Genomic DNA, 122,843 nt, shown 5'->3' on the forward strand with positions numbered 1-122,843 from the left:
AGAATGGCGTGAACCCGGGGAACAGAGCTTGCAGTGAGCCGAGATCACGCCACTGCACTCCAGCCTGGGACACAGAGCAAGACTCCATCTCAAAAAAAAAAAAAAAGAGCTAGAGTGATGAGGTTACCCCCACCACCCTGTGATCCATCACATCCTCTTTATTTATTTATTATTTATTTATTTATTTATTTATTTATTTTTTGAGACAGAGTCTCACTCTGTCATCCAGGCTGGAGTGCAGTGGCATGATCTCGGCTCACTGCAACCTCCTCCTCCTGGGTTCAAGCAACTCTGCCTCAGCCTCCGGAGTGGCTGGGATTATAGGCACCCGCTACCACACTCGGCTAATTTTTGTATTTTTAGTAGAGATGGGGTTTCACCATCTTGGGCAGGCTAGTCTTGAACACCTGATCTCGTGATCTGCCCACCTCAGCCTCCCAGAGTGTTGGGATTACAGGTGTGAGCCACTGCACCCGGCCCACACTCCTTCTATCCCAGCCAAGGTGAGTCAGTCCCTCCTCTGAGGCTTTTATAAATGCCTTCCATGGCCCCTGATTTTTGGCCTTGTCTTGGAATTAATTGTTGGCATGTCTGTCTCCCTGGCAAGTTGGAGGGCAGAAATGACCTTTGCTCAGCCCTGACCCCCCAGTGCCTAGAACAGTATCTGGCATACCGCAGGTGCTCAATGACTGGTTATGGAAAGAGTATAGCTGGGTAATATAGTATCCCCATATGAACAGAAAATAAAGCCCAGTAGAGGTTTAGGCCCACAGGAGGGGCAGGAAGAGAGTTTTATTAGTCTCCAAATGTCCTGAGTCTAGCACACTGCCTGGAATATACTAAGTACTCATAAGTGCCCTTTGGAGTGAGTATGGAGAGTGCTCCAGATATGAGGCTTCCATGGGCCTGGGGGATGGACTCAGGAGGTTTGAGACTGCATTTGGATTGCAGCCAGAACTCAGGGCCCCTCCTCAAGAAGTTTGAGGCCCAGCCAGACCACCATGAGAGTCTGCAAAGGACTGAGGTTCAGGGTACTGGGGGCCTCTTTTAGGAGTGCAGGCTGTTCCTGTGGACTCTGCCAGGGCTGGGAGCTGGGAACTGGGGGGTGGACTGGATCAGAGTGAACAGGAGCGGGCAGGCTGGAGTTGGGACACATTCTCCAGCCTCTTCTGCTTGTAGGTGCCTGAGGACACCTTCAAACCTCCGCTCCCTTGTAAAACTTTTCCCAGCAAGAGGTAGAGGTAGGACAAAATGCTGTGCCTTGGGCTCCAAAGTTTAGGAGAGGAGCCATGGAGATGGACAGAGAGAGGTGAGGAGAGAGAGACCCAGGAGGCCTCTGGGAAGGGAAGGGAAGGTTGCTGAGGAAGGAAGTCTGCACTTGGGGCCAGCTCTGCCTCTGGCACCAGCCCCACTGGGCCAGGGTCCCAGGGATTTATTGACTAATCCTCAAGTGATACACTTTCCGTGATTTATTCTCTCTCCCGCTTGCAATCTCACAAGATCCCATTGTCTCCGGACACTGCTAGCCAAGGGCCTCCACCTCGGGAGCTGCTGCCTCTCATCCACTTCCGGGGGGAATGGACGCTACCAACCACCAAGCACCACGACCCTCCCCTGCCCTCTCCAGGCCTAAGAGTCAAGCTGCCAGGCCACCAGGCAGTGCCAGGTACGAGGATGGCAGCACCTAGCCAACCCGCGGAGAAGGCGGTGAGCTGGGTGACCTCCTGAAGCTGCAAGAGTTTGTGCCGGCTGATGCGTTGCTCCACCGAGTCTTGGGGGAGGCAGCTGGCGGGTGAGGGCGTGGCTACCAAGGAAGTGGGTGTCGGGTACTGGGCGAGGGGACAGAGTTAGGTCACAGTCGAGGTTTTCACTGACCCGAGTGTGTGGGGGTAAAGGGAATTCGTAAAAAGTTTCTTTCTTCATTAATGGCCTTTTTTCCCTATCCGAAAGCCTGGGCGCGGGAGGGAGCGAAGACGGGCGGGGGCAGGGCAGGCCCTCCGCAAGTGACACTTAATTCCCGGTCTGGACTGGGCCGGCGCTTGAAAGCAACTAAATTAGCAAAACAGAAGTCAACTGTCGATTGCTTCATTGGAGGATTAAGTGTGATAAATGGGGGGTTTGTTCGCTCTCCCGTCCAGATGTTGTGTCTAAGTAAGGGTTTTTTCAAAAAAAAGTTTTTTTACATTCTTGGCCCAGGGCCCATATATATTTTGGATACTGCTGGGAGTATATAATATCATTGGAAAATGATGCGGTCTGCTAACCTTTTAAATAACATTTCCTCCCTCCTCTATTTTCTAATAGTTTGTTTTTCTTTCCATGTTTGCCTTTTATTGGGGGAAATTTTTTTGGAAATTAATGAGGCTCAAGTTTGGAGACCAAAATAAAAAAGGGGTGGGGGAGTGTGAGAGGTGGATGGGGTGTGGAATGAAGCTGAGTCGGGGGAGGGCTACTCTGTGTCTTTTAAAGCGCTCCTGGTTTGATTTCTTTTTTTTTTTTTCTTTTAATTTTCTCTGCCGAGGCTGCCGCGGCCCTCCAGCGGGGCTGCGTGGTGGCGCGCGCGGGCAGGGCGCCCGGGACTCTCCGCCGCGCCCGGCGCCCGCTCGCCCTGCCCGGGCCGTGGGGCTGCGCGCCGCTGGCCTCCGGGAAGAACCTGCCATTCCCCTCGCAGCCGGGCCCGACGTGAGAGGGGGTGGGGGTGGGGGCGCCTCCTTCCTGAGTGAAACCTACGGAATCCGGCAGGAATTCGGGCCTCCCAGATTTAAGAAAACAAACAAAGGAAAGATTGTCAGAGAGGGGCCGCCAAGAGCCGCCGGGCCGCCGCACTGCCCTCCGCGCTCACCCCCGGGGCGCCCGGGCCTCCCGGCGGGGGCGGAACGCGAGGCTGGGGGGCTCCCCCGGGTGGTCCCCGGTGGGCTTCCCTGCCCTGGGTCTTGACTAACCTGTGTTGAGTCATCCTCCTGTCTCTAGAGCTAAAGAGGCCCCAGGGCGCATGAGAAAGGAGGGTGCTGCCGAGGTGGCTGCCTGGGGACCGGCCCTACAGAGGTCATCCGGGGCATCCCCTGCCTCTAGGCAAATCCCCACGGAGTCCCATCCCGCACCCTCCCACAGCGTTCAAGGCGAACCCCTGTCTCCAAGCCCAGGCTTGGGAGTGAAATCTCGACGGCTCAGGTTCCTTCTCTACGCAGTCCCCCAGCCAGACTAGGAACGGATCACCGCGCGGGTGGGCTCAGTTCCCGGCTTCGCCTGGGTCTAGGAAGAATGATAAAAAGTGAGAATGTAAAAGGAGGAGATACTATAAAACAAAAGGGGTTAGACACCTATAAGGCAGCAGGGACCCGGTGGTAAACATGCGGGTCTCCTGTGCTTCCACCGCTTGCGTTCTTCCCTGCCGCGTCCACGTTCGTTTCCTTCTCGTTATCTTGGTCTCTCCTGATTCTGTTCTCGTGTCAGTCTGCCCTGCCTCTGTTTCTCCAACTCTCTGTGGTCTCTCTCCCTCTCTGCCTTCTCTGTCTCCTTAATCTGAATATGGCTCAGTGCTTCTGGCTTTCTCTTTGTCTCTGAAGCTATCCTCCTTCGTGTTTCTCTGTCTCAGAGCTGTCTCGTGGCCTGTCTCACTGTGTCTTCTTTTCTCCTCCTCTTCCTCCTCCTCTCCTCTCTTCTCTCTCTCCCCCTTTCGTCCCCCAACCCCCCTCCCCCCACCATTCCTCTCCATCTCTCCACCCTGCCCCCGCCTTAGGTAGCCCAGCGGGCGGGCGCCGGGCCAAGGCCGCTCTGGGCAGGGCCTTGCTGGCGCTGACAGAGCCTCGCGCCCGCGGCCCAATTAGCGCGCGGCGCGAGGGACGCTGCATCTGGAATTGCGCTGCGCTCACGGCCAAGGACGATTGTTTAGTCTGCGCGGCGGGGCGGGCGGCCCGTGCGGTGGCCCCACATCTGGAGCCTCGGCCAGACGGCCCTGCTGGCGGCTGGCCGGGGTGCGTGTGCATTTTTAACTCTGGGATTTGCTGACAAGTTAAGAAGTCAGAAAGTCAGTGACGGCGGGAACTGGCGAGGCACTCAAGGAAGGGAGGGGCAGGCGGAGGCTCGGGCGCATCGGCCGCGGCGGAGACATGCTCGGGGGCGCGCACAGCAGCTCAGTGCTTTGGCCCAGCGCGGCCTTCCCTCAGTCTACCCCACCTGTAGCTGCCCAGAGCCGCAGCCACGCGTTGACTTTTCTTCCTTCCCAGTCTTTATCCTCTCCCACTTCTCCTTTCTCTTTATTTAGTCCCTGAACTATCCCGAAATCCCACACTTCCCAGCTGGCCAGAGCTCCTTGGAGGCTAGCCTCTAAGAGGGAAGCCCTGGAATCTCAGGGCTCCCACGCTCTGGAGGAAACACACAGAGAGCCAGAGAGGGCCAACAAATTGCCCGGAGGTGGCTCGGTAGTTAAGCGGCAGAGCTAGGACCAGAGGCCAACTCTCTTGACCCCTAATAGGGCTCTTGGCACAGCTCCAGGTCCCCCTTGGGGCAGATCCAATGTGAGCATTCTCACATTGTCAGAGTTCCTTCCCATCCTTTAAAAACGTGCTTTTGCACTTCCACTCATTCATTTCACAAATATCTGTAGCACACTGTGTGCCCGGCCTGGGAAACACAGCGGTAAACAAGACAGGCATGTCCTGGTGCTGCAGAGCTGACATTTTAGTGGAGAAGACAGAAATGTTAGACAGACAGAAACTACGCAGCAAACAAACTATCCAAAGTTATAAACTATTGAGGAACAGGAACAAAATTGCTAATGCTTATTGAGTAACTATTGTGTGCCAGTCACCATTATAGATATTTTCATTGTAACCAACTGATCAAATCTTCATTATGTCCTCATGAGGTAGGCATGTGTCCCTGTTTTGCAGATGGACAATTCGAGGCTGAGAGAATTACATGATTTATCCAAAGTCACACACGTGCACAGGTGGTGGAGCTAAGGTGCAGATTCAGGTTTGACTTCAAAACCAGGGCTCTCGCTCCAACAGTGGGCTGCAAGGGCTTAAAGGACAATGGTACAGTTGTCCAGAATTGGGTAATTGACATCCAGGTGGTATACAATTTATTCTCAGCAGCAAAACAAGTATTTACCAGGCCACTACTGTAAAGATCATTACTAGCATTTGTGTACTGCTTTCTTATTTATAAGCCATTTTCACTTGCATCATCTTCTTTAATCTTCACCACAACTTAGAGAGGTAAGTATGATTATCATTTCCATCTCTGCCTCTGCAAACTAAGACCTGCCACGTTACCCAAGCTTCACTTGAGTTTTAAGAGCACTCCCTGCCCCAGCACTCTTTCGCAGTAACAGAGAGCTCCATTTCTTTCTACATTTGGCCTAGTTTTTCCTTGTTCTGTTTTCCTTGGAAATAGAGCTCAGTGCTCACCCTCATCCCCAGAAAATAGTGACTACATCATGCCTTTGAGATGTTTCCCCCAGGAGCAAGTAGAGACTTTGTAATGTGCCATGGACTCTCAGCACAGCGTCCTGGTGAACCAGCCTGCTTTTCTCGTTGTGCAGCCAGGCAGACCTAACTGTTTAGGTCTGCCTGGCAGACCCACAAAGCCACACAGGGTTAGAGACCTTGGGTTCTATTCAGCCTCTACTGTGTGACTCAGCAGGTCGCTTACCCTCTCTGGACTTCAGTGTCCTCCCCTTTGAGATGGGAGATTTGGGATAGAGCAAATTTACTTTTCTTGGGTCACAAACTCCTTTGAGAATTTGCTGGAAGCTTCAGGTCACCAACTCAGAGTGGCTTATGTGTACACGTTTACTCAAGCACTCCATTTTTACATATACACACACACACATATTTATTTATTTATTTATTTTGAGATGGAGTCTTGCTCTGTCTCCCAGACTGGAGTGCAGTGGCGCCATCTTGGCTCACTGCAACCTCTGCCTCCCGAGTTCAAGCGATTCTCATGCCTTAGCCTCCCGAGTAGGTGGGATTACAGGTGCCCACCATCACACCAGACTAATTTTTGTATTTTTAGTAGAAACAGGATTTCACCATGTTGGCCAGGCTGGTCTCAAACTCCTGACTTCAGGTGATCGGCCCACCTCGGCCTCCCAAAATGCTGGGATTACAGGTGTGAGCCACCATGACTGGCCATTTTTTACTTATATTTTTAAGGGACTTAAGGAGTCTTAAGGGTTATCCGTGGGCTCTCTAAGGGATTCCAAGACCCCCACCCCCACCCCCACCCCTCCCATCGCCAAGTTTGGAATTGCTGTACAAAATGGTTTTTACACTCATGAGACATCCATAAAACCCACTACTGACCTAGGTAAAAAGAACCACAGGACATCCCTGGTAGGCAGAGAAATGTGGGATCCTTTTCACTGAGGACTCAGCAGATCTTACTCCCATGGCCTTTTCTTTTTCCATGTTTTACCTTTGGGGTTGGCTTAGAATAGGAAGAGGCAGGAGTCATCCCGCCAGTGCCAGGGGAACACACCTTTGTGCTTTGGCCACAGAGTGAATAACATAACTAGGTACCTCTCGGTTGGATCATGCCTAGATAGGGGAACTTCCCCTCCCCTACACACATCATCATCATCATCATCACAGCCACTTCTTACCTGTTCTGAGCATTCCCCAAATGTCATTCCAGCTTGTTCCAACCTGGCTATGGCATAAGCAGAGAAGGTAGAAAGGTCTCAATTTTATAGAATATGTGGTCCAGAGTTGTCCTATGTCTTGCTTAGCATCACACAATGAATTAAAAACTGAACAATAGGGAGAGTCCAGGTTTTCCCAGCTCTAATATCAAACCTCCTTTTGGTCCACAAATACTTACAGTGTGCCTACTGTGTGCAAAATGCCATGCTGGAGGCTGTCAGGGCTTGAAAGGTGATGATTCAGCAGAGGATGCTGTTCGTGCCTCACTCCATGTCCTCTAGCCCACTTCTCCACTCATTTGCCACTGTGATGGGAAGGTGTCAGCAAGCCCAGGAATTGTCCCCTCTAAGCAGCCTTTCTGCTTCTCACCTGCAGGGTTTCTCCAGTGCAGGGGCCAAGGGAGCTTTACTCAGCCTGCAGGACAGCTGGGATTTAACACTGCAGGGGCAACCCTCAAGTTATTAATAAGAGATAAGAATGGATGGATAAGCAACCTGGCTGCCTTGGGACTCCGTGGGACAATTCCGTGGTGTGTTCTCATGATTCCTCAGTGAGCCCCCATTGCCCCCAATGAAACTCAATCATTAACCACTCTTCACTGGCTTTTCTCCTATCCCATCCTTATCTCACTTCCCCATTCCCTCCCTCCAGCCTCCAGTGATCACCTCCTCAGTAAACTACCTGCACGCAAGTCTCAGGGTCTGATTTCAGGGGAAACCAAAGTAGGACATGCAGAGACATGCGTGCAGACACACACACACACACACACACACACCCCTCTGTGAAAAGACAAGGCACAGAGAAGAATCATTCCCAGTCATAACTGGGTGGCATCAATAATAAAGGCTGACATGTCCAAAGCTCTAAGACTATGCTCCTCACTTTGCTAAGCACATTCTATACTTGCTTCATTTATTTATTTTTATTTATTTTTTATTTGGCAGGCGAGAAGTAGGCATCATAATTATACCGATTACATAGAGTAAGAAACTGAGGCTGAGAGATTAACCTGCCAAGGTCCCTTAGCTAAAAAGCCTGGCTGTGTACCCAGACCTATCCACCTCCCAAGCAAGTATCTTGTAAAGACTGCCTAGGCTGTCTGTGGCTGATGCTACAGGAATAGAGCCCAGAGAGGACTAGGGATGGGGAGACTTCCTAGAGGAGGTGGGGTTTGGCTTGGCCTTGAAGGACAAGATAGGCTTCCACTTCTACCCATCCAGGGCAGGCCGTATGGAAAACAGAGAAAGTTCTAGGCAAAAGATGAAGAACTTTGAAAACAACAGTGAGGAATTGGGTCCAGCTAGCCAGGAATGTGTCTTGGAGCAGGTTGAGGCCAGGCTGTGGAGACCAGAATGTCAGCCAGCAAGGTGGCCTCTTCCCCACACCAGCCCAATGGCCTCTGTTAGAGAGGGCTCACCAGGAACAGAAATGGTGGAGGCTGGGGACTAGGTAGCAGTCCTGCTCAGGCATAGAGGGCAGAGAGCTCACACCTGGTCTGCACCCCATTTCCTGGCCAGGCACCCCTGCTCTCAATCATCCCCCATTTCCAAGTAGTAAATAGATGTATAAAGCAACCGTTTCCATTTAAAGCTCTGCAGACCGTAGGGAGGAGGGCCTGCAGGCCATCTGGGCCCTTGTTTGGCAATGTTTGTGCTCACAACAAACCTGATAGACAGAGATTTATCGCCGTTTTCATTAGCTGGGGTTGGTTTGGTTTGCTGCTTTTCCACCCCCTCCCCCCTATACACACACTCCCGAGTTACAGATTTATGGTGGGTGGGAGGACCAGGGACTCAGAGAGAGGGGAGGAAGAAGGCCGAGCAAGGTATGGACTTGAAGCAAAGGGGATGGTGTGGAGATTCGGAGGATGAAGAGGTGGGGGTGGTGAGGAGTGCACCAGCTCTAGAGAAAGACTGAGCGTGTGTGTGTGTGTGTGTGTGTGTGCGCGCGCGCACTAGCATGCATGTTAGAAGGTGGCTGAAAGACACCTGCAGCCACATCCCCTCAACACACACATACACGTACATCTCATGATCACCGTAACTGTTGAGCATAGAAGCTGCTGAAATTCTAAGCTATCACCACCAGCACTGGGCCCAAGGCCAGGAGGGATGCAGACCTTTGGCAAGCTCAGGGTCCACTCTGGTCTGACCGTATTTAACAAATGCCTATGTAGCATTCCTTCTGTCCTGAGACAGATCTTCACTAATTTATCTAACTAGTGAAATTAGCTATCTTCACTAATTTCACCCTTAAAGCAACCCTCCAAAGAGGACACTGTATCATTTCCCTAATGCTGGTTCTTTCCCTCCTCTCACAGCAGGGTATACACGCCACCCATCTCTGTAGGAAGGGGCCTAGACTTGAGTTCCCAGTTGTAAATATCATTTTGCCCCTTGGTAAATATCATTTTGCCCCTTGGTGCTCCTGTGAAGTTCCCGTGGGCATCCCCTGAGGACCCCTTGTTGGGTTCTTTGCACTCCCTCTCCTCCAGCACTTCCCATCCCCAGCCAGGCTGGCTCCTTCCCTGTCTGCATCTTTTCTCACACAGTGTCTCCCCTGCCCAGTGTGCCCTCCCCACACCTTCACTCATCAAAGTCCTTCTAGCCTTGCAGCCCACGTAGACTGCCTCTGTGAGGCCATTCCTGAGCTGTCCCCTGAGGTTCATGCCTTCAGTGAAAGACACTGAGAGCCGCCCTTGGGGATCATCCTGAAAGAAGAGGAAGAAACCAGAGAAGGTTGGCTCCTGCCTCTCACAAGCAGAGTGGCTCTACTTTTCATAGCAGAGTTCTGTGTCAGATTTCATTAGAGCTAATTTGAAGAGGAAAAACAAGGTTTAACCCAGTGATCAATTCTAACTGTCTCATTTCACAGGTGAGAAACCAAGATCAGAGAGGGTGAGTGACTTGTCCAAGTCACACAGAGTTCTCGTCAGGGCCACAAGGCCACGCTCTCCGACACTCTTTCCATGGGATAGTTTCCCCTGAGTGTATGCCCATCCTGCTAGGAAACTGGAAGCTCTCGAGAGCAAGGACCAGGACACGGCATCTCTGTCTCCACTCAACAAGCATGTGATGCCTGAGTGTTATTTCACAGGCATTTGATCCCCAAGGCTGGCAGCTTTAAGAGGGTCCATGTTATCAGCTTGCTTCCACAGCCCCCAGGTAGGGACAGGCTGTAGGGCTGAGATGGGGCTGGAGTGCGGAAGGGGGAGTTCCTTGTCCCTATAGGATCCCCTCCATCTGGAACACTCACTGCCAAACAGAGCTCTCTGCCTCAGGATTTTCAACACACAAAGCACCTGTCTTTCCAGACCCACCCATAGTCATGTCCCTTGAAAAGAAAGGGTTGATGGGTTGGTTGGTTGGTTGGTTGCCTGGAAGGCCCTTAGCTATAATCTGAAGGAAACCAAAAGAACTTCCTCTCCCCAACAAACCAGAACATCAACCCACCGTCAGCCTGCCTCAGTGTCTACTGTCCCATCAGAGTGCCTCCTGTGGGACATGGCCTTGGCTCCAGAAAGTCCTACCTCTTTCCTAAGCAGGAGTGTCCCACTAGTTCTGACTAAGGCAGGACTCATCGAAGTCAAGAGTGGACTCTGGAGCCACACAGTCTTGGATTCTAGTCCAAGATCTGCGGCTGAGAAATACTAAAATACTTAACCTCTCTCTGCTCTGGTCTCCTCTGGGAAATAGGGATAAGAATATCTGGAACAGTGCTCAGAGGATTATTAAGTGAACAATTTGTCTCAACTTCCCTGACGGAAAAAAAAAGGATTGAATGAGATAACCTGTTGGGGCACTCAGCACAGCACTGGGCCCACTGATATCTTCCTGTGAATGAGGTCCTCCAGGATTAGCAAGTGGGTTGTGTGGCAAAGTCCCCAGGGAATGAGAGGATGGAGCTGGTGGAGCTTAAAGACACAGAGAACAGAGGGAGTTACCCCAGGCCACAGACAGCCCTGGTGGAGGAGGGGGAACAGCTTGGTCACTGAGCCCCCATCTGCTGTGGGGGATCTTGAAAGTGGGAGGAGAAAAGTCTGGCACCAAAACCAACGTCTCCTTCTCTGATTTGCCAGGAGCTGCCCCTTAGCTGGGCTTAAAAGTTCCTTCCAAGGGGTCATTTCACATAACAAACTTTCATAGAACTCACTACATGCCAAGCACTACATCTTCCCCCAGTAAACTAGGCAGTTGAGGTCATTAGGGATTATTATTGTTATCTTGTCTTACAAGAAGGCGGCCGATGAACCAGGAGCTAGCAACCTGCTGGGGCCACACAGTCCTAAAGAGCAGAACCAGGCTTTGAACCCAGGCAGTCTGCCTGCTCTTAAACCCCTGGACACTGGGTCAGCTTCCTCACCAGCCGTTGGCCACACCTCCAAAGCCCTCTGCAGTCAGTTGCCTGACCAACCTTTTCCCTCCTGGGGTCTCATCAAGTCTGCATTTCTCACTGTCAGGCTGGGATCTGATTCTCTTTCCAGTTCGATGGAAATTACCAAGGTCCAGGGGCCCAAGGTTGGGGAGATGGGGGAGGGTGAACAAGACAAATAAGACATAATCCGGGCCCTCGGGAGTTTTCCACTCACCCCTCTTAGACCAAGCGAAAGTACAAATGGAGGCCCACATTCCATATGTCTAAATATTTAAAAGTTAAAAATCAAGTTAACAAACTGTTTAATAAAATGTGTTCTATTCTCCTAGGCTGACACATACACCTTCTAAAGATCTAGAAGGCCAGATTTGAATTTAGAGTTCTCAGGCTTATCGGAGTTCTGCACAGGGACACCGCACAGGGAGAAACTCCCTCTGCTCTCCCCAAGCCCTGCCCTCAGCCTGCCTCTTCTCTTCCCATCCCACCTTCACCTTAAACTAGGGCTTCGAGAGCACGTGTGTGGATACTCCAATCTGCACACGAAACTGCTGACCACATGCCCCACACTCAACTCACAGCCAAGACACAGGCTACCCTCTGGAGGTTGGACCTGGGGAGGTGACCTGCAGAGGTCCTGGATGCAGGGTACAGGCCCTTAGGGCAGGGATTTCTAGGGTGCTGGGTATCTGGAGCATGGTTCAGGAGTGGGGGTGGCTCCCTGCTTCTGGACAGACTCCTACACTGTGAGGAGGGCCAAAGGAAGGCCCTAAGTATAGGGCCCCTTGTCTAAAGGCACTGGAGCTGAAGGTGGGTCACTCTTTATTCCTTCTGCTTTCTAATCCCTTTGTCTGATCAGCCAACTCTGAACATCCTGGCAACTTTCCTTTCTAAACAGTTCTCCAAGCCCCATCACAGCCCCTCTAGTCCAGGCCACTCTCATCTATCACCATGTCACCACAACAGCTTCCTAACTGGTCCTCCAGGCCCCAGTCCTTCGCCCACCCCTCCACAGCCAGTGATCTTTTTTGAACACAAACTGGATCACGATGCAGCCATGCTTAACACTCTTCTGTGGCTCCCTGCTGCATACAGAATTCCCAAATTCAGCTTGGCCATTGACCTTGGTGTCCAGCCCCTCTCAAGCCCTCCAGCCTCAGCCTGCCCTACTCCCTGCCTCTAAATGATGCTCTGGCCTGTCTACGCTGCCCCCAGGTCCCTGCAAGACATGAAGTACACACTGCAGTGTGTGCTGCTCCTCTGCCCCACTTTCTCACCTCCTGTCTCTACAAATTCCATCTTCTTGAAGATTTGGCTTCATGGTCAAACCTGCAGCAATCCTTTGTTGTCAACAGCCCACTCCCGCCTCCAGGTCTGGCAGGGAGTCCCTGGCCTGTGCTCTCATACTAGTATCTACACTCTGTTATAACTATCACTAATTTAACCACTTCCCAATACCCCGACCATTGCCATCTCTTGCCTGGACTATTGCAGTGGCTCCCAAATTATTCTCCCTGCTTCCACTCTTGCCCCTTCCTCCAGGCTGTCCTCCACCAGCAGCCAAAGTGAGCCTTTTAAGACATGTGTTTGGCCGGGCGTGGTGGCTCACGCCTGTAATCCCAACACTTTGGGAGGCCGAGGCAGGTGGATCACCTGAGGTCGAGAGTTCAAGACCAGCCTAACCAACATGGAGAAACCCCATCTCTACTAAAAATACAAAATTAGCCAGGGTGGTGGTGCATGTCTGTAATCCTAGCTACTCGGGAGGCTGAGGCAAGAGAATCGCTTGAACCCGGGAGGCGGAGGTTATGGCGAGCCAAGATCGCACCATTGCACTCCAGCCGGGGCAACAAGAGCGAAACTCCATCTCAAGAAAAAAACACATGTGTTTGGGCTGGGCACGGTGGCTCACACTTGTAATCCCAGCACTTTGGGAGGCCGAGGCAGGCGGATCACCTGAGGTCAGGAGTTCGAGACGAGCCTGACCAACATGGCGAAAACACATCTCTGCTAAAGATATAAAATTAGCCAGGCATGGTGGCACGTGCCTGTAATCCCAGCTACCAGGGAGGCTGAGGCAGGAGAATCGCCTGAACCCGGGAGGCGGAGGTTGCAGTGAGCCAAGATCACGCCACTGCACTCCAGCCTGGGCAACAAGAGCAAAACTCCGTCTCAAGAAAAAAAAAAGACATGTTTACTGACATCACCCCTTGCTCAATATCCCCAGTGGCTCTCATCTCACTATAGGATCCGAAGGCCTGCCGGGACTATAGCATCCTTCGTGATTTGCCCCCTGCTCCCTCTACTCTTCTCCCTTCCTTCTTCCCTCCCTCACTCTTCCCCAATCACACTGGTCTCTTTCCTTCCTCCTCGTTAAACTCAAAGGCACTCCTGCCTCAGGACCAGTGCACAAGCAGTTCCTTCCCTTTATTCAGGTTTCTGCTCAAATATCCTCACCTCCAAGGTCCTTGTCTTCCCCCTACCTTGTTTTCCTTCACACATTAATCTCCCCATGGCAGACTGTATATCTCTTTGCTTATATGTTTCTGTCTGTTTCTCCTTCAACCATCTAAGCTCCACAAGAGTGGGGACTTTATCTGTTTTGTCCACCTCAGTGTCCTCAGGTGTGACACATAGAGGTGCTCGAGAAGAATTTGGCAAAGGAATCTTCTGTTTATGTTTTCATGTCCCAGCTAGAATGTGTGCCCCCGAGAGCAGGGCCTGTGGCTCATTCATCTCGGTGTCCCCTCTGCTTGGCCTGTTGCTGGGCACATAAACACATGACTTCATTCAGATGGTGAAAGAATGGAGGCCAAGAGCATGGCCTGTGAAAAGGCACCACAGTGGGCTTGAGCTGAGGGCACACAGGGTAGATGGAGCTGGAAAGGTGAGGTGGGAGCAAACTACAGAGGGGCTGGAAGGCTGGGGGAACTTCTCTGTAGCTTACCATTGCAATGGCTCCTATCGAACATGGAGCCATTGCAAGATCTTAAGCCAGAGAGAAGAATTTTACGCAGCAACTATATTTAAAGCTGGGCATGGTGGCTCATGCCTATAATCCCAGCACTTTGGGAAGCCAGCACAGGAGAATCACTTGAGGCTAGGAGTTTGAGACCAGTCTGGGCAATATAGTAAGACCCCCATCTCTATGAAAAATTTAAAAATTAGCTGGATGTGATGGCACACTCCTGTAGTCCCAGCTACTGGGGAGGCTCAGGCAGGAGGATCAATTGAAATCTGGGAGGTCAAGGTTGCAGTGTGCCATAATCATGCCACTGCTCTCCAGCCTGGATGACAGAGCGAGACCCTGTCTCAAACAAAATAAATAAATGAATATGTGTATGTGTGTGTGTGTGTGTGTGTGTATGTGTGTATATATATGTATTTAAAAGAACTTGGGAAAAGAGTAATCAGGAAAGCATGGAGAAATGGAACTGACTTAGAGATTGCAAAATCCCTCATCTCGGAATATCCCAGAAGCAAAGCATCATCTTGAGTTGGACACACCAAGGCTTGTCTCCTGATACTTCTGGGCCTCTTTACACAGGCTCAATCCACTTTCTGACACTGAAAATTGGTTCTGGACATAAATGCTCCAATCACCCCTAGGAATGCTGAAATTTGCATAAGAAGGTATCTTAGAGAAAGGTTAGATGTGAGCGGTTCCCTGGGGGCAAGGGCTGGGAAAGGTGCAGGAAGAGTATGGTGGCTCTGCCCCCCCGGGAACAATTGAAGGCCCCTATTTGGCACCATCACTCACGTAGGGCTTGGTTGTCCAGAAAGTCCTGGGAAACAGGGCGACAGAGTGTCTCGGGTCTCCCCTCCCGGCTGCCCACCCCCCAGGCTTTACTCTGGGTCAGTTGGAGCCTCAAGTGGCTTTTAAGCAATTAGACCGAGCACTGGGTACTTTCTAATCTAATTGTTTCAAAAGCTCTTGAAGGGTTTGAGTCTGAGCTCTTAAAATGCCAGAGAAGGGGGAAATCAGTGATGGTGGGAAGTATGCGGGGCCCAGCTCTCTTCCCCCACCCCTGTTTCTGCTCTCCATCTTCTTGAGGATGGAGCGAGTGGACAGTTTAGAGCAGAAGGGTCCCTCCTCCCCAGGCTCTGAAGATTCTGTACCCACGTCCCTGCCCTACTTCAGGTATCCAAGTAACTGTTTAATCAAAGTCAATGCCCTCCCCACCAAATTAATGAGAACTAAGGTCGTCCAGTAGGGTGACCCTGACCCCAGTGGGCAAAGCATCTCACCATCACCCAAGAAAACATGTCAGCAGCCTCACTATGATTACATACCTACCCATGGGCTGGAGGCTTCGGATTTTTTGAAAAGCTCCTGACCTTGAGGAGACCAACAGCCTGACAAGGGAGAAAAGAGCTGCTTCAAATAAGCAGAAATGAGAGGTTGAACTTAAGAGAGATGCAAAAGCAGTGAGCTCCAGGAACACTGAACTGGGTGGGAGTAGGGCCAGAACTGGAGGAGAGAACTGAGGAACACTCCATGGTGGAGGTGACATTTGAGCTGAGCCTGAAGAGTCTGTAGAATTGTGCAGGTCAAGTTAGAAAGAAGGATACATTATGAGTCCAGGGAATGAACATGAACCAGAAGCGATCATGGGAGGGTGGAGGGCCCTAAGGACTCTCATCCATCCCATCATGCTCTGACTCAGTTTCTTTGTCTATAAAATGGATCACTAGACTGGCTTAGCGGATTCTATTCGTGTTCTCCTGAGCTTTCGAGGTCCACAGGAAAGCTTTGGACCACTTATGGGCCAAGTGGGAGAGCAGAGGAGGCAAGGTCTAGACCTTTGCCTCCAGCTGGAGCTGTAACTCTTAGCTGTTTTATATTTTGGATTTCGGTATACTTTTGAGTCATTCTGTCCTCTGCAAACTACTGGGTAGATGATTCCCTGGATATCTTCCAGCTCTGAGCTCAGGGTCTTCCTCATTATCAACCACTTCCCTGCCAAGAAGGACAGAGAGAGAAATCTATGCAGAGCCCTGAGGGCCAACGGAGTGGAAATTCTACCCCAAGTTCTGATGTCCTGGATGGGCTCCTGCTCAGCTGCCCTGGGTAGCTCAGCCCATGACCAGACTCAGAGGGACTGATGGATTTGATGCCTGGAGATCTATCATTAAAGCACCTCCCTTTTCATTTAGGCAAAGTCTCCCAATCTTTTTTCATGAGGAGAAATTACCTTTCCTTCCATTGAAGGTGCAAAAAAGACAGCTTGGGTTGCTGCCAACATACCTACATGCTGTCAGAGGGTGTGGGTGTCATTACCCACAAAGCTCAGAGTTTGGACAGCAGCCCACCAAACAGCTTAGAGGTGTCCCAGCTAAGGCTTCGAGATAGGATGGAGGGTCTCTAGGAATGCCAAAGGAAATTGTTCAGCAAATCAAAGAATGAATGAACAAATAAAGAGGCCACTGCCAAAATGCCCTTGAAAGGATCACTTTGGAAACTGTTATCAGTCATGTTTACCTTGGTGTGAATTAAGTATCTTAGGGCAAGAGTTGCCAGGAAGAAGGAAAGGTTTTGGAAACTGGATGTCACTATATAAGGAAAGAATAATACAAAAAGAAAGATGATGGGTGCAAGACAATCATCCACATAACTTCGTCCCAGTCTCAACTACCCGCAGCTCCCCACCTTCTCTCAACCCATACCCAGCCTCCTCCTCATACCCTCTCCCTTCTTTCCTCCCTGAAAATGCTCCCCAGCTCAGGGCCCAAGTGCTGAAAGGTGCTTTAAAGTGAAAAAGTATTTGGCCCGGAGCAGGGGGACTGGAAGGGGATGTCAGTCTGTGCCATCTCAAGGGGTGTGGCCTGCTGCCTGTAAACATGGAGGAAGGGAGTGGCTTCCGGCCTGAGCTATGGGCCCAGGGAAGGACTGGAAATCCCTACCCGGCCTTCTGCTGTCTCCCCACCTGCCACTGCAGCAACGTCACTTCACAAACAAAACAGAGACGGAAGTCAGTGGAGTCTTTGCAATGACATCTGCCCCTGCTCAGGTCCTCCACCCTTGGGAGGTCCCACAACAGGCCTTGGCTCCAACTTTCAGCAGCCAAGACCCCAGGATGGCCCACACTCTCAGGGGTCCCTGCCCTGGCCCACTTTCCTGATCATGTTCTCTTAGGAGTGGCTTCTAGCTATAAAAGCCCAGGTAGGCTTAAAACAAGCAAACAACAACAACAACAAAACCCACTTTCCATGGTTCTCCCACAGTTATAGTTTGAGAAGTCAGATGTGTAACTTAGAGCAGGTCACTTAACCTTTCTGGATTTCAGTGTCTTCCTCAATGGACAAAACAGGTGAGAAGACAGTTTGAAACATATAAGGTGCTCTATAAGGGTCAGGGATAAATATAAGGCCATTTAATTGTGGATTCAAATCCTGCCTCCACCTCCCACCAGCTGGGTGATCTTGGGCAGGTTATTGAGTTCTTGGTGCCTCGGTTTCCTCATCAGAGGTGCTCCTGTGACCTATCTTGAAGCTTTGGGAGGTGGATTAAATGAGATAATGGATACAAATCATCCAGCCCAGGCCCCACAGTTGGTAGAAGTTAGTTCTCTATTGCTATATTTTGTTGAAGATGCACCATTATTTTATGTGTAAGATGCACCATTATTTTATGATCCACTAAGAAAGAAATACCGCAGTCAATGAATTGTGAGACACCTTGAAATGGATGAGATACTGTATTATTGGGAGGACAAGTGGGGAGTGGGTGGGAAATGGGAATGTCAATCTCTACAGCAATAGTTTCCCACTTAGGATGCATCCGGGAATCCAGTGCCCAGCCTGCATCCCAGTTAAACCAAAACCTCCGGAGTATGGCCAGTAATCTTTCTGTGACTTGGTTTCCCCATATGCAAAACCGAGATAATTATAGAATCTACTTCTGGGGCCATTATATGAGTTGATTCATGTAAGTGATTTAGAACAGTACCAGGCCCACAGAAATGCTGAAGTAAATGTTAACAACGATTCCTCTCTCTACCCCCAGGTCCTGGCACAGGCTAGGTGCCTTCTGAGTGTTGGTTGATGCAGGAATAGACATGATCATGTGACTGCTGCCCTCCCTCCACCCCCCATCCAGCAGGGAGAGGCCCACTCTGGCCTCTGGAAGCCCGAGAAGAGGCTCACCTGCCCAAGGGCCTTCTGTCCAAAGTTCAAGGGAGCCCCACCCCTCCCGGATGCTCAGCTCACCCCACCCCCCACAGGCAGGGCTACAGTGTGGTGGGCACTGCCACACCCGGACCTGCCACAGCCTCTTGGAGTCAGTGACAAGAACCAAATGTCCCCCAGCCTCCACCCCTCCCCTTTCCTGCTTTTATTATTTTCTTTTCCATAAAGATTAGTCTGTGTTGCTCCTCTATCAAGGCCTGGAGGATAAACATGTGGTCCGGAGGCAGAGAAACCCCAGGCCTGAAGGCCCCACTGCCCCCACCCCAGCAGCATAAACCCGGGGCTTTTAAGCAAGGAATGGTTTTCAGTAAATCTCTCCTATCAGCAGAAACCTTTGAAAGAGTTTGTTTAAAGGCCAGGGAGATAAACAGCAAGGAGAAGTGTTTGTTTAAGATGTATGTTCTGTGTGGCCACTCTGGGGCCCGGATTTACATCTCTGGGGAGAGGAGCCACTCGGAGGCCAGGGTGGGGGCCTTCCAGGGGCACCTTGGGCTCCCAGTGTGGACTTCAGCCCAGGCAGGGACCGATGTGCTCAGGGGAGGGAGGTGAGCTGGACTGCACTTGCAGGCCACTCCAGGCTTGGGGCAAGAAAGCAGGGACTGAAAGGAACTGCAGGAAGGGAAGAAGCCCTGTAAAGGAGGGGAGGGTACCCGGAAGGACCTGCCGGTTGGAATGCAGGCAGAAATCCCCTAGGAAGCCATCACACACACACACACACACACACACACACAGAGTTCAGAACAGGATCAGGCTCAAGGCCCACCCCAAACGGCCTCATACTCAGCAGCCCAACACACAGCTGGGTATGGCCAGCTCTGTGACTTTGGACAAGCCACCTAACCCAGAACTACAGCCCTAGTTCCTCTCTGCTATGAAAACAACACACCTGCCTCAAAGGGTTCTGAGTTTTCCTCCTGTCATTTGACAAATGTGGCTTGTGCACCTACTGTATGTCAGGCACTGTTCTGGGTGCTTGGGATGCAACAGTATACAAAATACAGCCTCTGTCCTTTTGGAACTTAAAGAGGAGGAAGATAGACAATGAGCACAATAATCAATAAATTAAATACTCTTCAGAAGGTGACATGAGCTATAGAAAGAAATAGAGCAGGTACAAAAACCTGGGGAAGGATGGTTAGGTTAGACCTCCCAGAGAAGGTGGTCCTTGAAGGAGAGGCAGGTATCTGAGGGGAGAGAAGCTCAGGCAGAACCCTCGGCCAGGGCAAATGCCTGGAGGATTGAATCAAATACCTTAGGGTAGGTGCTGAAGCATGGTCCTGTGGTCAGTAAATAACGTCCAATGTTGTCATTTTACTGAAGCAGTGACTGAGGCCTGGGATGGGCAGGGAAGCCTTCAGGGAGGATGCAGTACTTAAGCTGGGTTTCCCCTGGAATTCCTTCTCCCTGCCAAGTGGAGAGAAAGGCTCTGCAGAACAGCGTCATGGAGGTGGAAAGACAGGAGAATGATGGCAGAGCTCATTCCCCAAACCCAGTGGTGCTCAAGGGGTGTATGGACCAATGCAGCTGGATTCTCAAGGAAAGTCCTTGGCCTGGATCAGGAGTCTGGGCTCCCAATTCTGGCTCTGCCCTTTGCTGGCAGGTGATTTGGGGCAAGCGATTTGAAGCTTCTTAGGTCCTTCTTTTCTCTATGGCAAAATGGGAATAATATATCTTCCCTTCACTGAATTGGTGGAGAGGATGAAAAGAGATATGGGGCCAGGCGCAGTGGCACACGCCTGTAATCCCAGCACTTTGGGAGGCCGAGTCAGGCGGATTGCCTAAGCTCAGGAGTTTGAGACCAGCCTGGGCAACACAGTGAAATTCCATCTCTACTAAAATACAAAAAATTAGCCGGGCATGGTGGCATGCACCTGTAGCCCCAGCTATTCGGGAGGCTGAGGCAGGATAATTGCTTGAACCCAGGAGGTGGAGGTTGCAGTGAGCTGAGATCGTGCCACTGCACTCCAGCCTGGGTGACAGAGCGAGACTCCGTCTCCAAAAAAAGAAAAAAAAGAAAAGAGATATGGTGGGTGTTTCTGTCTGGAACATAGCAGATGCTCAATAAACATTGGGTTTGCATTTGGGGCCATCCTGTGCCCTTTCAGACTACTTTTGGGCACTTTCCCAAAAGGATGAGGCAGAGGTGATGAGTCTATTGGGTCCCAGACTTGGAGGAGAAGATGATGAATAGCTGAGCATGGTCCCCATGTAGCTGAAGGGCTGTCCCTCCTGAGAAAGCCTAGATTTGTTCCAAAGGGGTTCCAAAAGGAAGGAAGAAATTTCATGGACACAGATTTTCATTTGAACTCAGGAGGAATTTGGCAATGGTCCGTGCTATGTAACAGCAGGATGGGCCTCTATAGAGACAGCTAGCTCCTGCTGTTAGAAACTGTGCAGGCAGAGGTGGCCGAGTTGTTTTTGTTTGTTTTGTTTTGTTTTGCTTTGCTTTGTTTTTTGAGACAGAATTTTACTTTTGTCACCCAGGCTAGAATACAATGGCACTATCTCGGCTCACTGCAACCTCCGCCTCCTAGGTTCAAGTGATTCTCCTGCCTCAGCCTCTCGAGTAGCTGGGATTACAGGCACGTGCCACCATGCCTGGCTAATTTTTGTATTTTTAGTAGAGATAGAGTTTCACCATGTTGGCCAGGCTGGTCTCGAACCTCAGGTGATCCTCCCACCTCGGCCTCCCAAAGTGCTGGAATTACAGGCGTGAGTCACCGCACCCAGCCCTGTGTTGTGGATAGTGGTAGAACAGAGAGGTGGTAACTCCTCTGCGAAGTTCAGACCCATTGGCTTCTGGGGTCCCTTCCAACTTTGAGATTTGGGGATTTACCTCCATTTCTTCCCAGGTTTCACAGTCCATCAAGATCTATCCATACACCAGATTTTTCCAATCCTTCACGGAAACTTGCCTGATCCCCGTGTCCTTTGGATTCAGTCATGTGATGGGCCAGCACATCTGAGAGATGCATCCATGCTAAATTCGGAGTGGTCACAGATTAGCACATTAGTCCTTCCAGATAACCCAGGTGCAGGTTTACTGGGTCTTGGATCTGTCAACTCACAGGTAAAAGGAACAGTGGAACTTCTAGCACCGGGGAGGGACCAAGGGACAGATATGTTTGGGAAAACATGCCTGAGAAGTTTATCAAATAGTGCCTAGTACCTTCCAAATCCTTCTTACAATAAGATTAACTTTAGCTAAGATCACAAACCAGAGCTCAAAGATCTGAAGGGCCGGAGTGCCTACTTTGGCCCCTCTTCATGAGCCAGGTGAAGTGCCAGGGGATCTTTGGACACCTTCTCCTTACCCTGTAGACGCCTTGCCAAGGAGAACCCGCTCGCCTGGCAGCTGTAAGCCAGCACTTTTCTTTTCAAAGCCTCTGAGTCTCCTTTCCCTCCTCCTCCTTCCTTCCCGCCTCCCCCCTCAATCCCCAAAAAAGGAGGATGCCCCTTCTGTTGAGTACACAGCCTGCAATTTTGCTGTCAAATCTCAGCCAGGAGGTCAGTGTTGTGACTGACTGTGTAAGGATCGCTCCCTTAAGGGTAATTACACTAAATTCCCCTCTGAAGGACAGCTCTCTCTGGATAGAATACAAGGAAACTCCGCATCCCCCATTCACGGAAATTCATGATTTCTGTGGCTGTCACTGGCACTCTGGCAGCAAGACACTTCGAGGTGCGGCAACCACTCAGAGGTGAGTATGAAGGCGGTGGCCGCGGCAGGACCCAGGCCACGGAGGTGGGAGGCCAAGAGGCAAGATTAGGGGTGTGGGGTCCAGAGGGACCCCTCTGGGGAGCTGGGGTCCTGGGTGGCCACGCAGGAACTGGGCCACAGACAGGAGCATCTTCACCTGAGCTAGCCACACCCTGAACAGGGAATGCAAGTCTCTCCACTGACATTCACCCCATGGGGGATACCCCTACACATGCACTCATTCCTTTGTTTAACAGGTTGCCTTAGAGCACTCATCACCTGCCCTGCACTGTACTAGGCACTAAAGGGGGACTCGCGATGGGGCGGCAGCCCCCTCTGCAAAGGGCTGAGTGCTCGTAGGCAAAACAAAGCACTTACATGTGAAAGGTGAATAAATATCCAAGCCTCTTCCATCCCCCGAATCATCCCCAGGCCCTATCAGAGGGGCAACACCCTGACCCTTGTCCCCACCTGCCCTGAGGGAGGCTGGCAGCTAGACCCTTCAGGTCTAGCAGCCACACTTCCACTCTTCCCACTCTGGGGAGACCCTGGCAAGAGTTGGGGAGTCACTCACCCACAACAAACAGTTAAAAGGAAGAAAGCAGGTCTGGTGATATCAATGCACTTTGATAACAATAAACTCTGCTTTTAATTTATGCTAATGTGTAGGGCTGTGGTGACAGTAAGAACTAAATTACAGAGTGGCTTTCGAGCTGGTAATTATCCCTCCATTTTTCGCTGCTCTGGAAGATGGACACACAATTATGCTCTCTTGCTGTATATTAATACAGATTCTTGACATCTTCAGCAGACCTGGAGCTGTCATCGAGCTTTTTGTCTCCTTTAATTGAAAATTAATGGTTACTGGGTTGCCACGGAAACAGAGGCCACGGACGCCAATGGTGCTCACGTCTCACCGCGGGACTGGCGGCGTCAGGAGTCCGGAATGACCTTGAAAGTTAAAAGAAAAAAAAAAACTTAAAAAAGAAGGGGAGAGGAGGACAGGAGGGTGGGGGGGTGATGTTCGTGTCAGAGCTGAGAGAGAGACAGAGAAAGAAGAGAAGGAAAGGAGTGAAAGGGGAAGAGGGAGAGAAAAGAGAGGAAAAGAAGAGATTAAAAATCAAAAAGAAGAGAGGAAATTCCAGGAGGCTGGGAGTGTGGATGCTGGTGAGGGGAAATTAAGTTAGTAAGTTTTACCTCTCAGCTTTTGCCTCTTACCTCTCGTGCTCTTGTTCACTTTCTCTCTCTCTCTCCATCTCTCTCTCTTTCTCTCTTTTTTAAAGACCCACTGAAACACTGGGACCTGGGTCTCCACTTCAGAATCCATGATTGTACAAATCTGTTTCAGTCAGAATGTCAGCATCTGCTGAGAGTCCCCATGAGGAGAGACAAAGGCTCCTTTGGTGCCATGAGAGGTGGCAGGCAGAGCAGGGGCAGGGGTGAGGTGTGCCACGTGGGCACTTCTCAGGAGCCAAGTGGGCTGTGCTGTCAGAAGTGGGGTCCAGGGAGGGGGCCACCGCATGGGGAGCTGGGAGCTGCCGCAATGTTGCTCCAGCAGACATGGGCAGGTGAGAGGGCTCTGTCTGCTGGGCCTTCAGCTTGAAGACACAACAAAAGAACTCAAAAGAGTCAGAGATGGGGGCGGTATGAAGGGGGAGGGTCCGGGCAAGGTTCAGTTTGCCTGGGAAGATAAGAGATACAGGAGGGCCATTCAGTGAGCCTCTGGGATGGCCAGTGGCTCTGCTTGGGAAGGTGTTTTCCTAGGAGAAGTTAGCAGGCCCAGCATAGAGGCACTGGGGACCCCTGAGTGTTCTAGCAGAGGTGGGCTCTTTCCTCATCAGCCCACCTTCCCAATTCCTCAGCCCAGGGCACGTGCTCTAGAAAAGCAATTCAATTCAACCATTATTGGACGCCTTCAGTGAACCAGCAGCCAAGCTAGACTTTGGGGTCACAAAGAGAAATCAGACATAGATCCTGCCTAGAAAGGCTCAAAATTGAACCTGGGAGTAGACAGACATGAACAGACAATTAGAAAGTTAGCGACCCCCTCAAAGATTTCTCTGCAAGGATATTCATCTCAGTGTTATTTACAACAGCAAAAATCTAGAAATGGATGGATGACCAATAGGTGATGACTAATAAAATGATATGCCTTATGCCCAAAGAGCACTATACAGTCATTTTAAATTATGTTGGAGAAGAATATGTGATAACCAGGGGGAAAAGTTCTCAATATTTTATTTAATAAAAAAATTAGTTGACAAAATGGTGATATATTTCATGATTCCACAATCTTGTTTCTAAACTTTTAAAGACATGTACATTAAACATGTAATAAAGTTACATATATGTGTATATAAATGTGTGAGTGCATGTGAGTGTATATTTGTGAATATGTGCGTGATGTGTGTGTAAATGTGTATATAAGAGTCAGCTTTAAAAAAACTAGGAGATACACTAAAGTCGTACCATGGTTATCTCTGGGTGGGAAGATTATGGCTGATCTTTATTTCCCTTTTTATGCTTTTCTGCATTTTCTGTTTTTTTTTTTTTTTTTTTCGAGATGGAGTCTCACTCTGTCACCCAGGCTGGAGTGCAGTGGCCGGATCTCGGCTCACTGCAACCTCTCTGCCGCCCAGATTCCAGCGATTCTCCTGCTCAGCCTCCCGAGTAGCTGGGATTACAGGCACCTGCCACCGCGCCTGGCTAATTTTTGTAGCTTTAGCAGAGACGGGGTTTCACTATCTTGCCAGGCTAGTTTTGAACTCCTGACCTCATGATCCACCCGCCTCAGACTCCCAAAGTGCCAGGATTACAGGCATGAGCCACCGCACCGGCCTGTATTTTCCATTTTTTTAAACAGTAAATATACTAACTTTTATTAACAGAACAAAAAGAAAAGAAAAGGTGTCTTTAGAATTCCAGAACCAGGCCCCTAGAGAAAAAATCCCCAATAAGGTGCTCCTCACACACTTCTGCAGGGACTGGGCCCCCTTGCCCAAGGCTTTCCCCCAGAAATCAGACCCAGCAAAGCTTTTCCCCAATTACCAGAACCCCAGAACCCTAGGCTCTCATTCCCCTCCCTCTGCAACACTCTCCCCATCCCCAGCCTGCTGACCATGGTGTCCAGAGACAGGGTGATAGGCTGAGGACACCCAAGCAGGGCTGCAGGGTGGGTCAGGGGAGCAGGCCCTGCAGCCTGGGACATGGATGCCAGGATCTCCTTCTTTTTGTTTCCCAGGTGGACCTTTAAGGTAGCACCACTGCCTTCAGCATCATATTTGGACTCACATGCAGGCCACCAGCTACTCGAGGGCTAGGAAAGGGTCTCTCATTCATTAGGGCCCCAGTAGCTAGCTGGACCTCAGCAACTCTTTGCTAAGTTGAATATCAACAGTGGATATTTATGGAGTAACTACTCATCATTACAACTCTTAAGGTACATATTACTATCTCATTTCACAGACCTGGCAGCTAAGGTCCAGAGAGGCTAACTGACTGGCTCCAAGGCACATAGATGATCAGTCGCAGAGCTGGAACCGAACCCCAGGGACCATCTGCCTCCAGGTTTATACTCTCTGTACCTGTTTCTTCCCTTGCCAGGTCCAGAAAACCCAGGTACAAGTGGAGTCGCCCTGAATGGCTAGGGTTTCTGGAATAAATCCCATTCTGGGAAGGTCACCATGAAAATCTGCATCTTTTCATGGTCTTGGCACCCCTGGCCTGCCTGTGCCAGGGCTGGAAGAGTTACCCCTAGTTAAAGCAGGAACTTTGGAGAAAGCCTGGCTGGGAGGGGGAAGTGGGGCTCGTAGAAAATGCATCCTCTCTACCTTTCACCAGACACATCCTTAACTCACTCACCTGGCAAATGGGAGCTCTGTTCCATACCCCCAATTCACTTCTCTACCCCTGCCCAGTCTCAGCCTCCAAAATCAGATTTCCACACCCTTTCCCCCAGGAAGCATTCAGGCAAGTCACTTCAAATTGCCACACTTATTCCTGTACTCTGCCCCAATAACAAATAAAGCTACCCTATGGCATATGTCCTCTGTCCTCCATGGCAGGCCCTAAGCCAAGCACTTCACACATGTCCACTCCCTCTATCTTCCTGACAAGTTTATAAGGAGGTGCTATGATTTTATCCCACTGAGGCATAGAAAGTTAGCCAGCTTGCCCAATGTTACATAGCAAATCAGTGGCAGAGCCAAAAGGTGACCCCGTGCCATCTGAAACCAGAAACCACGTTCTTCACTACCACACCAATGGCAATGCAAGGATTTGAGGTTTCACTGGAACTGTGGTGCACTGGATGACCTGGAAATCAGTAGCCCATTTGGCTGGACTCTTGTGACGTGTCAATGATGAGGCAGGTTGGGGTAATGGTCTTTCCCCAGAACAGGGGATCTTGCATGTGTAGACAGGTGGAAACAGGCTCACCTCTCTGGAGGTAGACTGCATCTGCTTCATTGATCTGGGAGCCTCTCAGGGTAAGGTCAATTCTGTTCTCACTGGTCCTGCCATCCACACTCAGCACATGAGGGAGGGTTCCGGGGTGGGGGAGGCGGGGGCGACTGGCTGCTCTACTGGCTGGTAGACCAGTTATAGGGACAGGTGTAGGGGAAGGGTCCCACGTAAGGGCCATCTGCGCCTCTACCCTGTCCCTGGCTGAGCCCAAGACCCAGAGGAGGCCTGACTTTCTCTTTCCTCCACCTCCCTCCACCCCCCTACCCGCCCTTCTCCACCTCTCCCCTGTCCTTCCCTCCACCTCCCCACCTCACCCCTGCCCACTTCCCTCCCCACCCACTTTCCCAGAGCCAGAACAAACAAGAAGACAAACCCAGCCGAGGCAGCAGAGGTGGCAGCGAGGGGAGCAGGGAACTTGCCTTCATTTCCCTGGCTTCCCTGATCCCGACCTTAATCCCCGCTCAGCATCCTGTCAGCCGGGTTGTTCTCAAGCTGACATTGCTGCAGGCGCCTTCTCGGCAGCCTTTCCTCAGATCTGCCTCCTCCGGGGACTTCTAAAGAGGAGCCTGAGGTTTCTCTGTTACAGCCGGCTTCACTCACTGCCCTCAAGCAAAGCCTGGGCTCCCAGGGGGCTGCAGGGAGAGGGGGCTGAGTGGGGGCAGTGCCAGTCCTGATGTTTCAGAGGAAGAGAGGAGAATGGAGGTGGCTGGACCCTAGAGGCTTCCACAGTGGGGGTCAGGCCTGGAGCAGGAGCCCAGCCATTGCTGTGGGTCTGCTCAAAGCAGGGAGGGACTTGCTCAGGTGTGCAGGCCTGAGAAACTTAGGGGGAACTGAGACTGGAGCCCAGGGAATTCAGGCTGGTGCTAGTTCTGGCTGTGGAGGAAGCCGAAGGGTTTGCAAGTTTCTGAGCCTGCAGGGAGATCACAGCTCAGAGTGGGTTTGGAGAGAGGGGCAGCTGGAGACTGCACTGAGTGTGTGTGAAAGAAAACACAGACATACACATTCATCAGTGGACGTGCTGAACACCTGCTGGGTCCTGGGAGCCAGACGGGAAGAGCAGCCTGGTGAGAGGGATGCGGGTAAGCTCCGCAACAGACGGACCCCCATCCCCGATCTGCTGTGGGGTGGCTGTGTGGCCTCAGATGGGTCACTTGGCTTTTCCGAAGCCCATTTTTCTCATCTATAAGATGTGTGGTGGGAAGGGGAAGGTAATCAGGAAAAGTGTGCTTGCAGGATCAATGTGAAGTTTAGAGTCAGCGTGTGCAGAGCACCTGGGGTTGAGGATGATTTTTACCATTCATGTCACTGTCTGCAGGGACATTAGAGTCTGGAGCTTTGTCTGGGTTTTCGTAAGTGGAGCTTTGTGTGGAGGGGAGTCGCAGGAGGGCACGGGTGTGTGCAAGTGAGCAAGTGAATGTCCATGTGGGGGTCTGGGCAGGACCCCCATGAAGCTGCTGTGAGTCCCTACATCTGAAATCAGGCTCAGCCCACAGCCTGAACAAACATCTGGGACCGTAGGTCTGGCCAGTTCTGCCGTCCCAATACACCACCACCTTCCAGTTGTGACACACCCATTCTGCCAAGGGGATAGGGATATAAGAGGCTCCTGGAAGCCCAGGAAAGGTGCTCCTTAAGCTCCCCTACCTCTTTCAGCCCCCTCTCTGGGGACTCCCTCAGAGTCATAAGTGCTCCAGGGACTGAATTGGAAGGGAGTGCCTGAGACCTCAGGGGCTCAGCTTCTTGGGAGAGAGCTCAGGGTGCAAGCTGGGTGGGCTTTGTGAGAGTTGGTAGGGTCCCAAAGGCAGAGGGGTTGAGTGAGTGGCAGAGACGGTGCCTCTCCATCCACCTCTCCATTCCAGAGTGGGAGGGAGGGAGTCCTGGAGAGGGGGCTACAAAGCAGGATCTGGATTCAGTCCCTCTACCTCCCTAAGCAGGCCTCTCCCTGGATCAGTAAAAAAACAGAAGCACCAGCTCTTCCTGTTGCCAGGGTTGACGTAGCTAGGTGGCCTTAGGCAAGTCACCAAACCTCTCTGACCCTTGCTCTCCCCAGCAGTAAAATGGGAATAGTATTGCCTGTCGGTGTTGTGGTGCAGTAGAAAACAAAGCAGTATGTGCAAAGCACTGAAAACAATGCCTGGCATGTGGTAAATGCTCCAAGGTGTGCACAACATTCCAGCTGACACAAAGTTTTGACTCGGGCTGTGGCGGGTATGTCTGTATGAGCATTACTTGGTAATAAGAAATAGAATGTTGACAGCATTTTAGGTTCCAAAAATGGATATGAATGTCAAAAAGTCAAAGCAGCCAGGTAAAAATGTCATGTAACAGCCAGGCATGGTGGCATGCACCTGTAGTCCCAGCTACTCGGAAGGCTGAGGCAGGAGAATCACTTGAGCCCAGGAATTCAAGACTGCCGTGCGCTATGATTTGATTGTGCCACTGCACTCCAGCCTGGGCCATATAGCAAGACCCTGTCTCTAAAAAACAAAAACACAAAGCAAAACGAAAAGTGTCGTGTAACAGCTTGGCACATACAGGTATTGGTAAATTATATTTTCCTTCTTCTCTTTCTCCCTCCCTTCCTTCGGACCAAATGAATTTTATCATTCTCTAACGAAATCATTCTCACTCTTTGGGGGAAGTCAAATTCACTCCTGACCTAACCATGATGCTTGCATCTCATCTTTGTGTGTTGGGGCAGGGGGGTTGCCTCCAGGGCCCACATAGGGCACTGTTGTCTCCCAGTCTTTGGGAAACCACCAGTCTGAGAACTCTCAGGAACTTGCTAACCATGATGATTCCTGACCGGCCCCCCCGCCCCCGACCTGCTGAATCAACACCAGGAAAGGAGCCTGGGGATCCGCATTTAATAAGCTCCCTTGTGAATCTGTCACCCACTAAATTTGAAAACTGCCTCCTTAGCACTTCTTCTCTTTTGCCCTTGGCCCATATGTGCTCTTACTTGTCAGACCGTGTTTAAAGTCCTTGTCTTGGGAAGGTGGCTGCTTCACCCCCCAGCCAGGAGATTCCTGTGGGATGCTCCCTGCAAGAACCCTGAGGTCACTGGGCAGGATTCTGTCCTGCACCTTAGTCCCATGGCACCTATATATAGTCATCCCCTACAGCCTGCAGGAGTTGGGGGCTTCTGGGCCCATTTTCCATAGTGGATGCTATATTCCTCAAAGGTCGGAACCTTTGGGTCCCCCCAGCAGGTGACCTGGGGTACAACCAGGACTCCATGTCAAACAAAGACATTGTCTCCCTGCCCTGGCATTCAAACAGACAGGCTCAGGTCGGGGCAGGTGTCCTTCCAACTTCCCAAGAGCCTCCCTGCACTGGCGGTTGGGGAGCAGGGCAGCCTTCTGCTGCTTCTTCCTTCTCTGGTTTGTCACCCAAAGGAGGCTCACCTTAGTGTTTAGGAAAGGGTGGGGAAGGGGACACTTCTCAGACCTCTGATGACTCACCTTTCCCCAAATTCCAACCCCCACACCCTTATAACTACTCCCATCCACCTTAGAATGAGTGAGGGTGACCAGAACTTTACCAAGGGAGGCACCCTTGGGAGGAGGAGGCAGCGGGGTGTGTGAGGCTCTTCTGGACTCAGAGGCCTGAGTGTGAAGTTCTGGCTCCTCATCAGCCAGTTGCACAGACCATGGCAAGCCCTCCTCCAGTTCTCTCATCTGGGAAGCGGCCATTAAAAGTTGTGAGGCCTGAGAGAGACCACGAGGATGAAAGTGCTAAGTGAACATGAGGTATGGATTTTTTTTCTTATTTTATAGAATTAATCATTTTGCATCCTCCCCCCAACAACAGGTGCAGGCTACCTAGGAAGCCCCTGTCCAACTGCCTCCTCTCTGGGAGTCCCAGCCTTAAGCTCTCTGGTTCTTAAAACAAGCTCATCTGTTTGGGAGGTTTCAGAGGCAGCTGGGAGGGGACCCCAACCACCCCAGCCCATTGCAAATAGGTAGAGTGGGAGAACCCAGTTCTGAGGCAGCCTCTAGCCATGATGTCCACCCCGGGGGTGTCAGGGGAGGTGAGGAGAGGAGGCACCAGGGGAAGAGGACTGTGGGAGCCAGATCCCGAAACTCCTATGGGCGTGAGACCAGAAACTCAAACCCTGCCCCCCACCTCCCCACCCCTCAAGCCACCGTCCGGAAAAAATAAACTATTTCCTGCAACCAGCTCCGAAACAAAGTCTGTGAATGCACAGTGACACATGTTACATAAATAGAAGCCACAGAGGGGAAAAGCCTGTTTTCTCTTTCATTATTTATCACTCTCTAACCATCTCCAGCTGGGTGAGTAAACAGGCGCATTGGCCCATAATGAGGAACAGACTGCTGCCGTGGAGCTGCCGGAGGGGCGCGTGTGTGTGTGTGTGTGTGAGCGTGAGAGTGTGTGGATGTGTCTGTCTGTCTGCCCCTGAGAGGGAAGCGTGGGAGCCTGAAAAGGCAGAAGGCTTGTGGGGGCACCAGATTCCAGAGGACAAGGGGGGAGCCACCTGGTGCCCCCCTGGGGTGGGACAGAGCCAGTCTGCTGCCTCCTCACCATGAGGGTTGGTGGGGGAACTGGTGAGCTGGGCGGAGGAGTCAGAGGGGAGAGACTGTGTGGGTGGGAGAGGATGTGAGATGTATGAGCCAAGTGCGAGACTGCAAATGTGCCGGGTCTCTGAGCGTGACCTCCGCAGGGTGGCCTCTGGGAGTGAGGCGGGGGCAGGAGGGCGTGTGAAGGGGTGTGACTGTAGGGGGTGTGTAGGGCTGTAAGACTGGGAACCTAAAGGAGTGGGTGTGTGATGACCTCGCCATGCGTGCGTATGCATGTGTATGTGTGCGTGTGGGGGGACCATGGGAGTGTCTGATCCTGAAAGTGTATATGGGACTGTATGATTTGTGTGATTATGGGAATGGATGTTTATATCTGTGTCACTATGGCAGTATGGCCTGTGCATGTGAGATTTTATGGCTGTAGGTGGTGTTTTGGGTTGAATTGTGCTCCTCCTCAAATATCTTTTTGTCCTAACCCCAGCACCTCTGAATATGATTTTGTTTGGAACCAGTATCACCGCAGATGTAATCATTTAGGATGAGTCTCTACTGGAATAGAGTGGCCCTCATGCAATATGACTAGTGTCCATATAAGATGTCCATGTGAAGACACAGAGACAGATGGAGGCAGAGGCTGAAGTGATGTACCTCCAAACCAAAGAATACCTGGGGCTACCAGAAGCCAGCAAAAGCAAGGAAAGGCCCTTCCCCACAAGTCTCAGAAAGAACCTTGCTTTTGGACTTCTAGTCTCCAAAACTGTCATACAATAAATTTCCATTGTTTTAAGCTACCCAGTGTGTGATACTTTGTTGTGGCAGTCCCAGGAAACTAATAGAGGTATGTATGAACATGTTGTGCATATGAATATGTTGTGCGAGCTTGAGAGTGCATGAAAAAATGTGAGAAACTGGCTGGACACGGTGGCTCACACCTGTAATCCTAGCACTTTGGGAGGCCAAGGCGGGCGGATCACCTGAGGTCAGGAGTTCTAGACCAGCCTGGCCAACATGGTGAAACCCCGTCTCTACTAAAAATACAAAAATTAGCTGGGTGTGGTGGTGCATGGTTGTAATCCCAGCTACTTGAGAGGCTGCGGCAGGAGAATCACTGGAACCAGGGAGGCAGAGGTTGCAGTGAGCTGATATCATGCCGCTGCACTCCAGCCTGGGCAACAGAGCCAGACTCCATCTCAAAAAAAAAAAAAAAAAAAAGTGAGAAACCATGAGAGTGTGCATGTATGTGAGTATGAGATGGTGGTAGTGAAGTTGGAGGTGACTATGGGAGTGTGAAAACATGTGTGAGACAGGGAATGTGTGAAGTGTCTGTGTGTGTATTTGTATGTGCCAGAACACACATGCTCAGTACCTACAAATCATCATCCTGGAAAGGAACTCAGCATCTGTCCTTCACATCTGATTGCCTCTACCCACCCTCCCTGACCTTGGGCAGCCCTACCTGAGGCCAGGTAAGCCTGGAGGAGGGCTACCCACAGCCTGCCCACAGGACACAGGATGCAGGCTTGCTCCTCAGGGACCCAGATGAGGCCAGGCATTGAAAGCTGCAGCCAGTGAGGTACAGGGTCAAAATCTTTGTTTGTGGGGCTGGGCATTATTGCCTGAAGTCTGATTTCTATTTTTTGTTTGTTTGTTTTTTGAGACAGAGTCTTGCTCTGTTGCCCAGGCTGAAATGCTATGGTGAGATCTTGGTTCACGACAACCTTCCCCTCCTGAGCTCAAGTGATTTTCCTCCCTCAGCCTCCTGAGGGACTACAAGCACATGCCATCATGCCTGGCTAATTTTTGTATTTTTTGTAGAGAAAGGGTCTCATGGCCAGGCACGGTGGCTCATACCTGTAATCCCAGCACTTTGGGAAGCTGAAGCAGGAGGATCACCTGAGGTCAGAAGTTCAAGACCAGCCTGACCAACATGAAACACCTATCTCTACAAAACACCTGTCTCTACAAAAATATGAAAATTAGACAGGCATGATGGTGGGTGCTTGTAATCCCAGCTACTTGGAAGGCTGAGACAGGAGAATCGCTTGAGCCTGGGAGGCGGAGGTTGCAGTGAGCCATGATCACGCCATTGCACTCCAGCCTGGGCGACAGAGTGACACTCCATCTAAAAAAAGAGAGAGAGAGAAGGGGTCTCGTTATGTCACCCAGGCTGGTCTCAACCAACCCTCCTGCCTTGGCCTCCCAAAGTGCTGGGATTACAGATGTGAGCTACCATGCCCAGCCCTGATTTCTTTCTAGCTACTATGCTGGTATCCCCAGTCCTGCATAGGGAGACAGGCCTATGCTCAGAGAGTCTTGAAGCTACACTGGGTTCCTAGGCACCATGCTGATCAGCCCCATTCCTGGAGACCACTGGATGTCACAGAACCAGCTGGAAACTTAGCCTCCCAGGCCATGTTCAGACCAGCCTGTCCCTCTGCTGGCTTAGCCTCTGTCTTCCAACCAGGAGACACCATAATTGTTCAATTACTCAACAAAGCACATGTTCCAAGGTCCACGTCTTAGCATACTCAAAGGTGTCCCAGAGAGGCTTTGCAATGAAACTTCAGACAAGCCACTTCTCTCTGAGCCTGAGTTTCCTCTCTGAAGAGTGTACAACCACTCTTGCCCTGCCTACCCTCACAGAATTCTTGTCAGGATTAAGGGGCTCAATGGACATGAACTTGCCCTATAAAGAAATGCCTTATAAGATGCCTCGCACAGACCTATAGGGTCAGTATCATCTCCAGTATCAACTTCCCACTGTCTCTTCCCTTAGCTCTGTAATGCTTTGATTTAATTCAGGAGTCTGCAAACTGCGGCTCACAGACCAAATCCTGCCTGGTTTTGTACGGTCTATTAGCTAAGTGGTTTTCACAGATGAACATTGGTGGTCGATTTGATAATAGGGAGCATTAACTTTGAACCCCAGCCAAGCAAAATGTTATCCCCTTTCCCCAAATTTCATTCTTCTTATTAGACCTGTATTACAAAAAAAAAAAGTACTCAATTATTATTGTCATTGTAATTTCATCAATAAAAATTTTGTGGAAATTTGTTTTCTCTCTTGTTATGCAAATCCCTGCATAGTCTCAATTTTGCCTCATAGCCTGCAGAGCTTAAAATACAGCAAAAGTTTGCTGGTCTTTGCCTCCACTGCCCAACTCTGCCCCTGTCACATAAAAACAGCCACAGATGATACATAAGCAAATGAGTGTGGCTGTGCTCCAATACAACTTTATTTCCAGAAACAAGTGGTAAGCAGGATTTGGCCATCATCTGTCAACCCCTGAAGTAGAACACTGTAAGCCCTTGGCCATTTTGATGGGTTTGGAGAAGGGCAAGTCAATCCTTAGTCAAGTCCAAATAAGCTAAGTGTTGGCTTGAACAATTCACTGGACTGAATTGGGCTGGATGTGAGTCTGAAGCTGATGGGACTCCCTCCAAGGACTCTAAGAATAAAGCCCACCCAGAAAAAGGCAGAGTGAAGCAATGGGAGAACCTAAGGGCATCGTTTTAAGTCCCTGGATCACACATCATCTGCAGCGAGTCCTGCTCCCTTGACTTTCAGGTGCAAAAGCCAGTCAATTTTCATTGTTATTTAAGCCCATTTGAAGTGGATTTTCTGATGTTTGCACTGATACAAGAGCACAAAAGAAGAGTGTCTAATCCAGCCTGGGGCATTCAGGGAAGACTTCCAAGAAGAGGTGCCATCTAAGCTGGGTCTTAGCAGTGAAAGCACATGGGAGAAAAGATATTCCAAGCAGAGGACACAGTCTGAGATGAAGTCCAGCTACACGGAAGAGCACAGAACATGCCACAAGTCCCAGGTGGCAGAGCTGGGAGTGGCCAGGGATAGAACCAGAGGTTCAAGAAATGATACCTTCTACCCTGTGCACCCAGCCAAGGTGCATGAATTTTGAATGCGTCTTAAGCAGGGCATGACAAGGTCAGGCTGGAATTTTATTTATTTAATTTTTATTAAAGATGGGGTTCAAGCAATCCATCTGCCTCAGCCTCCCAAAGTGCTGAGATTACAGGCATGAGCTACCACACCCAGCCTGGGCTGGCATGTTAGATAGAACTTTTTCACCACTGTGGAGGATGCACTGAAGGGAGGCTCCAGAAGAGGACAAGGCTGGAAGTGGGAAGGAAAGCTAGGAAGCTATTGGAATACTCCAGATGGGAGATGATGAGGGTCCTGCCCTGACCAATACTAGGGGGAGTGGAGGTAAAGAGGAGGGAATGACTCTGAGAAATGCCTTGGAAGCCACAGGACTTGGTGACTGGATGTGAAGAGGAAGGGATAAGGAGAACCAAGGGATGATTCTAGTTTCTAGAGTGACTGGGTAGATTATGCTGCCACCAATGGGGAGAAAATGCAGAGGTGGAGCATGTTATGGATACAGAAGATGGCTTGGGCTGGGGACATGTTGAGTGTGCCATCCCTGGAGGCCCACAGACATGGGCATGGGATCCAGGTTCCACACGGGATAGTGGTGGGAGCCACCATCGCACGGGTGGTAGATAAAACCATGAGAGTACATGGGCTTGTCCAAGAGCACAGATGATGAGGAGAGCAGTGGGGCAATGCCCAGTGCTTCAGACAGGACAGTGGGAGATGAGATGAGCCCACAGAGACTCATGAAAAGGAAAAGTTAAGCAGGAGAACAGTAGGGCAGAGTGTGGCAGGCACTGGCGCCCTGCCCATCTCTCTCAGTGTTCGCCTCTAAAGGTAAAAGCCTGCTTACTGCCAACACCTGCTCTTTGCCTGAGGGTTTTTTCCTGGCCGTGGAAACACCCTTGGCTCCAACCCAGAACAGGCCGGAAGTGCTGGAGAGCGCGCCTAGAAGGAGGCCGCAGCCCATGATGCAGGGGAGGTTGATGGATGAGTACCCTAGGGCCTGCACCCGTGGGTTGGCTTGTGTGCAGTGTGTGTCACGCATGCTCAAGCCCCCAGTGGGACTGCACTCCTTTTGCTGACAGTGGGATAATACTCCCTTTATTGGCTGCCTTCCCTCGTTCTCCCTGCCCTGCTCCCCTACTGGTATTTCCGGGACCACCTCCCAAATAAACCACTTATGCTTGAATCACTGTCAGAGTCTGCTTCAGGGAGAACCTAAACTAAGACAAAGGTGCCATGAAAACCAAACAAATAGAAAACATGAAGGTGTTCTCACCAGGTAACTTTTGTCTCTGGAGGGATCAGGTCTTTCCTGCCCCAAGGGGCCCACCTCCACTCTCACAAAAGAGGCAGGCCGATTTCTTGTCTAGTCCGAAGGTTCTCAGCAGGGGACTTTCCACATTCCCTGGCTGAGCAAACTCCAACATCAAGAAATCCTTTTGTAGTACCAGTTACTCAGAGGCTAAGGCAGGAGGATCTCTTGAGCCCAGGAATTCGAGGCTGCAGCAAGCTATAATCACATCACTGCACTCTAGCCTGGGTGTCAAAGTGAGATCCTGACTCTAAAATAAAACAGAAAAAAATAAATCCTTTCCTACCTCTCATCTCATTCCGTTGGTTTTTGCAGGAGCTGCTGTGTACTGCAAATGCTCAGAAAGATTCCTCAGCCAAGCCCACCCTCTCCTTGTACCCCTGATTCAGTCCTCTTCGTTTCCAGCACTCCAGGTGGCTTTCACTTCTTTCTATTCATCATATCTCCAGCCCTGTAAGTGTTCTCTGCTTCTTTCTGCCTGCAATCCAAAGACTGGCTATGACTGCTGGCCAGTGTCCTACAGGGAGACGGGGACTAGGTGGGCTGGAAATACTCCCAGTGTACTCCTGACCCACCCTGCTCCCCACCTCCTACCTCTCAAGGCAGGAGGCCAAGGGGAATTGCCTTGAACCAGACTTCTTGAGAGGTAAAGGGCTCTCAAGAAGCCATATACCAGAGCAATGAGGTGATCACTCTGGTGCGTAACAAGCCAGGGTATGAAGGCAGGTGCTGTACTTACATAATTGTGGAACCGCGTATGAATTTCAACCTTTCTGAGCTTTAGTCTTGTCATTTATAGAATGAAGATAATAATAGTATCAACCTGATTTAGGCTGGGTTCCCACAGAAGCAGCCTCTGAGACACTATTCCATTGCAAATGGTTGATTTAGGAGGTGCAGGAAATACCAGTAGAAAAGTGGGGAAGTAAGACAAGGTAAAGGAGGCAACAAAGTATATGTTACCAAGCCAGCTATAGGATGGGCTCAGTCCCACAGAGGAAACCCTGGAAGTATGCATAGCACACACGACTTGGAGTTATCCCACAAGTGGAGTGAGGGAGTAGGGGTATTTATATACCAATTCCCATCAGTTATGGGTGGAGGGCTCCTCCAGGAAGTGCTAGTTCCCTGGCACTTCTGGCCTCCCACACAGTGGAAAAGTGGGCTCTAATGCCCAAAGGAAACCCTTAGGCTAGGAAAGGCAGGCACTAGTGATTGGAAGCCTTAGGGGTGAAAAGTCACAGTGCACCAGACAGGGCACCAACAAGTATCTGTTGCATCATCTTAGAGGACTGTTGGGAGGTGAAATGAGGTCATGTGTGGAACGCACTTAGCACAGTGCCTGATACATGGGTGGTTCTTCTTTAAGCAAGACCCAGCTTCAGTTTGCCTTCAGCTGCCTGGCTCCAGGGACTTCCTGCTGCCTAACAACCTTGAGAGAGGTCCTGGGGGCTGCAGAGTCATGGGTTAAGAGGAGAGGGGACTGGAGGAGACCCTAGGGGACATGGTAAAGACCAGAAAGCAGGCCGGGCGCGGTGGCTCAAGCCTGTAATCCCAGCACTTTGGGAGGCCGAGACGGGCGGATCACGAGGTCAGGAGATCGAGACCATCCTGGCTAACACGGTGAAACCTCGTCTCTACTAAAAGAATACAAAAAAACTAGCCGGGCGAGGTAGCGGGCGCCTGTAGTCCCAGCTACTCGGGAGGCTGAGGCAGGAGAATGGCGTAAACCCGGGAGGCGGAGCTTGCAGTGAGCTGAGATCCGGCCACTGCACTCCAGCCTGGGCGACAGAGCGAGACTCCGTCTCAAAAAAAAAAAAAGACCAGAAAGCAGAGGGGGTGCAGGAGAACCAGGAAGGAGGTGGGGGCTGGAGCCCAGACCTTGCATAGAATTACAAGGATCAGGAAGTGTGTGAGCCCCACTCCATGGCCCCAGCCAGATGCCACATACAATAAGGGATGTATAAAGACTCTCTTACCTTCCCTTATTTCTACTCTACATTCATTGCCTCTGATATTTGGAGCACTGCTTTCTCTTTTTTTTTTTTTTTTTTTGAGACGGAGTCTTGCTCTGTCTCCCAGGCTGGAGTGCAGTGGCCTGATCTCAGCTCACTGCAAGCTCTGCCTCCCGGGTTTACGCCATTCTCCTGCCTCAGCCTCCCGAGTAGCTGGGACTACAGGCGCCGCCACCTCGCCTGGCTAGTTTTTTGTATTTTTTAGTAGAGACGGGGTTTCACTGTGTTAGCCAGGATGGTCTCGATCTCCTGACCTCGTGATCCACCCGTCTCAGCCTCCCAAAGTGCTGGGATTACAGGCTTGAGCCACCGTGCCCGGCCAGGAGCACTGCTTTCTCTTAAAAAAAAAATAGGACTGTTGTGGGAATCAGAGATACATATTAAAAGTGCCTGGTGAACAGTCGATGCTCAACAGACGGCAGCTATTTTCAATGTGAGTCTACCTGGGCTTTAACTCTCCTCCTTCATATCCCACCTCACCCTCCAGGGCCAGCAGCTGAGACCCCAAGCCCTAGGTCTTCCAGGTTCCAAAGGGAAGGAATGCATCCTCTGCTAAGAACAGAGTTCTGAAGGCATCCTAAGTCAACAAGCAGAAAGGGAGCCAGAGGAGAGATAAGAAGAATGGGGAGCACAGCCCTCTGAGAAAAGGGGATGGCTCTGAGGAAGTGAGAGTCTTCCTTGTTCCATTTTCTACCCAAGTTCAGCTCTTCCCCAGCCAGCTCTTCCCTTGCAATCAATGAAGACACAGTTATTACATATGTCCTACAACATGCAGCTGATAACTGCAGGACACCAACTTGCCCTAAAGTTTTAGGCTATTTTTGTTTTTTAAACTTTGCTCTAAAGTATCAAATCATAATCAAGTCAATATGCAAGTACTGTGCAGCTACCTTGCAAAAGAAATTAAGCTGGGTACAATGAGAAATCCCCAAATGACTGAAACTGTGGGTCCCTAAACTAAGGAGTTTATTATCTAGTTGGAGAAATGAGGCATAAAATGGCTAAACAGTTAACAAACAATAGGGTTTGTTAAAAGTTACTGGGAGCTTATTAAATAAGTTAGCTAACAACACATTGTAACATCAATGACATAGGAGTGCTAAAAAGCACCTGGAAAGAGGCAGAAGTGGGCTGGGGTAATCAAGAAAGAGTAACAGTAGCTATAGTCTATCCAATGCCTAAACTGAGAAGAATCCTACATGAGCCATATGCGTCCTCACGACCTCTCCGCCAGACTGTCATCTTTCTTCCCATCTTGCAGTTGAATAAACTGAGGTTAAGCCCCTTGCTTCAGGATTTTGGGCTAGAAAAGTGACAGAATTGAGACTTAAATCCAAAAGTCTTCAAGTGGATGGAAGATGTGGGATAGCTCCTAAAAGATAAGGAAGAGCTGGATGAGGTGGCTTGCACCTGCAATCCCAGCACTTTGGGAGGCTGAGGCGGGAGAATTATTTGAGTCCAGGAGTTTGAGACAAATCTGCGCAAGAGAGAGACCCCTTCTCTACCCGGGTGTGGTAGCTCACACCTGTGGTCACAGTTAATCGGAAGGCTGAGATGGGAGGATCACTTGAGCCCAGGAGGTTGATCACAGTGAGCTGTGATTGCACCACTGCACTCCAGCCTGGGCAACAGAGCGGAGTCCCCGTCTCCAAAAAGAAAAAAAAAAAAAAGATAAGGAAGAACTAAATGAACGGAAAAGGAATTCGTTTCTCTGTGCCCACTCCTGGGGCTTCTGCTACCCTCATGCATCCTCCACCCCATCCCCACCCCCATGGGTGGGGTGCATGAGGGAGGGATAAGGCACTGGGTCTGCTCTCTTGGCCCCTCCCAGCATGTTCTGCTCTCTTCCTGCACAGAAATCCTTCCATGTAGGGATCTCATTTGACCTAAAGATGCTGTGTTCCAATTAGTGGAAAATCACTCACTGTTTGTCAAGTTATCGTTTATTTTCTGATTTTTTTTTTTTTTTTTTTTTTTTGAGATGGAGTCTTGCTCTGTCGCCCAGGCTGGCGTGCAGTGGCCGGATCTCAGCTCACTGCAAGCTCCACCTCCTGGGTTTACGCCATTCTCCTGCCTCAGCCTCCAGAGTAGCTGGGACTACAGGTGCCCACCACCTCGCCTGGCTAGTTTTTTGTAATTTTTAGTAGAGACGGGGTTTCACCATGTTAGCCAGGATGGTCTCGATCTCCTGAGCTCGTGATCTACCTGTCTCAGCCTCCTAAAGTGCTGGGATTACAGGCTTGAGCCACCGCGCCCGGCCTATTTCCTGATTTTTAATGACTGGTTTTCGACAAATCAGCCCAAAGTTCCATGCCCGCTACCCTTTGGACAAGGCCTGAGTCTCTGACTCCCTAACAGTCCCAAAAGGAACTGCAAACATCTCCAAGGGCCCAGGCCCCTGCTCAGCCTGGCACCTAGAAGGACAAGCCAGCCTCGCTCCAGTCCTGGGGGCTCTCTCCTCCACAGCCCCTGGCACAGCTACCCACACTACCATGGTCATCTACTTGGGGCAATATGGTAAACTGATAAGCCTCCCCCAGAGGTAGGAGCCCCGCTTAAAACCGAGGAAGCCTAGAGAGTGCCTTGAAAGTTCCTGGCACAGTTCATTAAGATGTCAACCCCTAATGAAATATTTCTCTCTTTAAATCATCATTGATCTTGGGGAAGAGCAGCCTTTGTGGAAAAGGAAAAGGCTGTCCTTCTCCTATTCCTCCCTCACCTCCAATCAGCAGAAATTCTAGGTCTTTCCCAGTCAGAAAGATTGGGAAGCAGGGAATGGAGGAACAGTGGGGAGATGGGAAAGGCAAAAGATTCCGGAGTAGAGGAACCACAGCGGGGAAGGAGAGGCACAGTGGGAAGGGAGGTCACAGAAGGAAGCCTACCACAGCAATGAGACCATAATACCCAAACATCCACTACAATCGAACTGTCCCATCAGTGGGAGGCTGGGTAACAAAACAAGACGGGGCACACTGATATGGTCGAATCCTTTCCAGTGGCCTCTTAAGTAAGTGACCTAGAGACACACACAACACATGCAACGAACATGTAGACATTCATATCAGCAGCATGAAGTTCAGCAAAACACAAGTAAAAACAAGGAGCAGGCTACCTTGCATTTAAAATTTTAATTGCTTGATATTTGACTATGCCACAGAAATGAATAAAAATAAATAACTAAAACAAAAGAAAATTTTGAGATACCCGAGCAATACCAAACCAGTAAGAGTAGAAAACTTACTTGGCCAGGCGCGGTGCCTCAAGCCTGTAATCCCAGCACTTTGGGAGGCCGAGGCGGGCGGATCACAAGGTCAGGAGATCGAGACCATCCTGGCTAACACGGTGAAACCCCGTCTCTACTAAAAAGTACAAAAAACTAGCCTGGCGAGGTGGCGGGCGCCTGTAGTCCCAGATACTCGGGAGGCTGAGGCAGGAGAATGGCGTGAACCCGGGAGGAGGCGATTGCAGTGAGCTGAGATCCGGCCACTGCACTCCAGCTTGGGCGACAGAGCGAGACTCCGTCTCAAAAAAAAAAAAAAAAAAAAAAAAGAGTAGAAAACTTACTTGGGAAGGCCAACTTCAGGAAACCACAAGGGAAGGATGGAGAATGGGAAAGAAGGAGAGTCATGGAAAAGGCCTATATTAGCAACGATTTTTACATGTTTCATTGTTAAGCACAAAATGTATAGCTCAATTAATGTTTACAAAGTGAACACATGTATGTAACCAACTCCCAAATTCAAAAAGACCCCCAGAAATCCCCTTGTGCCCCTCCGTCACACCTCCACCTAAAATAGCCATGCTCCTGAGTTTTAATGCCATAAATTCATTGGATTGGGTTTTGAATTTCCTATCAGTGGAATCAAACTGTGTTTTCTTTTGTGTCTGGCTTTTATGCTCAACATTATATATGTGAGCAACATTATATTTGTGAGATTCCTCCACATTGTTGCATGTGGCAGTGGTTTGCTCATTCTGATTGCCAAGTACTAGCCCACGGATGAGAAGACCGTGGTTTAGTCACCTATTCCACTGTTGACGGCTATTGTGAATAGTGAGCACATGCGAATAGATGGCATAGCATTCTGGTGTATGCCTTTTGGTGAACATATGTACATATGCATTTTTATTGGCATATACTTAGGAGCGGAGTGGAGTGGAGTTACTGCATTATGCTGATAGAATGAGTTTTATTTTTATTTTTTGTTTTGTCTTGTTTTTTGAGATGGAGTTTCGCTCTTGTTGCCCAGGCTGGAGTGCAATGGTGCCATCTCAGCTCACTGAAACTTCCACCTCCCAGATTCAAGCGATTCTCCTGCCTCAGCCTCCCGAGTAGCTGGGATTACAGGCATGTGCCACCACGCCTGGCTAATTCTGTATTTTTAGTAGAGATGGTTTCTCCATGTTGGTCAGGCTAGTCTCGAATTCCCAACCTTGGGTGATTCGCCCGCCTGCCTCAGCCTCCCAAAGTGCTGGGATTACAGACGTAAGCCCCCGCTCCCGGCCTATGCTGATAAAGTTTTATTCCTCAATAACTAAAAAATAGTTTTTGGCCAGGTGTAGTGGCTCACACCTGTAATTCCAGTACTTTGGGAGGCCAAGGCAGGCAGATCACTTGAGGTCAGGAGTTCGAGACCAGCCTGGCCAACATGGCAAAACCTCATCTCTACTAAAAATACAAAAATTAGCAGGGCATGGTGGCATGAGCTTGTAGTCCCAGCTACTCGGGAGGCTGAGGCAGGAGAATCACTTCAACTCAGAAGGCGGAGGTTGCAGTGAGCTTAGATCGCGCCATTGCACTCCAGCCTGGGTGACAGAGTGAGACTCTGTCTCAATAATAATAATAAAATAAATATAAAATATCTGGGCTTAGGTTTGTTGGGACCATGGGAATGAAGCAAATGTTTCTAGATGTACACACCACTACCACCCCAACCTACTCCTGAGTATCAGGCCTGCTGCTAGGAACAAGCTCATCTATCAGCCCACTTCACCTCCACAATAGGATGGCGGCTGACCTTGGGAAAGGGCATCTGCTTCAGAGCAGGAGACCTGGGAGCAAGTCCTTGCCACACTACTTCCTAGCTCTGTGACCTGAGCAAGTCATTTGATCTCTCTCAGCTTCACCTGGAGAAGAGTCACCATTGCTGGGGTGATAAGCTGAACAGCACATTATTCGACTGCCTGGCAAGCATTTAATAAGTGGCAACTCATGATTTGCAGCTTTGTGAGGTCAACATTCCTCATTCTGGAGCTCATCAAAGGGAAAATAAGTAATTATGGAAAGCATGTGAGGAACACATTACCAGGCTAGAAGTTTTGCCCATCCTCCCTCCCAACCACCCAAGGAGGCCTCCTAACCTCCCAATTGATGAGTGAGGAAACTGAGACTCAAACATCATGTAACTTGCCTCAGTCACACACTGGTTAAGTGACAGAGGCTGAAGTTCAACCCAAGGCTGCCTGACTCTAGCCCCTGTGCTCTTAACTATGGCCCCCATGGAGGGGCCAAGCCATGAGCCTTGGTTCCCGCCACCGCCAAAGCACCTGCACCTGCCCTGAGTCCTGTGAGGGAACAAGGACAGAAAGGGGATCCTCCTGCCTGCTCCCAGTCACTCCCACTTTGGAGCCAAGGGCTACTCTTTTCAACCTTCTTAACGAAGCTGTTGCACGAGGAAGAAGGGCTTTGGACTGGCTTCTTTGATTTGGGGGCATTTGTTCTGTATCTTTCTTTGGGGGGGCTTTGTCTTCCTCCCTAAAATGCCTTTTAGGTGAAGACAAGACAGGGTCTTTTGATGCCTTGAGCCCCCACTGTAGCCCACAGAGAGTTGGGAACTGAACTGGCCTGGAGATGAGGGGTAAACTGAACTGAAAGTGAAGGATTTCCCAGGGCAATCCCTCTGGGCAAGTGAGCCCATGTGTGAGGTACAAGGGCTGCTGCAGGAAGGGGATGGGAAAAGCATTCAGTGAACCAGCCAGAAAAGGGCTGGAGAAGTCCCTCAGAGGTCACCTTATTCCATGGCCCCCTACAGAAATTCTCTCTTTTGTCTCCAAAGCCCCTAGTTCTCACCCCACCCTCAGCCTTTGCTGCAAGAAGGATGGGAAGGAGAACTGAGGACATAGTCACTGGCCCAGCTGGTCTGACACAAGGACCTGCCACTCCAGGCTTGGCCTGGGGCTGTCCACACACCATGACTTCCACCAGAGCTGGCCCTCGACAGAAGGTAAATCAGATAGTACTACCAACGGTTTTCTTTCTCCCAGAATATCCTTCCCCTCAGCTAACCCACAAGCAGGCAGTGCCACCTCAGAGACCACCATGAGCTTCTTTCTTGTCCTCATTGAAGTGGCTCTAGTTGGAATCTGGCTCATCACTGACCAGCAGCTGTGTAAGCCCAGACAAGTGACTTGATCTCTTTGTGCCTCAGTTTCCTCTTCTATAAAATGGAGATAATAGAAATATCTCCCTCCTGGGGTTACTGTGAAGATTAAATGGCTGGTGGGTGGTACGATTCAGATGTTAGCTGTTATTTTATTCTTACGGCTATGGTTATCTCAGTTGCCACACTGGAAAGGACACGGAGATATCCACATAAATGGCACTTAGAGTCTTCCCTGCACAATTTCACACCTAGAAATCTAAAATGCTCCAGCAAGACCTAAGTATGCCTGTCACACTTGCCCAACAGGGCAAATACATAAAATGTGGACCTGTGCAGGTATCAATAACATTACAGAAAAGGGACAGAAGTGATGAAAAACAACCCAAGAGGGTGCCTCCTCTCTGACATCCCCTTTCCTTTCAAGGCCCACTGGAAGGGCCAAGAAATCCCCTCCCCCCAGGCAACTTAGCATCAATCCTTGCAGCTCCGCCCCCACCCCTCAGGCTTACAGCTCCCACTCCACAGGGGCTCACACACTATGCCTGCCCCTTGTCCACCTGCCTGAGGATTTAGGACCAGGGGAGGCTTCAAGAGCCATTGTCTTCCTGTCCTGATCCCACAGCAGGATCCTCCCTTGGTCATGGGGACCTGGCATCACTGACTGGGTTGGGATACTTCATGAGGACTCCTGAGGCCTCCTTCACTTCTCCCCAACCCCAACACACGCAGACAGATGTGAGATGTTGTCGGCGTGTGTGGGGCGGGGAGGCGGGACGGGTATTCAGATTTCCACGGGACTCTGAGTGGTGCGTCTGCTACCAACACAGCCCTGCCCCTTGGGCCGTGGGCATTTCCTCACCCAGACCTCCCGCTCCCAAGCCAAACACACCATCGCCACCACCACCACAACCCCTCCAGTCCCCCTGGGCAAAAGCGATGTTCAGAGACGCGGAGTTTTGTTTACAATCTAATTCGTCCTCAACTTTGCACTTCACTTTGCCCGTATGGCTCTGGCCTTGGGCCCCTTCTTCACTGGTTCGCAGAGCACTATACGGGAAATTCCCTTTCCGCAGAGGTAGGCAGTGCGCGCCTGGGGGTGACCGTTCACAAAGCCCTGAAAGGGCCTCCCCACCCCCTACCCTCGGCTCAGAAAGCCCACCCTCAGCCCCCACGCAGTGGGGAGCAGGAGGGAGGCCAGGCAGGGCCCGGGCCTGACGCTGGCTCCGTCTCTGGGCCCCCGGCCACTCCCCGCGCCGAGCGCAGCCCGCCGGGAACCAGTGAACCGTGTGGGAGCAGGACTTGGCCGTACCTCCAGACTCCAGGGGATGGCCGGGGTTTGCAAGCGCGCCATAGGATGAGTCCGAGGCCAGGGTGAATCCCTGGGGTTCCTCCACCTACCATCTTTTTCAGATCTGCCGCCCCACGTCTTCTCCCCACGTTCCCATTTTTCCTCCCCTAAAGTTTGGTGCACGTGGTCTTCTCTAGCTCTCAGCGGGCTGCCAGGCTGGGTGAAAGTTGCTGCACCTGCTTTAGGCGAATTATGGTAGCACTAGAAGTTGGTCTCCCCTCCCTCCGCCGCTTGCTCTCTTGTTCCCTCCTCCCTCGCGCTCCGCGCGCTCCCTCCTTCCCTCTCCACCCTCCTCCTCCCCCGCCCCATCCCGCCCCGCCCGCGCGCCGCCCGCTCGCAGCCACTCGCAGCCCAGGCTCAGTCGCAGCCCCTCGGAGTCCGGAGCCCACCGCCCCTGCGGACCGGACAGTGCGGCCGGCGGCCGGGACGGAGCCCCCAGCCCGCGAGGAGGGCGCGGCGCAGGCGGCGGCGGCGCGGCTGGGAGGAGCCCGGGCCGGAACCAGGGCCGGGCCGGGGGCGGGGACGCCGGGGTCCGGGAGCCCGGGAGCCGGAGCGAGCTGACGAGCGTCGCGGAAGGACTGGGAAGGAGGAGCGGAGCCGGAGCGAGCCAAGCAGCCCACAAAGTGCGATGCCCCGGCGGGGTTGAGGCGCGCAGCGATCGGCGCGGCGCGCTGGGAGGACGCCCGGGAGCTGCGCGGCGCGGGGCGGCGCGGAGGGGCAGCCCCGGCGGGCGGCGGCGGGCCCGGGCTGCGTCCGGAGCGAGCCCCATGCCCCGCGCGGGCTGACGGGCCGGAGCCCGCACGGAGCGGCCGGGCGGGACAGGTAGGTGTTGGGCCGGGCCCAGGGACGCGGGTGGGGGCTGGGCAGGCTACCAGACCAACTCCCTTGCTCGCGCACTCTCTCGCCCGCTCGCTGGCTCACTTTGTGTTTGCAAACTGCCCGCCCGAGACTCGCCGGGCGCCGGGAGGAGCCGGGCCCTGGCCGGCGCACTTTGTTCCAGCCAGGGCCGGCCGTGGCGCACTGACCCCACGCAGCCGCGACATTCCGCCCCTGGCCCGGGCCCCCGCGGGCCGGAGCTGCCTCAGGAACAGGTGGGGGCTGTGGCGCGACGGGAATGGGGGCAGCCGGAGGCCGGGGCGGGGAGGGGGACGGCCGGAGAGGCCACCGAGGCCCGCCCTTCCCCAAGAATCTGGGCCCCGCCCCCTCCCTGCCGTGCCGCTGGGAATGGGGTGTACGGGGGCGCGACCCCCTCCCTGCCCCGAGTCAGACAAAGAATACTTCCCGGCCCAGACTTTCCTGAGCTGGGAAGGGAAGTGGCTCCCCCCAACTCTAGTCGGTACTGGACTCCCCAGGACGCGCCGGAGGCAGATGAACGTGGGGGCAAGAGAGCGGGGGGTCGCAGTCCTACCCGCCGCGTCGTCTGTGGTGAAGAGGGGACTTGTCTTGCTGAGGTCGCACCTCGGAAGTGCCAGGGCCAGTCAGCCCCTTTCCCATCGCTCAGTCAGCTCGGGTATAGAGCGGAAAACTTCTAGGGGACTTGAGAGCGTCTGGAAATGGCCCCTGTGATTTGTGCGCCGGAGGTGGAGGGTGGGGAAACGATCTGGCTGACACCTCTACTCACCCGCTGTGGAGAGAAAGAGCTCCCGCTTCACCACGTAGAGGGAGAAGAGGGCAGCCGCGGGGGGCCCGGAGGCCACCAGGGAAGGAGCCCGGAGTGACCGAATAGGACCTCCCCTCCCAACTGAGGAGTCTGGTATCTCCCCTGGACAACCTCAGCACCTCTCTGGCCGGCGGCGCTTAAGCCTCGGGCTCCCCATCCATGCCAAACAAACTTCCTTGGGCTGCCTCAGAACAGAGCCAGTGGCGCTAGAATGCGACCTGGGGTCCCTACCGCCCGCGTAAAGGACCGCGTAATTTCGCGGGATGCGGATTTTGAGGCAGAGGCCCAGACGGCGGCGGATTCCCTCTGTCCCCCAATTGGGGCAACCTCGTGAACACACCTGCGTCCCACCCCGATCCTAGGTTAGGGGGAAAGGATATGGGAACCCTGAGCCCAGAGCGCGCCCCGCTCTTCCCTTTGCTCCTCCGCTTCCCTGGCCAGCCCCCTCCCGGCTGGTTTCCTCGCTCACTCGGCGCCTGGCGTTTCAGGCGTCCGGAGATCACCGCGTGTCTAGCACCCCAACGCCTAGTCTCCCCGCAGGTTGACGGCGGCGCCTGGAGCCGGGGATAAGGGGTGGGGAGTCCGGAGAAGCAAACCCGAGTCTGAAGTTGCCATTTGGGTGGCTCCTGAGAAAGCCCGGGAGCATTTTGGCCAATGCGGGTTTTTACCTGAACTTCAGCATCTTCACCCCGGTTTTGCAGACCAGCCTAGATTCGCCCCAGCACGCACTGTGTCGGGTCTGGGATTGAGGGTTAGGGCAGCACACACAAGCTGAGGGGCAGTTGTTAGGATTGACCCGAGTGCCCGCAGAAAGAAAGAGCAGCGGGGTTGTCGTATGGCCTGTAGCTGCGGAAAGGTCTGTGCCGGTCCCACCGCCGAACCCAGAAGCTCACTTTCCTCAGATAACCAGGGCTGAACGGCCCCCTGACCGCCATGCCCTGCGGGCACCGGGCATTTTGAGCTCCCCCCCGCCCCCCCCCCGTGAACCAGCCGGTAGGTGCAGGGGCCGAAGGCCGGGCCCAGTGGACCCAGCCGCCTGAAGGGGAGCCACGGCCTCAGAAAACCTCTGCCCGCCCCCGCGGAAAACCGCTGTGGGGAAGTCTGAAGGCCTTTTTTTTTTTTTTTTTTTTCAACTTGAGAAACTTTTGCCTCAGGGTTTTGGGGCTCTGTTACCTGGTGGCTGGAGGGAGGATACTGGGGCTCTGCTCTTGGTACCTGGACAGCTTGTTGGCTCCCGTGGTGCCCTTTCAATCTGAGACTCTCAGAAAACTGATTTGGGGGAGTCACTCACACTCTAGTCAGTGAGGCAAAGTGGCAAGGGGAAGAGGTGGCTTTGTGGTTGCCCCCTCCCAGCCTCCACACCCAGGGCCAGGGTGAGAGCTGAATCACTCCTGCGGGACCCTCAGGACCCACTTTATCCTGGCTCCAGCCTTGCTACTAAGTTTGGGAGACCATGGTAACCTTCTCTCCTGGCACTAAGGGCTGGGCGCCTGGGTGGGGTTTTCTGTACTTCTCCCTGTCCTGGGCAGGTTTCCCAGGAGTTATGGAGTTGGGGAACCCTGAGCCCTGGGGAGAGAAAGACCTGACCCCAGTGCTGGAGAACACCAGGGCCAGAGCACTTGCAACCGGTACCACTTACAAAGGAACCTGCTCCTGTCCCTTTCCGTGTAGGGACCCTCCTCACACCTGGACACCCCCAGCCCCCTTCCTCTGCCTTTAGAGCTAAAACCTTCCTTTCTGGCTGTAGGCAGGTAGGTCCCTTCTTGCCAGGAATGTGCATATCCTGCCGGGCCCCTACCCCAAACATACCTCTTCCTTGGGGGGAGGGAAGTAGAGGGACTGGGAGAGGAAGTCTTGCTTTTGATTCAGTAATTCCCCCAAATGTTTGCTGAGCCCCTACTCTGCCTGGGCAGGTCCCAGGCTGAGTACTGGGGTACCCAAGCAGTGAAGGCTGGAGTCTGCTCTCTGGATCTCAGATTGTTGGGGTAGGAGAGACAGGTAAGATGTCACATCGGGGAGAGAAGGATGGGAACAGGGTGTCTGTTTCAGAGGAGAGGTGTGAGGTGCAAGGGGAGGGAAGGGTCGTCTCCCCAGGAAGCCCTCCCTGCATCTTAACCCTTCCTACCCCACTGCCTTGGCGGTTTTGTGTGTCCCTAGCCACAGTGCAAGCCCCCCAGGCCCATCCTATGCAGGCACAATGTCTTTACTTTTTGAATAGCCTAAACTGTGTGAAATAATAATTTCTTTCATCCAAGAAACTCCTCACAGTTTCCCTTCTTGCAGATCTTACCACGCTCCAGCTTCCCCAGACCAAGGCAGGGCAGGTACTATTTTTGACAGGACTCTGAGGCTCTGTTGGCTGGAATGGCCTCCTCAGATTTGGTTCCAGAACTCTGGAACCCAGAGCAAGGAACTGAGGCCTCCCCAGGGCAGAACATATGTCAGAGTAGAAAAGGCTTTGGGACTTGGCAGTAGAGATGGGACTCTGGGGAACTTAATTAAGCTCTTCGAACCTCAATTTTCTTATATTGTAAAGTAGGTCAATAATACCCACCTTAGAGATTCTGTTTGGGAGTCGAATGAGAAAGCAGATGTCAAGTACCTAGCATGGTGCTGGGCACATGGTAGTACTGATCAAGGGATGACTTTTATTAATAATTTGCTAGCACTGCCAGGCCACACGTTGGTTGAATATGGAAATACTGAAGTATTAATCTTCATTTTATGGGTTGGGAAAATGAAGTCCAGAGAGAAGAGGCGCAACTTGTCCAAGGTTACACGGCTACATGGTAGCAGAGCTGGAACTAAAATACGGGGTCCTCGACTCCCAGTACAACCAGTAGGGCTTGAGCCTATGCTGTAGTGAAGGGAGAAAGGAAGGGATGGGAGGAGCTGCCACTCCTCCCCCTCTTCCACAAGCTTGGCCTAGGCCGCCTGCCTTCTAGTGTGAAGGCCATCTTTCTCTTTTCCCTTTAAGCGGGGAGGGGGACTGTAGGTTCAGAATCTGGTGTTTCCACCTGCACACAACCCTGGAGCATTCCCCATTCCCCAGGCACTCCTGAGGTTCTTGTGAGAGACACATAAATGGGAGAGAGAATTCCCCAGAACGCGAGGAGGAAAAATGACTGATAACCCCTCTCTTCAGAAAGGGAGATTTTTAGGGTTTGGAAACCCTGGCCTACATGTCCTTATGGAAGATTTTGGCAGCAAGTCTCAGACCAGTTTGGGAGCTATCACTGAACGGATCATCTCAAAGAAGCAAAAGGAAACTCCCCTTGAGCCTGAAAGTTATTGGCTCCCTTCAGCGTTGCCTCCCAGGATTCTCTGTGGAAATACACACCTTCAGCCCACTGCCAGTTCCACCAAGCCGGGATCACAGCAGGAACCCTCTTTCCTCCAAATTCTGCCACTTCGGATGCTATGATCTTGTGAGATGTTGCTCCTGGGCCCTTGCAGAGCCTGGACGCAGGGCACACCTGCCTGAGCTAGAAAACAAGAGCTCCTGGCACAAAAGGTACACATCTGGACAGGGCTGCAGGTGTTGGGCCGTGGAGTCAGTGTTGCTGTGGTGTGTCGCCTGGGCTGGGCAGGCCTGGGCCTGGCGAATGCCCTCCTTACCTTAATCCTGGTCCCAGGATCCCTCCTGAGACCAGGGTCTTTTCCCGACTGTCCCTCTGGCACAGCCCTGCACCTTCCTTTCCCGTCTGGACGGTAGCCATACAACCGCCTGTGCCCTGAATCCCAGCTGCTCTGCCCACCTCCCTGGGCCCCATCCTCTGGCCAACTGGAGCCTCCACAGCCAGGCCTGATGGTGGGTGGAGCCAGTTGATAGTGCAAGATAGAGGTAAATGGTGTTTCCTTTCCTGCTGCAGTTCTGATGGTCTGTGACCCACGCTACCATGTAAATGGAAAGTGGGGCGACATGGCTGGTTTTTCTCAGACTAACAGTATGTAGAATAGAGACCATCAGGCATTTGTTAAGGTAGGCAGGACTGGTGGGAGCAGAAGTTGCTGGCGACTTGAAGGCAAGGTGGCTTAGGGAATGGAGCCAGGGACTCGATAGTTGTATCCATCCTACGAACACTGTGGAGAACACTGTGGAGCGCCTACTGTGTGCTGGAGGCCAGGGTGGTGAAGGGCACAGCGCGAGGGACCCAGAGAAGGGGTGACTCGCGTGCCACTTGGAAAATCAGAAATGGAGCAAGGGGTGGAGCACAGATCTGTGGGCACTAGCCACCTGAGCCGGCGTGGGTCCTGAAACCCCCAGCTGAGACAGGACATGTGTGCCACCCAGAGGGCCCTTAGGAGGGCCTCCCTGTGTGAAATGAAACCGGGTGGTGGGGGGGCAGAGGGTGGGAGGTTGAGGTGGTTTCCGTTCTCATCTCCTCAGCGGGGCTTCCTTGGATTCCATTCCCGGCTGGCTTTACTTTTCTAGGAGAACATTTCTGTGGAGACTCAGGCCTAAAGAAGTTGCTCCAAAAGAGGGTGGCGGTGTACTTCCTCCTTTCCTTCGGGGTTCCCCTGCAGGTGCACATCCACATCCTGGAAGGAAGGGGTGCACTGGGGCAAGTTTTGGGGAGATATGAAACATTAGGATTTGTGGGAGACCCAGTGAGGAGCTGTAGCTGTGAGTACTTGGAGCAAAGCGCCAGGCTTTTTGAGGCTGCGTCTCTGGATGGGAGCTGGAGAAGCTGGACAGTCAGGCCATGCAGAGGGTGTCGAGTTGATCCACTGAGAGAATCCCTCCTTCAGGAAGCCTCTGAGCTTGCTTTCCCTGTTCCCCCTCCCCAGCTGAGCACTCGCTTTGGATTGTTCCCCCAGTGAGCTTTTACCTTTTTAACTGAGCGCATCAGTTCCGGTTGCTGGAAGCTTCTGCATGTCTGAGACCTGAGCACAGTGATGTAACACAAGGGGTTTTCGGCACTCACCAGACACAGAGAAAATAACTGCAGCTGGGCCAGCTCCAGCCGGCAGCTGGGGATCCGGAAACACTGGAAGAGGGGATGGACGGCTCAGGCAGCATGGCAGTTTTTAGCCACAGAGAGGGCTGCCCACCCATTGTGGTCAGAGATGATTTCGTGGGTCTGGGCCTAAATGGTCTGGACCCACACGGGTACATTGTGAGGGACCCTCGTAAGCCCACTGCTGCCGACTTCCTGACTCACTCTTCGGCCTTAGGCATGACCCGTCTTCTCTCTGGGCCTCAGTTTTCCTAACTGTACAGTGGGTGAAGAGGGTGCCTGCAGACCCACGTCCTCGGGCTCACCATCCTGAAGCTGTGGGTTGGAAGCCAGGCAAGAAGAGACCTGAAGGTCTCAATGCACACCCTCTTTGTTCCAAGGGCGTCGGGAGCCTACTGCTTCCATGGGTCCTTCCTGAAAGGGGTGCTATGGAGCTCGGGGCAGGGGACACTATGACCCTTGCAAGTCTCCTCCTTCCCAATTAGGCAGTGGAGCCTGATTAAGAGGGGTGCTGCCTGCCCCCTCCCGCCCAATCCCCATCGACAAGATTTCCCTTCATCAGAATCTCACATCCTCCAGAAATTAATTTGATGCCTCATGTTATCAATTAATTGAATCTCGTTGGGAGAGAGCTCCGCGAGGCGAGGCGGGCTTCAGCTTGGCCCTTGTGCGCTGCCGTCCCCCCTCCCCCTCACACCAGGGCAGCCTTCCCTTCCCCCATTCCTTTTCTTCCGCCTTTCTTTTAATTGCACTTATTTTCTAAAATAAAACCATTGCTCTGCTCCTCTTTGCCCAGTTTGGCTTGGATGGATACCCATGGGCTGGGTACTGGCTGGGATTTGCCCTTTCTGGGGTGGGGGCAGGAGGACTTCCCCTCCCCTGGACCCTGTCTGATCTCTCCTTAAGTAAACAGAATCTCGCCCTTTGGGAATTTGGCCGAGATCCTGTGGGCTCCAGGGGCTACTGGTGAGAAACTTAGAGAGCAGGACTAGGGGAGGGAGGAAGAGCTGGGAACAGACTCCACCCTAGTTGGGGACAGGGGAGGTATAGAAGGACCAAGCGAGGGACCTTTTAACCCTCAGGATTTTGTCATTCAGAAGCTGTTGCCCCTGCCAGAGCTGATCCATTAAATGCAGGGCAGAGGGCAGAGGGTGGTACATCCAAGCCTCCCAACAGTCAGGTCAGGTATCTGCAGGAACAAGACCTCAGCATTTTCAAGGACACTTGGAAGCCTTTGGTCTGCCCCCTGCATGGAAGATGGGGGAAGAAAGTTCTAATAGGACATCCCTATTAGGAAACCTGGGAGGGCTTTATGGCAGGTAGAGCTAGGTAGTCACCAGGCCCTGACTGAGGAACTGTGTTTTGCAGTTTCACATACCTCCTTGTTCTTATCCCCACAACAACCCTGAAAGATTCTCCAGGCAGTGGTAATTATCACTCTCATTTGATAGGTGAAGGACCTGGGCCCAGAGAGGTTACCTGACTTGCCCTGAGTCACAGTTAACTGGAACTTGCCTTTCTGAAATGCTGGACATAAGGGCTGAGGTCACAAATGAACTAACTTCATCCCTGCTGAGTTTTATTGACCCATACATAGTTCATTACAATGGTAAATTTCACATAAATATCCCCACTTCAGCTCCTTTTGAAAAACCCAAGCCCTGTCAACACTGAGCCTGCATTTCTGTGTGGAAAGGATGGACTGGGATTGAGTGGCAGCTGCCTCCTTGTGCCCTCCTCACCTGGCCTCCTAAGTGACCAGCCTGGCCCCTGAGGGCATTTTGGTTAGCAGTTTTGACATGGAGATTCACCTGTCCCCAGTATTCCTCAAGGAAAATCTAGTGGGGGACAGTGTCTGAAAGACTCTGCAGGGTCTGGCCAGGCACGGTGGCTCACGCCTGTAATCCCAGCACTTTGGGAGGCTGAGGCAGGTGAATCACCTGAGATCAGTGGTTCAAGACCATCCTGGCCAACATGGCAAAACCCCGTCTCTACTAAAAATACAAAAGTTAGCCAGGCGTGGTGGCAGGCACCTGTAGTCCCAGCTACTCAGGAGGCTGAGGCAGGAGAATTGCTTGAACCCGGGAGGCGGAGGTTGCGGTGAGCCTAGATTATGCCACTGCACTTCAGCCTGGGCCACAGAGTGAGACTGTCTCCAAAAAAAAAAAAAAAGACTCTGCAGGGTCTGTACAAGAAGTGTACAAGAAGAGCTCAGAGAGGACCTATAAGGACACTGTGACCCAAATCTTACTCCCACGCAGCTACTTAATAACTGATGGTGGGATGGGCGCAGTGGCTTATGCCTATAATCCCAGCACTTGGGAGGCCAAAGTGGGAGGATCGCTCGAGCTCAGGAGTTTGAGACCAGCCTGGGCAATATGGTGAAATTACCTTTCTACAAAAAATACAAAAATTAGGATGTAGTGGCATGTGACTATAGTCCCAGCTACTCGGGAGGCTGAGACGAGAGGTTCACTTAAGCCAAAGAGGCAGAGGTTGCAGTGAGTGAGCCGAGATCGTGCCACTGCACTCCAGTCTGAGCCACACAGAGTGAGACCCTGTCTCAAAAAAAAAGAAGTGATGGTGGTGGGTGTTTCTTTTTCCCTTCTTTCTACCATAGAGGTTAGGTCTTTTTACCATAAGGCCTTGTGTCTCCGGGGGCCTGTTTCAAGATGAAACCAGCCCATCCCTGACAGGGTGAGCCCCTCTATGATAAAGTCATCACTTGCCCCCTACATCTGGGGAAATGAAGGGAGGAGCCAAGGCATGTCTGGGGCAGGCTGGGCAGAACAGCCAGAGGCCCAGAAATGGCCGTACTCAGTGGTTTGTCCCAGGCCCGCTAGAGCCCCTCCTGTGCCCACAGGAAACCCTGGTGCCAAAGGCACTACCCGAACCAGGCTCCAGATGGCCATTCAGGCCCTGGGCGAGTTGCCCCTACCCCTTAACCAGCAGGCCCCCCACGTAAGACGTCACTATTTAATTAGCCGTCTCTGATTAACCAAACTTGGCATTCGGCTCCTCTTGCCCTCATCTTTCCCAGCTCCGAATCAATGGCTTTGATATGCTAATTAGGGAGTAATTTAATTTCAAAAGGCCGCAATTAACAAGGGTGTTGTGGACATGCTGTAGTTAAGCGGAGTAATCTAATTTGCATTAGTAACAAGCAGGGACTAATTAGAAGCTTAATTAGACACTTAGATGGCTCTTATGTTTACTTTCTTAATGAGATGGAGTGGGATCTTTGGTTCTCTTTCTTTTTTTCCCCCTTTATTGTTAATTCTTTTCTTTTGGTCTGTGTAGTAGGAAGGGGTATTGAGGGAGGCCACCTTGCCAGGGCCTGTGGGAGCGTTTCAGGGCTGGAGCCAGTAAAAGGTGAGGTGGAGGGTTGTGGTAGGGGTGAGGGAAGGCTTGGATTCCAGAGTGACTCGGGAAGTTAGGAAGCAGAGAGGAGCACTGGTTTAGGAGTCAGAAGAGTCACCTGGTTTCAGTTTGGCTCAGCCACTTAGCAATCAGGTAACCTTGTCAAGTCTTTGGCATCTTTGAAGTGTGGTTCCATCCTCTGTCAAAATGAGCGAAAAATTGCATGGGGGAAGAGAGGAGGGAGAGGCTGTAGAAAAGCACTCTTGGGAACTCTGTGAATCGAATGGTTTTTTTTGTTTTGTTTTGTTTTGAAATGGAGTCTCTCTCTGTTGCCCAGGATGGAGTGCAATGTCGCCGTCTGCCACTGCCCAGGATGGAGTGCAGTGGCACTCACTGCAAGCTCCGCCTCCTGGGTTCACACCATTCTCCCACCTGCCACCACACCCGGCTAATTTTTTGTATTTTTAGTAGAGATGGGGTTTCACCATGTTAGCCAGGATGGTCTCTATCTCCTGACCTCGTGATCTGCTCGCCTCAGCCTCCCAAAGTGCTGGGATTATAGGCGTGAGCCACCGCGCCTGGCAGTCGAATGGTTTTTAACAGTAGAATATATTCACAAATTGTGTGCTGAGGCCTTGCTGCATCATGGCTCAGCTCAGAAGCCACCTCCTACAGAAAGCCTTTCTGGAGCACCCCTTACTCCCTCCAGGCTCCATGATTCCCAGTGTCTAACATAACATTTGTAAAGCTGTGTGTGTTGTGTAAGATGGAAGTTCTCAATCCTGGCTGCACTGGGAATTTAGAATGCTTGGAAAGCTTTTTTAAAAAATCCACGCCTGCGTCCAATTCCCTGAAGAGTGCGATTTAATTGACTTAGGGTGGGCCATAGGTATGGGTTGGTTGGTTTGTTTTTTTAAAGCTCCCCAGATGATTCTGATGTTTAGAAGGAAAGCTTACCTGCCCATTAGTCTCTCCTCTCTCCATTTCAAGCCCTGCAAAAGCAAGGTCTCCGTTTTACTCACCTCCATTTGCCCCAACCTCAGTGCCCACTGTGCTCAGTATCAGCTGCAGGTGAAGGCTCCCTGCCCCACTCTGACCTTAGGGAACTCACCCAGACTTGACAGGGCCTATAGTGTTGAGTTGCAAATGCCTTATTCAGGCTCTGAGAATCTCTTGGAGAAGGAGCTGAGGAGAATTGAGGGAAATCACTAAAGAGGTTAGGGCCCAAGAGTCTTATGAGATGTGGCTGCCTTGCTAAAGGAGAATTGGACAAAATTGGTATGAATTTTATGGGTATCAGTTTGGGAATGAATATATCAAGAACCTTAAAAATATGCAGTTCCACCTTCTAAACATGTATCCTAGGCGAATAGTCAAAAATGTAGAGTATCCTGTTCCCATAAAGGTGTTTACTGCAGAGTCATAGTAAAACATAGCTAACAGCCTAGATGTCCAATTCTAGGGGATTGGCTCAATACATTCTGAAACATGTGGCCCATTCAAGCAACTGTGTGACCATTAGAAACTTGCTTAAGATATTTGATGGCATGTGGAAATGCTTATGATAGTAAGTGGTGAGTGGAAAAAGAAGAAAATTCAAACCATGTACAGATTATGACCCCAATTTCACTTTTTTGATGTTTATATGCCAAAAGAGAGTGAGAGTGGGTTGACTGGAAAGGCTGTATATCCCAAAGGGCTAGATCTCTGTGGGGTAGGATTATGAGTACTCTAATTTTTTTTTTCCTTTTTTTCAAAATTTTCTACCAGGATGTCTCTTACTTTTAGGATTCAGAAACAAAGTTAGTTGGAACTTGGGAGAGGACCTGGAACAGACAGCACAGGATGGCAGCTTCACCTTCCAAATCAAAGGCTTTGTTGGAGGCTTTCAGATAGGAATGTCTTTGCCCTGCCACTTGTATTGAGCTCTTCTGAGCACCAAAGTGTGCTGAGAGGCCTTGAATGGTCCCTAGAGTTGAGGTAGGTGGCTTCTAGGATATCACAGTCATTTAGGGAGACTCCCAGGCCAGGAACTCAGACAGAGGTAGGGGTACAGAGGGAAGCCCAGGGTTCCTGCCTGTGACCCACACAATGAGGAATGCCAAAGGAGGGCAGGGGCTTGGAGAGGGATTAAGCCTACTCTGTAACTCACAGAGTCCCATGTGCTTGGGGAGAGAAACTGCTGGCATGATCAGGGAGCCAAGCAGTGCATGACTCACATCACCCAGCTCTGGCTTCAGGACCTATTTTGGAGCTATAGCCACATTCTAACCCATGAGTCTTGCCTCACTTTCTTCAAGTGCTGACCCAAGGGCTAGGAGAGCGGGATGGGATCAATTTTTAAACCATAGCCCACTCAGAGGTAGGTTGTAGCAGGACTTTCTGGACTCCCATAATTATAGTAACTACCCTTCTCTAAATGTCTTCCTCATGCAGTGTGTCTTATTTGATACCAGTGCAACCCTGGAAGGAAAGTGTTTTGGCATTAACCTTGCATTATAGATAAGGAAACCAAGGCTTAGGCTGGTGACCTCAGTCCAGAATGTCACAAAGGTAATAAGAAGCCAGGAAGGGTTAGCAGGTCATCTGGCAAATGAGTGGTTGGCTAAGTAAGCCAGAAGCCCCAAGTGGCCACTGCCCTGGAGCCCTCCCCTTACCTGGAGCCTGAAGCCAGAAGCCATTGGGCCTCTGGGGCCAGGGCTGAATGGGGGAAGCTAGTCCCTGGGACTTTGGATTGGGAAGCATCCTGCAGTTACTTGTAGGGCCAGGGCTCATTTGCTCTGAAAAGCCCTCTGTTTTATATCTCTTGACACAAGTCAGATATAGCAGGATAGCTAGAAAGAAACAAATAGAGAAAGAAGGAACTAGAAGACATCCTTGTGCTCTGGTATCCACATGTGTGTCTTTTTATATAATCTAGAAATGTATGTATTTCAAAGACTTTTAGTTCTGGAAAACTCTGAAACTGATGACCCTTCTTTTGTAAAATAAAGGCCTTTGCATATGTTTGCCCTGCATTCATTGTATACTTTGCTTGGCCAATACCTACTCAGCCTTCATATCTAAGCATAAATGCCCTTTCCTGGAAAAAGGAGACTTTCCCTGCCCCTCTCCGCTTATGTTAGATCCCCATTTATTTCCTGTACCCACACTTGACAGAATGTATCTGACTTAGTAAGCTTCTCCATTTACTTGTGTCTTTAGTTAACATTTGTACCCTCTTCATGGGAACATAAGCTCCACAAGAGCAAGGCCTGTGTCCTGCTCTGCTGAAGTCTGCATACGCAGAGCCTGGCACACTGTAGGTATTTAAACATTGGTCGTACCAATGAATGGATGAAGGGTCATTGCTGGTGAAACATGCTCCTGGCCAACCACTGGAGGAGAGAGAAGCATGATTTTGTTCATGGCTAAAGCCCCACTGGTTTTTAGAAAACTTGTTTTGAGGAAAAACAAGTGCCAGCTTTATCTAGAAAAAAAGAGAAGGGGCTAGGACCTCTGGTATTACCAGTTGCCCTTACTGAGTCCTTTACCTACAGCTCTCAGAGCATCTAAGGATACTGCTGTACTGCCTCGTTCAGTAGGGCCCACATTTCACTTTCCTTTAGGTAGATCCCCAGTGCTTCACTTAATGGGGCCCTAAATGCATGTTGAATGATTGAATGGCTTTTGCAGGTATATCATCTAGTTTTGCCCATCAGGAAACTCAGAACTAAAGTTAGTGTTCATCATTGGAGCCCCACTGCCTGGGACAACCACCATCAGCATCACCTGGGAACTTCTTAGAAATACAGATTCCCAGGCCCACTCCAGACCTATTGGGTTAGAAACTTCTACTGGGGCCCAGTAACCTGTGTTTTAACAAGCTCTCCAAGGTGATTCTGATGCACTCAGGTCTGCAACCCCCTGATTTAACGTTGTGGTCCATCATTCTCACCTTCTACTCCGTGCTATTGTATTTTAAGAAATCTTACCTCTTATTGCAGTCTGCTTCCTAATCTTTGTTGGAATTATAAATTATAAAATAGATGGCTACATCTAGTCCAGTTCTCCCCACTATACAGAGGAGAAAAGAGGAGAATCAACTTGCTCCAAGTCACTCAGTAGGCCAGGTGCAGCAGCTCAGGCCTGTAATCCCAGCACTTTGGGAGACTGAGGAGGGAGGATCACTTGAGCCCAGGAGTTGGAGACCAGCCTGGGCAACAAAGTGAGACTCCCCCCCTCCCCTTTAAAAACACAAGTCACTCAGTAGTAAATTGGTGTTAGAGCTGGGGCTAGACACCAACTTCCAGGGTCAGGCTGTCAGCTGGTTCGCGTCCTGCTATCTCCCAGACTAGATTATAGGTTTCCGGAGAACTGGAAACAATACCTTATTTAAATTCCAACTGCCACCATTGCTCTGGGTACGGGCCCCCTGTGGTCATTCCCCATCCGTATATCCCTTAAGAACTGGGGCCGCATCGCCACTCCAGCTGCGCGTGCACGTGTGCTCCAGGCAGGACGCGCGCCCGGGAGCGCGCTGGGGGCTGCCCCGCCCCTCTCTCCCTCCCCCACGGGTAAACTCCGGGCATCCATCAGTCTGTTAATTGCACTAATTAGAGATCGCAGAGGTGTTAATTGGAAAACCCTGGTATTGTGCCTGTTTGGGGAAGAAAACGTCAATAAAAATTAATTGATGAGTTGGCAGGGCGGGCGGCGCGGGTTCGCGGCGAGGCACAGGGTGTCATGGCAAATGTTACGGCTCAGATTAAGCGATTGTTAATTAAAAAGCGACGGTAATTAATACTCGCTGTGCCATATGGGCCCGCGAAAAGGCACAAAAGGTTTCTCCGCATGTGGGGCTCCCCGTCCCTTTTCTCCTTCCCCAAAAGCACCCCAGCCCATGGGTCCCCCCTTTGGCCCCAAGGTAGATGGAACTCATCACTTCCGGCCAGGGAGGGGACGGGGCCGTCTCCGGCGAGTTCCAAGGGCGTCCCTTGTTGCGCACTCACCCGTCCAGGTTCTTTGACGAGCCAGGAGCCTCCGGGGAAGTGGGAGCCCCCAGCGGCCTGCAGACTCCCCCAGAGCGGAAGAGGCAGCCGCGGCTTTGACCCAGCTTCCTTCCGAGGGCATCTGCAGGAGCTTCCAGGCCTGACATAGGCTCCGAGGTTCCCTGGCTCCCCCTCGGGGGACGCTGAGGGTTGGGCGACTAGGTCCTGCCTAAGTGCAGGACCTGAGCCTCAGACAAATCCTGGACCTGGCAAAATAACTCGGCCTCCAGTGCTATCTCCATTTGCTCCCAACATGTGGTAGGAGAGGGGTATGGGAAGTCTGGGGTGGGGGATAAGAGCCCAGTATTAGCAAACCTTAGACCCCTGGCCAACCCCTACCTTATTGTATGGAGGCAGAAGGAGCACCCCAGTGACTTGCCCAAGGTCACACAGCTGAGCCTAGAAACCAGATGGTCTAATTCTCAGAGTCTCTGCCTTTCTGTTCCGCAGGTGTTCAGCTGCTCCTTGCTGAGGACCTTGGTCGCTGGGGGAGGAGCATGGATTGGGAGGATAGGGGTGTGTGGAGAAGAAAGGAGGACCTCTTGGAGCTTGCTCCTTGGTACCAGAGGAAGTAGCTCAGGTCTACACTGGGTGGAGTCCACTGTGAAAGGGACCGGGCTGTGACTCCAGCAGACCGTCAGTGCCTCCAGTATTCACTGAAATACTGTGTTTTCATGTCCACATGCCAGGCTGAGGGTGAGAAGAGACCTTCAAGACCACCTATTCATATAGAGATGGGAAATAGAGGCTCAGAGAAAGGGGAAGGCAGAGGAATCTCCATGGTGTGTGGCTGAGCCCAGGCCCCTGCCTGCTCCCCTAGCCAGGGCTCAGGCTCCTGTGGACACTGACTTCTCCTCCACACCCCACACCCTTGTAGTTACAAGGGACTGATAATCAAGGCCTCCCGCCATCACCTTACCCCATCCTGTCTCTAGCTGACTGGGTCCCAGGCACCCAGAGCCTGCTCACCCACAGTGCAGGGAGCACCCTGGTGCTGTCACGGCACCCTGTGGAGACATGGGCAGGAGACATGCGGCTGCTGGTGTGCTCATCCTTGGAGAGCAGTTATCCCAGGGCAGAGGTGAGAATTCGGAAAGCACCTGGGTGTGCCTGTCTTGCAGGTTTCGGGGGTATGTTGGTAGGTGGGCGGGAGCATGGAAAGAGGCCTATAGGTGTGTGTCAGTGGGGTAAAGACCCTGGAGGGGACAGAGCATGCCACATGGGAATTAATGCCGTTCATACACCCTGCGGAAATGACTTTTCAAATGCATATAATCTCAAGCATGCAAATGAGAGGCTTGCTTCACCCTGTTTAATATGAATGATCAGCCCCTGAATAGCTATTATTATACACCACATTGCAGCAATTATGTTGTTCACTGGGTGTCGCTCTATACCCCGCCGCCCCACCCCCCCCAACCCAGAACAAGAAAAGAAAGAAGTACCTCTGTCTGCAACCTCCTCCTTCCTTTTTTCTCTTTTTCCAAACTTACTGTCTGATCTGCAACTTTATGGTATTCCTTGAGTGTTAGAAGGGGGCCACTCTCCCTAACCCCAGGGAAGTAACTGCCAGATTCTCTTTCCTTTCTCCTTTGCATGCATACACACCCCTGAGGCTCTGGTCTTTGTCCCCTGGGGCCCAGGAGTTCTCAGATCTCAGAGAAGCTAGACTTGGAATCAGAGCGGGCAGCTGCTTTCCACCACCAGCAGAGCCAGGGTTGGGGGAGAGGCCCCCCTCCCTGCTGTCTCCCCATCCCCCTCATGTAACTGAGGCTCAGCCCCAAATGGGGGAAGGTGCTCCTGGCTGGGTGGTTTCAGGGGAGGGTGATGGAGCCCTGTGCTGTGGCAAGTGGAGGATGGTGCCCACCCCATCCATCATTTCACCGCCACTAGCCCTCAGGCTGACGTGGCCATTAAGGCCTGAGACCGAGTGCTCAATCTCTTCCGAACCATCACTCCCATCCTGCCCTTACTCCAGCCCAGCTCCTCTCAGAACTTAGGAGTGGAGCAGCCGCTGGGTTGGGGGAAGAGCAAGCCCTTGGAAACATACAGAGAAATTCACAAATACAGGGCACCCAGGAGGCCACTCAGGCTCACTGGGACAGTGACACCCAGAGTCACAGATGAAGAGGGGCCACAGGAACAGGGATGTGGCTTCTGTGGACCCCTTGCAGTTCTCTGTCTCCTCGCCACTCTGCATCCAGCCTGGATGAAAGCTGAGCAAATGGCTTGGTAGAGTGAGGGAGAAGAGTTCTTCTGGAGTGAAAGGAGAGAATTTGGGAGTGGGAGGAAATGCTTTGGGGAGCTGCTGCCTTGGGGGAAGGAACTAGAGAAATCACAGTCCAGTCTCTTTCTGCAGTTTCTCATTGTTACCTACAAGGCCCTCATCTGTCAGTTGAGTCAGGGAGACCATGAGAGATCAAAAGAGATCAAATCGGGAGGAAAGAAACTGGCTGGCTTCCATGGGCCTTGCTAAGTGCTCATGTGGCTTCTATCCCTTGATGATCTCTGTGCAATCTGGACCAAGTTCTTGACCTCTTTGGGTCTCAATGTCCTCACCCTTACAATTAGGGTGGGTGGAAAAGGCGCTGATCAATATTGGGGGCTTGCTCTGTCAGGTGCCGTGTGCATGTTTTATTTGCCCCTCAAAAGACTTGGAGGTCGGGATGAAATATACTTGGCTCTCTTTATCCGCAGGTTCCACATCTGTGGATTCAATCCACCACAGACGGAAAATACTGTGCAGTATTTGCAGTATGCAGAACCCACAGATAGGGAGGGCCAACTTTTGTATCCACAGGTCCTGCAGGACAAACTGGGAGGCTTGAGCATCTGGAGAGTATGGTATCCACAGGGATCCTGGAACCAATCTCCCGTAGGTGCCAAGAAACATTGTCCTACCACAGACAAGGAATCTGAGGGCTGGGGAGTTTAAGATGGATCAAAAATCAGTAGTAGATACCAACCATGGTCTGACCTGTTTGACTGAAATCCATGTTCTTCTCAAGGGACTGTGACTCGGGGGTAGTTGGGGAGCCCCCAGAATCTGAGAACAGCTTTTCATACTAAAGGTATTGGAACCTTGTCAGGTGCAGTGATTCATGCCTATAATCCCAGCACTTTCGGAGGCTGAGGCAGGTGGATCAGTTGAGGCCAGGAATTCGAGACCAGCCTGGCCAACATCTCTACTAAAATTAGTCAGGCATGGTGTTGCATGCCTATAGTCCCAGCTACTCGGGAGGCTGAGGCAGGACAATTGCTTGAACCCGGGAGGCGGAGGTTCTAGGGAGCCGAGATTGTGCCACTGCACTCCAGCCTGGGTGACAGAGCGAGACTGTGTCTCAAAAAGATAAAATAAAATGAATACATTAATTAATTAAATTAAATTTAAAAAGCTGTTGTAACCTCTGTGAGTTATAAGAAGCAGCTCAGGCCTCCTCCTCCTCCTCACTGCCCTGACCATCCCAAACACCTACCCTCTCTTTCTGGGGGGATGTTTCAGCCACTCCTTGAGAGGCATTTCTGGGGTCAGGGGATCCAGACCTTGACTCTTTGCCTTGGGTATGTAACCTAACTCTCTGGACCTTCAGTTTTTCCATCTGTAAAATTGGCATGATAACTCTCTCCCATAGTTCTCATGAGGAGAAATCATGGTTCCTATGGAGAGTGAGTTAACCTTACTGAGTGTCTACTTTTGACCAGGTGCTAGGCTGAGGGCTTTAAAATGGAAGATGGAAAGTGGAACCAGGTCTTCCTTCATTGCACACCTCCATGCCCAAGACCAGTGTCTGGCTCCCAGTAGGTGCTGGGCAAGTAGCAGCCTTTTTTATAAAAGAATAATTGTTGCTTTGGACCTTCTGTGGCCTGGGGAGGGTCGTTTGCCCTGGGATGGGAGCAAACACAAAGTCCATTTCAGGTGGGGGTAGGAAGGCAGTAGTCTAGTGGGTTCCTAGTGAATAACTTGATTTTGCTTTGTTGGTGTAGGTTTAAGACCCAGACGGGGGCTGGGCGCTGTGGCTTATGCCTATAATCTCAGCATTTTGGGAGACTGAGGCAGGCAGATCACCTGAGGTCAGGAGTTCGAGACCAGCCTGGCCAACGTGGTGAAACCCCTTCTGTACTAAAAATACACACACAAAAATTTAGCTGGGCGTGGTGGCAGGAGCCTGTAATCCCAGCTACTCAGGAGGCTGAGGTAGAAGAATCACTCAAACTCGGGAGGCGGAGGCTGCAGTGAGCCAAGATCGCACCACTGTGCTCCAGCCTGGGCAACAGAGCGAGACTCTGTCTCAAAACAACAAAAAACCTTAAAAAGCCCTTCTTCATGTCATTATTATAAACAGTGCAAAACCTCAACTGAGGCAAAAAATCCCCACCCAGAGGGGCATTGCAAGGGCTTTATCTCCTCCCTTCCCCACCCCAGCATGAGGTCTCCTAGAAGTCAAAAAAACATGGTGGGGGATGTCGAGCCGCCCCTCACCTGGGGGGACTTCCAGAGGGGCCACACTCCATCAGGCATCCCAGGAGCAGCCTCTGGGAAGTTGAGAAGGAGTAGATGCCCAACTGCTCCTGTGGCGATGGTTGTGTTTTTGGGGGTCAGCAGTCACTGCCCTTTCAGCCTTCAGCCTCAGCCTCTCCCCTGGGTCTCTCTTCCTCCTCCAGGTACCACTAGAGCGACATGATGGTGGAATCTGCCTCGGAGACAATCAGGTCGGCTCCATCTGGTCAGAATGGTGTGGGCAGCCTCTCTGGGCAAACCGATGGCAGCAGTGGTGGGGCCACAGGGACAACTGCAAGTGGCACGGGCAGGGACATGACCACAGGTGCAGACAGCAATGGTGAGATGAGCCCCGCGGAGCTGCTGCACTTTCAGCAGCAACAGGTAGGAGCTGGTGCGCCTTGGGGTATCTGGGAGTGGGAGAGGGGGTACTAGGCTGCATTCCACTTCATCCTGGCTGCTGGAGCACCACTCCCTGCCAGGCAGCCTCACTTTACCGTCCTTAAGACAGTCCAGCATCCAAGGACTCCCTGTCCACCCACCCATTCTGGTGGCCACCTTGAGCCTGGGCTACCACAGCGTTTTCAAGAGAGAGAAGTGGGACTCAAAGGTCTGAGATCATGAAGCTTAAAACTGTCCCAGAAATGCCAATAAGAAGAGACAGACACACACCTGGGCAGCAGGCTTGAGATTGGCATGTTGGATTGGTGGGCACTCTACTCTTTAGCTGCACACTGGCTAGGAAACTAGCTAAATGAACAGGGATAAGAGGTTGCTGTGCACACAGGGGGATCTTCACATTATTTCTGTTGCAAAACATTATCTGCCTGAGTCAGCCTGGGCCTCCATTTCAAGCAGTGAAGAGAGGCCCAGGCAGCTGGGTAAAGGCCAAGAGAGATAGGCAAAGACAGGCCTCCATTTTTAGGGCTTAAACTGGGAACCTCTGTCTGTGTCTTCTATTTTCTCTTCCACCCCAAAGTGCAGAGTTCAGGAGTTTAAAACCAACCTCTCTGAGGATCTAGAGACACTAGGATGGGTCTAGATCTGGTTGGGTGATGACAGAGCAGGGGCCTCATGTCCTGGTCCCACCTGGGGGAAAAAGGAGAGTCATGCTCAACAAGTTGAGGAGAACCTGCCCAGCCAGCGCTGGCCTTGGCATTCTCTTTCTCTGATTTGACTCTGCTCCTGGAATCACTGCTGGTGGTGCTGGCCCTTGGGGTGTGGGGGTCTGCTAGGAACAGGGAGAAGCAGGGCTCTGCGTGTACCTCCCTGCTCAGTACCCCACTACTGCCTCATGCGTGTACACATGTATGTACCACAATGCCCTCATGTGCCCCTCCATGGCCCTGCTGTCTCTCCCAAGTTCACCCTGGGACTCTGTCCTCCTTCTCCCACAGCCCAACTTCATAATCCCTAAGGGGCCTTTTCCCATCATATTCCTTGGAACCAGAAGTCAGACTGGAAGCAACACCATCAGAAGCCTGACTCCCCTGCATGGAGCTGGTCAGCCAGCGCTAAAGCAGGAATTGAAGAAACTTGATTTAAGTCCCAGCCAGCCCCTTAACCAGTGGCATGACCTTGACCAAGTCATGAGCCTACCTGAGCCCTGGCCTCCTTGGCATCTAAAGTACAGAGTTGTTGGGATCAGATGCAATTTGGGTGTGCAGCACGTGCAGCTCACTTGTTGATGTGGATGTGAACAGAACAGAGGACTTCAAAAATCACTTTCTCTTGCCAGCAGTGGAGGCTAGAGCAGGGAAGGGCCTGACTCCCTTCCCCAGGGAGATAGTCTTCCGGAGCTCACTGGCATCTCCCAAGCCTTCCTAAGCAGGTTCCCTGGGGAAGAGACCCACAGAGTCTGTGCCGTCTGCTGGAGACAGAAGGTTAAAGGGCAAAATCCTACCCTTTACCGACATAGTAGCAAAACACACCCCATCAGAAAATCTCCAACACCACCCATTTTGTATGGCCAGCTCTTCCCTCTGTGTGAGTGTGCAGACAGAGTTATGAAAAATTTTAAATGCGGTAGGGGTTGGGGAGTACTGAAACTGGAAAGTTTCTTTTAAAAAATTACTGAAAGTGAAGAGCGAACACAGTTCTCTGGATAACTGGGGAAATGTTTGGGGTGGGGAAAGACAGAACTGTCTGTGCTGATCAGGTTTCTTGGTTCTGCGTTGCACATGAGCCATGTTTTCCCATCTATATTCCACGTTCCAGTTATTCCTGTTTGTTTTGGGGAATATCCCACAGTCCTGGAAAATCCTATATCTGTTTCACAAATAAACTGGGGTGGGGAGTTGGAGGCAGGCAGAGGGCTGTTTTATCCATTTGGGCTCACTATGGGCAGAGCGCCCAGGGCCAGGGAACATATTTGAGACTTAAAAAAGGTTTTCTTGGCTCCAAACTATGAAAAGAACCTTACAAAATTAAAATTATAAGATTTTCAATTAAAATGAAATAGTCCATGGGCTATTCCTCTACCCTGAATGTGTGAACGAGGCTTTTGGGGGAGTTTCAAGGGTAACATTTTCTGGTCCCCAACAACAAATGTTCCTACTTGGAGGATAAACAAGTTTGGGAAAGAGAGCCTGGCCCTTTGGGTTCCTGCTCCTTCTCAACCCCATCCTGAAAGGACTTAGAGGACAAACCAATGCCTTTCGTCTCTTTGGTGCTTTGGGGCCTTCATGTGTGCTGTGTCGTCTCACCATCCCTGCGAGGTGGATATTATTATTCCCATTGCACAGATGAGAGCCAGAGGTAGGCACTGACGTGTCAAGATGGCACAATAAAGGCTGCATAGACCTCACTCTCCCAGTTCCTAGTTCAGGGGTCAGCACACCTGCCCCTTTGCTGGTTCTCCATCACACAGTCACCGTGGGAAATGGAGGCAGTGAGGCCTTGAGCATAGTGGGTGCTAAGGAAATGTCTGTTGATGAGTCAATGAGAGCATATCATTTCCAACCTGAAAGGGTTCTGTGATAGAGAAGCAATGCTGCCCACTGGTCCTAAGTAGCCACTCTAACGCCATCTGCAAACTCGATAGGAAGCGGGGTGGGAGAGGCTCTGTGGACCACACGCTGATCCCATTCTCCTCGTACCACCCGTGGCTCTCCAAGCCCCTCTGTCTTTGTCTGTCTGTCTGTTGGTCCTTGTCCCTCTGCTCTCAGTAAACAAGCCCTGGAAATGCAATCCTGGCCTTTGGGAGTAATGAGTTGACAGAGAGGAGAGAGATAAACAGGGCGAGTCAGAAGTCAGGCCTATGACAGGACTTTAGGCTGAAACAAACAGTGCTGAAGAGGGTGGCCACGTCACTTTGGAACAAGAGCAGGCGCTTGTTTCCATGCAACGAGCAGGCTGGGAGCTTGTTTAAACAGAGGCTGGGGGGTGACCTGGCTTGGCTGCCAGGCCAGGTCTGACTAGAGGGAGAGGGTCCTTAGCTGGCTGCCCCATTTCAGCCCTCGAGGCCGCAGCTTCCACCTCCCTCATCCCAGCCCGATCATTGGTGAGTGACAGAGCCATACCACCTCCACGCTGTCCTTGGAGTTTTCACCAAGTCTGCAGTCTTATGCCCTATGAGGACTCTGTCTACCCTGAGGAGAAGGTGCAGGAAGTACAGTAGGCTCTGGAGCAGTCAGTCAAGCTGCAAACACACCTTCAGCCTTATTTTGCACTGGGCATCATGCTGGGCAGCTGGCATTGCTGATCCCCAGCTGCCCTTAAAGAATACCCTAGACTGTAGACACACCCACGGCCCATCCGTCCCTTCCCTCACCAAGGCAAATGTTTCTACCACAGTGCCCCTTCCTGCATTTTTACCCTATGGGGTGGCTCTTTTCTTTGAAAGTTGCCCTTGTGTTTTATCCTAATCTGATTTCATTTGTATGAAAATGTTCTCAGTGTGGGGGTTTTCTCAGGCACCCCACAAATACCCTTAGGACACTCTCTGATAGGGGCCATGGAGCCTAGGAGAAGTGTGTGCCAGATTTTGGGAGGGGAGGTCTTGGGGGCTGGTCTGGGTGCGCTGGCCAAGTTGGGGCCAGGAGGGCCAAGCTGATGGGGTGGGGGCAGGCAGAGCCACTGGCGGCGGTGCTGAGGCCATGCCGAAAGGCGTCCTGGGCCTCTGGAGCGCGCACTCCCATTGTCCATGGGTTGTGGGGGTGACAGGTCAGCAAGGGTCACGGGAGGGTTGCCTAGAGTCTGGGAACTCCCACCACAGTTGCCGTGGCAACTGAGCCAAATCCCACCCCGTTCACATCCTGTGAGGAGATTCAAAAGGGTTGGGGGGTTCTGCACATTAATGGGCTTTTAACTCACCCCCCTTCAAAGAAAGGGGGGGATGTCAGGCAGTTGGGGGAAGGGAGAAGAAGAATGGGAGAGGCTTTTCTTTCCTTTTCCTCCCCCATCTGGCCCTCCTCTGTCCAAGCTACTTAGAGGGATGACAGCGGGGGAAGGGGAGGATTCAGAGGGTGAATTTACCCCCCGCCCCCCCGACACACACACACACACACACACACACAGAGTCAACAGTTGTCTTTCGTCTGCAGGTCCGGGGCCCATTTCTCTTCAGGACTGCTGCCTGTGTGCCCCAGATTCTACTGTTTCCTGTCTGGTCCCAGACCTTCTGCATTCTCCTTTTTCTTCTGGAGAATGAGCCCCTCCCGTGGAGGAGCCATGGCATGGAAGGAGAGTTGGGGCCTGCACTCACCAGAGGGGAGGCTTAGGGACATCACACCAGTTCATACCAGCTGCTGGGGAACACTCAGAAACTGCCCTTTTCTCCTTGGCCTGGACACAGTGAGAGGAGGGCAGGTGGGAGGTGGGAGGAGCTGGGCCAGGAGAGGGCCTTAACCATCCCCCTTGTTGTACCCCTCCCAGGTCCTTGAGAGCCAAAGACCGCCCTGTTTCCTATGTTGGAAAATTCCCCTAGGAAGGAGTAGTGCTAGGAGGGCAGAGGGCGGGACTGGATCCTGTAGGAGGGATCTGCAGACCCCTGCTTTCTTGAGACTAAAAGGAGCCAGCCCACTCTACCAGCAGGAGAGCCCCCAGCTTCCCTCCTAATATGGAATTCTGAAATCCCTCTTCTTCCCTCCCTCACCTCCCCTTCATGGCAGAATTCTTGTCCCTGCTGATGAGAACTGGGGATACAGAGGAGAATTTGGGGAAGGGAGGTAAATGTTCCTTCTGAGAAGGGATTTATCTTGAGGATTGAAGTGGAGAAGGCTGCATCCTAGGGTCACTTCTTCAGAGCAGAACTTCGCCTGGAACCCTCAGTGGGAGAACTGGCTTTTCCCCTGGGGTAGCACCTTTATTCTGAGAAGGCCCACTAGGAATCTCAGGACGAGAACTGCATCCCCCCTCACTATTGCCCCCATTCCAACCCTACATTGCGGAAGTGGCTAGAGTGAAGTGGCTCAGAACCCAGACCTCAGCACAGACCCATTTCCAGAGAACTCCACAGATACTGGTAGGAGGGATGTATGTCTGGTAGCCATCTCCAAATGCCACCAAGAATGGGGAAGGTGATCACGGGAACTTCTGCATCACCGCCACTTGGCCACCCACCACCACCTTGGTGATTTCACCTCCTTGCTGGAGGTCAGAGGATTCCTTCCGGGCACTGAGGACTCCAGCTGTCCTTCACATAACACCCTGCAGAGCTGGTTTTGGCTGCAGGAGCTGGATGAGCCCTGGGCTGCATCATCGCTAGAAGCAGGCAAAGGCCGGGCACTGCTGGTGCGAAGCCTGCCTGAGTTTGAGAGCAGTGGTGCAGGGAATGAAGAGAATGAAGGAGTCCTTTGAAGGATCGCAGTTCCTCATCCACGCTGTTGAGTTCAGCTGTAAATTCTCATCTCTCTGAGGCCAGAGACTAGTTCCTTGTAGAGAGGAGATATTTTCAAGGCACTTGGTGGGGAAGGGGTCCTGAAACCGGGGCTGTATGCCCAGGATGTGAGTTGTCTCCCACCCACGTGGGCCTGTCTGTGTCTGTGCATTGCTGGTTTTCATTTTAATGGTTCTAATTTGAGAATGTGCCGATGTCATTTTTACGAGGTTGGTGTAAAAAAAATTTACAGCCTTTTCCAAAAAGCTTTTTTTTTTTCCAAGGGAAAAAGGTGCGGAATAACTTCGGGGGTTTTATGGTCTCCTCTCCCCACCTTCCTTGTCCCCCTTCTCTGTGTAATTTCATTTTTATGTCTCTTTGCTGGAGGTTACAAAGCCTGGCTGGTCAAGAACTTTCCTCCCCCCAGGTCAGTTCCCTCAGTGGTCAGGGCCACTCATCTCTAACTCCTCCTCCTTGTACCCCTTTCTTCCATCCTCTGGTCCCTGAGGAGTTGCATTTTGAGGGGTAGATGAAGAGGTATTCCTTCTTTACTTTGAATCAGTGAGTACTTATTGGCATCCATTGTTTACCAGCAGTAAGTATCTACCCTGAAAGACAATATCACTTCGTACTCAAAATCCTTCAGCGATTTTTCAAGTATAGGATGAAATAAAAAAATCATTGTCCCTGTGTAATCTGGCCCCTGCACACCTCTGGGACTTCCTCTCTTGGCCACACTGGCTTTTCAATTCATAATGCACTCCGCTTTTCCCACGGCACGGCCCTTGCACCATCTGTTCCCTCCACCTCAGATACTCTCCCTTGGAAGAGTGCCTCCTCCTGATGCTGTGTCTCCTCAGAGAGGCCTTCCCTGGCCACACACCCTAGAGCCAGCCAGCCAGCCAGCCAGGCTTTGCAGGACACTCACCACAGCTCAGAGTTTGCACGTCTGTCTGTGTAGTGTCTGTCTCGGCCCATTAGAATGTGAGCCCCGTTAAAGCAAAGACGCTGAGTCCCCAGTACTGAGGACACTGTGAGTGCCCTGTGGGGCTTGATAACCACTCATTAAATTGTTGCTAAATTAATAGTCATGCTGTGGCTCTGGAGGTAAAGGTAATAGGCATTCCTAGGGATGCTTTTCTGGCTTGGAATGGGGTGAGGTGGGCCAGCACCCTCAAATACCCTTCTAGTCCCTTCTTTTCCTGAATCCAGCCAGTTTCCAGTGAAAATTAATTATGGAGACAATTTAGATAAGACTGAATCCCAGTTTTGCCAAAACCAGCCAGAGGCAGACAAAGGAAGTTTGGAGTTTGTTTTGGCTGCCCCTCACCACAATCCAAATTAAACCAGAATTTGCTAGTACCTCCTCCATCCTGCCCAGCCAGCGCTTGGTGTCTCTTCCCTGTGCAGAGCCCAGTTTCAGGTCTGGTACATTCAGGTTCTGCTTTTGTCACTGTGTCCCATTGGACAAATCATTGCCCATCTCTGGATCTCTATTTCTCCATCTATCAGTGAACTAGAAAATACCTATTTTTTGACCCACTAAATTGATATTACGACCCACTGCTGGGCCATGAGCAGCAATTTGGAAAATACTGTATTAGATACTCTCTAATACTTGCAGCTCTCCAGGGCTGTGGCCCGTGCTCTTCAACTGCTCATTCTCAACAGTCCTTCAAGCTCGTTTCCCTGATTATCACGTCCCTGCCCTCCCGCACACACAGAGAATAAGGCTGGCACCCCAACACAGATCTGGGATCCTCCAGCCTGCTGAAAGGACTGGTAAATAGCTCTACACCTGGCTTCCTGAGAGAGAATGACCCCTTTCCCACCCCTCCCACCAACCCCGAATTCTCAGAACCAGAAATAGGAGTATGGTCCCATCCTGGAGGAGAGAGAGAGACCCCACAGCACCAAGACTTGTTTTTCTATTCATAGCAACTCCCTGTTGCCCTCAAAGCTACAGCTTCATTCTCCACCATCCCAACCGCCCTCCCTGGATGCCATCCGTTATAAGCCATTTGTTCCTAATTGCGGAGATCCTGCTAATGACTTCTGAATGGGGGATGGGGGGAGGAGAGTTCAGCTTCATTAGCGAGACTGAGTTCTTAAGCTTGAGGGGGGATGGGGGCTGGGCTAGAAGAGGGTTTGGTTAGCAAGGCCTTCCGGGTGGCACCAGGCAAATGACCAGGAGCTGCTGGTGAAAGATCAATCATAATAGTGTTCGTTCCAGGACCTACTGGGTGCCTGAGAGTGTGCTGAGTACTCCATGTACACAGTCCCACGTGTTCTTCCCAGGAACCCCATGAAGAAAGTATGGGGTTGTTCCAGTTTTGCAGAGGAAGAAATGGAGGCCCAAAGAGATGGTGACTTGCCCAAGGTTACCCAGTATATGGTGGAGCCAGAACTTGGATCCAGATCTCTCTTGAAGTCCATGCATGAATGGACAGTATGCCTCCCTTAGAGGGAAACTGGACATCATCCCCAAACCGCAGAGCTGAGCATTTGGTTGTCAGTCCAAGGGGTAGAAGGAGGAAAAATATGAGGTTTGAGAGGCCAGATAGCTCCCAGTTTTCCACTCTGCCTAAGCCCCCTCTTCCTCCCTCCCCTAGGTTTTCCATAATGGCTTCTTCCTGGTATGGGTATCTGAACACCTTTCTCACCCAGGGCTGTGTTTGGATATCTCTTGTCCGTAGGGAAGGGAAACTGAGCCCACTTTTCCCCTGGAGTTTCCTTTCTTGGTCTTCTTCCTCTACCTCCACCATCTTCACTTCCCCTTCTCACTGGAGGGCTAAACACATGCAGATTAGGGAGAAGGCAGATTTGAAGGCCTCACTGGACTGTGCATGGGATCATGGAGACCCCTCAGTGGGGTGAACCCTGAGCAGTCAGAGGTGTTTGGACTCTCCCACTTCCTAGCTGTGGAACCTCAGGCCTCAGTTTCCTTGTCGGTAAATCAGGGACATCAATACCTGCTCCACCTCGCTCAGTGTTGTGAAGCTTCAGTTAAATGTTTGAAAAAGTGCTTTGAAAACTGCAAGGCAAATGCTAGCTGCTAAGCTTAGTGTCAGCCTGTGCCAGCCTCCCATATTCAGCCTAGACTAAAATGAATTTCGTGAGTGGGTATCGCATGTCTGCTCTGTGCTGGTGGTTGACGATGGGGGTTCACAGCTATATTTGACAACATCTGTGCTTTTAAGGAGGCCCCAGTCTGGTTGGCATATTCAAAGAAAGTGGGGCTGGGGATCTGCCAGAGTTAGAGTTAGGACCCATTATTTCCCACATCTCTCGGAGGTGGGCAGTCCAGTGGTCTCCAGGCCCCAGTGCCAGCAGGCAGTGTGAACACATCTAGTGCAGCAGCGTGGTAGATGTGACCCTCCTCGTTCGCCATGTGAACTCGCCCTTCAGATGGCGAGACTCCAGTTAGTGCTGCAGCCACCTCTGGGAAGCCTTCCCAGACTTCCCCAGGTAGAAGAAAGTCTTCTCTGAGCCCTGGCACCCACCCCCACTTCAGGCTAACTAATTCCTAGTTCCTTATTCTTTTTTTTTTTTTTTTTTTTTTTTTTTGAGACGAAGTCTCGCTCTGTTGTCGCCCAGGCTGGAGTGCAGTGGCGCCATCTCGGCTCACTGCAAGCTCCACCTCCTGGTTCACGCCATTCTCCTGCCTCAGCCTCCTGAGTAGCTGGGACTACAGGCTCCCACCAGCATGCCTGGCTAATTTTTTGTATTTTTAGTAGGGATGGGGTTTCACCATGTTAGCCAGGATTGTCTCAATCTCCTGACTTCATGATCTGTCCGCCTCAGCCTCCCAAAGTGCTGGGATTACAGGCGTGAGCCACTGTGCCCGGCCTATCATTCTTTATATAAGAGGCTATGATCACAGACCCTGAGCTGTGAGCCCTGGGGGGCAGAGGCCATGTTCTGTTTCTCTGTATCCCCAGCCACTAGCCTGGTCCCTGGCACGAAGCAGGTACTTCATACATGTGAGACGAGTGGGTGAGTGAGGACCTACGTATGAGAAGAAATGGTGGGAAGCTAAAGGAGGGAAGCCTTGACCAGACCTAAGGTCTTACCTGGCTCTCATCTGGCCTAAAGGGGAGAGCCCTGGCCTGGGCACGAAGAAGGAAAGGGGTTGTGGGTGGAGGTGTGGGGGGAGGAAGGGCCTGTCACAGGGAGGGAGAGGTCTCAGGAATGAAATTGTAAGGCCTTGCCATTTTTTTCCTGTAAATCATGTAATTTCATGCTCCAGGGGACCACAAAGTAAAAGAGTCAGTGGGGAGTGAATTCAACTCCCCTGGCCACCCCCCACCCCACCCCAGGAGACTGAGCAGGGCTCTGCCCCCCACTTCCCCCAGAAGCCCCTCCCCTGCTGCTCCCTCCTGTCCCCCAGGAGTATGGAGTGCTTCATCTGCCCACCCCAACCACTGTCCCTTTTGGGTCGCCTGGGCTGGCCAGCCTCTCTGAGCCATCTTCTTCCCCTACCCTTGTCCCCTGGCCTCTGACCCCTGTGCCCCCTCCACCCTGCCCTACCTCCACCTTTGGAGGACAAAGAGCACTTGTCAGTAGACTGGAGGGGTTTGTAAAAGGTAGTAGAGGCAGGGGCTCCTTCCTGATGACCACCTGACTCCTTGCCCTTCCTCACCCACCCACCCGCCACCCTCCCTCCTCTTTCCACAGAGCCTTTTGACTTAGAAAGGTCAGATTTCTGCTTTCTGAAGTGAATCTAGAAGAGGAGAAACATCCTGTCTCCCTCTGGAAGCCCAGGGCACTTCTCTGGGTGTGACATCCGGGGAAGGAGGTGGCCTGTGAGGAGCACACCAATCTGAGCTCCAGGTTTGCTGCAGGACACCTTCCTGTCAATAGGCCAGTGCATATTTAGATGCCATCCTAAGATAAACTAGATTTAAAGCCTCAGGAGGCTGGGCTGTTCGCACTGATGATAAACAGGCGGGAAGGTGGATGTGTGTATATGCTTGCTACACAGTGGTCACTCGGTTTGCTTGTTGAGCGATGGGTAGTGCAGCCATATCCCACCTTAAAAGGTTTTGCCTTGAAGGTGCTTGTGGTGGGGTAGGAGAATAGGGGTCCATATGACAAAAACAAGTGAATGTGTGGACAGATTTGAAAGCGAGGCACAAGCGGGTGCATTTCGTCTAATAAGTGCGCAGGGCACAAGGCTATGTTGGGGAGAGGCTGTAGGAGGTGAAGTAGAGAATTGTTGAGAGATTAATGAGAGTTGAAGGGAGTGAACACTTCCCGAATGCAGACTGGATGCCAAACATTGGTCCTTTAATCCTCCTAGTAATTTGGACATGGGTAGTTTCCCAGTTTTGCAGATAAGGAGACTGAAGTGCAGAGAACTGGAATAACTTGCCCAAGGTCATAGCTGGCAGGCCGCACAGCTGGGATTCAAACCCAGGACTGCCTAAGGTTGAAGCCCTGTGTCAAGGGCTTGGATGCACCTGCACTGACTCCCAAAGGGGTCTTGAGCAATCTGGAAGCAGATAAGTTTTTGTGCTCCTGAAATGTGGATTCAGAACTTGCCTTCAAACCTCCCGCTGAACCAGAGTGAGGACATAGAGGGCTTGACTGGCTTCATAGATAAGTTCCTGGGCCCTCCTGACCCCTCACTCCTACCAGACGTCTCACTTTACCTCCCAGGCCCCTCCTACTCCTTGACTGTCACACTGACCCACTAGAGCGATTCCTCCAGCAATCTCCGTATGCCTTTCACTCCTGTGACCCCTCTGGCTCAGTTCAGTCTAAGCCACTGTGGCCACCAAGCCCACAGCACGATGGTCCATGCATCTCTGCTGATAGTTCACCTTTCAGAACTTGATCTAATTCCTCCAGCACCATGCATGTTCAATCCTTGAACTCAGAAAGTCACATAGTACTCAGACCTTGTGCCACTGACCCCAGGGCTCTTCCCTCATCCTCCCAAATGTGTGCTCTGGCTCCACAGTGAATACTACTTTTTTAGCCCCCAGACTGACCACCCAGTAAGGCAGTTGGCCTTGGAGCCAGGCTTCCTGGGCTCAAATCCTGGCTCCGATGCTGCCTAGCTGTGTGATCTTGGGTAAGTTACTTAACCTCCTAGAGACTCAGTTTCCTCATCTGCAAAATGGGGCAATAATCCCTACCTCACAGCCTTACAGAGGAAGATTAAATAAGCTCTTGCCTGTACAGTGCCTGACCCATAGTAGATGCTCAACAAATAGTACTGATTTACTAATGCCCTGAGTCCACCACCTTTATTTTCCTCTAGAGTCCCTTTTTGACCATGGGCCCTTCCATTTGCTGCCCCCGTTGAGTCCTAACAAAACTTCACTGGATCCCAGGCTGAGTCTGTAGAGGCTCTGATCCCTGAACCCCTGACAGCTCTTCTCAGTGACTCCTACTGCCCTTATCCCAAGCCCTTATGGACCCATGACTCTGTGACCCCCAAGACCTTCCACCTTATCCTGAGCTCCTTCTCCTTACTGCCCCAAACACTCCCTAATCTCTGGATCCCACCCAACCTCCCAGGCCATTGCTGACTCAGCCCCTGTCTTGCAGGCTCTCCAGGTGGCCCGGCAGTTCCTGCTGCAGCAGGCCTCAGGCCTGAGCTCCCCAGGGAACAATGACAGCAAACAGTCTGCCTCTGCTGTGCAGGTGAGGAGGAGAGCACCCTGCTGGCTCTGGGTTGGGCTGGAGAGTGGGCCTGGCACAGAGGGAGGGCAAGGACCCATTGCAGAACTGCTCTTGCCAGTTCCAACACCAAAAAGTGGGCAGCTTTTCAAAGGAAATACAGTCACTGCAGGGGTGGGGCAAAAAGACTTCCACTTTCTCTTGTCTCCACCTGATCAGCCAGACCTTCTGCTAGCTTAGCCTCTTTATTCCTGTCACTCAAAGTTTGTCTGCAGCTCTCCCTGTCTCTTTGTACCTCTCTCACTGTTCCTTCTCCCCTGCCTCTTCCCTTTAGGGTCTCTCTCGGTCACTTCTCATGTTTCTGCATCCCTGTGGGTCACTCCCTCTGTCCCTTTCTGTTCCTGTGTCTGGGTCTCGGCTCCTCCCAGGCGATCTCTGTTGCTGCAGTCACGTCACGAAGTTCCCCCTTCTCTTATCCTCCCCCCTTATCCCTCATCTACCAACTCTCTCGCAGTCTCTCCATGCTTCCTGTCTCTTGATGTCTCTCTGTCTCTTTTGTTTTCCTTTGCACAATCTGCCCTTTTTTCCCCTTCTCCCTTCCCCCCAGCTTGCCAGCCCATCTGGCTGGCTGGGGGAGGGGAGATCTGTGGGGGTGGGCGGGGGGTGGGGGAGCCAGGCCTTCTGTTTACCTTTTGTGTCACAAAGAACTTGGGAGAATTGCAGTCTGAGTCCGGGTTGGGTCACTACTCGGGCAGCCGCTCCCCTCCCCCTCTGCCCAGCAGTCGGGCATCCATGCTCCCCCCACCCCTCCCCCAGCAGAGGGAGGCTCAGAATTGGGGAAAGGATTAAGCCAGGCTTTGAAAGGAAGTTTATCTAAGGGAAGAAGGGTGAGCATGGTTGGTCCTGAGCTGGAGGTGCTCTGAATTCTGGGGCTGGGTGCTGAGGGAAGTGAGGAGGAGGGTGGGGTGGGTGCAGGGTGCTCAGAGAAGGACCCAGGATCAGGCTTTGTCCTGGGTAGAGATTCCAGTGCTCTGACAAAGTCTGGATTTTATGTAAAACAAGTTTATGTTTGGAAAAAGTTCAAGGTGCCCAACAGATGTGCAGCCTTAGCAGTAACGCTCTTTTAAAATTCTTGACCCTAAGGAGACAAACCTCAAAGGGGAGGAGCTGGGCAAAGATCAGGGCGTGGCCTGGGGTGGAGGAGGGGAAGACACTATCTGGAAAGTCAATAAAGAGAGGAAGAGAAAGATCTCATCAGGTTGAGATCTAAAAGATTCTCATACCCATGCTGGTCAGGATTGGGTCTCTTTAAATTAATGACCCCCACATACACTCCTAGGTTTTGAAGTGTTTCTCGGGCTTCCACTCTGAATCCTCCCTGCCCTGGGCCCAGCTTAGCACAGGAAGGAGTAGGCTGGGCAACAGCAAACATTCCCCCAAACCAGAAAGGGGCTGCTGACCCAGGGGCAGGAGGGAAGGAGCTTGATGGTAGTGGGAGGGACTGGGGTCAGACGTCCAGAAGGACTGCTCAGCTGGGGATTAAGGGTCACAGATCTGAAATGATTGAGAGATGAAGGAAGACTATGGAATCTTCCTTAGGAAGCTCCCTCCCTCCAAAATAAGAGAGGCCTAGAGGTTTCAGGGTCAGAGAGACAGATAAAATGATCTTTTTCTCAGGCCTTCTCTCTCCTTGTCTCATTACTTCCAAAAATTGATTGATTGATTGATTGATTGATTCATTGATTCATTCATTCATTCAACAAATACTTACTGAGTACACCCCAAACTAACAACTGACATTTACAGAGTGTTTACAATGAAGTGTAGACACTGAGCACTTTACAGCTATCTAATTTATCCTCACAGTTCTATGGGAGAGGTGCTATTCTAGCCCCATGTTGCAGATGAGGAAACTGAGGCCCAGAGAGGTTATGAAACTTGTCCAAAGTTATACAACGAATAAAGGACAGAGTGAGGCATTTGAACCCAATAGCTCCAGAACTCACACTGTTTTTTTTTTTTTTTGAGATGGAGTCTCACTCTTGTTGCCCAGGCTGGAGAGCAATGGCATGATTTCGGCTCACTGCAACCTCCGCTTCCCGGGTTCAAGCAGTTCTCCTGCTTCAACTTCCCGAGTAGCTGGGATTACAGGCATGCACCACCACGCCCACCTAATTTTGTATTTTTAGTAGGTTTTAGTAGCGTTGTATTTTTAGGGTTTCTCCATGTTGATCAGGCTGGTCTCAAACTCCCAACCTCAGGTGATCTGCCCGCCTCTGCCTCCCAAAGTGCTGGGATTACAGGCATGAGCCATCGTGCCCAGCCAGTAGAACTCACACTTTTAATCTCTGCATTGTGCTTGGCATGGTAATAATGCCAATATTTGCCAGGCATAGAAGCCTAGGCCAGATAGTTCTCAGGGTCTCAGGGAGATGGGGGTTCTTGGGGCCATGGAGCCATGCTTCCCCAGGAGCCTGGATTCCGCGCCTATATTGATCCCTCTATTTCTCCTCCAACCCTGGACACCTTCCTTGCCTTCTGTCCCTATTCCTAAGTTTATTATCTCCAAGGAAGTCGGATCCTTGTCCTGAAGTAGGGCCCAGGGCCTTGAAATGCTCTTCTGTGAGCTCAAGACTGGTGAGAGCAAGGACTGGGCTCCCCATCTGAGCAGAAGAGTGCATCTTGAGCCTGAGTGCAGTGGATGATGGAGGGAGATCAAGGGCAGCTCCTTTCCCAGGGCTCCCCACAGAATGCTGCTCTGCTCCCCAGCAGGATTTTCTGCCCACCTACCTCCCAGCCACGTTCATCACCCTTCTCCTCCAGAGCCAGCTTTAGAAGAGTTTCCAAAACTGTATCAGGTCTCCAGCCCTAGCCTAGTGAGGGGCCCTCCTTCCAGGCCTGGACCCCACCAGGGAGAGGCCTATCATAGAAGGCAGCACAGGTGGCCGAGAGTTGAGGACATGGTGGGGGCCAAGGTGACTGGGGCCTTGGCTTCGTCCATCCCCATCTGGCATTTCCAGAAGTTCTTCTTTATATTGCGCTGCTATGTTTCCTTGCTGCAGCTACAGCCCAGAATTAGTTTGAGGACTTCTGGTCATTTGCGGGAGAGTTTAAGCCAAACCAAACTCTTGCCTGGTCTCCCCACTTTGCCCCCCACTCACAGGACCCCATACTTTAGAGACAATTTGGGTCCTTGACCCTGGCACCAAATTGCATTCGTTCCCACTCTCAGCCCCCAAATAAGCTTCCTGTGTGTCAGGCACTGTCCCTGTTCCTTCCAGTCAGACCATCCAGCCAAGCACACTGTATTCATGGCTGGGTGCACGGTCCCTGAGGGAGGGGCTGGAGGCAGCTGCCGGTGTTTGGCCCGGGGCTCACACTGCCAGGGCTTCAGTTAGCACTTAGCTGCCCAACTACTCTCCAGATGCTTGACTCCTGGGCCCTGCTGAGCCTGCTAGCTGCAGAGCACCCATCCCGAGGCATCTGAGCCTGGCGAGCGGCCAGCAGGGACACCAAAGGAGCTCCAGCTCAGTTCTCAGACCCCCAAGGGGCACAGGGAGAGGTGGATGAGGTCAACCAGCTCAAGAGATCAGCATGCGGCAGCCACTTCCCAGACCCTTTGTGACCCCAGGGGGCCACCTCGAGACGAGTGCACACCATGTAATCCATCCAGATCTCTGTAGCAGCCTCCACAGGCAGCTGCTCAGCCAAGTGGCAGGAACAGCAAGTGCCAAGGAGGCCTTTCAAGGTCATCTCTTCCATTCCCCTGCGTCCAAGTAAGAAGGCCCAAGGAAGGAAAGGCCACATCCTTTTTTTGCATGCCCCTGTCAGTGACTCACAGTCCTGGTGCCTGGAAAGATCTTCTGAGTGTCTGGTCTCAGTCTTTCCTGTTGCGGGCCACGTTCGTCTCTAGTTCAGCTCTCACAGCAGTGAGAATGAGTGTCCTAGTGCCTTGGTCCTCAGTGACCTTTGTCTGGCAGTAACCTAAGGCACACCAGGGAAGGAGACAGAAGAGGGGAAAGGGAAAATCCAGAATGTTTTAAAAAGTGATTTTCTTCACGTTTACATGGAATTTAATGGCGTACAAGTCACTTTCACCCCTGCTCCCACTGTCCCTTTGGGGTCAGGGTCAGGGCAGGTAATTTAACCTCTCTGGGCCTCAGTTTTCCCATCTCATCTGTGAGATGTTAATGATGATGACACCATCCTCACAGGGTTGCCCTGAAGATTCCATGAGATATACGTGTAAAGGGCTTAGCCAAGTGCCATGCCTGGCACATAATAAGCAGTCAGCAACATCCGCTAATGATGCAGGGAGGGCAGGTGCCCCAAATCCCAGTTAGCCAACAGGGAAAGTGAGGCTTGGTGATTTCAAGACTAGTAAATTATCAGGGACAAAAACCAAGGTCACCTGACCCAGAAATCTAGGGCTCTGAGCTCACCCTCACCAGGATGCCTCTCTTTGTTGGGCACCCCCTTGGGAGGAGGAAAGAAAGGACAGTGGTACTTGTTCCATGTCTTTGGATGGCAAAACCCACCTTCTTTGAGCAGCCTCCCCAGCTGCCTCTGGAACACCCGACAACAGACTTAGGGGCTGGCTCTGGTGTTGGGTCTATGCCGTTGTCTGCCTCCAACCCCAGGCCCCCACATCCACCCCTGCAGCCTGGCTTTCAGAGAGTCCTTCTGGGATATAACCATAGAGTAGGAAGTTAGCCTTTGGGATCTCAGCCATATCAGCCCCCTCAGCCTCCGGACGTCCCACCTCCACATTCTCTCCCTAACCCTTCCCAAGACCTGCCCTGGGGTGGGGCAGGCAGCATAGGATGTGAAAACCCTGGGAGCTATGGAGTTTGCAGACCTGGGCTTAAATCCCAACCCTGCCACTTAAGGCCGCCAGACTTTCCTAGTCTCCTCATTGGTAAAAATGAGGTTAAAAAAAAAAAAAGAACTAAAAACACTCCTAAGGGTACATCCCCCACTGGCCTAGAGGTCCCTTGGAGACTTCATTCACATGGTATGCCCATGACTAAAGAGCTAGGTGTTACCCCTCCCAGGGCCCTGTGGATAGGGACGGGCTGGGATAGAGGAGTAAAGCCCAGGGGCAGGGACAGCTACTAGTGGTGGGGTGAGCAAGAGGTGTTGGGAGCAGTGGGATTCCCCGATGTCCTTGGATTCCCCGGTTGTATCCCCGGTTGCTTCTCTGCCTGGGGATTTCCTAATCCATGGCTTAAGGGGTGGTTCAAGGCTGAGTCCTGCCCCTGCCAGGCATTGAAAAGAGAACCAACTCCTCCTCCCCTACCCCACAGGTGAGGCTGAGGCTTGGGGGAGGACCCTGAGGACCTAGCCTGTCATAGCCTAGGACAAGTCTCTGCACAGCACTCCTCCCTGACTGGGCTAGCCCTGTACCCTTCCCTTCCTGCTCTAGGGCTGGCAGAGGGGCCTCTGAGGTGCCGGAGAAGGCATTTCAGCTCTGGGGGGCAAACACTTAGCGAGTACCTACTGTGTGCCAGGCACTCTGCCAGAGCTTGGAAGTGAGAGAGGAAATTATAGAAGAGTCCTGTATGCATGAGGTCACAGAGTGGAGGGGGCAGCAGACAGCCCCATCAGAGCACCTGTCCTGCTAAAACGGGAACAGGACAAAATAGCAGCTGAGACCTGCCCGTCCATGACTGCACAAGCCTGGGGGGTTCAGGGGAGGTGGGGCTGGGAAGAGAATGATGTCATTGCTTTTCTCAGAATCTTTTCCCTGTAGCTGGATTCTTTGGGCCTTCTTTAGAGGCCTGACCCAGGGCAGGGGGCAGAAAGCTGTTATACTTTGAGAATCCTGAATGTTCCAGCCTAGAAGGAATCATCTCTTACAGCCCAGTCTCCCATGTTTTATGTTTGAGGAGACCGAAACATAAGAGAGGGAAAGTGACTTGCTGGAGTTACACAGCCAGTTCAGTGCGGAGCTAGGCGCAGAAGCCTGCCCTGCTAACTCCCTGCCTGCTGTTCTTCCCACCCCACCCTAGACATAGCTACACACATGCACACACACCAGGACCAGGATGGCACCAAGAGTACTCCGTGGGCTTCAGCTCTGGCCACTGTGTGTGCTCTCCAGGCAGGTGTGCTGGGGTGTGTGAGAGGAGACAAAGTGCAGGTCCTCGTGCAAAGGTGGGCCACGTTTTGAATCCTTCCCATACTGTAGACTGCCCTCCCAGCCAGGCCCACCTTGCAGGAAGTGGTCTCAAAATAGACTGTGTGAGACTATGGGTGGCCTAGTGTGCTGCTCCTCCCCATTACTGGGGGGAACCAGCCAAAGCATGGGTTCTGCTGACCAGTGTCACTAGAGCCTAATCTTCCTGCTCTGAGGATGGCAGGTCCTAGGGTAATAGCCAACCCTTACATGCACTTGCTCTGTGCCAGGCCTTGTTTTAAGTATTCACTGATTAGTCCTCATGGTGACCTTAATAGGTAGGCACTATCACTGTTTTCATTTTAGAGATAAGAAAAACAGACAACAAGGAGGTAAGTCACCGTCCAAAGAGAGAGACAGCCAGCAGGTGGCAGAGCCAGAACTGGAACCCAGGCAGCCTCCCTGGGAGCCACTCTGCCACGCTGTGAGTGGGGTGCTGGGTGGTGCCTCCTCCTGGGGTGGGGTCGAGGGGACAGGGCTAACGGGCCAAATCCCGCAGGTGCCTGTGTCGGTGGCCATGATGTCGCCGCAGATGCTTACCCCGCAACAGATGCAGCAGATCCTGTCACCCCCACAGCTGCAGGCCCTGCTCCAGCAGCAGCAAGCCCTCATGCTCCAGCAGGTGAGTCTGGCCCCAGGGCAGCTGGTCCCTCCTCCTCTGCCTGACCTGGCTCCTCCCACCCTGTTTACACCTCACCAAGGGCCCAAGCTGTCCCAGAAACCAGAGAGACTGCTCAGGCCAGACTGATCTGCATTCCTCTAGGATAGTGGGGAGAGGTCAAAAGTCAGGCATCTCTCATGGCAGCCCTGCCCCCACAATACTCCCCCTCCTCCCTCCCTGCATGCTGGCCCCAATTCTGTCTCCTGAACAGGGAAGGGCAAAGTACTGGAACATCCTGGCACCTTGTCCCCCCTATGACCTGTTCAGGAGATCCACCAAAAGCTGGGAGGGTTCAGAGCTGTGGGAATGAATCTCCTCCATCCCTTGCCCCCTCCCTCCCCACCCAGACCTGCTCAGGGCCCCTCCAGGCTGACTGGGGAGAGCCAGGCCATGTTTTAGGGAAACTCCCTTCTCCTGCCCCCAGGAGCCCAGATGGGACAGAGCTGGGGTTCTTGTGGGGATAGCAGTCCCCTGCCAGTGGTAACCTTCCCCCACCCCCCCCAGCTGCAGGAGTACTACAAGAAGCAGCAGGAGCAGCTCCACCTGCAACTCCTCACCCAGCAGCAGGCTGGGAAGCCACAGCCCAAAGAGGTAAGGGGCTGTAGTAGGGTCTCCCACCGCCCTCACCCCATGCCCGGCGGCTGGATGTCTAGAGCCAGTCAGGAGGGAATTGCCTTGCAGGAATAGTAGAAAAATCAAGAAAAGGTTGAGGAAGGGGATCCAGGAGCAGTGTGGGGGAAATGAGGATGGTGGTTCTTGCGTGTCTCCATCTCCCCTCATCCTCCTTCATTCTTTCTCTCCTTGCCTCGTGTTGTTGTCTCTGTGCACATGGGTATAGACAGGTGTGTACGTGTCTCCCCCGTGTGTGGCGTCTGCCGGGCCACGCTTGTGTGCAGCTGCCCTGTGGTCACGCCATCTTCCTGTACCCTTGTCTCTTTGTGACCCAGCACCTCAGCCCTCCCCTCCTTGTCCCGCAAATCTCTGAGTCCCTCAGCAAACCACCTCCCCTTACCTCAGCCTGCCCCCAGCTTCTTCCCGTTCTTGTCATGACTTGCCCAGCCACCCCTCAGTCTCCTCTCAGAGCTCCCCAGACTACACCCCCTGCCCCATCGGAGCTTCTATACCAGGCCCTGGAGGCCCTTCTCCCCTGGGTCCCAGACCTGTACATCTCTCCTGCTGCCCAACCACAGTCCCAAGCTCTCAGTTTCCTCTTCCCGGAAGGCTGCCCTGACACCCAGGCATTCTCCAGTACCCCCAGCCTCCCCCTCCGCAGTCTTGTAATTGCTGTGTTATTGGCAGGTAAATCTCTAGGCTAAGTTTATCCTGTGTCTCTGTATTGAATAGCTAGCCCCCACCCTACCCCATGCTTCCCACCCCCAGCAGGCAGGCAGAGACATCTCTGCCTCTCAACCCACCCAGGACATGCTTGCTTCTGGGGCTCAAAAGAGACTTGCTGACAGCTTGACTTGTCAGTGCCTGTGTGAAGAACTGAATGGGTGGGGGTAGGCAGAGTGGGTGAGCCAGCAAGCACAGGGCGCCTGGGCAGTGGTGATGTGACTCTTCTCAGAGCCTGGATCCCAGTGAGTCCCGTCAGACTCCTTGATTCTCTGTATCTAAAAAGCAAGAGAGGAAAAGAGCTGGGGGAGAGAGAACTCCCTCCCCAGAGCAGAAGGGGGGCACCCCGGGCATGTAGGAAGGGTGCCCTCCAGGCAGGAGTGGCCCCCAGAATCTGACAGGCTCATCGATCATTGTGATGAGGCCCCCCCAAGGCGTGCACAGCTGCGGTGCAGGGAGCTGAAGCAGCGGAAGGAGAGAGGCGGGAGGAGGGAGGGCGTCGTGCTGCGTGTCTGGGTCTGGCTGTGTGTGTTTGCGCGCGTGCGTGCGTGCGTGCATGCGTGTGTTTACTGCGAGGAGGCATGCAGCCTTATGGAAGCTGGGCCGGGAGCAGAGACACTGCAGCTGCAGACGCCACAACGACAGCTCCAGGGGCTGACAGGCCCTGGGAGGGGGTGGCCGCAGGGTGGGGGCCAGATGGCATGCCTGAAGCTGATGGCACCCCTCTCTGCCCGCCCCCTCGGGCCCCTCACCAGGCGCTGGGGAACAAGCAGCTGGCCTTCCAGCAGCAGCTCCTGCAAATGCAACAGTTGCAACAGCAGCACCTGCTCAACCTGCAGAGGCAGGGGCTGGTCAGCCTGCAGCCCAACCAAGCCTCGGGGCCCCTCCAGACCCTTCCGCAAGGTGAGCACCCATCACTTCTCCCCTCCCAGCCCCAACCCCATAGCCCTGCCTGTACCCAAGAGCTGGCAGCCCCTGCTCTTGGGGCCAGGTAGAAAGCCGAGCATTCGTGGGGCCCTGCCAGCCTCCCCTGTCTCTCCCACAGCAGCTGTTTGCCCAACAGACCTGCCCCAGCTGTGGAAGGGTGAGGGTGCCCCCGGGCAGCCTGCCGAGGACAGCGTCAAGCAGGAGGGGCTGGACCTCACTGGCACGGCCGCCACCGCTACCTCGTTCGCCGCTCCCCCCAAGGTCTCACCCCCCCTCTCCCACCATACCCTGCCCAACGGACAGCCCACTGTGCTCACATCTCGGAGAGACAGGTACGGGGCCCAGGCTGGGAGGGGCACCAAAGCCCTCCCTGGGGGTAGACCTGGCCCCCACCCCCCGAGGGCTGACTCTGTGATGGGGACTGGGAGGGAGGGGGTGGAGCCCAGGGACCAGAGGTTCACTCCCTCTCCTGGGGTGTACAGATGGTGCTTGGCCACTAGGAAACCTGTATTAGGGACAGAAATGTCACCAGCAGGGGAGCTGGTGCTCAGCTGACTACTGGGCCGCTGGGGTCTTCAGGGTGCCTGGTCGACCTCACCTCCCTGCTGTCCTCCCAGCTCTTCCCATGAGGAGACTCCCGGCTCCCACCCCCTGTACGGACACGGAGAGTGCAAGTGGCCAGGCTGTGAGACCCTGTGTGAAGACCTGGGCCAGTTTATCAAGTAGGTGTCACCCCTAGCCCCTCCCCCAGCAGCCTTTCCCCACAGGGCCCCTCCCCCATCCCTGACCACTAGCTTGCCCCTTCTTGGGGCCCTCCTCACTAGCTGTACTACTGTCCTCACTCCAGGGGGTTCTAGTTCTTTCTCTGCCCCTCCACAGACTCCCTGATCCTCCCACTCCCTATCCTGTCTATATTTTTGGGCCTGCATTTCTCCGACCCCATCCCCAGCACAGCGTGCAGGTAGGAGAAGGAGAGGACAAACATAAGCATTTCTCCTCCCCCCACCCTCCCCAGCTCCTCTCAAGCCTCAGCCCCGGGAAGTGATGGCGAGTGACAGGCTGAGGACCACAGACAGGCAGGGCGGGAGGTGGACAGGCGGCTGGCAGCAGGCAGCCAGCTGCCACAGCCGTGCCAGGCTCTGTCACTGACTGATTAACTCCACTGTCTCCCAGACCCTTGCAGCATCAGGGTCAAACAAATTGTTTTCACGCTTCGTCAGAGGTTTACTTAATTAGTTCATTTGCAATTAGATCTCTCTGTAGCTGGGATTTTAGCAAAGACATCAAAGGAGGCTGACGAGAAGGGAGAAGCCTTCCTCCATTGCCCCGTTTTCCCACCTCTTTCTCTTCTTTGTATCTCTTGGTCTGTCTGCTTTTCAGGCCGTGGGTGGGATTAGAGGATAGGATGGGAGGATGGTGGCAGCAGGGAAACCGGAGGCAACTTTCTCTCCTCCCTTCCCCTTGAAGACACCTCAACACAGAGCATGCCCTGGATGACCGGAGCACAGCCCAGTGCCGGGTACAGATGCAGGTGGTGCAGCAGCTGGAGATCCAGGTGTGGCCCGGAAGATGCTGGGGAGGGACATGGTGGGCTCCAGCCCCTGCCCACCCACAGCACTGACTTGCTAGGTGGGCTCTGTTGGGAGGGTCTCATGGAAGGGTCCTATGGTCAAAGCCACCATCTTATGCTTTCTAGGTCCTAATGACCATGGTTGTGAGGTGAGGACAGCTGGATTCTGAGGGGTAAACCAAGGTTGGGGGCGTCTCTGCTGGGAGGTCCAGAAGAGACTCATGCTACATAGAAACGTCAAAAATAATATTAACAGCTAACATATGGAGCACTTACTTTGTGCTGTACTAAATACTTTATATAACTCAAGGAATCCTCTCAACAACCTTATGTGGTGGGTACCATTATTGTCCCCATTTTCCAGACGGAGAAAACAGGCCCACAGAGTTCAAGTAACTTACCTGTGAGCGGCAGAGCTGGGATTAGAACCCAGGAAGCCTGGCTCTCCCAAGGGAGCCTCCCAGCTCTTTGGGAGGGGACACTCGGCAGCACAGGGTTCCTAGGAAGCTACTCAGGGCAGCTCCTCTGTGCTCACCCCTCTCCCTCCAGCACCTGCCCGTCACCCTCAGCCCTGCCGTGAGAGGGTGGTCATGAAAGACCCATTGAGTTTATGAATGGGGTGTCTGAGCCATTCATCCATTCCTGCATCTGCATTCAGTATGTGAGGCCCTCACACACAAGTGCCACTGCACAAGGCACAGTGGCCGCCCCCTGTGGGTGGGGAGGAAGAAGCCCCCCAACATGTAGAGGCAGGGATAAGCTCCAGCCAGGACGCACTGGGAAGGCTCAAATGGTTGCCATCCAGGGGAGAAAGGGAGAGGCTTCGTGGAGCTGGCAGCCCCTGAGGGGCAGAGCATTGCTGAGGCCTCCCTGGAGCGGGGGAGAGAGGGAGCCGGGATGCTGAGGCAAGGAGGCGAATGGGGGTGTGAACCGGTGACCTTCTGAAGGGCCTGGCGGTGGAGGGATGGGTCAACACTACCTCCAGGGTTCAGCCTCCTGCTCACCTCCTGCCTTGCCACCCTCCACAGCTCGCCAAGGAGAGCGAGCGGCTGCAGGCCATGATGGCCCACCTGCACATGCGGCCCTCAGAACCCAAGCCCTTCAGCCAGCCAGTGAGTGCTGCTCCCCTCCCCGCCCCTCCCAGAGCCTTCCACGGACCCGGAGCCTTGGGGCCCCCACCCTCGGGCACTGGTCTCAGTACCCTCCCCGTTGCTCACAGCTGAACCCGGTCCCCGGCTCCTCCTCATTCTCCAAGGTGACCGTCTCTGCAGCCGACTCGTTCCCAGATGGTCTTGTGCATCCCCCGACCTCGGCCGCAGCCCCTGTCACCCCCCTACGGCCCCCTGGCCTGGGCTCTGCCTCCCTGCATGGTGGAGGCCCAGCCCGTCGGAGAAGCAGTGACAAGTTCTGCTCCCCCATCTCCTCAGGTGAGGGTGGGCTGGGGCCTGCAGGGTGATAGCAGAGTGAGGCTGTTTTTCCCAGCTGAGCCCCATGTCTGGCTGTCTCATCCTCTGCCTGTCTCCCCAGAGCTGGCCCAGAATCATGAGTTCTACAAGAACGCCGACGTCCGGCCCCCCTTCACCTACGCCTCCCTCATCCGCCAGGTGAGCAGGGCAGGTAGGAGGAGGGTAGGGAATGGCACACAGGCTGCTTCCCCAGCCCCCACCACACCCCTGCCTCCAGGAGGATCCTGGGGCCAAGCAGTGGAGCTGTCCCGCTCCCTCTCACATGGCCATCTTCCCTCTCTGCTATGCGGGGCTGTCCTGCGGGCTGGGCCCCGTCAGCCTGCTGGGTAGGATCATGTGTCTCTGGGGGTGTACACACTGCTCTTCCTGCTGACACCCACCTTGACATTTGTGTGCTGATTTCCATGTACACAGCACCCCATGATAGACTTAGAGTCGCTCTTCGTCTGTCTCCTTCCTCTTTCCTCCCTCAAGCCCATGATCTTCATGTCACCAGTGTTCACATAGTATTCACACTCAAGCGTGAACATACATGGACACATATATTCTCCCTGATACCCACACAGGCATGTACACCCTCACACACATTCTCTCTCACACACACACACACTGTGCTTAGTGTGCCTTTTGCCAAAATCAGGATAAATTCCAAACAGCCTCCACCTGGTGGATGTCTCGCCCAAGAAAGACAGGACTGACTGCTTTCACCCTCAGTCCAGGGCTAGGTACTAAAGGCATTTCCTCTCCGGAAGCAACTCCAGTCCTTTTTGTACAAATATATAGCCCTTGGAAACTCCTGCCGTCTTTATCCTTGGACGGGCTGTAGCCAGCCTGTGTCTCTCAGGAGACCCACCAGCCACCACGCATCTTGTTATCCACACATTTCTGAGCAGGTCTTCTCACAAGGTGAGCTCAGGGCCAGACAGAAGGGAGAGATATTGGGGGAGGGAACCCAGAGCTGTGACCCTTCGAGGCCGAGGCTGACTGTCCCTTTGCTTGTTCCTTGCCTGCAGGCCATCCTGGAAACCCCTGACAGGCAGCTGACGCTGAATGAGATCTATAACTGGTTCACCAGGATGTTCGCCTATTTCCGCAGAAACACTGCCACCTGGAAGGTGAAGCAGGCCCCTTCTACCTTCTGGGCCCCAGTCACCCTTGGACTTACCATATCCCGTGGAGACCAAGGCTGCCTAATAATTAGTTCCCTAAACAATTAGTCCTGCAGAAACAGCCACCCAAGGGCCCAGCCAGGGCTGCGTGCCCACACCCACCTCAGCAGGCGCTGTGGATTGTTCCATAACCTCCTTTTAGGGATCCCTTCCTTCCAGCCTGGTGCTGGGAAGCAATCCTTCTCTAGGGCACACCCCCAAGGGCCCCAAAGATGCCAGCCCCATGAAGTAGGGCCTCTAGGAATTGTTGATGCCCAAGTTGGCTTAAGGTACATGTTCTAAAGCCTGGGCTGGGGCTAGGAAGGTGCAGGTATAGACACATGGATGGACCAAGAGCCGTGGACCACACACTGGGGCACTGACGGCACTCACAGCCCTCCCCAGCACTGCCGTCCCTGGCAGGAAGATAATTGTCTCCATCCAATTAGTCATTTCAACACCTTCAGCCATAAGTTTTCCTAGGAGAGCAGAAGCAGGCAAGAGGGGGACCCTAGAAAAATGGGACACAGAGATGCTAGGGCACTGGGCCATTTATTTTTCTATAGCCAAAAGGGGTGTGTGTGTGTGTGTGTGTGTGTGTGTGTGTGTGTGTCAAGGTGGGAAGGCGATATCTAAATTGGGAGAGTGGGCGGGGTCGGGGGGGGGGGGCGGGGGGAAGGAGGAGAGAGTGTTGGCCCCGGCAGGGAAGCTTAGAGGCGGGGAAGGACTCTATCTCAGAACCTTAATTGGATCCCTGGCTCCTGAGTCCCCCTGCTGGCCACTGAAGAAACTGCAGTTAAACGGGCTACCTCCCCCAATCCCACTAGGTTTCAACAAGTGTCACTGAGCCCCTCCTCCCCACCAGCGCCCAGGACTTAGTGGGGTCTGCACAGTGCCTGCCTACCTTTGCCCTGGGAGTATGCTAAATGCAGCTGAAGGGACTGCATCATGACTTTCATATCCCCATACCCAATTCCCAAAGCTTGGGAGAGAAGCTGGGAGGCTGGGACAGCTGCTCTCATTGGCTGTGAGTGATGTCATTTTCTGCCAACCACATTCCTGCCCTCTTTCTGAGCCAGCAGGGCTTGCTTGGGACCACCTGGTCCAGTCTCCAACCTCCAAGTCAGTTCAGATACTAGATTTTTATAAATGATAGAGCCCTACAAACGTAAGGGATTGTTATAATTATTACCTAATGTTGAATAATGCATATTAATCCTTTGCCTTTAGGGGTAGCAATATAGAGCCTCCTTTCCATAAGACAGCCTCCTTTTTGGGGGCAAAGTACTGCGAAGCCACTTTCCTTCCTTCCTTCCTTCTGTCTTACCTGTTATGCCCTGCTGCAATTAATTCTCTCTTCTCTTGAGGTCAGATTCGGTGACTTCCTTAAACCACTCAGTGACCATCCTGAAGCCACCCCCCAATATTCTAACCCTGCCACCCTTGTCCAGCCCAGCCTTTGACATCTCTGTGGTGTATTTCTCCCTCCCCTCCTAGTTCTTCACCCCCATCTCCCCTCACCTAGTCTAGGGTCCAGTGAGAAGCATCTGGGCTGGGGAAAGTGGTGGTGACTTTCCCTGTTAGCAGTACTCTGCTGCTGCCTTTGTTGCCTGAGGAAACTGCCTGAGCCTTCCTCATGGCACAACAGAATCCATCCAACTTGAGGTCCACTTTGACCTTCTGGTTTTTTTCAACCAAATTCATTCATGTTACTTTGGAAATACGCCGTCTACACCCAACTGTGCTTCCCTTCTACCTCTACTTTCCACTCATTTCTCAGCCCCTCAGGTCATCTCTCCTCCTCTCCCACATTATTTGTGCTTCCTTCTTTCCCTTCTTCACCTTTGCTGGCTCCCACCCTGAGATACTTTCCACCTCAGACCAGGGCAGAAGGGTTGGGAGCCGGCATGGTGCGGGCCCAGCCAGCTGCCGTTCATCCAGGGACAGGGCTGCCATCTGCCAAGCTGATGGTCCTTGCTGGCCCTCCCTGTGTCCATCCCCTCCCAAGGCCCTGTTGTGGGCCCGTCCTTTTGTTTACGCAGCCCCCGCCAGACCCCTTAAATTGCCGTTAATGTTTCAGCGTAACGAATTAGTCTCTCATCACGAATCAGGCTTCGAAATGAGGGAAAAAAGCCCCGGTGAGGCCATCCTCGGAAATTGGGGTCATTCTCATTTGCAAAGCGGAGGATCGGAGCCCCGTAATGCGGGCAAATTTATTCCGAGGCAGGAGCCCCGGCGTGATTAGGCCCTTTGTAATTATCGCTCCAAGAGATTCCACTCCAGCCGCCCGCCTCCCTCGTGGATTAGCAAGCGAGTCGGAAAAATACACAGGATTTAATTAGAGGCAAATTAAAATTGGTAATGAAATCGGGCCAGTTGCAAGTGGCAAGAGTTGGAAGGGAGAGAGGGAGAGGGGATCTCCAGGGGCACAGGCTGCCTGCCCTACCCGCTTTCTTCCCCGTTTAGAAATGTAAAGAGGAGACAGGGATGGGGACGAGGCGGGGGAGGCTCAGGGAGGACAGGTAACAGGGACAGGGATGCAGGCAGGGATGGTGATAACTGGGAGCCCTCGATGGGGGCAGTGCAGATGAGAGAGGAGGGTGCAGGGACAGGACTGAGGGACACAATGAGGCGGGGCAGACTAGGGCCCTAGTCCGGGCTCCCATGGCGATGAAGGGGGGAATTGGGCCAAGCACCCCGCCCTCACCCAAGAGTCCTACAAACCAGATGACCTCAATTCTTGAAGTTATCCTTCCAGGAGGAGGTGAGACGGACAAGGTGACTTATCTTCTTTCTCTCCACTTTCTGCCTCTCAGCTGTCAACCCACACTCTCCTCTCTCCCTGTTTATTTCAACAAGTATGTATGAGGCCTCTACTGTATACCTTATGCTCTCAAAATATAAGCTGCCTGTTCTGAGCCACAGCTCAAAGCATGGCTCCCAGGCTCCTGTGGGTCAGTGGAGGTGGCAGTGAGGGTTTGTGAGTTCTTTCCCAAACTTTTAAAAGCTTAGTGGAAATTCTGCATGCACCTGAGATAAAGCATCCTGGGCTTGCAGAGATGCTGGGGCCCGAATGTGATCTGCTGCTGATCCAAAGCCCTGAGTAACAATTACATGTGTCTTTGATTAATAAAGATGATGAAACAGATTATTACTAACTAGATAGCATTTAGTTAGTAGACAGAACTTTCCAAGATGCGGCAGGGAGAGAGGAGGCAGCTAATAAAATGGGTCATCCATGGTGAAGAGGCTGGGAGCCCCTGGCTCTATGGAAAGGGTAGGGGCACGCCTTCCCTTTGGTGGGGTCTCCTTCCAGCCCACCCCCCTCCCCTGCTCATCCCTGAGCTGGGGAAGGTGGGTCACTGCTGCGTGGGACATGGGATGGGATGAGGACTGTCCTGTTTGTGCTTGGCCAAGCAAACCGCCTCTGAGCTCCTCTTCACTGCACCCACAGAATGCCGTGCGCCACAACCTCAGCCTGCACAAGTGCTTCGTCCGCGTGGAGAATGTCAAGGGTGCCGTGTGGACTGTGGACGAGCGGGAGTATCAGAAGCGGAGACCGCCAAAGATGACAGGGTACGTGCGTCCAGAGCTGGGGGGGTGTACCTGCCCAGGGGGCAGAAGCCAGCTCACCCCCACCCCCTGCCTCTCCAGGGTACCCATGTGCACCAGATCCTTCTTGGCTGAGGGAAGGGGTGTGGGGAGAAAGGAGCAGAGGAGACTAGTGCTTGGGGACAGGGGACTGGAATCTGAACGTGATGGATAATCAGAAGGCAGACATTTATGTCCTCTTCTGTCCTCGTTCTGACTGAGGGAAGGGGCCAAGCGGGAGGCCTGGTAGCAAAGAGAGACAGGGGCCCCAAGTAGCCCTGGCTAGAGCTGACACACAGGCAAATGCTGGCCCACGGGCCATGGGTGAGGGGCTGCCACCCCCAAGACACCCGCTTTCTCAGCTTATCAGGATGACTAGACCTCTGAGGTCCCGGGACCCCACCAATTCATCTTACGGCAGAGGAGGGCCAGTGAGGGCCAGGGGCTGGCAGGAGGCCCCAGAGCAGATTTGTGGTAGAGCTGATTCCAGGACCAGGTCTCTGCCCTCCTAGTCTTTTGTGCTCGGCTTCACCACCTGGCTATTTATTTATTTATTATTTTAATTTTATTATTTTATTTATTTATTTATTTATTTTTTGAGAAGGAGTTTCACTCTTGTTGCCCAGACTAGAGTGCAATGGAGCGATCTCAGCTCACTGGAACCTCCACCTCCCAGGTTCAAGTGATTCTCCTGCCCCAGCCTTTCGAGTAGCTGGGATTACAGGTGTCCACCACCATACCTGGCTAATTTTTTTGTATTTAGTAGAAATGTGGTTTCACCACGTTGGTCAGGCTGGTCTCGAATTCTCAACCTCAGGTGATCCACCTGCCTTGGCCTCCCAAAGTGCTAGGATTACAGGCGTGCACCAGCGCACCCGGCCTAGTATTTTTTTGAGAGGGAGTCTTGCTCTGTTGCCCAGGGTGAAGTGCAGTGGCACGATTTTGGCTCACTGTAACCTCCACCTCCTAGGTTCAAGCAATTCTCCTGCTTTGGCCTCCCGAGAAGCTGGAATTGCAGGCATGCACCAGCACACCCAGCTAATTTTTGTATTTTTGGTAGAGACAGGGTTTCACCATGTTGACCAGGCTAATCTCGAACTCCTGACTTCAGGTGATCTGCCCGCACCGGCCTCCCAAAATGCTGGGATTACAGGCATGAGCTATGACACCTGGCCTCCACCTGGCAGTTTAAACGGAAACTGAGGAGCCTGGGACAGGGTCAGGACCTCCCTTTTGGCTTCCACGTAGCAGCAGTGGCCTTCTCCCCACCCCAGATACCCCCACCCCAGCCACCAGCTTGCTGTGCCCCTTGGGCCAAAGCTGTTGGGTAAGGAGAGCAAGTTAGATGGATGTCTCTGAGGTGTGGGGTGTCTGCTCCCCTCAAAGATACCTGCTCTCCAGGCAGGAGGCTTTGCACCCCAGGCAGTGTGGGAGCGTGGAGAATGGAGGGAAGCCATGCCCTGGTGAATGCCCGGGGCCAGTCTCCAGGCCGGGTGTTGGCATGTCTCATTACTGACTTACATCAGAAGACCTGGCTGCACTTGCACCTCTGCTTTCACCAGTTTGGTGACCTTTGGCCGCTTCCTTAGGCCCTGTGAGAGCTCTGTGATGGTGTCATCACTGGAAGAGGGACAGCCCTCAGCCACTGCTTCTCCTGTCCCAACTCCCAAGCACCTTCCTGTGCAGAGAACCCTTCTGTATGGAGCATGTGGGAACAGGCTGAGCATATGTCTGACATGTCCCAGAATCTAGGATGGCAAGACAGTGTGGGCAGAATAGGTGTGTAACTACTGAGGCTATAGATCAGACCTTGCCAAACACTGGAAAATCTAGACCGGAGAGAGAAAACGGGTGGGGGGCAGCATGCTGTGAAGGCAGACATTGGGGGGATGCCAGTTCCCACTTCCCAGCTCCGAGACCTGGACAGGTCCCTGAACCAAGCCCCCTGCACCCACCTGTGAAGGGGCTGCTCCTGGAGGGCCAGTTCAGTGTGAGGACCGAATCAGACCAAGCACACACACAGCTCCAAGACAGTGGTTGAGCCACTCTGGCCTCCCGGAAGAGGGAATGGGACCCATTTCCAGCACAGGCCTTGACTTAGTAAAGAGATGCGCATGAAGAGCTAAGTGAATGAGTGAGCCAAAGATGGCCTTCTCTGTCCTCCAGGAGCCCCACCCTGGTGAAGAACCTGATCTCGGGCCTCAGCTATGGAGCACTTAATGCCAGCTACCAGGTGACCGGCCCAGAGCCCACCCACTCACCTCTACCTCCCGCCCCCTTGCTTTCTCATACAAGAGACCCTCATCCTCCCCTGCAGAGGACTCACCAGAGGAGGGAAAGAGGGTGAAGACCCAAACTCTCCAAGACCCCACCTCTCTGCCCCACCCCAACTCGGGGACAGTCTCCACCTCTGCTTTCAAGGCTGGGTTCAGACAAGGCAGGCAGCTGGGAGGATGGCATACCCATAGTATCCCCTCTCCTGGTTTGTCAGTCTGGGGATTTTCTGTCCCCTGGGAGAGGGGATAAGCCAGGCCCAGGTTCCAGGAAAGCTGGGAGGTAGGACGTTGGGGGTCAGAGTTCCAGCCATGGGGGAGGGGTGCTACATTCAAAGGCTGAGTTGGGGCTTGGGGTTGCCCAGACCTGCCCGCCCAGGGGGCCAGTAGCAGACACACAGGCAGCTCTCTAGCAGATGGGGAAGGCACAGCACTTGACTGAGTGTGCCCTGTCCTGTGGAGCTATTGACGAGGCCCAACCCTGTGCCCCTCCAGGCCGCCCTGGCCGAGAGCAGCTTCCCCCTCCTCAACAGCCCTGGCATGCTGAACCCTGGCTCCGCCAGCAGCCTCCTGCCCCTCAGCCACGATGACGTGGGTGCCCCCGTGGAGCCGCTGCCCAGCAATGGCAGCAGCAGCCCTCCTCGCCTCTCCCCACCCCAGTACAGGTGAGCACACAGCATGGACCCCCATCCACCCCAGTGCCCCTCAAGCACCAGGGAGGAGGCATCATCCCCCACTCTGGGTGGGGTTCCCCATCCCACCCCCAGCACGCCTCTCCCCAGAACAAGTGGCTTCTCTCTTCCTTCCCTCATCAACCCTCAGCCCTCCCAGGTCCCACCTGCCTATTCTTCTTACCCCCTCTCCCTACCTCCCCACCTTCTCTTCCCCCTCTTTTCTTCCTTTCTTTTTTTTTTTTTTTTTTTTGAGACGGAGTCTCGCTCTGTCGCCCAGGCTGGAATGCAGTGGCCGGATCTCGGCTCACTGCAAGCTCCGCCTCCTGGTTCACGCCATTCTCCTGCCTCAGCCTCCCGAGCAGCTGGGACTACAGGCGCCCGCCACCTCGCCCGGCTAGTTTTTTGTATTTTTTAGTAGAGACGGGGTTTCACTGTGTTAGCCAGGATGATCTCGATCTCCTGACCTTGTGATCCACCCGTCTCGGCCTCCCAAAGTGCTGGGATTACAGGCTTGAGCCACCGTGCCCGGCCAATATAGTCTTCCTTTCTTATTTTTCCTCCTCCTCTCTTCTCTCTTTTTTTTTTTTAAGATGGAGTCTCGCTCTGTCACCCAGGCTGTAGTGCAATGGCAAGATCTTGGCTCCCTGCAGTCTCTGCCTCCTGGGTTCAAGTGATTCTCCTGCCTCAGCCTCCCAAGTAGCTAGGATTACAGGCATGCACCACCACGCTCAACTGATTTTTTTGTATTTAGTAGAGATGGGGTTTCACCATGCTGGCCAGGCTGGTCTCGAACTCCTGATTTCAGGTGATCCACCAGCCTCGCCCTCCCAAAATGCTGGGATTACATTGTGAGCCACCTCGCCTGGCGTCTCTTCTTTCTTCTCCTTCCTCCATTCGCTCATCTCCCCTCTGCTCCCCTCTTCTTTCCTCCCCAACCCAGAGCAGTCTCTGCCCCAGCACCGGCTTTTTTTGAAGAGAGCCCTAGGGGAGATCAGCTCTCAGGGCTGATGCGATCCTGGGGAGGGGGCTGTCAGCACCCCACTGTGCTCCAGAGTTGTGGGTGCGTTTGGGGGGCAGGGGGCAGAGGGGATCAGAGGACAGCCACCAGGTGCCCATGCCATACTTTTGCCTCAGCCACCAGGTGCACGTGAAGGAGGAGCCAGCAGAGGCAGAGGAAGACAGGCAGCCGGGGCCTCCCCTGGGTGCCCCTAACCCCAGCGCCTCGGGGCCTCCAGAAGACAGAGACCTGGAGGAGGAGCTGCCAGGAGAAGAACTGTCCTAAGGGCCTGTAGGGACCGACAGGGCTGGGGTGAGACCCCTCCCTTCCAGAATCCAGGCCCCATCTCCCCTCACTCCACAGCCCCTCCCGAGCCTCAAGGCAAGTCCAGGACTCAGATGGGGGAGGCCCGGGCCAGCAGCTCCCAGTGTGACCTGACAAAAACACATGGGGGCAGGGACGGTCCCCACCCCCAGGGACACAGCCCTGGTCTGGGACCAGTAGAGGACACGGAGGGTTCAGACCCCTCCTCAGACCCTCCCCACATCTGAAACTGCCTCCCCCCAACCACCAGCAGCAGCAGGGCCCTCCTCCCCCACCAGCTCTCCCCACAGGGCCCCTCAGCACCATGGAGACCCGCAGGCGGGGCTTAGCCACCCTGTCAAACCCAGGGCCCCCTGGCACCTGGCTCTGGCCGTGTTTTCTGGCCAGAGGCCCCCACTTTCCTAACTCGTGCTCCCTTCTGCCTTCTTTTCCGTACTGTGAAGAAAGAACTCTCCACCCCCAGCTCCCACCCTGCCGTGGCCTGGGTGGAGGAACTGAAGTTCCAGACCATCCCCAGAAGAAACAGCCCCCCTGCTGCTGGGGTGGGACTGTGTGTGCCCTGTGGGGGTCCGTGTGAGCAGGCCCACCTGGCTCCAGCCCCGCCCCCAACCTGAGACAGAACCACGCTGAGCCAGGCCTCCACCCCCACCCCCACCCGTTTGCTGGGGGCTCCTCCAGCCGCCCCCATAGGAAGAGGCCTGGTACCGCCTCACCCGCAGAGGTCTGTGCCAGCTGTGCTTCTGCAGGTGGAGCCAAGCTCCCCCTGAGACCAGAGGCGGGGCCTGGGCTGGGAGCCCAGGAGAAGGCCAGGCTGGACCCCTGCTCCACACCCACATCCAGCCTACAGGCCTCTCTGCAGTCCTGTCACCCTCCCTCAGCTCCCCTTCTTCTGCAGTCGCCCTCAGCTCCCCTGCCCTGCCCGCCTCCCAACCCCGCCCCTCCACCTGCCCCAGTTAAACGGATGACCAAAGACCTTTCTTATGCCGGAAGCAAAAACCAAAACTTTTTGTTGGCTTTTTCCTTTGTCGCCTCCCCAGCACCTGCCCTCCCAGTCTCCCACCTCGGCCCCAGGCTGGAAGCCCTCCCTCCACTTAAGTTATTGTTTTAAACCAAAGTTTACAGTGTCTGTTGGTGGCCAAGACCCTCTCTCTCCACCCCTCCTCCATCCACCCCGAGGACCCTGGGGCTCAGTGGAGGCAGGGCCCTGCTCCCCTCCCCTCTGCTCCTGCCCAGCCTGGGGGAAGGAGAAAGGAGGGGAGGAAGTGGGTTCTCACCCTCTCGGGAGTGGGCACGGGAGCCCTCCTTCCCGACCCTGGGCTGCTTCCTGGGGGCTCTCCAGACCCCTCTCTAGGACCAAGTCACTCGTTGTGCTGGGAGTGTGGATTCCAGCAAAAGAGCTGGAAAAAAGTGAGACTCTCCACAGACCCCCTATGGGGGACCCCAACTCAAGGCCAAGGACTGGGTGTATCGGATGCTCATAACACCCCTAGCCTGGCCCCTTTACTGAGAAGACTCCTTGGATATTTCCCAAGAATCCCCCACATACACCCCTCACAAGCCACCCCTCCTGAGAGGCAGGGGGCCCTCTGCCCCCTCCCCATGTATTCCCCACCTGTGTTCCGTTTGACCAGCACAGAAATATTAAACGTCCTCTATTCACCGGGCCCTGTGTGTGTCGCCAAGATGCGGGAGGGGAGGAGCCTTAAAGCTGAAAGATCGCTCTGCTGGGGGAGCCTGGGCAGAGCAGCTGCAATGTGAGGGTCGCTGTGGTGGTGGTTTCTGTGAGTGAACGGAATGAGTAGCCGTACAGGGGAGTCCCAATCCTTTGCCCTACTTCTTTCACTAGTTTGAAATCCAAGTTCTTGCCAGAGTGTTGAAGCAAGGCAGCTGATTTGCTGCAGGGATGGAGAGGACTACTGCCGCAGGATTCCTTTACCTGTGTCACCAGCTCTGGAGACGTCCACCCCCATGCCCAGGTGTCCTTCCGGGCCCATTGTCCATGTCTTCGAGGGGGCTGCCTGGATAGGTGTGTGTGTGTAGTCGTGCCCAGGTGTGGCAGTGGCACCCTGAAGCAGGACCATTAGTGTTCATGTACATCCACGTGGCACATTGCGGTGACCATAGTTGTCATAGTCATAGAGGGCTCATGGCGGAAACGGGATCATTCAACCTATACAAAGGAGCCCTGGATAGACCGCAAGGAAAGAGACCAAGGGCCAAGCTGTTAAGCCAAAGATGGGCCCTGACACCTCCCCCAGCCCCAGCACACCAGCCTGTGCCTCTCATCCCATGTTAAGTCCTGGTTCCCCACCTACTGCCCCTCCTTAACACAGAGCCCCTCCCGCCGCCTCAGACCACTGTGCACATCCACAGGGCCTCAGCCGTCTCATTTGTCTTTTTTATTTTTTATTTTTTTTAAGACGGAGTTTCGCTCTTGTTTCCCAGGCTGGAGTGCAATGAAGCGATCTCGGCTCACTGCAACCTTTGCCTCCTCAGTTCAGGTGATTCTCCTGCCTCAGCCTCCCAAGTAGCTGAGATGACAGGCATGTGCCACCATGCCGGGCTAATTTTTTTGTATTTTTAGTGGAGATGGGGTTTCTCCATGTTGGTCAGGCTGATCTCGAACTCCCGACCTCAGGTGATCCGCCAGCGTTGGCCTCCCAAAGTGCTGGGATTACAGGCGTGAGCCACTGCGCCCGGCCCTCATTGGTCTAATGCCACCTTCTGGACACTCCCTCCTTGAGGGCAGAAAGGAGCCCCAGGCCTATCCCTAGGGAGAAGGCCCAAGAAAGAGTGTATTTGGCCGGGCGCGGTGGCTCAAACCTGTAATCCCAGCACTTTGGGAGGCCGAGACGGGCGGATCACGAGGTCAGGAGATCGAGACCATCCTGGCTAACACGGTGAAACCCCGTCTCTACTAAAAAAATACAAAAAACTAGCCGGGCGAGGTGGCGGGCGCCTGTAGTCCCAGCTACTTGGGAGGCTGAGGCAGGAGAATGGCGTAAACCCGGGAGGCGGAGCTTGCAGTGAGCTGAGATCCGGCCACTGCACTCCAGCCTGGGCGACAGAGCGAAACTCCGTCTCAAAAAAAAAAAAAAAAAAAAGAGTGTATTTGGGGATCAGGGGAGGGGAGGGTGTTGAGAAAGCTGAACTGGAGTCAATCACCCTTCCCACAAATCATCAAACTGCTGGAACTCTCCAGCCAAATGTCGGGAGAAGGACCTGGAGGGTGAGTTTGCTGACCTCTCTACTCTCAGGCCTGTCTTCTGTCCTTTTCCTCCATCTATTTCTGCCTGTCACTCACTCGCCCCGCTTTCTCGTCTCACCTTCATCCACTCCACAGGCCTGCTCCACCACAGCCCTGATCCTCCGGACGCTTGTGTAGAGCCTCAGGTGAATTTTCTGTCCCCCGTCGTACCTCGAGAGGGGCTGGGGAGCTCAGCTTGGTCCCAGAATTTCCCCACCAGACACTGTTTAAAGAAGTAGCACTGATGTGTATTGTAATCTGCCCCTCCCAGCCCTCCATGGAGGCTGCCAGGGCCTTGCAGGGTAAACCTAGCTGCATGTAATCTGTGGACAACGGCATTCTCTACAACGCAATAAAACGATTACCCATGATTTTGCTGCGGTCGCTTCCCCCTTCCCCTTCTTCCCCTCCCAGCTGGGACCTACCAGAATGCCCCAGAGAATCCTTAGGTGTTGGCTGCCAGTCTCCCAGCCCCCTTACTCTACTCCCTTGAAGAAGAGGGTCAGTTCTGTGGACGGCCCCGGGGGCATTCTTCCTATGCCAGACTCTGGAGGGACAAGACTACACCTAGCTTTATTCTCAGGACCGTCCTTCCTGCAGTCTAACTTCAGTTTCTCCTGCTTCAACTCGAGTCCTCTTTTTATTCCTCTCACAGGGATATAGTGAATGGTCAGTGCATTTGCAGGTGGGGTGATGATCTATTTTGGACACTGGTACAGGAGAGGGTCTTGCAATATAAGAAACAAAGAGCTGTTATGAACCACCACTTTCTGAGTGCATTGGGCTTATAGACCCAATCATTTGTTTTCTTCCTGATCTGACATGCTACATGGGGCAGTCCCCCCACCATTATTACCTTATTCGAAGTAAGACCCAACACGTCTGCCCCCCACCCCCATCGCGCTTTGCCGTCAGGAAGCCCTGCGTGCTGGGTGTGTAGCTTCTCTTCCTCCTACTGTTAACTCAGCCAGGGAGCAGGCTGTTGTTAGCTGCGGCTGGCAGCTTGTCCTGGTCTTAGCATTGCTGAGCCCTGTTGGGGAAGCTATCTCTGGAACCCGTTTTCAGGCTGGGAAAAAAAAGAGAAATACTCCAAGCCGGACATTTTGGGGGTGGGATAAGTAGCGCTCTGGGCTCTATATCCAGCAGAAGTCCCCCTTCCCCTTGGCACTCAACACTTGGCTCCCGCACCGTGAACTCTCCACCTTGCCCAAGGCCTTCTTGCCGATGGTCAGCAGAGGGCGCTTTAAACAAAGCAGACCAGCTCCTCTGGACAAACTTGCCAGTCTCCCACCGCACAACTTCCTGAGAACGCCAGCCGCCCGCACAGCAGAGGGCTCAGTACCTGTTTTTAATAGTAATAATTAGTAACATTTAATGAGCCCTCATTATGTGCCAGGCACTATCCTAGAAGCTTTATATTTCATTTCATCCCCACAATGATTCTGAGTTAGATACTATTATTATCCCCATTTTACAGATGAAGAAACTGAGGCAGAGTCAAAGAGATGAGCAGATAAAGCATTAAGGATAAAGAATCTTTGCAGATGAACAATCCAGGTTAAAAAAAAAAAAAAGGAACCTGTGGCTGACGGTGGAGAAAGAGAAGAGGGAGACCTTGTGGTTTGTCCCAGCTTTCCAGTGACACGATTTACTTTGGTGTTTGCTGTCTCCCTGCTTCTCTGGAGGCTCTGAGTGGGGAAATGAGGCTCCAAGCGCCTCAGAGCCGGGAATTAGGCCCTGGCTTCTGAGTTCCCCAGCTGCCATTCTTCTCTAAGCAGAATTAGGTAAATTGATCTTGGAACAGTCGCTGGAGGACAGAGTGAAGCAGAGAAAGAAGTCTGAAACACCCTATAAAAATAATCAGACAGGAGCCCTTCTGATGGGATGGCGAGGCAGAGCCGTGCAGACAAAGATCCCCTTGTCTGTGGTGGGGAGTTTAAAATGACACCCCTCACGCACAGCACACACCTTCACACAAACATGCACATGCTACTACCCGATATGCTGACACCAGAGGTCCCCTCCATCTGCAGTCATCTCTAGGTGACCAGCCATGGACCCCCAGGGCGGGACATCCCACCACCCAGAACCCCCGACAGCTCACTGCAGTCTGCATCTGCCTCAGGATCAAAAGTTTAGAAAAACAGCCCCTCCCGAGAAGGTGATCATGGCGGCAGCCCAGGCTGAAAGGCTCTCTGTCCTAGCCAGGAGGGGCCAGGGACAGGGCGTGGGGCTGGTAACCTTCAGAAGACTGGCTGAATTAACAGGGACAGTACAGCGGCGGGCTGGGTAACCAAGCTGGCCCTCTGGGCTTCGGGCCCTGGCCCTCCCACCAGGCCTTCTCCTGCTCTGGGACCTGGAATGCAGGCCTGTCTATACAAGGCCACCATGCTTGGGCTCCAGGGGTGGGCCAGGTGCGGGGGCGGGTAGAGGTGGGCGGTTACCAGAGAAGCACAGGGTGGGTCTCTGTCCTCTGAGAGCTGCTTCTCTGGCTGAGAAACAGAAGGAGATCATCCGAGTGTCATGTGCTGTGAGGGAGGAAACACAATAGTTCAAATCCTGCCTCTGCTGCTCGCCAGCTCTGGCCTTGGGAAAGCCACTGGACCTCTCTGGGCCTCAGAGTTCTCATCTGTAGAATAGGGTGGGATAATAATCTCTACGTCACTGGCTTGTTGAGAAGGTTAATGATATACAAAAAGATGTCTGGGCCGGGCGCGGTGGCTCAAGCCTGTAATCCCAGCACTTTGGGAGGCCGAGACGGGCGGATCACAAGGTCAGGAGATCGAGACCATCCTGGCTAATATGGTGAAACCCCGTCTCTACTAAAAAATACAAAAAAACTAGCCAGGCGACGAGGCGGGCGCCTGTAGTCCCAGCTACTCGGGAGGCTGAGACAGGAGAATGGCGTGAACCCGGGAGGCGGAGCTTGCAGTGAGCTGAGAGCCGGCCACTGCACTCCAGCCTGGGCGGCAGAGCAAGACTCCGTCTCAAAAAAAAAAAAAAAAGATGTCTGCTGCATAATATGCCCTCAATGCATAATGGCTGTTAATAAAATGGAGTCCTGGGTGCCAGTCACTATAGGGGTTCAGGGGGACCCAGGTGCTCACTGGGAACCAGTGTATCCTGGAAGACTCCCTGGAAGAGTTCTGGAGCTGAGGAGGGGAAATTTGGGTAGAAAGAGGGGAGAAGAGAGAACATTCTAGGCCTGCAGGGGAACTGAGATGGAGCTTAGGGAAGGTTAATGTGGCAGAAAACAAAAAATTAAATGGAGGCAGCAGAGACAGAGGCCGAGGCAGGGGGGCCAACAGGGTCTTAGAAACCCGGCCCCATCCCTGCCATTACTAACTGATGGACCCTGGGCTTTGGGCAAGTGAATTGGGGTGTGATTTCCTTATAAAGTGGCCCTAAGACTCCCTGACCACTCAGAAGGTTAAGGGGAGAATTACCTGTCTTGGTGGCATAAGCATGCCGATACCTGCTGACGCCGGTACGCGGTGATGCTGCCGCTGCTGTTGATGCCACTGGGGAGTTTCCATCCACAGAGGGACTGTCTCGGACTTAAACGGGTACTTCACAGGCGTGGCAGGGGCCAGTGAGTGGTGCCCACACTACATGCTGTGAACTACAGAGGTGTGCAGAGCAGAGATGTACAGATTCAACTTAGCAGGAAAGCTTTGCAAGGCAAGGGATAGCCGAAAACACACAGGTGGACTGGGCAGGACACCTGGGGACAGCCAGGAAGGTCAGACAGGGAGACTGGGTTACTGGGAGGTGATAGTGAAAAGACAGGCACCAGACGGGGGAGGGCCCCGCAGATCAAACTGGGGACCAAGCTGGGGCTTGGGGGAGCTGTACCCACAGGGGCATTTAGAGCAGAGGAGTAACAGGATTGACGTGAGATTTGGGGAACAGGCCAAGTGGAACCATATAGGGTGACAGGAACCAGTTAGGTGACTCTTGGGATTGTCCAGGTGACAGATGATGAAGGCCTAAGTAGGGTGGGGGTTGCTTTGGAAAATAGTGTCGGGAGGCTTTCTGCATAACAGAGTAAAAGAGGGGCTCTTGGCTACCTGAGAGAAAGGAGGTCAGGAACCAGCTCAACAGGGTCTTCCTAAATGTCTATTCACAGGACAGAGGGAAATCAAGTGTGGCACATTTGACAATGGAATATTATACTGCAAAGAGAGTAAATAAAGAGTTCCCATCAGCAGGACAAATTTGAGCAAAAAGAAAAGTAAGTTGAAGAAAGATACATAGAGACCATTTTCATTTGTATCATGTTTGCAAACGTGTAATAATTCTATATATCATGTATGGGCACATATACATGTGCCAAACATTTAAATAATTTGTAGGAATGATAAATAAATTCAAGACGGTGGCTGTCACTCTGGGGAGGGGGATGCAATGGGGAGAAGTATTCAAGGGGCTTCAAGTCTATTGGTAATGGTTAGTATTGGAGCAAGGTGGTGGGAACACAGAGGTTAAATCTGTTCTCTGTACCTTTTTGTGGCTGGAATATTTCACTTAAAAAAGAATGGGCCAGATGTAGTGGCTCTTGCCTGTAATCCCAGCACTTTGGGAGGCTGAGGCAGGCAATCACCTGAGGTCAGGAGTTCGAGATTGCCCTGGCTAACAAGGTGAAACCCCGTCTCTACCAAAAATGCAAAAAGTAGCCGGGCATAGTGGTGCGCCCCAGTAATCCCAGCTACATGGGAGGTTGAGGTGGGAGAATTGCTTGAACCCAGGAGGTAGAGGCTCCAGTGAGCTGAGATCGTGCCACTGCACTCCAGCCTGGGCAACAGAGTGAGACCCCGCCTCCAAATAAATAAATAAAGGAGAAGGAAGGAAGGAAGGAAGGAAGGAAGGAAGGAGGGAGGGAGGGAGGGAGGGAGGGAGGGAGGAAAGGAAGGAAGGAAGGAAGGAAGGAGGAAGGAAGGAAGGAGGAAGGAAGGAAGGAGGGAGGAGGGAGGGAGGGAGGGAAAGGAAGGAAGGAAGGAAGGAAGGAAGGAAGGAAGGAAGGAAGGAAGGAAGACTTCAAGGCTTGGGGTCCATGCCACAGGAAGAATTCTTATCATTTCAGCTTCTGCGGGCTCAAGACAAGCAAGGGAAAAGATAAATGTTAGAGGGGTTTGCAGGGGTGGCAGGATGTCAAGTGGCTCCCGTGCCCAGGGCTGGACAGATGGAAATTGGCAAAGCACATCTGGGCTCACATCTGTTCGTGGGGCGGGAGACGTGGCCACAAAGGAAGGTGCTTAAAGCTTACAGAGTCGAGCATGTTCTTTTGCGTGGGGCCCTATCTTGACTTAAAAATTTTACTTCTTTACCTATCAGTGTTATTTTCTCTTCCTTCCTTCCTTCCTTCCTTCCCTCCCTCTCTCCCTCCCTCCCTCCCTCCTTCCCTCCCTCTCTCTCTCTTTCTTTCTTTCTTTTTTGACGAAGTCTTGCTCTGTCGGCCAGGCGATTCTCCTGCCTCAGCCTCCCCAGTAGCTGGGATTACAGGTGCCTGCCACCACATCTGACTAATTAAGAAAAAAATATATATTTTAGTAGAGATGGGGTTTGGCCATGTTGGCCAGACAGGTTTTCAACTGCTGACCTCAAGTGATCCGCCCACCTCGGCCTCCCAAAGTGCTAAGATTACATGTGTGAGCCACCGCACCCAGCCAACATATCAGTGTTCTTTGGCCAGCTGCTCTGTTAGCCCCTCAGGATAGGACCTGTGCCTAGTCATTGCTTCCCATATTCCCTGTAACACCCAGCCCCAGGCTGGGTGTAGAATAGATGCTCAATAAAGGTTTGTGGATTGACTAGGTGAGCTCTGGGGTAGGGAAAGATACACAGGTCAGTTTGGGGTGATTCTCCAATGCGGAAGCAAAGTCAGGAAGCTGGGAGTGGGTCATGGCAAAGGTGTGACAGCCGAGGACCAGAGTGGGTTGTGGGAGAGAGCATCCGGGGACAGCCAATGGGAGCTGAGCATTCTTTGCAAAGCAGGAAGCAAGAGAAGGATGAAGAAGGAATTCCACGGAAGAAGTAGGAGAGAAACTTGTGTGAATGGCGTAGTGGTTGGGTGGGGGTGGAGAGTGCAACAGGGGAGGAGTGCAGGGAGGTGAGAAGGCTCCCAGGGTGAAGGCCTTAGCAGGTCTAACAGGCAGGCCAGCCCTGTCTTCCCTGCCACCTCCCTTGCCTCCCATTCACACAGGTGCTCCACACTGCGGCCCATCTGCCAGAGCCACCTTTCTTTCTCTCTCTCTCTCTTTTTTTTTTTTTTTTTTTTTTTTTTTTTTTTTTTTGAGACAGAGTCTTGCTCTGTAGCCCAGGTTGGAGTGCAGGGATCTCGGCTCACTGCAAGCTCCGCCTCCTGGGTTCACGCCATTCTCCCGCCTCAGTCTCCTGAGTAGCTGGGACTACAGGTGCCCACCACCACACTCGGCTAATTTTGTTGTATTTTTAATAGAGACAGAGTTTCACCGTGTTAACCAGGATGGTCTCGATCTGACCTCGGCCTCCCAAAGTGCTGGGATTACAGGTGTGAGCCACCATGCCCGGCCCAGAGCCACCTTTGTCTTAACTATTGAGGAGCCCCTGAACCGCCCCACCACCCCCCTGCAGTGTCATCAGGCCCAGACCTAGGACTCTGCTTGGGGATGGGATTCCCACCTGCTTTTGACTTCCCACTGCCAGCTGTGAGTCCCATGACTGTTTCTAGACTGCCCTTCCCAGAAGGGGTCCCCACCCCTGTTCTTGAGTCCTCAGGGAGATAACAAATAAGAAGGCATGAGAACCAGGGGGAACTGCTGAGTCTGATGGAGTAGGGCCGGCTCATATATGCACTCATAAGGAGGTATACAATCTGAGCCCATCCTGCCTTTCCCTTGCTCCTTTTTTTTTTTTTTTTTTTTTTCTTAATTAAGACAGAGTCTTGCTCTGTCTACAACCTACGCTGCCTGGGTTCAGGTTCAAGTTATTCTCATGCAGACAAAAAGCAACACAGAGGATATTACTAGGTAGATAGAGGAAAACTTAAAAATCATTTATTCTCAAGGAGATGGGATATTGCATTCATGAAATAAGATTAAGATGTTATAAAAATGAACATTCCAAGAACAAAATGAGGTCTTAGAAATTAAAATGATAGCAGAAATGAAAACTACAGCAGGAGGGTTGGAAGTCAAAGAGATTTTCCACAGAATACAGCAAATAAAACAGCAGCAAAGGGAAACAGAAGAGAAAAAATAAAATTAGAAGACCAGTTCAGGAAGTCCAACATCTAAATAATAGGAGGCCTAGAAAGAGAGAATCAGGGAAGAGAAAACTCCTAAGTAACTTAAAAGCATGCCCAAGAATTAATAGACATGAGTAGCACATCATCCTGGAATTTCAGAACATGGCAGACAAGGGAAGATCCTACAAACACCTGGAGCACATGAAAAACAGTATTGGATTGTACAACAACACTGCCATAGAAAATAATGGAACATTGCCTTTGAAGTTCTAAGAGAAAATTGTTTCCAACCTAAAATGCCATGCTCTGCCAAACTATTAATTAAGTGCAGGATAAAAACATGTCGAGACATGCAAATTCCCAGAATGCAGCTCCACTCACCACTTCTCACAATGGGAGGGTGAATGATGTGCTCCACCAAAAACAAGAAAAGGGAAGCAGAGGGTGGGCATAAGGAAGAGGTTAGAGAACCCCATCCCGGGAGGAAAGAGCTACCAGGACAGACTGAAGAAGGCAAAGGCTCTGAAAGAGAGTTCCTGCAGAAGATGAAACTCACAGAATGCCTGACGTGAACACACTGGTGAGATCTAGTGTACTGTGGGGGACGATTTGGGGTTGAATCCCTAATATGATAATAAAGAAAACTAAGCAAGATGTTGAAGGAAAAGTAATAATAGCATACTACGTGGTTTAGCTGTACATGACAGTTAGTCCTAATAATGAAAACATGGAATCCTAATCTAACCAAAAGGGTGGTGTAACCATATTGGGAGAAGGGGAGACAGGCAGGGATTGCTGGGGGAAGGTTACAAGGGGGTGAGCGGGTGAAAGGGATTGAATCCATGTCTGTCATAGAGTGTGGGCTTAATGAGTGCCTGAAACTGAAAAATCAAAAGTAGCAATGCAAATCTCTTTTCAACCCATATGATGCTGAAAGTCGAAAGAATCCCCTAGAAGAATTGAAAGTGGCTGTGTCTAGGGAACAGGCAGCAGAGGCAAGGGCAGTCAGGAGACTCCTGCCTTTCTTAGCAAGCCCAGTGGAACCAACTGATACTCTCAACCCCGGTCCGGAGCCCTCTGTGTTGTCACTCCATGCTAACTTGTCTGCCTGTCCTCCAGAAGGTGAGAGCCACTAGGACGAGGACCAGACCCCTTCATCCTGTGGCCCACCACCTAGCCCAGAACCTGGCAGACGGCAATTACAGTTGTGGAATGAATCATTGCAGGTTCAAGCTAGAAGGCAGCTTTCATTGCAACCCTATCATTTTACAGGTTAGAAAACTGAGGCCCACAGAGTAGAAATGACATGTTCTCCAGTGCTCAGGTGGTGAGTCAGGCAAGCAGCTCTCTTGGGGAGAGGACTTAAAGAGAGAGAACAGAGGGAACAAGAGGAGGGAAGATGAAGCCATCCAGAAGAAGGAGGAAGTGTTAGAGAGGCTCAGGTGGCTCCTACCAGAATTGTATAACATCACCCAAACCTCTCAAGAGAACAGCATTCCACAGAAGAGGAGGTGGCCACCTGGGGCCCACCAGGGGACTCCTCCCTCTGAGGCCCCACTGGAGCTAAAAGTTTAAGAACACACCCCATGGCTGCAATGCAGGAAGTTGCTACTGCTGCCCCAAACCCTCCTGTTAACACCCAGCAAACTCCAGAATGGATCCTGGAATGTCGTTGCAGAAACACTTCACATCTCCACAACCTCACCTGGGAACAAAAGCCGCCAAAGGGGCGAGAAAGTGGCCTCCGCCTCGCTTCTGCCTTCCAAATACCACCAAGGTGTTGACGTTAGGCGGAAACTAGTTTCCACCTGAATCCCTATGGCAAGGAAGTTTTGAACAATGTGGCTTTCAGCGTTCCAACATTTCCAGGGAAGCATGGACCAGAGGTTGAATGACACTTCAGATTCTACCACACCCTCTGTTGTTTTTATGCCTTCCCTTCCATCTGAACCTCTGTCCCAGGCAACCGCTCCAGAAACTTCCCTTTTCTTCTGAGGCCTCCAAAGGAATGCCCACCAGCACACTGGTAAACTCATACAGTGTGGTTTAGTGAGGACACCCTGCTTGACATGCCTGGGGACATATTAGCATGCTGAACAGTCGAACTTATCCCTCCCCTCTCGCCCACCAGGGAGAGCGTCCAGCTAATCCAGAGGGAAGAGGGATTTCAGGGTTAGCTTGGTGACCCAAGAAGAAGGTTGGGCAGGATGCCTGAGTCTGAGATGGATAAGGCTGCAGAGCGGTGAGTTCAAGAGAAAGGAAGCAGATGATGCTCTCCCCAAAGGGAGTCTGACGTGATCCCTCCGCTCATGGAATCCAGTGGTTACCCTTCTGAGCCTTTGTTTTCTCATCTGTAAAATGGAGCTGGAGATAACACTCTCATAACACAAAGAAATGTTAAGTGACTGAGGTGATGGATATGCTAATTATTCCGATTTGATCACTACACATGTATGCATGTATCAAAATATCACTCTGTATCCTGTAAATATGTACAATTATTACATGTCAACTAAAATTTAAAAACTACAAAAAAGAAATGTTTATTTGTGTAGTTTCTATGCCAAAAACTCCTCAAACTTCAAACAAGAACATGACCAATTTTATATGATCATATCAAACAGTCTCCCTTATTTTTAGAGCAGAATGAGGCAAAGGATTTAATTTAGCAAATGGCCGGGGTGGGGGATGCTTAAAATAATTTTTATTATAAAATTTTCATATTAAAAAAAGATAACACTCTCATAGGAATGTTATGGGGAACATTGTGTTGTAAAACAATAACACATGGAAAGCTCTACACAGTGCAAAAATCACTTTCAAATGTGGCGACTTAAAACAGCAGCTAGGCTGGGCATGGTGGCTCACGCTTGTAATCCCAGCACTTTGGGAGGACAAGTAGAGGGGATCACCTGAAGCCAAGAGTTCGAGACCAGTCTGGCCAAGATGGTGAAACCCCGTCTCTAATAAAAATACAAAAATTAGCTGGGCGTGGTAGTGGGTGCCTGTAATCCCAGTTACTCAGTAGGCTGAAGCAAGAGAATCCCTTGAACCTGCGAGGCGCAGGCTGCAGTGAGCGGAGATAGCGCCACTGCACTCCAGCCTGGATGACAGAGCGAGACTCCATCTAAAAAAGAAAAAGCAGCTACCTTTGTTTTGGCTGGCATTGCTCATTTGTTTGCATTCAGCTGGCCATTCAGCTGGGGTGGCTGGAAGGGGTGGAGGCTGGCTGACCTTCTTTTTCCAGCAGGGTGGACTGACTTCTTGTGTGGTGGCCCAAGGCTCCAAGGGAATGCAGGCAGAAGCAGCCAGGCCTCTTAAAGCCTAGGCTGGAACTGACACGGCAGCACTTCTGGTGCGTTCTGTTGGTCAAAGCCTGTTCCAAGGCCAGCCCAGAATCAAGGGAAGGGGAAGTAGCCTCTGTCTCCTGGTAGGCGGAGTGACATGACCTAGGGTTAGGAGAAATTGTGGCTGTTTTTGAAAACAGTGTACCCCGCACGAAAGTTTGGACAAGTGGTGGAAATCTGGCTTGCCCAATTGGACTAGCACCCTCTCCCAGACTTTCCCAGACCAAGGTGACTGTATCACTGGGGTCCTGAAGATGATTTGGTGGACTCTGGGAAGCAGAAAATTTGCATTTTGAATTCCCTTTCAATTCTTCTGACACTATCAAAGAGAATCATCTCAGCTTAGTGCCGCCTGACTGCAATGGTTCTCAAGCACGAGTGAATGAGTGAATCGCTGGTTCAGAATTTAGCAGCATCTGGCAGCAGCAACAGTATTAAAATGTAGCACCTTGCTTTGTTTTTTTAAGATTGCCAAGTGACACTGGCTTTCCATTCCTGAGGGCAATAGGGAGTTAGCTAAATCAAGAGAGCCATTTCAACACAGGCATCAGAGCCCAAGGGCTGCTCAGCTCCAGGCTACAAGCTCTCTTCTGATAACACCTCTTTGTCCCCAGAGAAATACTCAATACCCGCAGACCTCACACCCTTAATCTGTCCTCTTTACCACCCTCACCCTTCAAACATTTCCTCCTCAATATTAAATTCCAGCCCCACAGAGCTTTTGTGGCATATTTACGAGCCTCTCCCAGAAACTTCTCCATGCTGTACTCTTCCCAAACACTCTCCCTACTCTCTCTTCCCATGGAGGATGGTGCAGTGGGTCCTGGGGCCAGACCACCTGGGTAAAGTCCTGGGTCTATCACCTGCCAGACACACCCCACCCCTCACATTTGTAGCCCAGGGTAAGAGTGCAAAGGAGGCCCCCAAATCTATTTCTTGATAGTTAAGAGTTACAAACAAAGCTGTCAACCCATTACATAAACTATGTCCCAGCTTCCTAGCTGGCAAACATATCTTCCTAGTAACCAAAAAATATGTGTGTATATGCACGTGCACCTGCAGAGCTAGGTTTTTATATGATAAAAGACAGCAAGATGTAACAGTAATTGAATTTATTTATTTATTGAGACAGGGTCTCACTCTGTTGTGCCAGGCTGGAGTACGGTGGTGTGATAGCTCACTGCAGCCTCCACCTCCCTGCTTCAAGCAATTCTCATGCCTCAGCCTCCCGAGAAGCTGGAACCACAGGCATGTGCCCCCACCCGGCTAATTTTTTTATTTTTAACAGAGATGGGATTTTATCATGTTGACCAGGCTGGTCTCAAACTCCTGGCCTCAAGTTATCTTCCTGCCTTGGTCTCCCAAAGTGCTGGGATTACAGGTGTAAACCACCGCTCCCAGCCTAAAATCACTGGATTTAATTAATACCACCATGTCTGTGGGTCCTCTCGATGGGCTGGCAATTGGATGAAAAAATCAATAAAACATCTATAGTTCATGGCGTATAATATTGTATTCAGTAACCTTTCTTGTTCATGCTCTCATTTCAGTAAAATCAGGTATGTTTTTATAATCAAGATTTTTTAATAGTAATATAAAGATTAAAAATAAAATAATTGTGTTCAAAATACACATTTAAATGTATTATTATGAATGCATTTTAAGGTAAATGTAATAAAATTAAAAATTGAAATCATTAAAATTTAAATTTTTTAATTAAAAATATTCAGCATTATCTATTACAATTAAAAAGGAAAAAACACAAATTATAATTGGTGAATACCAGTTAATTATTTGTCTGTACATGAATACCACACTGTAATTTTATAAATCTTGAAATCAGTTAGTGTTAGTCCTCCTATATATATATTTAATAGAAACAGGGCCTCACTGCGTTGCCTCATCTCAAACTCCTGGGTTCAAGTGATCCTCCCACCTCCACCTTCCAAAGTGCTGGGATTAGCATCAGCCCATTTTTTAAAGGTGTTTTCACTGAGTATAGAAATCTAGGTTGATAATTAATGTTTTTCTTTTTTTTTTTTTTTTTTTTTTTTTTTTGAGACGGAGTCTGGCTCTGTCGCCCGGGCTGGAGTGCAGTGGCCGGATCTCAGCTCACTGCAAGCTCCGCCTCCCGGGTTCCCGCCATTCTCCTGCCTCAGCCTCCCGAGTAGCTGGGACTACAGGCGCCCGCCTCGTCGCCCGGCTAGTTTTTTGTATTCTTTAGTAGAGACGGGGTTTCACCGTATTAGCCAGGGTGGTCTCGATCTCCTGACCTTGTGATCCGCCCGTCTCGGCCTCCCAAAGTGCTGGGATTACAGGCTTGAGCCACCGCGCCCGGCCTTAATGTTTTTCTTTTAGTACTTTAAAGATATCTTCCCATTGTCCTGTGGCTTGCATAGTTTCTTGTGAGAAATATATTGTCATTCATTTTCTTTGTTTCTCTGTGTGAGATGCTTCTTTTCTCTTTGGCTCCTTATAGAAGTTGAAATACACTGGTTTTCCAAATACAGTTCAATACCAAATATACTGGTTTTCACAATTTTTTTTTTTCTTTGTAGAGATTGGGTTTCACTATGTAGCCCAGGCTGCCCTAGAACTCCTGAGCTCAAGTGATCCGCCCACCTTGGCCTCCCACAGTGCTGGAATTATAGGCCACTGTGTGTGGCTTTCTTCATGTTTCTTCTGCCTGGGTTCATGAGCCTCTTGAATCTGCTGTTTTTAGTTTCCATCAAATTTGGAATTTTGGGGGGAGGACATGGTCTCACTCTGTCACCCAGGCTACAGTGCAGTGGCAAAGTCTCAGCTCACTGCAACCTCCACCTCTCAGGTTCAAGCAATCCTCCTGCCTCAGCCTCCTAAATAGCTGGGAATACAGGTTCATGCCACCACATCCAGCTAATTTTTGTATTTTTAGTGGAGACAGGGTTTTGCCATGTTGGCCAGCCTGGCCTCGAACTCCTGGCCTCAAGAGATCTGCCCACCTCTGCCTTCCAAAGCGCTGGGATTATGGGCATGAGCCACTGTGCCTGGCAAATTTAGAAAAATTTTAACCATTCAAATAAAAGTTTTTATCTCCTCACCCTATCTGGGTCTCCAATGACACATGTATTAGATTGTCTGATATTACCTCAAGTGTTACTGATGCTCTGTTTATTCTGCCCCTCCCCCATTTTCTCTCGGTATTTTATTTAGATTTTCTATTGCTATATCTTCAAAATAATTTATTGTATAGTATCTAACCTGCTTTTTACCTAGTCTGGTGTATTTTTTATTAATATACTGTGTTTTTTTTATTTATTTGAGATGCTGTATTTTTGTTCCTGGAAATCACATTTTCATTATTATATAATGATTTTCTCTACTTTCTTGAATATATGAGTCATATTTATGTAATCTCTTTCAATGTCCTTTTCTGCCAATTTCTTCATCTCTTCATTTCAGGGTCTGTTTCTACTGATTGATTTTTCTATTGGTTGTGGGTCACACTTTCTAGTTCTTTGCCTTTTGTTGTGTTTCTTTGTTTCTTTGTTTTTAGATGCTCTTTATCAGATTGAGGAAATTTCTTTCTATTCCTGGTTTTCTGAGAGTGTTTATCACGAATAAATACTGGATTTACCAAATGCTTTTTCTGCATATATTGAAATGATCACATGGTTTTCACTTTTTAGTTTGTTAATACAGTGAATTAAATTTGATTGATTTTCAAACATTAAACCAACTTTGTGTTCCTGAGATAAACCCCACTGAGCCATGGTGATTATACTTTTTATATGTTGTTGGACTTGATTTGCTAAAATTTTGTTTAGAATTTTTACATATATGCTTATGAGGCAATTGATCTGTAGTTTGACAGACGCTGAACATTGTGAACTTTACATTGTTTGGGGCTGCATTTTGTTGCATTCCTTTAAGTACTGTCAGACTTGGTTCTGGCCACACACTTAACATATTTGGAATCAGATTTTTACTTTTGATGCTTACTTTTGAGATTTGTTAGGACAGATACAGAGGAGCTGTTAGTCTAAGGTTAATTTAGACCTCTACTAAGGCAATACCCGTTTGAGAATTGTACCTGATATCCCATGTATTACAAGCTCTTTTCGTTCTGCCTTTTGGGAACAGAAACTAATCCCAACCCTGTGTGAGCTCCAGGCACTGCTCTGCCTTCTGTGGTTCTTTCCCAGGCCTTTCCTTTCATGCATGTGCAAATCAGCACTCAGCCAAAGATTTAAGAAGACATCTCTGCAGATCTTTGGATATATGCTCAGCTCCTTCCTCTCTGGTATTCTGCCCTGCAAATTCTAGCACGCTGGCCTCTTGAACTCTGTTTTCTCAATCAGCAAGACTCCAAACTCTGTTTGGATTCCCTGTCCCTGTACTGAAGCCTGCAAACTGCCTCAGGCCGTGAGCTGGAGGTAAGTATAGGGCTCACCCTTTTTGTTTCCCTTTTCTCGGAGATCATGGTCCTGAGCTGCCTTTGTTCAAAGTCTGAAAAATCGTTGTTTCATCTACTTTATCTGGAGTCCTAGTTTTTTAAGGCAGGGCAGTAAATCTGGTCTCTGTAACTTCACTATGGCCAGTAGCTGAAGTCTTGCTTTGTTAATAAGTTTGTTTTCTGGGTGGCTATGATGTGCAGAGCCTTCAAATATTCAGACCTCAGGTCAGAGGCCTCTCTGCCTATGCTAAGAGCATTGCTAACTCAATGCATTACTTTGAGCCAGTTACCAGTCCTCTCTGTGCCTGAGTTTTCCCTACTGTCAAATGAAAGGAACAATGATTGTATTGACCTTGAGGGTGGTTGTGAGAAATGAGCAAGATATGACATGTTTGACACCTAAAACAGTGCCTGGCACATAGTGAGTGAATGTTCAATACAGGTAATTATTTCAGGGAAAATCAAGATCGCCCGGCTAGGGCTCCCTCAATCTACCCCCTACCTTTCCTCAGAGAAAGAGAGGTCCTGCTTTTTTCATAAGGCTGTCAAATCCCCTGCCTGATGAGGTAAAAAGATCCTTTTGGGGGGCCGGGTGGGGCGGCTCACACCTGTAATCCCAGCACTTTGGGAGGCTGAGGTGGGTGGATCACCTGAGGTCAGGAGATCGAGACCAGCCTGACCAACATGGTGAATCCCCGTCTCTACTAAAAATACAAAATTAGCCGGGCGTGGTGGCGCATGCCTGTAATCCCAGCTACTTAGGAGGCTGAGGCAGAATTGCTTGAACCCAGGAAGTGGAGGTTGCGGTGAGCCGACAGCTTGCCATTGCACTCCAGCCTGGGCAACAAGAGCCAAACTCCATCTCACAAAAAAAAAAAAAAAAAGATCCTTTTTGGTCATACTTCGTTTTCATTCCCTTCCCTCCACCCTCCGATTTTTCAGTCCCTCTCTCTCTCTCCACACTCCTTTTCCCTCAGACGAAAACATACTCCTGTCCACTGCCCTCTAAATGCAAACAAACAAAAGCATTCCCTCTGTCCTCCCTCCCTCTCCAACTCTTTTCCTCTTGCTTTATTTCCTTTCACTGCCAAATTTCTTGAAAGAGTGCTCTGTGCCTTCTACCTTCCATTCCCCACCTAATGCCCTGCAACATCTCCGCAAGCCCCTGCAGTACAGACATTGCTCTCTCACCAAGCCCCGGGCACCTTCTGGCTGCAGTGGCCTCTTCTTTTCCGCCCCCTCCCCTTTTTTTTTTTGGAAATGGAGTTTAGTTCTTGTTGCCCAGGCTGGAGTGCAATGACATGCTGTCGGCTCACCACAACCTCTGCCTCCTGGGTTCCAGCGATTCTCCTGCCTCAGCCTCCCTAGTAGCTGGGATTACAGGCATGTGCCACCATGCCTGGCTAATTTTCTATTTTTAGTAGAGACTGCGTTTCACTATGTTGGTCAGGCTGTAATCCCAGCACTTTGGGAGGCCAAGGTGGGCGGATCACCTGAGGTCAGGACTGGGATTAAGTGCTGGGATTACAGGCGTGAGCCACCGCACCTGGCCAGTGGCCTCTTCTTAATCCTTGCTCCACTCAGACTCCCTGAAGAAGAGGGAGAAAGGTTGAAACCTGTTCTTAGGGCTTCCATGATTCTACCGAAAATCGTCTTTAGACCTGGACAACCAGGGTCCCTGATACAGCAGGGAGCTCATGGGGCCAAAGAAACACACCTCCCTGGAATGTGTAACTTGTCGCTGGGCCATGGGCCAGGTAACCAATATTTGGACATTATTTTTGCCAATAGCCCTAGGCTCTCTTCTAGAGCCTGCAAGGGCTTCCTCCCTCAGTTTGTCCTATTCTTCTTCTTCTTCTTTTTTTTTTTTTTTTTTTTTGAGATGGAGTCTTGCTCTGTCTCCCAGGCTGGAGTGCAGTGGTATGATCTTGGCTCACTGCTGCAACCTCCACCTCCTGGGCTCAAGTGATTCTCTTGCCTCAGCCTCCTGAGTCGCTGGGACCACAGGCACGTGCCACCACACCCAGCTAATTTTTTGTATTTTTAGTAGAGACGGGATGTCGCCATGTTGGTCAGGCTGGTCTTGAACTCCTGATCTCAAGTGATCCACCCACTTCAGCCTTCCAAAGTGTGGGATTACAGGTGTGAGCCACTGCACCTGGCCTGTTCTATTATTCTTTGTTTTTTTTTTGTTTTTTTTTTTGTTTTTGAGACAGAGTCTCACTCTGTCGCCAGGTTAGAGTGCAATGGTGCCATATCGGCTCACTACAACCTCTGCCTCCCAGGTTCAAGTGATCCCTTACTTCAGCCTCCAGAGTAGCTGGGACTACAAGCACGCACCACCACGCCCAGCTAATTTTTGTATTTTTAGTAGAGTTGGGATTTCACCATGTTGGCCAGGCTGGTCTCAATCTCTTGACCTCGTGATCTGCCCACTTTGGCCTCCCAAAGTGCTGGGATTACAGGCATGAGCCACCGCGCCTGGCCTATTATTATTTTTATTTTCTGAATAATTATTTCAATTCCTCGAAGCTTATTGGAGCTTCCATGTGCCCCAGCATATAGCTATTTTTTGTATCAGCTTTATTGAGATGTAATTCATGTACCATACAATTCACCCACTTAAATACTATTCAACAGTTTTTCATTCATTCAAAGTTGTGGACTCACCCCCACAGTCAAGCTTAGATCTCTTTCATCTCCCCAAAAAGAAATCCTGCACCCATTAGCATCACATCCCCTTCCTCCCCTCCCCCAGCCCCATCATCTATTTTCTTTTTATATGTTTGTTTTCTTTTTTCTTCCTCCTCTTTCTCCTCCTTTTTCTTCTTTGTTGTTGATACACAAAAAGCTGCACCCATCTCCTATATACAATTTGATGCATCGAGACATATGCATATACCTGTGAAAACATCACCACAATCAAGGTAGTAAACGCAGCCACCACCTCGAAAAACTTCTTCACGCCCCTTTGGTTTTGGTTTTGCTTTGTTTTCCTCCTTTTCCTCACTTTGTCCTTATGAGGCTGAAGTGTGACTCTGGTATGTGTCCCCCGGCCTGAGGGGTAACCAGGGGCAGCTCTTTATAGGTGAAGCTGTTTATAGGCCAGAACTTGAAGGCATTGCTGGCATTCACATGAGGCTCCTCACTCTGCAAGACAAGCCAGGAGTGTGAACAGGAAGAGGCTGGCTGTGAGCCGGGGAGGTTCGGTAGGTGGGGTTTCCTGGGTCCTGCAGATGTTGGGGTGGGCGTGGTTCTGCCCTCTTGGCTTGCCTTCTGGCTCTTGGACTGCTTTTCCCTGACTCCGCTGACTTGGCTCCCTCGCTTGTCTTCCTGAAAAAGGATTCCTCTGGAGCCAGCTTTTCAAATCCACAATTTCCTTCCTCTGTCCCCCTCTCTTGGGGCACTCACTGAGTAGTGAAGCAGGTCTCCATCCACACATCTGCTTCCCCCTCCAGATGGGAGCTCCTGGTTGGGACGGGGTTGGGGGGGGCGCACTGCTAAGTCCCCTAGCACAGAGCTAGCACCCAATAGGTATGTGATCAATATTTATTGAATGACAAAGGGAATGGTTAAATGCGTTTCACTTATTTGCACCCATGATCTGAATTCACCCTGCTAAACTTGCATTTCCCCAGCAGATGTGAAGAAAACATTGAGAATGGGAGTTCTGTAGTCAGACTGGAGCTGCAAACCCAGCTCACCATTTATAAGCTGAGTGTTCTCTAGGGCAGGTCATTCAACTGCTCTGTGCCTCAGTTTATTCTTCCACAAAATGGGGATAATACTGGTACCTACTCAATAAAGATGCCATGAGACATAGAAGATCCATGGGCCTCTGCTCCCCTGCCTCTGTGCCTTTGTTTGTCCTACCTGGAATGCCTCTGGCACTATCTCTGCTTAAAGCCTACCTGTTCTTAAAGGCCCAAGTTGAATGCACCAAGTCTTTCAGGAATCATGGTATGCTTCCTGAAGGCAGCTACACCCCACACTGCTCCAGGCCGTGGTTATGTCTATCCACGCCTCACTGTCCCCAGAGAGTCTGAGCTTCTTGAGGGCAGGGGTCCAAGAGTTGGTGCTCAACAGATGCGTATTGAATGAATGAATGGTTCCAGGATATTCCAGATACTCTGGTGATGTTCTGTCAAACCTATGAGACTGCCTTTTGGATACTCTTGAACTGAGGCCTCTAAGATAGTAAACACACCTCTCCAACTAATTCTTTGGATTTAAAGGGACTTTGGCTTACTGAAGAGCTTACTTTGACTTGTTGAGAGTTAATTATCAGCAGGGAGCTAACCTGGGAGAGAAGAAGGAAGGACAAGAGCTCTCTCCCTCTGCCTACGTTATTAATATAGAAAGAGTATTACATGCTGTGAAGATCAAATGACACAATATTTTAACAGGCCTAGCGGAGCACTTAGCCTGAAGTTGTCCCTCAAGAAATGGTAGACTCATTGATTTTTTTTTTTTTAGTGGTTGTTATTGTTAGGAAGAACTAAGCTTGCAGGGATGGAGGACTGATTCATTCGTAGTCAGTAAGTAGTCATTTTTGCTTTAGGACTGTGGTTCCACTTCCAGCCTTGTGCTTGTCAGTACATGAATTCGTTTCCTATTGCTGCCGTCATTCCATCAGCGGCTTTAAACAATGTGAGTTTCCTGTCTTACTGCACTTCGGCAGGTCAGAGGCCCATCACGCATCTCATGGGGCTATGCTGAAGTGTTGGCAGGGGGCTTGCCTTTCTGGGGCCTGGCTCCCTCTCTCCACCCTCTAAGGTGGCCAAGACGGGTAGAGTCCCCCACTTGCTGCCTGCCTCTGCCCTCTGCTAGGCTGTTATACTCTCTGATCTCTGCCAGAAAAGGTTCTCCACTTTTAAAGATTTATATGATTAGATTGGCCGACCTGGATAATCCAGGCTAATCTGCCCATTTCAAAGTTCCGCACCCTTCATCACATCTACACAAAGTCCCTCTTGCCCTCTACGGTAACATACTCATAAACTCCTGGGGCATCTTTTGGGGGACGCTTGTTCGGCCTGAAGCAGTAACTATCTATCAAGTTGTCCTAAGTACGTTTTCTATGTGGACACTGATCTCCCCTCCAGACTGTCTCTGCATCATCACACTAACAGTAAATCATTATATACGGCTTGCCACATGCCAGGCACTGCCCTAAGGACTTTATGTTTCTTACCTTATTCAACGTACCCCAAAACCCTTTGAGCTCCCTACTCCTTAAGCATGGGCTACACATAGTGACTTCCTTCCAAAGAGTAGTTTGGAGGGGAAAGCGGTAACTTGACTGTGGAGAAACCTGATAAACACAGTCTCAGTCAAGTGTCCAAGGTCAACATCGGTGATTGTAAGTCATGTTCGTAGGATGTGCTATTGATATGATATGATGACTATTGTTTTTGTTGCTGTTGTTGTTTTTGAGACGGAGTCTCACTCTGTCACCCAGGCTGGAGTGCAGTGGCACAACCTCAGCTCACTGCAACCTCTGCCTCCCGGGTTCAAGCGATTCTCCTGCCTCAGCCTCCCGAGTAGCTGGGACTACAGGTGCATGCTACCACACCCAGCTATGTTGTCCAGGCTGGTCTCAAACTCCT

General features: G+C 51.8%; 1 protein-coding gene and 2 long non-coding RNA genes across 12 annotated transcripts; 2 read left to right on the plus strand and 1 right to left on the minus strand.

Moving 5' to 3' along the window:
• The first annotated feature begins 1,511 nt into the window (after nucleotides 1–1,511).
• On the plus strand, nucleotides 1,512–31,703 carry LOC117087197. The gene is made up of 4 exons (XR_004438724.1): nucleotides 1,512–1,666; nucleotides 25,378–25,479; nucleotides 30,014–30,128; nucleotides 31,402–31,703. It is a non-coding gene; the product is annotated as an uncharacterized LOC117087197 (long non-coding RNA).
• LOC117087196 lies at nucleotides 22,533–46,105 on the minus strand. Its single transcript, XR_004438723.1, has 2 exons — nucleotides 45,841–46,105; nucleotides 22,533–22,863 (listed from the first exon to the last, which is right to left on the minus strand). It is a non-coding gene; the product is annotated as an uncharacterized LOC117087196 (long non-coding RNA).
• An 81-nt stretch (nucleotides 46,106–46,186) lies between these two features.
• Nucleotides 46,187–100,644, plus strand: FOXP4 (forkhead box P4). Of its 10 annotated transcripts, none has more exons than XM_033217098.1 (17): nucleotides 46,187–46,701; nucleotides 65,553–65,772; nucleotides 77,765–77,860; nucleotides 84,514–84,636; nucleotides 85,180–85,266; nucleotides 86,766–86,913; nucleotides 87,035–87,269; nucleotides 87,555–87,659; nucleotides 88,405–88,492; nucleotides 89,536–89,619; nucleotides 89,727–89,934; nucleotides 90,035–90,111; nucleotides 90,987–91,088; nucleotides 94,576–94,697; nucleotides 96,879–96,945; nucleotides 97,481–97,650; nucleotides 98,794–100,644. In XM_033217098.1, exons 2-17 carry the CDS (start codon nucleotides 65,569–65,571, stop codon nucleotides 98,939–98,941), a joined length of 2,064 nt encoding a protein of 687 aa, XP_033072989.1. In that variant the 5' UTR covers nucleotides 46,187–46,701; nucleotides 65,553–65,568; the 3' UTR covers nucleotides 98,942–100,644. The 10 variants fall into 10 exon arrangements, with proteins under 10 accessions (XP_033072989.1, XP_033072995.1, XP_033072993.1 ...); XM_033217104.1 differs by having other exon boundaries at nucleotides 89,763–89,934; XM_033217102.1 differs by having other exon boundaries at nucleotides 87,059–87,269.
• Nucleotides 100,645–122,843: the final 22,199 nt, after the last annotated feature.

Source organism: Trachypithecus francoisi, unplaced genomic scaffold, assembly GCF_009764315.1.
Source record: "Trachypithecus francoisi isolate TF-2019V2 unplaced genomic scaffold, Tfra_2.0 Lachesis_group10, whole genome shotgun sequence".
Taxonomy (NCBI): Eukaryota; Metazoa; Chordata; class Mammalia; order Primates; family Cercopithecidae; genus Trachypithecus; species Trachypithecus francoisi.

Coding starts and splice junctions, on each gene's coding strand:
- FOXP4 (XM_033217098.1), top strand. CDS start 65,569: ATGATGGTGGAATCTGCCTCGGAGACAATCAGGTCGGCTCCATCTGGT. Junction 89,935..90,034: donor CTGCTCCCCCATCTCCTCAG/GTGAGGGTGGGC, acceptor CTGTCTCCCCAG/AGCTGGCCCAGAATCATGAG. Junction 97,651..98,793: donor CTCTCCCCACCCCAGTACAG/GTGAGCACACAG, acceptor CTTTTGCCTCAG/CCACCAGGTGCACGTGAAGG.